Genomic DNA, 144,179 nt, shown 5'->3' with positions numbered 1-144,179 from the left:
GAGCAGTTTGCTCATGAGGAGTGGGCCAAAATACCTGCTGAGAGGTGCAGAAGTCTCATTGACAGTTACAGGAAGCGTTTGATTGCAGTGATTGCCTCAAAAGGTTGCGCAACAAAATATTAAGTTAGGGGTACCATCATTTTTGTCCAGGTCTGTTTCATGAGTTTATTTTTTTTTAATAATTCTGTTGAAGCATGGTTGAAAAACAATGTCTGACTTTCATTGGTTAACATTTATAGAATTTTATTTATTATTACTTTTGTCAGATTACAGTTATTTCTGTGACCATTGTGAGTTTTTCTTTCATTGACCAAAGGGTACCAACAATTTTGTCCACGTCTGTATGTAACGATTAGGGTTCTTTGGATGTAATTATGCATAATTTATTGCTACTATATAGTAGGTACTGTACATGTAATGTGTAACAAATCCATCTTAAAGTGTTACCATAATTTGTTTCCTTGTTTGTTATCTTATTTAGAATTTACATAAATAACTGGTTTGTTCGCAATTGTAATTTGTAACTTAATTACTAAGTAATTAAATAAATAAATTTAATAATTGCTTTATTGCAATTGCTTGTAATGTAAACATTGTATAATTTTTGTCTCTATATAGTTATAGTTTATTCATTAGTTTTAGTTTTTTATGTAGTACCTGAAGTTAAACAAAATGAAAATAAATGGGTTTTTTTGGGTTTTAAATTTAATTTTTATTCAATTCTTTTTTAACTTTAAAATTATGAAAATAAATATAAAAGACAATAGATAGAAAGATATAAAATCATATGACAGTATGTGGGTTAGAAGCAAGCTTTTTATGGCTCTTTTCTTGTTTTGGAATGACATAACAGTGGGTAAATTATAACTGGCATAATGATAATGATATTGAAATTTTGGCCCAACAGTTGAAAGCCAGGCTATTCAAAGTCAGCCGAATGCGTGCAAGCTCTTACTAAAACTTAGCTGCAAAACAATCCCGAAGCCAAAAGCAGTGCCCTCACAATCAAACAAGCAAACAAAAACAGGCCTTATTCCAGACTTCACACATCCCTACCCTCACCCAGGTTCTTCCTGTTCCGCTGCTTTGTCTTGGCTCAGTGAGAATTATGCAAATGTAGGCCAATACACAAGCTGGCACAGAGCTGGCACACAGGCCGAATCCTGATGTGAGCGGATGGCAGAATCAGCTCTGCTGTGCCACAGAACTGCTTGACACTTTCTCTCTCTGTTGCCGTCTGCCTCTCCCGATCGTTTCTGTGCCCATGGAGGACAATAGCTTCGTTGTGCTCTACTTCTATTGAGCCGAGTCTGTACAGCACTCGTTGTTGGAAGGCTCTGCGCTCAGAGTTTGCTTTAAGATGTTAAATGAGCATGAAGCGGAAGTGCAAAGTGATCTTCAAAAAAAACATTTTAAAAATCAAACGCGCTTCTCCTTTAGGCTCCACAACTTTCCTCAACTCTCGCATGGATGTCTTTGTTTTCTTTACGGTTAGATATAGAGGTAAAAAACTTGAGGCACTTCACGATTCGATCCGATTTGATTCTAGGAGACACGGTCCAAGTAATTTGCAGTTATCATTATCAAACCAATATCACAGTTTTCAATATCACTGCACATGGCTACATTTTTAAATAAATTTGAAATAAATTTCCTGCAAAATGCTTTTTATTATACAGGCAGGCTACTTTTTGAATCGGTTATTTAAAAAGTATTCTTTAAGTATCTACATGTCTACAGACAATAGTTTTGGGTTTTCTTTTTCCCCGTCAGCATTATTGCCGCTTGATTATTACTGATGAGATCATAGTGACGATATATATAAAATTTTAACACAGCGTAAAGTCTGTGCAATGAATGAATCATGCTGCGTGCCATAAGCTAGGGAAAAAAAACAAACAAAAACAAGCTCAGAATCGATTCTGAAATATTGAGAATCGATTCAGAATAGGTGAAGAGAGAATCGCGATGCATCATTGAATGAATTTTTTTTCTCCTACCTCTAGTTAGATATTTGCATTCAGCAGCAGCATACAAACAGAGATTCATACTGTTAAATGTTTTTTTTATATATATATATATATATATATATATATATATATATATATATATATATATATATATATATATATATATATATATATATATATATATATATTTTTTTTTTTTTTTTAATTAATTTATTATTAATTAATTAGTTATTGTTATTTTTTTTATTTGATTTTATATATAGAATTTTATTCTTTAGTAGTCTTTTAGTATTTCTTTTAGTAGTCCAAGTAGTTTTAATGTTTTTGTAATTTTGGTTTTAATTTCTATGTTGTTATTAATTTTACATTTTTATAAGTTGGTTAACTGGTTAATATTATAACACTTTGTGTTTGTTGTTAAATATTTAAATATTTATATTTATATATAAGTTTAACTTTAAACTTACACGCACAATTAAAAAGATTTCTATTGCAAACATTTTTTATTTGGAGTAAAACGCACAATGAAATAAGACTGAGAACATGCATTAAGAAAATAAACGGTCGGTTTTGACTTTTATGTTGACTTAAAATTTGCCCAGTTGCCTGACTACAATGTTTCCATAATGCAATGATTATTTCTGAAACAATAAAGCAGGGGAAGAACAGAAATGAGTAAATGCTGCAATTGCTACACCACTGCTTGCAACATTTATTTTTAAGACTCATTTTTAAGACTCATGATTTTGAACATGCACAAACACGGCGATGCGAACCACGGGGGCTGCCATGGATTGTGTTTACAGCACGGTCTACATACTTGTCAGGGCATAGTTTGGGTTCTCCAGCTCCATACGCTGTATCTGGGCTCCCAGGTAAACTTTGATGTCGATGCCGTGGGCGCTAGAAGACGCGTTGAAGAAACGAGAAGGGATTTTTGAGGCGATGTCGGGCTCCTCACGCCCAAAGCCGAGGTTGTACAAGATCTCCTCTGGATCCTCCTCATACAGGTCCAGAAGTTCTGACACGCTGCAAAGCAAACAACTATTATAGACACACACCAGCATCATATATTAAAGCATTATTAACTATAATTAGCTTACATACATAAAAAGATTTACTTAAACAGCTAAATAATAAATTCTATCAGATTCAGACTCCTTTCTCTGTCACTCAGTTCAGCTGCTGCTGTTTGAAAGCCCAGAGATTTTGCAAGTGTTAATGACTCCAGTACATCATTCTTGTAAAGTACCTGGACACGGTGGTGCTGCTCTTTCCAGAGCCTGTGGAGTTCATACTTCTGCCCTTCTGCTTGAACTGACACCTTTTGGCCTCGGCTGCGATTTCATAGCTGAGGGAAAAAGACAGTGAGCCGCCTGTGACCAGACCAAAACACAAAGAAAAAGAACATTCTGGAAGACCTACTTACCCATTGGCCGCTGTTTTTGCGCTACTGTTCTGGAGGTGATTGGCTGTAGAGATGAAAGAGAAAGAGAAGCTTAACTGTACTAGATTCTTACCTAATTTGACACCAATTTCCCTTGAACCCACCCGTCAACCTTTGACACAAGCGCAATTACGAAAAGCCCTGGCTGCCATTTTAGCATAAAGAGAGTTGTCAGAAATTCCGTTCGAAAGAGCGAAGCGACGAATTTCCAAAAGTGATTTATTCAACGGAGAACCATCCACCCCCGGATGACAATCAACATCGTGGAACGTTTTCCTCAGCACTTAGCGCACAATGACAGAATTATACGAGCGCACATCCTAACCTGCCAAACGATTCGCGTTACAAATCACATTAGACACCAGGTTTTAGTTCACTAAGGAGGACAGGATTGAACACAGAGACGTAGAGGACATTAACCAGAGCTTTTCTGGCCTGAAACATCCTGGCTTACACGGACTCATCCATCAGCCTCAGTTAAAAACGCTCAGATTTAAATTTCCACAGAAATTCCCACAACTGGTGCAGGCTGATTCCTGTGCTCTTGTCAATAAGGGATAGAGTCATTCGGTGCAACTAGTCCTGACACGTTTCTGCACATACAGACACACTGAAGGGTGAAATCAGCTCGACTGCAATAACACAATAGCTTGTGGAGAGTCTGTGAAGAACGTTTTCATCAACTTGTGTTGTTTAAACTAGTCATTCTAGAACTGTAAAAAAAAAAATAAAAAATACACCCACGCATATACTACCATAATTTACCATGGAAAAAAAAAGACAGTACAGTAGTCTAGAAGTCCAATTATACAAGAAAATACCTCAAGTACTCTATGAACTCTAGTGGAGTTGCGAAAAGTGGCGTGTTACCTTAAAAATAATAATATATTTTTTAAATGTCACTGACGCAAATGTATAATTACGGTTTTAATAATTTAGTAACTTTATTTTTTCTTTTAAGTTGCACAGATAGGGTCCAAAATAAACATGTTAAGTATTAAATGTGAAAGAATGTCACAGCAAAAAAAAAAATTGTTAGTGTTTCACTGAGAAACAGAAAAAAACAATTATGTGTGTGTGTGTGTGTGTGTGTATACAATATTTATCTCAAGTAATTTATTTTTTAACCTGGCCATAGAGTGCAAACTATGAAACCAGAGATAAGCTATCTGATGTGCCAAGACCAGTCTTTTAACCTGAGTATCGCATGCAAGCAGCCACCCTGTGTGTGCTTGTCACCCTGTGTCCTTGTGCAAACTCAAAATAGCACACAATCCGAAGAGAAAGCAAAAACTAATCAGCACAAAAAAGGAAAAAAAGGAAAAAGCAACAACAAACAGAAAGAACAAAATAACACTAGCAGTCATTCTGGTTTGTCTGTGGGTTCATTAAACTCAAAGGATCTATGCGGAATTCTTGAAATTCTTTGTCAGATTCCTCGCAAAGCAGCACACTTGAGAGCAATTACATCGGATTGAAGGAGAAAGTGCAGAGTACTTACCCTCAGCTCCCAGGGACAGGTCATCTTCAAAGCTACAGCCATTCTTTAATGGTCCTTAAAAAAAAGAAAAAAAAGCAAAGAGAACAGCTTTTAAAGAGCAAACACTTTGCGCTGACCCATCGTGCCGAACAAGTGATCATTTCCCATTCTCTTCCACCATAAAAAACACTCCAACGCATCCAAGTGGCACTTCAAAGCCCGAATGCGGCTTTAGCTCGCACGCACTGAGTGGTTAGCGGTAAATATTTACTTAAGAGCAATTGCCTTACCTAAGTAGTTATCCGAAATAATGCCAATGAGGTTTTGAATGACCTGATCCATAATACATGATCCTGCTCATGGACTTGTTCCCGTTTAGTATTAAACACCGAGGAAACGTTTGTCTAATCAGGCACTTCTTTTGCCTGGAGTGTGTGGGGGTCTGCTATTGGCCCCAAAGTGTGTGTGTGTGTGTGTGTGTGTGTGTGTGTGTGTGTGTCAGCGAATGTGCATGCGCTGTAGTGCTTTGTGAGAGACCTTGCTCCAAAGTTCACAAGGAGTGGTAGAGAAAAGAGTCAGCAGGCAGTTGAGTAACTTTCTGCAGTAAAACCTACTTCAGGCTAACTTAGAAAACTTCTCCAAATGCATATAAACGCACAGATTTCGTCTGAAGCAGATGATAGACTCACCTCTGGATGGACTGCCGCTTTGTTCATCCAAAGAGGCCCCGAGAGGAGTCCTGTTGAAAAATCAATAACACGTCATATCCTCTTTTCCACTCGCCAAATCTCTCCCTAAAAAAAAGTGTCACTCGAGCAGAAACACACACACAAGCACGCATCCCTCTCTCGAAGTGTTATTTTCCCTCAGCAAAGCGCTGACACAGATTCTCTCGTCACGAACTTACAAAACGCTGCCTTCGAATTCCCCCGCCACTTTCATCCAGACACCTGGAGACCCGAACGGCGTGAGGAAAAAAAAAACACAGCGCGTAAAACGAAGGACTAAGAATAGCTCTTGCTCTGCCGTGCGCTGGCCATGTTTCACAACATCAGCGACAGCGCCGCCGCTGAAAGTCTCTCTAGCTCCGGATATCCAGCAAACTCTCGGCAGTAGAGACACTTACATTTCCTGTCAGGCTGTAGGAGGATGTCTGTCTCGTGTGTGTTTAATGATAATGAGCAGGAATTGGGAATAGGACGAGCACGAGGTATTTTTATTGACCTAGTGTGTGGCGTTGATGCTCAAACACGCAGCATCTGGGTTCAGCGGGGGAATTTACACTAGGAGCATTTGATTAAATCAACAGATGAGCCCAAAAATTTATTTTGGCATTATGCATTCATCTCAAACTGCTAATTCACATTTAATAACAGGGTTTTTTTTTTTTTTGCAGAACACGAAATTGAGTATACGTTTTTTTGTTAAAAGTTATATTTGCTTGTGTGTGTGCGTACAATTATATCACTTTAATTACATGTACTAAAGTTTAAAAGTTTGGGGTACGTATGATTTTTTTAGAATAAATAAAATAATGCTTTTATCCAGCAAGGATGCAATAAATTTATCAACTGCGACAATTCTGTTTTGTAATGTTAGTAACACTTTCATAAGTGCTGTTTTTTCTATTCATAAGATTTTACGTTGATGATGATTAGACATGTTTCTTGAGCACCAAATCAGCATATTAAAATGACTTCTTAAGGATCATGTGACACTACAGACTGGAGTAATTGCACAAAAAAAAAAATTATGAATTATAATTAAAAAAAATTTTATTTTTAAATTGTAAAAATATTTTACTGTAATTTAGATCAAATGCAGAATTGGTGAGCGTAAGAGACTTAAATATATCTTTCCAACACCAAACTTTTGTAAGGAAACATTAATTTATGGCCCATTTCAAACACGATGTGGGTCCTTTTTTAGTAATTTTCTTTTCTCTGAAACCGTTCCACAACTTAATTCTAAACAAGTTCTTTTTTTTTTCTTAACAGCACTTGGCTGTGGTCAAAATCGCTTCTGGACTCGTTCCAGCTTTAAAATTCAAAGATTCAGCCAGCAATTAAACATGACATCATCAACAACAAACAGTTCTTACATGTTCTCTGAGCAAACCTGACGCTAAGTAAATGACGTTAAGCCAAATTACCTGCAACATTCAAACACACACAGACGCTTTCTAGATCACAAGACGAAACAGCCGACAGGGACAAGTACCAGAAATTCTGGAATCTCGGTTTTGTTTTTCACATGGAAGGTTTATGTTGGTCATGAGGGATGTATATCTACAAAGTAAATCGATGGCTTTTTCCTCCTACGCTTTAAGCATAAACAGTTGTACATCTAAAAAAAAAAAAAAAAAAAGAAAGACAGCCTGGCAGTACAGAGAGAAAGACTACAATCTCTCTAAGGAAAACTTCAGCATTAATGGGCCCCGAAGGACTCAAACAAGCTACCAAAAAAAAAAAAAAGCGCCGGCACAAAGGACAATATTCAGTCCCCACAAGTAACGACTTTCCTGACTCTGGGAAGATCACGGTCTGAACTCGCCGAACTATTCACGCCATTCTCTAAAATGTACTGCTTGTCAGGGACGCCAAAGACGAAGGACAGAATGCTTTTCTGTGCCGCATCCGAGCGTTTTGTTTACTTACCGATTCACGTCACGCTGTGGCGTGTACACAGATCTTTCTCACAACCATTTGCATTTGTGTTTTATGAGCAGTGAGTTTGTTAGGCAACTCACCTGCAGGTCCTGAGCCAGTTCTCTACTTGATTTGGTTTACGACCTGATGAGAAAAAAATAAAAATAAAAGTAGCTGTTCCGTGTAATAAACAAATTGATTTCCTTAAAAGCGACAACAAGCCAACGGTGAACAACAAATCTGCCAGAGACGACAAACACTGCCGTGGTGTGCAATTCTTTTGTTTCCCAGAAACCTTTATTTGCTCTTAATTGGTTTATCATGACTTGAATGTCGAATCAAATGCCAAGCCGAGCAGGCAGACCTCTGGGATCACTACCGGATTGCAGCTTCCAGTACACCTTCCCAAAGATTAACCCCCAAAATCCCAGCGTCAAGTTGAGATTCTCGTGTATAAAATGTCAACTGGTTTGCATCTGGTTTGCATCCGAAAACAGCAATATCACGCCAAATTTGCATACATTTTCTGAGGTAAATTTAAAAGATTATTTATGAGGTATCACAGAATATTTACAGTACAATAAATACTAAAAATACAATACAATTCACATTAGACAAACGATCTGTTTAAATATTAGTTATCGGTACCAGCCTAAACAACGTTAAGGAATGTAGGCAAAATATTAAATACACATTTACAGTAGTGGATTTCCTGGTTGCATTTTCGTCCAGTTAATAGGATGACTCATTTTAAATTTCTACAGAATTTTGAGTTTTGGCTGTATATCTGATTTCAACATCTGTAGCAAAAAAGCTGTTAGACCCAGTAAGTTTAAATGTGTTATTGTTAATCAGTTTAAACTATTTCAATCAGCTGATCGAAATACAGCGTCCCTTGAAAATGCCTTGTATATTTGTTCAAAAAAAAGTAAAAAAATATATGATGATAAAAGTCAAATATTGCAGGTTAAACTACAGTCATTTTAACTTAGAAAAAATGCATTTCAGCTAGATTTGTACTCATCTTTGCTCTTGCAATAAATAGTTTGTATATACATGTCTGCTTGGTTGATTTCTCTAGTGTGCAGTATCTGTTAATAGAGAAACAAAACAGATCTGAGCCGTTATGCCATTAACGGAAAAACTGTACCTGTTTCCGAGGCTGTCGAAGTCTTGTCCTCCATAGGCTGGGCAGACAGCGGCTCCTCTGCGCCCTGGTCCTGAGACTCAGAAGCCTGCCAGGAGTCTCGGCTGTGAGCCCAGGCCCTCCTCTTGAATCTGGCAGGGGGGGACTCGCACTCCTCCATGTCCTTGGCTCGGACGGGATACTACAGTGGGGGACGGTTCACCTGCAGAGAAGCGAAAAGGGAAGGACTCAGATCTGAATGACACAACAATAGCCAGGCCCCCTTCTTTCTGGAGGGATTGATAGCGGGCCCAAAGAACACTGTCTTGTGTCATATGAAGCAGATATGAAAGAACGTGCACAAAATCGCATTAGCCCAAACTTTTCACACATCTTGGGCTCTTTTGAGCACTTTAAAAACAGAAGTGCAAGAGCCAACATGTCTTTGATGCATTAACTGCGCATGAGGTTAAGGGTGTTACACAACGTGCAACAGACCATGTGTCAGACACACACACACACACACACACACACACACACAAACGCACTCAAAATGAAGAGCCAGTGACTTTACAGACAATGTTCCTTAAGAATTATTCATAGCATGGATGGCCTTGATCCAAAACAGGCTATAATACAAGCATTAGCCTAAATTTGTATGAATTCCTACATACTTTAGATTAATAATGTGAATCTGTAATATAGAGTAAACGTATATAAATCATAAAAGGGAAGTGAAGAGAAGGAAGAGCTCATGCAATAAGGAAAATGTGCAGAAAGTTGTAAATTAGTTTGTTTCAGATTTGAAGAAATGTTGCATTACATCACTTGGATCATCAATGGATCATCTGAAGTGAATGGGTGCCGTCAAAGTGAGAGTCCAAACAACTGATAAAAACATCAAACAAGTACCACACAAGGTCCATCAATTAAATAAACAAGAGAAAATTCCATCATTAAGGCATTTTAAATTAAATTACGTCTCGCTAAAATGATTCCACCAAAATCTAAGTAAAAACGTACATCAACTATAGTCCTCAGATCAAAACCCATGACATATTTGTTAAGAAATGTTTTGGAATTTGGACTGTTTACACTGTTAACATTGTTTCATCTGTGCATATCTCTTGCCTGATTCAGACTAAATCACCCTTTCACCCAAGAAAGCAATATAATGGATAGAAAACTTGTGTGATAGCCTAAAAAAACAGTTTGAAGTTAAAACCATCATGACAAGATGTCTGCTGTGTGGATTATTATATAGTTTTTAATCAGCTGTTTGGATTCTCATTTCGACGGCACCCATTCACTGCAGAGGATCCTTTGGTAAGCAAGTGATGTATTGCTAAATTTGTCCAAATCTCTTTAGTTGAAGGAACAAACTCATCTACATCACCAAAATGTGACAGCCCAATGAAAACAGCCTATTAATATAACATGGTATATGTGATGTTTTTGTTCAGGTGGTCAAAGGCTCTGTCCCCCAGAAATACGTTTTGCTTAGCAAGGACAAAAAAATAGAGGGAACATCGAATCCAGAAATTACTGGAAAATCAAATAAGAGATGAACACCATGTGAAGGCAGCGACAACAAATAACTAGCATGAGAAACTAATAACATCTACAGAGACTCCAAGATTCCTGTCCATAAGAAGCAAACCAAAAAAAAAAAGAGAGGGAAAAAAAAGGGAGAGAGAAATGGGGGGAGGAGCAGGGGTCTTAACTGGAATAAATGGTAAAAAAGAAAGTCAAAAAAACAAGTTGAGCAGGAAATGTCTGTTTAGTTGAAAGATTACAAGCTGGTGCGAAGTCATTTCCTGTTTTGGATCTGGCACTTTTTGAAGAAACAGATGAGCTTGACCAAATGGGATGGATTTATAATTCAGAGTTGCGATTTCCCACAATTCACACACTGCTATTAATAGCACGTGTCTATTTTCAGACTGATCATTGGAGTGTGACAAATGTAAACCGCCAGGAACACCACCACATTTTATTACCAAAGTCTGGTGATTCTAAGGAAGCACGTCAACATTGGGGAATACACCTGCATTAACACACGTTCCAACTACAATCTACAACAGCAGTTCTCAAAATAAGATCAAAACAACCACCGAAATAAGCCAAACAACAGCAAAAATCCCACACGTATACGAGAAAAGAAAAAAATCCTATTATTTTAGGTGCATTTTTTTCAAGCTGCAAAATATGTATTGCGTAGAAATTGCGAATAAAACATCAAATGTTTTTAGTGATAACTAATGGGTTTTTGTACATTCTTTCTTAATTACATGCATACATAAGAATTAATGAGCGGATTTTTCTCATCATTTGAGGAAATAAAACTAGCTATACAAAAGAAACAAAACTACCACAGTTGTGTCTGGAAATCATCTGACAAGGAAAACAGTCAAAAAAAATTATTTAACAGCCATTATACAACAATATATGATGAAAGAATTTTGCGAAGCAACCAATCACGATCAAGTATTCCATAGAGGCATGTCCTAATATTGTAGAATCGTCTACTAGGTTTTGATAAATAAGTCTAATAATGCAAACCCAGTCTCAGTTTCAAATCCCATCAGAGGTTTTGTTATTTTTGGACTCCTTCAACAGAATTGATGTCCAGTCTACTTGGAGAAAGTTAAAAGGAAGCAAAGAGCGTACTCCAGAACACAGACTCCCTAAAATCCACTTCAAACACCCTTTTTCTCATTCAAAACAAATTGTTCACTTGCAAAACACAATGATTAATTACATTACCGCGCAAATAGCCCCTTTCTAACGTCATGTTAAGCGTAATTTACGCATCCCATCAGCAAATGTTGATTAGCTACAGCAATCCAGACTGGAACGCCGTGTCCGCTCGCATCTTCAACGCAGTTCAACGAAAACATTCATCTCTGACTTGAAATATCAATAAATGCAACGAGCCCTGATACATGGCAGCTCCAACAACAAAAAAAAAGAAGAACAAAACGCTAACCTAAATAGCGTGTTGGTGGATTCAATAAAAAGTCTGTCAACAAGCCATGTAACGGCAGTCAATATGAGAGCAACACGCTCCATTCCCTTTCACAAACAGCCTAGTTGTTTAATTCTATAAACACCGGAGAACTCGCGTTCTCCACTCCATTTTGGACCTGCGGTTTGTAAACAGCGCCGACTGAGTTACATACTCTGCTTTAAATGGATAGAGACTTCGGGAAGAAGGATGAGGAAAGCTGTGACTTTGCATAAATAAGCGCTACCGAGCAACGTCGAGCATTCCGCTCATCACCAAGAACAGGACAGACGCAAAATGCTAACCGGGGGGGGAAACCTTTGCTGTAAACCCCACACACGGCAAACTGTAAACACAAAGTCCCGGTGTTCCCAGCAATCCAGCTGTGTTTTTCTTACGAACCTTGTATTACATAAGATATCTTCATTTACTCGGCTGTGATGCACTTAAAAAAACGTTTATTTGAAACTTTTTTTACTTTGTAATGTTTAATCAAAACCGGACCTTTCTTTCAAAGGCGTCATCGAAAGCCCATTTTGCACAAGTTAATATGATTCTTCACGGTCTTAAGGAAAAGTCTATAACATACCGTGGTTAAAATTTCTCAATTGTAGTGTTTTTACCCTATTTTCAACAAGCCATTCTAGTCCATGTTGCTTTAAATGCTAATGAGCTTTGTTTGGCCCCACCCCTCTCTTCCGTGGAGCGATAAGCAGACTGTTAACAGCGGTTTATATTATTTTAAACCATGCATTTTAAACCATATTTAGTTTTAACTTCCTTTGCTCGTCTGTGCACCCAAAAACAGAACAGTTAGCATGTTTTGCTCAAACTTTTGCCATTGCATTAGCACTGTTGTCACGTGTGAAATCAAAATGAAGGTGCAGCTAGAACATTGCTTGTTTTTTTCAGACGCATTAATAAAAAGGCTTACTAAAACAAAGTTACTGGGTTACTCTTTTTCCCGTTTCCTTGGTTGGTGGATGCGCTAGGGACCTGATAATAGCTCTTAAAACCTGGAAAAGTCAGATTTTCATAATATGCCACCTTTAAGTAAAAGAACCAAACTTTGAACCTTTAAAAATGTAGTGTGTATGGTGTGTGTATGGACTTTAAAACTGGGGGAAAAAATGATTAAACCCCTATCCTTTGCCATTAAAGCAGGCTAACCACTTCAAACACTGTAAACCAATAGAGTCTGTGATGAATAGCTGGATGTCAGAGCTGTGAGGAAAATCAGAACCCCTTTAATTCCACTGAATAAATATGCCATCGCTATTATCCTTTTCAAACCAGTCGACAATAGCTTGCTTGGCCCGAAAACGCCTTGAGAAACTATGACTATTTTTAAAACGCTGCATGCACCCCACACATGCTCCAGCTATGACCTCTTTCTGTTCGAGTGAGGACGTCCCAGTTCCCACATTTCATTCCAGATTTGACCGGTTACTCGTCGTGTCCGTCCCCACGTCCCAAGGCCCCAAACAAAAACAGGACCGGGGCTCCAAGACAAACACGGCACAAACAACAGAACATCAAAGCTCATCCTAAGAAACATCCCACAATTAATGCATCGCGCTTACACAAAGACCTAGTGATTAAGAGCATATCCGGTCCGAACAGACCGATTCTCAGAAGAACCAGGCGATTTATTGAATATTCAGGATGACTTCGCTGGAAATGTATATTTAAACATGTGTATTTTTGGATATTCGGACATCACATTCACAATGTCGTAGCGTTTGATTATAGCTTAAAAAGACTGCATCATCAGACTAGTTTTCAGATCGTTCCTTGTCTCATGAGCATGAAAGCTCAAGACCGATGATTGCTAGCGCTTCTGAGTTATACATAAAGGGAAGTATATAATGTATGCGCCTCTAGCATCATCAAACAGAATTGCAAAAATAATAAACAATAATTTAACACCATGTCCGCTGGAAGAACAAACTATACACTTTTTAATATTCTTTAAGTGGAAAAAAAGTGGCGGAAACGCGCCTTGATCAGCTGTTGAAATTATGGTTCTGCACACAGCAAAGGGCCAAATGTTGAAAATATATTGAAATGTGATCGCTTTTAGCGATTTCGTACAGCTTTATTTGAACATTTTAAGCTAGCTTAATCATTTTACAGACATCTACAGCCAAAACAGCCTCCGAGTGAGGAAAGGTTTTAAGAAAGAATGGCCAGTGACCTGAAAGTAATGTTATCTTGCATCCACGCAGTGATGTCATGAGGTTCAAAGCAGAACAAGATAAGCCTCAACCGGCAAGCTGCTCTTTTCGAACCACACCTGCGATGTTTTCTTCCCAAGTTAGAAACACAATATCCAGTTTGCGCCAGTGCCTTGGTGAACTGCCACCCTCAGTGACCTTTGCTATTGGCTCTAAACACAAGCCCAAGGTCTAGCCTGTGAAATAACATGGCATTCTGATGAAGTCCTCCATTGTGATATTGTTTTAGAGACCACGGCGTCTATGAAAGAAAAGGTTAGCCCTCCCATAAGTCCCACGGGTGTGAATGTGCTGCTGTTGACAAATTTTTAGGGCCAAATATAGAGCCTTGTGGTACGCCAAAAACAAAACAATTCTATATTTTTCTAGCTCAGCATTTTTAGCTTGATAACGTTCTATATCTCTACAAAGACCACCAGATGAACCATCAGATTTCTCCCTGAGGAAGAAAACATGAACAAAAGGGAGCTAAGGCATGTTTTGAGTGAATTTACAGCATTGTTCATAAACATGCTAATATATATCAGTAGGCTAAATTACAAACATTTTTATAATAAGGCGCCAATACAATTATAATTTCCTTCTTTATTTAGCATTTTCTACAGATCAATTAATGATATAAAAAAAATGGTGAAATATGCAAGGTGCGACACTGACCAAAAGTGAAGCTAACCGAGGGAGAAAGATTGAAAGTCATACCACTGATTCACTCTCTATCCAATGCTTTTGGCCCAATGTCAATCGCAATCCAATTATGTGACTGTGATGCAATGCAATATAATAAACCATGACGCATAATGTATATAATGAGGTAGTTGCTGATCCCCAAACTTAACTTTTTACATAAGAGCATTACATTGCACAGACGATGTCTCAGTAATTGCATAGATTATGCTTCTAGTTTTTCAGACTTGACTACCACAACATGTCGATATGGGTACAAACTGTATGTGTCACTTATGCACCACAAACAGGAAATATGTAAAACATACCTAAACCTAAAACTGCCTTGCTGCTTTCGGCTTTAAAAAAGAGATCAAGTGAGAATGCTTCCAGAACATCTCTTTGGTATGCAAGTGTTTACTACATGGTACTTTGGCTAAGTCGCCCTCTCTTCTTACATTTGACTCTTTTTCCACTTGTCTTCTGGCAGTGAGTGAGAAGAAGGACAATAAATTCAGAAACTATCAAACCTCAGACCTAAAGAACCAACTGAAAACATATGGTTGAATATGGTAACATTATAAACAACAAATAATTTTGTGACATTTGTGAATGTATTGTATTTTCTTGTACTGACATATAGGAATTTTATAAATATATAATACAGTATGTGTGTGTGTGTATTTTTAAATAAATAAATAAATAAATAAAATAAATAAATAAATATATATATATATATATATATATATATATATATATATATATATATATATATATATATATATATATATATATATATATATTATATATTTATATATATATTATATATATGCATATATACATATATATATATACACAATTTTGCAATTTATATATTTCTTCACTATAATTACACTATAGAATGCAGTTACTGCATGTGTTATTGCAACAATCCTCAAGTTCCATTATATATATTTATACATCATATATATATATATATCCAACAAATTACCATAACTGTATTATGATATATATAGGTATATATATAAATGGACAGTTTATAAACATTTATTTTACCTTGCATACTTCTGCACATTTTCATCAAGGAGGTTCTAATAAATTAGGCGTCTGCCTAATTTGATCAAGTGGCGATCCAACAAAGTACCATCTAAGTAAACAACCAAAATTTATTTTAACATCATAAAGCCCACTCATCAAGGAGGATTAGGCGCTGATCATAACTATTACCCAAAAAGAAAATATTTCGAGATTGCGATCATAACGATTCCATCTGGGCCTTCTCGCTTTCCCCAGTATTTTAATGCTAAATATGTTTGTAACGGGCAGATAAAAACACTGCTCTGTGTTGCCCTGCTTTGCCGCACACTGATTGCACACTGTTTTTTTTAATCCAAGTGTGTTTTATGGCACACTTTGTATTCCAGACACCGTGTCCTGGAGTTTGGAAGCAAGCAAGGGTACGAGAGAGAAGGGGGTGCCAGGGTAACGTACAAGGTCAAACAAACCATTTGACGGATCTTAATACTTCACAAGTGGCGAAAAGCGACAGGACATTTTGTCACAGCTACTCTGCCACCCAAGACACAAGATGGGGAAGATGTGGGACGTGATCTGTGTTTGGAGAGCTGACGTTGTGACCGAAATACAGAATCAACACGGCGCTTGTAATGCGGCGAAGTTAGTTCAATTACGTTAGACCATAAACGACATACCTCAAGGTGGGTTAACCGCTGCCATCATGCCACTTACAGCACAAACGAAGCAAGCCAAACTACATTGTTTCTTAGCAGTTCAAGTACCTTAATCATTTGTACAGTACTTCAACAATAACTGATTATATACGATTTTATATTTTTACTTAAATTTTTATTTTATCCTGAAAGGATGCATTAGACTGAGCAAAGGTTACAGTAACCAGACTTGAGTATAATGTTACAATAATTTTTTATTTTTATTTTATTATATGCTGTTCTTTTATACTTTCTATTCATCAAAATAGAGAAAACATACTGCAATTTTTAATAATGATAATAATAAGAATGTTTTCTTGACCATCAAATCAGCATATTAGAATTATTTCTGAAGGATCATGACAAGTCGGCCTTTCCTAAATTTTAAGATACATTAAAACAGAAAACATTGTCTATAATAAATTGTAGAAATATTGAACAATATTTACTTATTAAATGCAGCCTTAGTAAGACATTTCTATTAAAAATACTTAACGCTTTACTACACTAGATAAAACAAGTACACATGGTATTTCTCCTGGTAAAGATTTTTAATGTTTTTTTAACTTAAGTATTTAATTAAGCTACACTCTGTGAACAATTATTTACAGTAATTTAAGTGTCATAACACTTTAGTACACATAATGCCATAATAGTTCTGTTCATGGATTATGGGTTGGACATGAAACAAGTGACGACTTGCACCAAGTACGGAATGGTTTTGAAGGAATAACTGGTATTTAATTATGTTTTTATTCATTTTTGTTTTTTTTTTTTTTTTTTAAAGAATCAGATCTTAAGACTCATTTGTTCATGATACCTCACCTAAAAAAGAAACCCTAATAAAATAAATGTCACAACTAAGAAGAAAACAGTCAAGATAGAATGGTATTTCAGTTCCCAACCCACGCTGTTTCTTAATTTAAGAGCTGTATCAGATCAGTAGCGCTACAATAGTCCAAAGGAGGCAGAATAGAAAAGCGGAATACAAAAAAAAACAAGCCAAGGGCCTCCTCATCGACTCCCCTGTTTGTTAAAGGTCCAGCCACAGAGACACACCATGTACCAGCATTATGATAAAACCGTTTAATCATTAGCCTGAACAAGGTCAGCAGTTCCCAGGGTTTCAATTTGCGCAGTGTGAAACAAACATATGGAGCGCCCAGGGTGTTACCGTTAGCGTGCTAGCACAACAGACACTGAGATTCAGTCAGAAACAGGTGAGGCTCCGATTTCATACCTTCCGGCGGAAATCTCAAACTCCCAGCACCTCACAGAGTAAACCTTAAGTGAGTAATAATAACGTTGTATTTTTTCATAACGTTACAAACGCACGCACACACACACACCCTTGTGATGAATAGCATTGACATGGGACCCAGAGGAGGGCTGGCCGGAATCCCAGGAACTAGGCCTCGGCTAAAGGATCTGATTATGGAAGAAATATGGAAAGCAATAGGAGGGAGCTGATGAGATAAACTAATGCGAGATCCATCAGGCGGCCGCACTTCTTCTGAACAGCACTGTAAACATCTCAGCACGTAGTCCTGATGGATTACGAGCGGCACTGCTTTTCATTCCAGCTTACTTAGATGCTCTGCTTAATTCACAACGAGGAATCGCCTACAGCACTGCCTGAAGTCCAAGCAGTGAATATTTCATGGCAGCTCTTTCATGTGAATTTCAAGCTTAGGGAGGGAGGGGGAAACATTTTTTAGATATTTAGATAAACACATTTGAGAATGCGGTTTTACAGTAAATGTCTACAGTTAAGGCCATCGCAAAAGTCTGTTCGCTTTTTCTAGTTTTTCCATATTCGTCATCCTTTCCTATCAAAATGCACTTTACGGATGTGAAGAAGCAGAAAATCAAACCTGATATGAATTTTTTATGACGGACGGAGGTTTTGGAGGCAGAGTGTTAATGTGATCGACGTACTTATTTGGTCGTATTTTTTAACGTGTGCAGCGCAAATGGTATTACTTGGGACTTTTTTATTATTAAATGTAACTTTTTGGTATTTCTTAAATCACAGTAATTGGAGTGTTTATGCATCAAAATCTGCGCAAGCAAAACAAGCTGTCTGTCATTGTATGGACAATAAAACGTGTTCCAAACATTTCAAAGAAGTTGAGTCGAGCAGGTTTTGAAAGACAAGAGGTTGTGGAAATAGCGAGAGAATTTTCAAGTTTGGGATAAACCATCCCTTTAATGTAACCGCATTTAAAAGCAATAAGCTTTACTCTGATTTTCCCACAGTAAAGGAGGTATAACATGCTCTGTTTTGCTTACCAAGCATGACCCTGGGGGCTAAAAGCTTTTGAGACTGTTTAAACTAGTTCTCACTTTCCATGAAATGTCTCACCTGTCAGGATCACTGTCGATAAAACATAGAAAACTGTGAGTGATGTGCCTTAAGCTATATTGTATATCGTGCAGCTCGTGGTCGTTTTCCAAATCATCAAAGTGATCATCCTTATCCCCTTGTTAGTGTGAACAGAGCACATGCATGTCATTAATCGTTTGAAATGCACTTGTCAAAGGAAGCGATGTCATTTCCTCATTATCTTCAGCTGAGATGTTCCTGTGATGCAGCATGGTGTGCGTCAGAAGACTCGTTAAGGGATGGACGAATTGGATAAAATTACGTTTTATATTTTTAAAAAGGTTTTAGACATTAGTTTTTATATATTGGCATATTTTAAAAACATTTTAAGATACGCAGTGTGTGTTTATTCGCAACAGTTATGCTAACAACAATAAAAAGACATTAATGACATTAAAACAGCGATATCTGCTGACGCACAACGTGCTGCGTTCGCTGTCACGGGAACATCCCAGTGGAAGATAATGAGGAAATTACAATGCTCCTTGACTCCGTCATCCCACTAACAAGGGGATAAGGATCCCTTGGATGAGTTTGAATATGACCATGATTCGTACGATACATGATACTCGTTACACCCCTTCTTAAAAGAAGTGTCTTCTACTCACCAAGTCTACATTTATTTGATCATAAATACAGTAAAAACAGCAATATTGTGAAATATTATCATAATTTAAATTGTGAAATATTATTATAATTTCTAACTAATATATATAATATATATATATATATATATATATATATATATATATATATATATATATATATATATATATATATATATATATATATATATATATATATATATTTTTTTTTTTTTTTTTTTTTTTTTCTTTCTTTGATAACAAACCAAAACTTTTGGCATCACTGTCCCAGTCATCATTGTCATATAATGCTTCAGAGATCATTTTATCCAGTCAATTTGAAATAATTCTAATACGCTAATGCAATTTTTGATTATTATTACTCATATGAAAAAGTTGCACAGCCTACTATTTTAGTGAAAACCACGATACCTTTTTCAGGGTCTTAAAATGATTAGAAAGTTCCGAGAAATACCATTTAACTGAAACAGAAATCTTTTAGAACATTCTAAATGTATTAAGCAATTTAATGGATCTTTGCTGAATAAAGATACAATCTGATTTGACCAAGTCTGCCCTCACACTTTTGTATAGCCCGTAAACATTGGATCTCCTACATTTGACTACAGTTAGCAAGTAGCAAATCGTGACTCGTGGCCATTAAACAAAAACCTTTTTAAAATTTCAATGCACCCAAAAAGAAAAGAATTCAGTGTTGTAGTCACACCATCTGGGTTTATGAAGTATTTACCAAACCCTCATCTTACTAAAATTCACTGAGTGTGAGATGTAAATTGTACAACACGACAGTCTCATTTCCCTCAAGTCTCTTTGAAGCCTTTCTCTCGAGGTTTCAATAAGCCAGGTCTGTTTCGGGCCCCTAGCTGAATTCATTTCCTGTGGACGAAGCCCCGATAGCGTTCATTTGGCCACATACGACCTTTTCGGGTTCGATTTTATGAGCAGGGCGGAAAAACCATCCGTTTAGTATTCTCTTCTTCAGCATTGTGCTGTTTGTGAGATAATGCAAAACAAGAGGCAGGCGGTAAAATGCACCAGAAAATGCTTCTGTCTGTGTTATAGACCTCCTTCTTCATCGTGTAACAGCTCTGCACGTCTAATATGAGAATATTACAACTTTAGAAAATTGTCCCTCGGATCTGAAACAACAGACAATAAGCCGAACTAGATGGCATCTACACCTGGGAAGGAAATGCAATATGTAGTTGCAGTGACTGTTTCAAAAGCATCAATGGAAACGGTCATCAATGGTTCGCTTTAATATAATCTAACTTCCTATTGTAAATAACAGTACTTTGCTAAGAAAACAGAGCCACACCTTTTGTTTAGTTAGCGTGACACATTTTCCACGAAAAGCAACTCGAGACCTGTTAACACAAAAACTTGGCTTACTTTTCCAACCACTAATGCCGATTTCTCTTGTTAAAGAGACAGTTCACTCAAATGGAAAATTTACTGATTGCAAAGCAGCGAGTTTGAACAACACAACCGCTAACGGGATTTCAGAGCTCCTCCAGAGAACGACGGCTTAAATTTCCCTAAATTAGAGTAAATGATTTTTAATTTATTTTTTGTTTTCGGATGAACTTTTCCTTTAAGGACGTGTTTACATTATCTCTCCCTGTGGCAGGAATGCAGTAAATCGTGCGACAACGCGGATTCACCCGTGTTATCTCTGCAAATACACTTCGGTATCTCTCGTTTGCTCAAACACGCTCTCTTTTACTCATACGCACACATGTCAGCTGTGTTTACACCTGACCAATGTTATCTGAAGACACCCAGAAGACAGCACCCCTGCTTTTATGTTTGCATAAAACAGAGCTGCCCTACTTTTGATAATCGCGTAAAACTGCGGAAAAGTCACGAACGCGAGAAAGTGGAACGAACTTTTAAGGAGACTTGAGAGCCACTAGACTAAACTAGGAAATCCTCGCCGTGGTTAAGAGCACTAAAGTTTCAGATCCGCGCACGCAAAAAAAAAAAAAACAACCGCTGTCAGTGAAGCACTAGTGGTCCTTTAATGAGAATCTTAAAATGTAATTAAATAAAAATAAAGCTGCACCATTCAAGATTTTGGGGTCAGTAAAAATGTATGTTAATGTCCCAAGGCTGTGTTTATTTGTCAAAAACGTAAAAATTGTAATATTGTGACATATTACTACAATTTATAAATTACGGTTTTCTATTTTGCATATTATATATTTTAAAATGCAATTTATTCCTATCGTAACAAAGCTGAAATATGTTATTTGTGTGTGTGTGTGTGTGTGTGTGTGAAAAACTATATTTTTTCATGATGCTTTGATGAACAGAAAGATAAAAAAACAGAATTCATTTTAAAAAAAACAAACAAAAACAATTGTGTTGCAGAACTTTTTTTACTGTTACAGTAAAAGTACAAGTATTTGCCCTTAACTTCTGAACAGTATTTATATATATATATATATATATATATATATATATATATATATATATATATATATATATATATATATATATATATATATTTATAATAACTAACGTAAAAATGTAAAGCACCAACATTTAATTAATCAATTGATTAACTCATAGCAATAAACATCTGATCCAAAATTTAGTTCACACTTAATTAACTAAGTTAAACAGTTATATATGTACGAAAATGTTGGATCCAACTTCCAGCGACACTGTGCTTTGGTAAAGATAAGGCTATTTTAATACTTGTGTATTTTACAAACTTTTTATGCAAGATAAGCTTAGCATCAAATGACATACATTTTCCAGAAATAAAAAAAAATGATGTCATCTGGGATGGTCAACATAAAGCATATAACACTTCAGGTGAGAGCATTGGGTGGCCCTAAATGAGTTCATGCTTTCTTCTAGTCATCTGGTCTGATTAGTAATAAATCAAGAACGCAATAAGAGAGATATCATCACTTATGAAAAGCATGTCATTATCATGCCTATAAACATCACTAAAGCTCAACAAAACCAAGAGTATCTAATGAGGCTATAAACTCTCTGTCGCTTTTCAGGAGATCGAAGCAGGTGACATGAGCCACCATAGTATCCAAGAACATCGGTATCAACCAAAGGAGGCATTCAAGAAAAGACAAGGGGGGGAAAAAACATTGTAACGTCATCTGATTAGTTACAAAACTGTCCCCTCGGAATCTAAAAGCCCATTCGTTGCAGCGCAAAAGTTCCCTTTACTTTGCCTTTCCAAACTATAAGCGCTAATATATTGTTTCAATCACACGCGCGTGCCAAACAACTCCAGAAGCGGACGCGAGCGTGCCGTAACGCCATGTTACGCGTTAAACCAGCAAGAGCGCTTAAACGTCAGTATTTCAGCGAGCATCTGCGCGTCAAACAACTTCAATACGGCAGCAAACACGGGAGAGCGCGCAAGATTGAATACAAACACCGGAGAAAGCGACCAAAAAAAGCGGCCCTAAAATAGCAGGAAAACACATCTTACCATCTCAACGGGACGTGGCGATGATCGCGCGCTGATAGTTACAAAGTATCTGGCGCACCGAATCATCTGCCAAAACTATTCCAAAACTTCAAGTGCAATGCTTCCGCTTCCGGAAAAAAAAAAAAAGAGTGAAAAAGTAACAACATGGGCGAGACGGAGCCCAAAAATATGCCTGGCCTGAAACCTGCTGGAAGAAGACACGCGGTGCACCGTCCCTGCCTGAGCCGAAACCGAACGAGCTAATTACAGAAACGGCAGACGATGCGTTCAGCTGAACGTGAAATTAAACGAACGTCAAGTAGAAAGACTGTGCAAAAAAAATGCTTTAATATTATTTGCTTTATTTATATTATTTTCGACTACTGCTGTCTATATCAACACACACACACACACATAAAGATACACAACATATATTGTTAAATTGATTAGCCTAATGACATACAAAATAAAAGTTTTTGTTTGCATAATACATGCGTGTTCTATGTATATTTGCACACACATTTAGTAAATCTTTTGAAAATATTGACATGTATTTAAATATATGTTTGATATACAAACATATTTTTTTCTGAGATATATATATATATATATATATATATATATATATATATATATATATATATATATATATATATATATATATATACATGCATTTGTGTGAATTAGATAATAAATATTTACACACACACACACACACACACACACACCTTTAATGTCATACAGCCAAAACCAGATGTCTATACATTTACTGATAGCTAAAAAAGGAAGCTAAGTCGCTGAGCAAGGCGGGGAAGTGGTTAACCTACCAATCCATCTGTGATGAGGCACCTGTGATAGACATCTAACCGAGAGACTTTAAAACCACAATTTATCTCATTCACCACCCTGCATCATGGTCAATGCATAAAATCTACCGCTGAGAATGTGGCGTCTGATTTACAGCGGCCCTCGAGCTGTCGTAAGAGCTATTAGTCAACAGAGTAACACACTATGCCGTGTTTCCAGAAGGAAAGACATGCATTAAAACATATCAGTCTACGTTAAGCGCTCCAGAATAATTCACAAGAAATTGAGAAATAAGACTTTGCCTGTTTGTTTCAGCAAAATTGAAGCAATTGCTAATTCAATTCAATTACATTGCCAACATTTCTCGGTGGAATCTTAATTACTGTTCTTTTGCCATAAAGCAGATGGGAAGAGGTATTGTGTTCACGTTATTACCCAGTGGATGGTTACAACTTGATTTATGGACCACTGTCAGTATTTCTGAAGCAATATATCTCGGAGGTGCACAACAACGGTTATCCCTTTGATAGTATGAATTCTAAATGTTTCCAAATGTGATATATGAGGAGAACGTATCTTCCCCCTAAAAACGTAACACGCTTTAGTATTTACTGGATAGATTTCATCTTAAACGCACGGTGAAACGCTGCTCGTGGAAAAGGCGGCATATGCTATAACACTGCAGAACTGTATGCGTTTGCTAGATTTTTTTTTGGCCTGCCCAAATAATGCTGAAGAGCTTTTAAATTTTTGCTTGTCAGGGAGAATTAGTAAGTATTTAACAGTAAAACTGGTGTTTGAGATTACTGAGGTAGGTGGAAAGGGCTAGTTGTCACACATGGACTAGACCTGTATTTTAATAACTTCATGAGGTCTATATTTTAATAACTTTATAAGGTTTTCAGTCAATAGACACATTTTTGCAAATGTTTGTTCGCTCTACCTGTGGACATTATTTCAATCCCCCCTAAAAATCTTTTAAATTGCAATCAATTCATTTCAACATCAGCATTTTATCAGCTGTTGCGTGGGTTAAAGCTTGAACCTTGCTTTCAGGGCAAATGTAATGTAATGTTCAATGGTGGTCAAAATGATTGGAACGCTAGTATTTTGACCGGCTGTCACTTTTTTTCTAACCTAATATCAGTTTACATTTTCGAACGTTCAATTTTGCCATTGTAACTATAATAATAAACTGAGACCGACTAAATCCAGGAGAACTGTGGCGCTGTCTCCAAGATGCTTTATAAAAATGATGTGCAAGAGCTGTTTTAACTGAAAAGGATGGCATTTAGCTAAAAGAAGTTAATCGATAAAGAAAATTTATTTATGATAGCATTGTCAGCATTTTTACACAAGTGTCTTTATAAAACTTTTAACAGTACTGTTTCTTAAGGCATCATACACACACACACACACACACACACACACACACACACACACACACACACACATATATATATATATATATATATATATATATATATATATATATATATATATATATATATATATATATACGTGTGTGTTTCATGAATTATAGTATTGATATTCTATTCTATTCAGACAATTTGAAAAAGAGTATACACTGTAAGAAAATTATTTTAATAAATTAAAATCATTATATTGCGTTTCAGAGAAAGTACATACTATTTCAGACTACATTTTTCCCACTTCGGCGTCGCTTCCTCTTTTCAGCGTAGTTTCTCTATTTTATCAGAAGATGGCGCTCGTGACCATGATTACATTCTTCGGAATCGCTCGAGCTCACACACAGGGTTCCCGCGAAATAAAGGTTAAAGTGAATACCAGCGTATTGCACGCACAATGCGTTGACTTGCGAGCATTTTTAAGTAATGTAATATATTCAGCCTACGGTACATTTTAATACAAAGTGCGGAGCTCTTGCCAAATAATGCATAGAATTAAAAGTATGTCTAGTTTGTAGATATCTGATGCCAAAATATTTGTAAAGATGCATACAAATGTTTTACATATTATACGCAATCACTTTAATACGATATTAATAAGCATTATTACGTTAGAACGCCAAACGCAGATCACTACAGATACAGGCTAGGTCCACTGATGTTTTTATTAGGCTGTATAACCTTAACGGCTTGTTAAAGGAAATGATTTTTACCCGTGCTAGTTTGTTTCCTCGTTAAATGCGCGAGTTGCAGCCCGCCTCGAGAGGCCGCGCCGGCCCCATGCAGCAGGTGGCCTTACCTGCGACCCAAACCAGCCCTTGAACTAGAGAAACACTGAATCCACAGAGCCGCACAGATGGGTCACCAGCCAAAACGAGCGCCTCTGCATGATTTATTGCGCCAAAATACCACAGAACTAATCAGCGGACAAACTAATTAATACGAATCTGCATTTTTGCATAAGTAATTAGAGCAACTCGCGATGAAATAAGAGACGGGGATTTATTCAGTCGGGAGAGGCGTCCAGGCAGAAAGGGGTTTGCTTTGCTTTGGATTCGCTGTTCCAGGCTGAGGAAAGGTCTTTTGGTTTAAGCAGAGGGCGTTAAAGGTCATACAGTTAATAAATATCATTGGCGTGACCTCGTGTCGTGTTGTGTCGGGAGCGGAAGATTACAGGAAGCGTTGAAGGACGCAACGGGAAGCGACCTACTTCGGTACTTAAAAGTGTGTGTGTGTGTGTGTGTGTGTGTGTGTGTGTGTTAGTATGTTGTGAGTTTTCCAAACACACAAAAGTTAGAATACAAGTTTCCGGAACACGGTTCTCGGGTTGTATCAGAAGCTAGCTAAATCAGGAAAGTAGGCTAAGCAGGTAGATTAGCGTATCACAGATTCGTCAAAAAATAAAAGAAAAAGAAAACTAAATAATTTTTATTTTTTTAAATTGCCTTTATGACAGTTGGCTAATTGTGCTAAAATCGAACTAGATTACGATATTTACGAAGCCGGTCCCTCAATATAATTAAGCAATGGCTAAAATAGGCTATATAGATAGATATAAGCCCAAATACATTATTTTGTATATCCGCAATATTCTGAACTTTAGCCCTTTATTTACCCAGAAAAAAACAGCTATCATTTGCAGAGCGATGTAACATGGCAGCATACAGATTCTGTATATATTTTTTTAATGCATTTAATTTATAATAGCAGATAAACTAAAGAGTGCCAGCGTGTGGGATGCTGAAGAAACGAGGAATGCAAAAGCACGAACCAAACGCAACACAAGTCCACCGAGTTGCTGTCAGTGGTGCTGAAATCACGTCTCTTGGTTTGCATGGCAACGGCGAAATACACGCAGGCAAACAGACGGCTTCCTTTCGGACCTTTGACCGGCACGAACTTGTCGATTTTTATGAGAAAGATTAGCAGCACTCAGAGCCTACGAGTGTTCGCGGACACTTCACGGTTACCTGGTTATCAGATGTCTGCGGTGGGCCATTAACAGATGTCAGGAGAGATAAGCACAGATAAGCAAACAATGGAAATGAAATATTTTCCACGCGTGAACAAACAGCATGGGAGGATGGAGACGAGATACCCAGCTCAAGACCCGAAGAGAATAAAAAAAAATAATTGCATTGCCTCAACGAAGCAAATGCAATAACCCGAAAAGCACACGCCTGTTATTATTAAAGCTAAGCCAGCCTAAATTATATTAATCTTTGAGTGCGTTTGGAGGTCTGATTTTAACGTTTTTATTATTTTACCGATTCTAACGCGCAAATAAATCGCACATGGGTCGATAACTTAAAGGGCAACGCTCTCAAAACTACCAGCGATTATTGAGGTACGATTAGATCATGCACCCACTTTTTTTTTTTACTTGTCATGTGTCTAAATAATTCCAGGGGGGAAAAAAACTCAAAGCGTGCGTTTAAATGCCATTGTATAGTCGTTCCCTCATTTATGTTCTCTCCTTTTCAGCGGTCATCACATCGGTCTATCTTTTTTTAGGGGGGTCGGAGGGGCAATGATATTAAATTGAATAGAAAACAGCAGATTTCGGACGTTGGATCAGGTTAGTGAGCCGTGAAACAGGCTTTTTGTCCGTGCGCGTGTGGCTCGCGTGCCGACCGACCGGCGTTGAAAAGAGCGAGACTCATTACCGGGGTCTCGAGCCAGATTCGCGATCACTGTTTACAATCAATATCGCGAGATATTTGTAAAAGATTAGCGACAAATCCGCCCGACCACCTCGACAAACCTCAAAAAAAAAAAACCTTACGGGCTAAAATAGTTTAATTGTATTTCTTTATGTGCTGATTTTACAGCAGGCCTAACGAGTGGAGTCAAAAAATAACACAGCAATGGTAACATAACGCCATCCTATTAACAGTTGTAACAGAATTGAAATTTTATACAATTTAGGCGTGTTTGTATTCTTTTAGACAGGACCTATTTCCACTCGTAATTAGTGAGAAAACCTACTGAGTGATTACGAGCTAATTTATGGACGCGCGTAAGGAATCGTCCGCATTAAGACAACGGGATGCAGCCCCGGCTAAAGAAAGAGCCGGTCGTGATTGAATGTGTCCCACGCTTGAAAGGGTTAATCCATCCTGCGGGTACAAACAGGTCCGCGGAGTCTCTAACTGGCGACAGATGGCCACTTTCTTTCGGCCACAAAGGGACGGAGTACGGAGCTCTGGCGAATACAAATGGAAGAGATCACGTGACGCTCGAGGCAGTTTTCCTGACGTAGCCGGCCATATGGCGCGTGCCGGGGGAAGGGGCGGGGCCAGATGCCAATCACGGGCGCAGGGTGGGACTGTGGAGGCAGCCACAGACAGACATCCGCTCGCATCTCCCAGCATCAGCAGCACCGCTATATAACCAGAGCATCCCATCGGCGCAGCCACATTAGGCTTCAATCCGCAGGACTTCCCACACGACACCACGAGGGGCATGAAACTATCATAACGAGACATTCAACAAATCCCAGGTATGTCACGTTTCTCTCTTCAGTGAGTGTTTTGCACATTCGCGTTGAATTATTTCGCGGGCGTTTAATCGCGATCGGCACAGCTAGATCCGCTGCACACACTTCGCAAAGCAAATCGAGCCTTTAAAACAGAAAACGTAAATTAATCGATCCAGCAGATATAGCGCTATATCTACATAATGACACGTTAACTGCGCTTTTCGATCAAACTGCTGATGCAGAAAACGAAGTAAAATTGTATTTTGGTAACATGATGAAAATGCAATTATACACGGGGAATTTTCCTGCAAAGAGACTGATAAGTATATATATTTTTATCTAAACCTCATATGTACTGCAGCTACAATACCTGACTTTATGAAAAAAAAAAAACATGTTCAAACAAGTTATATCTGAGAATTCATAACGTATTTAAAATTGAACCAGAGAGTAGATTTCGTTTCTGAATACAGATCAAATAAAAATACCCGTATAGATTGCTTATTAAATTCATTCACGCTTTATTTGAAAACGAACAACAAGGGCTCTATCTGATTAGGAAACGCTGATGATGTTACATAATAAAGCTGCATAAAGTAAGCAGCTATGATTCATCCACAGGTCATGCGTTGTTGCATTTCGGGCGTGCAGCGCAGCGCGTTTAATTTTAAAGAGTGTTGCGCGGCGCTCGTTTGAAAGATAATACGGAAAATGCGATCGAACGGACGTTTAAAAGCTTTGTTTGTGGCTTTGCAGAGTTCCAACATGACGAAATCTTACACCGAGGAAAGCATGATGCTGGATTCTCAAACCAGCACGAACTGGACCGACAAGTGTCACAGCAGCTCCCAAGACGAGCGAGACCTGGAGAACTCCAGCGTGCCCATGCACAAGGATATGGAAGACGACGAGGTGGGACTCAACCGACTCGAAGACGAGGACGATGAGGAGGAGGAGGAGGAGGAAGAGGACGGCGATGACACCAAGCCGAAAAGACGGGGACCCAAGAAGAAGAAGATGACCAAGGCGCGTCTGCAGAGGTTCAAGATGAGGCGCATGAAGGCGAACGCCCGGGAGAGGAACCGCATGCACGGCCTCAACGACGCGCTCGAGAGCCTGCGCAAAGTTGTGCCGTGCTACTCCAAAACGCAGAAGCTCTCCAAGATCGAAACGCTCCGACTGGCCAAGAACTACATTTGGGCTCTTTCGGAGATCCTGAGGTCGGGCAAGAGCCCGGATCTGATGTCTTTCGTGCAGGCCCTGTGCAAGGGCTTGTCCCAGCCCACGACCAACTTGGTCGCGGGCTGCCTCCAGCTGAACCCCAGAACTTTTCTCCCCGAGCAGAGCCAGGAGATGCCCCCTCATATGCAAACAGCAAGTGCTTCCTTTTCCGCGCTTCCCTACTCCTACCAGACGCCCGGTCTTCCCAGCCCTCCGTACGGTACGATGGACAGCTCTCACATCTTTCACGTCAAGCCGCACGCTTACGGGAGCGCGCTGGAGCCGTTCTTTGACACCGCGCTCACAGACTGCACCAGCCCCTCGTTTGACGGACCGCTTAGCCCGCCTTTGAGCGTCAACGGGAACTTTTCCTTCAAACACGAGCCTTCGTCGGAATTCGAGAAGAACTACGCCTTTACCATGCACTATCAGGCGGCGGGCTTGGCCGGCGCGCAGGGACACGCGTCTCTTTACGCGGGCTCCGCGCAGCGCTGTGATATACCCATGGAGAACATTATGTCGTACGAAGGGCACTCGCATCACGAGCGGGTCATGAACGCCCAGCTCAACGCGATATTTCACGACTCGTGATTCTAACGGACATTTGCGAGACTGCTCGACGCGGTATTCTGTTATGGCTGATGCAAAAAGAGCAACAACATTATATGCTTAATCTTATGTACGTATTTATTGTTGTTACTGCCTTTAGGAGAAGAGAGGATTCGTTGGTTCTCGTTCACCTTATGTATTGTATTCTATAGCGCTTCTACGTCGCGGTCACACACAGGTGGGAACAGGCGTGACCTTCTTCAGAATGTGTTAATTATCCATGCTACAAAATCACAAGCAATAATTTGGAATCTATGCAATTTTTAATCCAATACTGGGCCAATTATAGAAATTAATAGAGATCGATATATTTTTCAACCTATTACATTTTACTACTTATCTATCCCATACTGAATTATTTTGTTGTGGTTTTGTATAGAATTGTTAATTTTTATAAAGTCGGATCCCTTGCGTCATTCCATGCAACCCCTCATGTTAATGTTTTATAAAACTGATTTATCTCTTGTTTATACAGAACAGTACTCAATCTAGTAATAACCAGCAGGCAAGTGCTTAAAAATCTGTAATGTTGCCTTAGCAATGAATTACTGTAAAATCATGCAGAGTTGCACAATTCCCATCCTCCGAATCCCGTCTAACGTTACGTTCAATCAGTGATCCTTTGCGGAAATGCGAATTGCTTGAGTGCTATGTGTGTGGGGTGGGGTGGGGGGGACAAAAAATTCGGTGTTAGAGTCTCAGTGTTGTACATAAAAGCTTGACTATCACCTTTTAAATTCACCCTGCGTAAAAGCCGATGGAGAGGCCCGTCTCTCTAAGACGGAGAATAAGTCACGGACTGAATTAGTCTGCTCTAACCAATTTGGGTATTTTCGAATTGGTCGCGAAGAAGGGACGAACAATGAAGGTACAACCAAAAAGGTTGATTTTAAAGTGATTCTAGTTTTGAGACTGTTGTATGTGTGTATCGGTTCATGATGGAGGTTTAAGAAATAAAACAAACGGTTTTGAATTGAACATCATTACAGTCATTCATGCAACGCACAATTATGATTTGTATTTTCTTTAAAACGCATGCTTGCTCTAATCATCTGATTGTACAGAAAAATAGACTAACAAAAGTGATTCCTGCTTGTGTCGAAAACTCAAAGGTTTCGTGGGACGAACAGCTTAGACGTTTCGAAGTGATGGCTATTAATATTAAATCTCAAAGTCGCGTAAACGCATACCTTTGAATATTATTAAAACGCATATTTCTTTACTGTCCTGAAGGATGTTCGCTGTTAGCATGCATTAACTAACCTTAAGCTGCTTTATCGATTTAGTGCGCAGTAAGAGCGTTTCTTATACCTGAGCGCATTGCCTACAGCTAAAATAAATATTAGATCAGGACAGAGGAGCCCAAAGCACGGTATAAACGCGCCTCATACTGTCTGATATTATCCAGATTTATTTAAAAGCGGACAGGGGGTAAAAAAATATCCTCAAAATCAAACGACAAGCAGCAAGACGAAATTAATGCCATCATCGCTGTTGCGCGTATCGATGCATTTTTTGTAAAAGGTTTTATTCTATAAAATTATTTGGAATTTCGAAATACGCGCTTTATCACTAAATACCTAGAGGAAATATTCACACCAGTACACACACACACACACACCGGTATCAATGAATTTGTTCTCGATTCGCTTATAATCCACGACTGTCCGTGCCAAGCGCGCAAACAAATCTTCTCGAAATGCATCGGATATTTGTGTTTTACTGAAGTCATTTATTAAATTAAGTTAAAGCTGTCACACAAGCAAAACGATATATCGTAATGAAGATTAAAAGAAGAGAGCTATTGAAATGCCCCCCGCATATTTTAGAAGATTAACAAAAACATACTTTTTAAGGAAGATGAAGGCACTGAAGATGAAGATAACGTGTCATATGTATAGTCTATGTATATGTATAAAAACAAACAGACAAACCAAGAATAATAGGCTGCATGTTCGCCGGGTGAAAGATTTTTAGAGGCTAGATGGGAGAAATACGAGACATCACGACTAACACGGTCCTTTAGAAATGTTTAATTTATACGACTTAATTGACGCGACTGAACCCGAAAACATAAAAAAATAATCATTTGGCATGTAAAAAGGGAAAACATCCACTGGGAGTAAAGTGCTTAGTCTCAGAAACTCTGAGCACATCCAGGAACTGTCCAAGGTGCTGTGTGAGGAAGACTCTTTCACACCTGTTCACCTAGTATACGGCTACTGTTATATATACTGTATATAGTATACTGTTTTAACCAAATAAACCAGTCGTCCAAGTCTGAGACATATATATATATATATATATATATATATATATATATATATATATATATATATATATATATATATATATATATATATATATATATATGTTAACATTTGCAAATGCGCAAAATACTGTTACATACGTGTTACATCAGTGTTTGACAAAATTAATATATTTTTGTTAACTGCTTTTCAGTTGCAAGCCGTTGTTTATTATTTAACTAATATACTAGTGCTTTTAAAACCACTAGTAACTGCATTAAAAGTTATTTTTTTGCAATTAAATTCTAAATAGAAATGTTCGGATAGCATCAAGGCCTATTCATTTTTAACAGGCCAATGCTATTAGTACCTATATATATTAGGCCTATATATTTAGGTTTTCCCATCTTTTTTTTTCAATTTCACTAACACTAACAACACTATAACCGTTCGTTAGACACGAGACATGTTTGTTTCCAGTTTACTAGTAACGTAAAATGGATAGTTTAAAATAAATAAGTGTCAAACGACTTTTCACACTACCACACAAGTGTACCGAAAAGCTGAAATAGTAATAACAGGCTAAACGGGAGTGAGGGCAGCGCGCGTGCTCGGCTAAGAAAGCCCAGCGGGCGCGCGCGCTTTAGAGGTGCATGGAGACGAGGAACTTCCTCAAGAGCCTAGCGACCGAGAGTTGGTAAATTAATACACGAGGGCGAGTTTACCCCGCAAGCTTTGACATTATGTTCGAATCCCCGTGTAAATCGATAAACGTCCTCGACGCGTGGTCGGAGAGCCAGGAAGAGTTGCGCGAGACGCAACCGGTGTCTCCTCGCGGGACGAGAAAGCGAGTCAAGGCGAAAAAGAAAAAGCGAAAACAGCAGCAGGACGAGAAACGCTCCGTCTCGGCCCCTCAGCTGTGCACGGACGACGCCGATAAGGGCCGAGCAGAAAAGAAACACAGACCGGACGAACCGATCGTGAGAGGAATTTTTCAAATCGGGAAGAAGAGCCACGACGTGGTTCTCACGGAAACGCGGGTAACATGGACGCCCATTCAGCCCGAGACCCCTACAGGTGAGCGTCGCCCGTTCTCGCCGTTACCATGGCGATTTGTATGCTACTCCTGTTTACTTCCTGTGCGCCTGGCGCTCGAAGTCGTACAAGCGAACTTATTTATTCATTTATCGCGTTTACATACGCGACTGCGCCTCGCGTGCACGCACGCTGCGCGCGCAATCTCAGCAAAAGCGCTTGCTGAGATTTATTAGCGATGGACTCGACGTTAGCAATCACTGCAGGCTAGCCTGTACGCCTGGTTTTACGACCGTTTTACAATTAATAATTTCATTCGAAATGTTATTTAGCCTATTTTTTAATTCACTCTTTGTTGTTTTGGCTATGCGGGCCTGCATCTTGTACAAAGTACAAAGCAAAAAAAGTGTTTACCGAGGCTTATTAAGACATAGACTGTAGAAACTCGGGTTTTATGAATGTTTTAGAATTAATTGTTTTTGAAATTAGAATTATTGGTTTTTTTTTCTCTCTCGCATGCTTTGGTTGTGTATGTGGGCCTAACACATGATGCACAAGTAGGCCTGCAATTAACACACACACTCACACAGGTTAAAAAGTAGGTGTTTTTTTAGAAATATATATCCTACTATAACGCAGCTTTGCTAACATAGAGACGAACACCCGTTCGTCAAAGTGACATGCGTGTGACGCAAATGCTGACCTAAGAAAAAGTTGCAGATATGTACAGCCAACGAGAATCAGTGAAAAGATCAGTTATAGTTGGAGAAGAAACATCTTGATTTACATTTTACGCATTTGGCAGACTTCAATCTAAAGCGACTCGGGTATGCATTTTAACAGCTGTTTAAAAGATCTTGTTTCCTTCCAAAAACGTAATGCTTTTAATGCATCTTGGCCGTTCAAAGAGTGGTTTGTGGGCCTGAAAATGCAAAATTTTAACTCGAAAGCGTCAGCATTATCGTTTCAGTGTAAACTATGTAAATGCTAATTTGTAAAAACAGTGGCATCGTGTATATAAGGGCCTAATTGGTCATTATAAAAGACATTAAAAGACACATCTTTTTCATTTATTTTCACCAAAAGCGTGCCGCTCCATCAGTATCCAATGAAACATGTTGATCGATGTAAACATTAGAACCAGAAGCGGCAGGCCCTTAGCTGCGTTGTACCCTACTGTAATAATTACACAAACAAAAGAGGGCTACAACAATATAACAATCCAAATAAAGGGGGGAAAAGGGGGCAGTGTTAGTCCTGCCAGAAACTCATGTGTAACAGCTGTGTTGGTAATGGACTCCGGCTGACTGTTGTGACCACCTAAAGTAGGGCATCTGTCAGTCTTGTGGACAGTTAGCAAATGTCCAAGTAAATGATACTCAAAACTACCATCTGCATCATTAAACTAAGAAGATAACCATATGACTTTAGGAAGATTTGATTTCATTCAATATCAGCGAAACTCTTAAGCTGTGTAGTTTTTGGCTTTGGGTTTTATTTGAGGAATCCACCTACATTTTGAGTAGCTGGAAATATATGCAAACAAGAGCGGGGCCTTTATACGGAAAATGCAGCGGCGTCAAATATAAACGTGCGTAAATATGAATATAAGACCACCTTTGCTGTCGCCTTTGAGGCATTGGTTAACGAAGCCCTCCCAAGATGGCTCTTTAAGATTTGATTGATCGGGGGAATAAAACCAAACGGGGAAAACGAAACAATTTTCAAACACGCCCAGCAGTTTGAAACCGAGGCATGTACTTCCTGTCTTTGGCTGTTGTTTTGCGCAGGCACTTCAAAGCTTGAGCGCCGCCGAGTGCAAGAGAGACTTTCAGTCAGCGTAAGCTTTATAGACAGTACTTTTCATCTGTGATCCAAGCTAATGTTATTAAGCCAGAGCTCTCATTACACAGAAAGCATTCATCTAATAACCCCCTATGGCCTTTACCAAATGTTCTCTCAAAAATGCCAAAAAATGACAGCGAGATCCCGATATGCTGGGGTTCTCTATTTGACGCTCATGTGCTTTTTTTCTGCCGAGGGATAACAGATCAGAATATTGCCCCTGATCCCTCACTATACAGACAACTGAGAGAGATTGAAGGACATTACCCAGCAGACAAACACAATATCAAATTACATGATTGCAATGTGGCATTTCAGTGCTTGTTTCTATGACAACACTGTGTTGGATTTCAGTGATGATGTGATACCTCTGTTTACATCTCCCTTTGCTTAATTTCTGATTATGCGTTTTATTTGCAATGTCACATGCTTTAGACCTACAAAACAGAAACAGCTGGTATCAAATTTCAAACATTTAAACAGTTTGATGCGAAAACCACCTTCCAAAAGTCCATCTGAGATTTTCCTTTTTTTTTTTTAAATTAGAATTTTAGGCTTCTATGTTTGAAAAATTGTCCAGTATTTTCATAGGAGCCTAATGAAAACACTTGTGTATATATATATATATATATATATATATATATATATATATATATATATATATATATATATATATATATATATATATTTTTTTTTTAACAAACAAACCAACAAACAATATTATATACATGCTAAATAATATTGCGAAGATTTATCACACAGTATCACAATTATTTTATAATATTAAATTATTTAAATGAAATAAAAGTAATATTAAAATAGAAAAATAGTTATTTGAACTTGTGATGATATTTAATAATTATTATTATTTTTAATTATTTAAAATTAAATTTAATTTAATTAAAAAATATTTTAGTATTATATTAAATGTTTGAATAGAAGTGTATGAGGTGATGGCTTTGTTTGATGAAAAAGTGTAGTTGTTAATCACAATATGAGGTTTGTCCTTGAATACTATTGTGACACTTTTTTGTCTTTTGCGAAAAGAAAATCATATGGATTTGGAATAACATAAGTACATGATGACAGAAGTTTCATTTTTGGGTGAACTATCCCTTTGGGTGAAGATGCCACTAGCCACAAAGCTGACAACAGGACAAACCGTAAATAATATATAGGGTTTCCTTTTTTGGAGATCAGCACTATTTCTACTCTATGTTTCAAAAATACCACTGAAGATTGTCTCATGGTATCACCTACAGCAGATCCAGAGTAAAAAACACGCCAGTTAGCTCACCTTTTAGAAATGAAAATAGAGCCGGGTGAATTGGCTTCGTATTCAGCCACAACCACAGAAGCGCGCGGGAGACTGGGATTGTTTGCCAAAGGGATCTGGGTTTGACTTTTTGAACCCTGAATTTGCTTAGCATTGGCCTTGGCTTTACTTCAGTTTGTCTGCTGAATGTACAAACACCGCGATTTGATCTGGGTGCCAGAGCAGTTCACGCCTCCAGTCCACGCAGTTCATTTAGATCACTCTGGTGGGTTCACGCCATGTGTGCGCTGATTTTACCTCTGGCTCTCTAGACGTATACAAACAAAGCTCCTGGGTCAGAGGTTGCAAATGTATGCTTTTATATATAGAACTGAATACAGAAGGCAACAGTTTAAGTAAATGGTGCAAGTTATATAACGCTGAGCTGAGATTGCTTCAGCATCTCAGTTGATTCTCCTAAGAGCATTGATATTATATGGAAGTGTTTTGTTTCTCAGATTTTGTACTGACGTTTCAGAGGTCTCAAATTCAAGTCGGCATGTAAAACCTGAGATCAACACGAAATCAGACAAATGAGCATAAAACAAAACTATATTCCGGCTGTTGTTTCCCAAGCAGAGAAACATCTGACAAAAATCAAGCTAAGAACTCAATTAGGTCTTCTGAGCTATGAAGAACAACCTCTGTGCAATAATAATATAAAAAAGAACATGGCTGGATTAAAATGCTATTTTTAAATCCATAATCAGATATGACCACTGCAGGGATTTTCCTTTCTACAATGAGAGAATCTAATTACTTTATAGAGTATATCTCATATGCATGCTCACTTATCTCTAAAAAGGGGTAATACATTAGATGAGAAATGCACAATGGCATTCTTCTATATGCGTTTTAAAATGATTTTGCTTCAGATTAGATCCCAACATATTGACTTTGGTTCTCAGCTTTTGTTTCATCGATCACTTTAGCCATTTATGAGAGCGCTGAGCCGAACGAGCATGTCGTGCTAGCAAATGCTAGATGGTTTGCCATACACAAGCTGCGGTACTAGATCTTTGAAAATGACCTGTTTTTCCCAGAACTCTGAGGACTTTGGTTGACCATTGCGGTCAACGTGGAGCATCTGCCCCAATGTAGCTCTCTGGAACTGGACTGACTGGCTCAGCCTCAGATTTCTGAGGCTAATTGCACCGCTGAGGTTATCTGATCCCATTTCACAGTACCGAGGGACAGAAGGGGGACATTTTTTAGTCCAGACACATTCTCCATCCTCCGCATGGAAAAATGCCGGGCAGAGTCAACATCAGTTCTGCATAACGGTGTACTCTTCAGTAAACATCAGTCATCCAACAATAAACATGTTTTGCAAGTTCAGATGTGCTGATAAGTAATGTTAATTTAGCAATTTAGCCACGTTAATGAAGTTATGTTACACATTCAAGCCATCCAGTCTTACAGATCACATTTTTTTCCTCTTTTATATTCGCAAATTATTTTGGCCGGGAGCATAATGAAAAGTAGGTGACGGTAATTGTTTATTTCTAGAGCCTGTTTAAAAATAATGAGCAGAACATCATTAGCATCAATAATGAGTCATTATGCTGAGACATGCTCAGTTCTTCTACTAGCACCTGAGACTCGGAGTAGGAGCCTCTGGTTACAGACTCAACGAGATAGACGTACACGCTTCCAAAAGTGCATGACAGCATAAGAATGAGCACAAAAGCAGCTTTGCATCGCATGAAGCTTGGAGCGTTTTCACCAGGGCAAACTGTTGTAAACACAAAGTCGTTCCAAATTTGGACGACTTACACGCATTTGCAAAACACAAAAGATGACATTTTGAAGAATTCCAAAAAACACTTGACCGAACTGACAAAACGAAACAAAAACGTGGCTATGGCAAAAAAAACAAAACAACTGAAAACAAAGTGTTGCCAAACGAAGCAAAACAAAAGAAAATGTGGCTACGCAAAAATATAAAACAAGCAAACAAAAAAGTAGCTATAACAAAAAACACAAAATAAAAACTAAATGTGGCTAGACAAAACAAAGTCAACCAAAATACATTTTATGGAACTTTGCATTGCATTTAGTTTTTTTTTTCATTTACCTGAAAAATCTGTGAAATGCATTTTAGTGGTAGCCGAATGCATAAATGAATTAGTTAATCAACCAATATTAAACAACAACACAAAACACATATCAAAACAAAAACAAAATTACCAGGCCTGCCCACAACCACAAATTGGAGTCTGACTTTTTTCATTTTTATTTTGCATCGCGCTGACCTTGGCGGATAAATGAGTAAAATGCATTTAAACAGTAAAGTGGAGAGTATTACACTCTTACTGCCAAAACGTGTTTAATTTAATTAAAAAACACACAAGGGGCGGTGTGCAGTGATGGAAATTTGCATGCACAGACCAAAACCCAAATATACAGTAACAAGCTGCACATGCAACGCGGTGTTTGTGTTTTATAGATTCTTTAAAATGCTATTTATCAAGCAGATTGTCCCACACGCGCCAATCAGCTGGCTTGTGTACCGAACACAGTCAAAGTTCAAGTGTTTGACCCCTTTGTATTAAAACAGGGATATACAGTGTCACAGTCTAATTGCACGCAGGGAACAAACAGACGCCGTCTCCTTTGTTTGCGTCCTGGGGGCTTGAAAACGGCAATATAAAAATGTAAATATTGGGTTTTGGTGTGTGGGTCTGGGCACACAGGCTTCCACAGGCACAGGTGGAAAATATGCTCTCGGACGCCATGCTGGGAACCACATGGCCCCACACAACATGGGGGCAAAGAGTGGCTTGCTGACCTGGCACGGGCTTTCCGCAGTTGGACCCTTTTCAAACCACGGTATTAGTTTCATCTGTGAGAGCGCTGCACGCATCAACAACGAGTAGAGAGAAGATGAGACAAAGAGACCCTCTGCCAAACTGCACCCTGTGAATGCAGGTGAACAGATGAGATTTAAAAGACATTCGGGGATATTTTCTGTATGGAGAAGCGACTATAGATTTTTACCTTTTCTGACACTTACCTGTGAATATTCTCACTAGCATGATACTAGGACGTTTTAGGTCCAAGTTGAATACTTTAAAGTCTTTAAAGTCTAAGAATCTTGCTCTTCAAGTCAAATTTCCCTGGTTAAAATATCTGAAAATCGATGAAACATGATTTTAATTCACTTGAAATGCAAGCGTCGTTAGACTTGTTTTTTTGTATCTTTAATACAAGTGTATTTTTTTATCTTACTGCACTGGCAATTTTATTTATTTTATCATTTGTAAACAACTTATTTTAAGTTAAAAACAAGAGGAAAAAACTAATGGAATATTTTATTTGGGAAAACACAACAAAGTCTTAATATTTTATGCAGTGTTATCTAGCTTGTTTTAATGATTATTACTTCAAAAAACACGATTATTTGTGTTTTAATCTTTTTGACCAATTGCAAATATATGGCTTAAGTTCCATCTTTCAAAGTGAGATTGTTTGGGTTATTTTTGTGTAACAAACACAAATTATTAGTCTAATCACTTAAAGAACTAACAAAACAGAGTAACACAATACTTTACTTAGTATAAGTACGAGCAATACAAAAAGTGATTCTTTAAGCACTGCTGTTAAAATCAATGCGTATACATCAGGCCACATGTATGTTGAAATCTCACTGTAATAAAATCGAACAGCTCAGATCACTGCCGGTGTAGAATTGATTTCTTTTTGTCCATACATTAGTTGCAAGATGACATGACGTCGGCCCCCCTGCGTCTCGCCTATGCCGGAGCGCTGCTGAGAGGAAGCTTGTATCCATCTGGAAGCAATAAAGTTTTCTAGAAGAGTGCACAGTTTTATTTAATCTCCCCGTGTCTTACTGTGCCTCAAATGAAGGGCTGTTCCCATCTTGTCATCTGAAATCAGCCTCATGTGCGCCAGAATATGACACTTGCCACGCTGGGGGCCACAGACACGTTGTTCCCTGCTTTGTTTTCTGCTCTCTGGATATCCGCCCTGCAAGGTTCAGCAGAATTGGTATTTTCAAACTAATTAACAGTTTGCTAGCATGCAAAGCTTTTATGACAACCAGCAATTCTTAACAGAAAAAGATTACTTAAAATTATTTTTACATTATTTTTGTTTTCCATGCATGATGCATAGTGCACTTTTCCATGATGTAGGTTCATTTTTGCAAATACCAGCATCATTATATATATACACACACACACACACACACACACTAGTATATATATGCATTAATATATTTATATTCTTATATTATCTAAAAAATATTTAATATATAAATATCATTTTTTCTTAAATTTGTATGTGTTTGTGTGTATATATACATAATAAATATACATATACATATATATTTTGTAAACCAAAAACTTTTTTGATTAAATAAATTGCGATTAATTGTTCTAAACACTATAATATATATATATATATATATATATATATATATATATATATATATATATATATATATAATATAAACTCTATAACTTCAAAATCTGCTGAGTCATACAGTATATTTTATGACTATGACACTTTATTTCGCATTTAAGCGATCCATTACATTTTTACATTAATGATAATAAATCTAATATCTGATATTTGAGGCACAATTCCAAAACTAGTTCTGCTCTACTGAGTTTGATTTTATCCAGCCTGATTTCATAGTAATCCAGAAAACATGAATCGGCAGCCGGTGAGTGTGATGAGAGCATGTGTGTGTCATCATCACTGGCTGTGAGTGGGATCTACACTCAGACACGCATGTAATTGTCAATGAGAGAGATGAGATCTCGGGAGACGACAGATCCATAGTCAGTTTTCAGGAGGGCTCTGTGTTATATGACCTCGCGTGTTACCAGACGTGTCATATTGATTTGGCCCCTTGCAGCCCCTTTAGACCAATGACCCTGAACATATGGCTCTTCTTATTTGTGAACTTGTGTGCCCTGGAGCAGAGGCACCAGCGGCCAAAATCTTCATCAACCCCCTTCTCTATCCCCAACTTTGGGTTTCTGTATGGATTACTCTCAAATCCCTTTTAGATCACACAAAAGAGCCGTGACGGCTTTTACAAGAAATCTACATATTGCATCTTAAAGGTGTTTTGCCTTTTTGATTACAAAATGGAAACTTTCAGATGATATGTTTTGTGAACTTGTGAGTGTGTATATATGTCACAGTTAATCACTATCCACATACAATGGGAGAGTTTATGACAAAATTACATTTCAGTCATTAATTACAGTTGAAGTCAAAAGTCCACATCCCCGTTTCAATTATTCTACCAAAATAAGAGGATCATACAAAATCCGTGTTAGAGTTGTTTTAGTACTGACCTGAAAATGATATTTCACCTTAAAGATAAATGTAGCTGAATTTATAAAAAATTACCCTGTTCAAAAGATTACATACCTCTGATTCTTAATACTTTGTTGTTACCTGAATGATCCACAACTGTTTTTTTGTTTGTTTAGTGATAGTTGTTCACGAGATGAAGGAATGAAGGAAAATTTAATTTTGATCGCTAAATTCAACTTATTTTGTCCAACTATCCTCTGTTGCATCTGAAGGGCAGTACTATATGAAAAAAATATTTTAGACATTTAGGCAAAACAAGAAAAATGTATAGATCTACATTTTATTCAAAAGTTTTCACCCCCCCACCTCCAACTAAAGGCCCTATATAAGTATAATATATAAAGAAGGTTACAACATCTAGAAGCTATTGCCTATATCACAAAGCATCTATGAATACTGTAAAATTGATTGTTTTTGAGATTTAGTATTCCTAATATAATCATATGCCATTTGTCTTTTTAGGATTATTATTTGGATAATGATAATTGAGTACCCATCTTAACATGATGCACAGGTAATTGGAATATGAGCAAATTTAAATGAAATAATGACTTTTTTATTAGAAATAATTTGCTTTTATTGTACAACACTTCCAGTTCTCATTGCAAAAAGAAAAAACTGGAACAATCATTCATGAGCAAGCAGTTCTTTATCTTTAGTAGTTTTTAGAAGTTTTTCTTTCTGTCTAGCATAATTTTAGCTTACGTCAGCTTGCTAATACATGCATTAGCTTTCTAATTGCATCAGCAAAGCCATGTCAAGAGATTAATTTTGCTGCCAATTTTAATGTAGTTGTTAAAGTTGCATCATTATTTCCTTAAAAATAGATTAGCAAGTGTGGAGCTGTAAAGTAGCTAAAATACAATAGAGATATATAAAAAAAAAAGTTTGTGTAAGCAAAAATTTATGTGCTCCCAAAAATAGAGAGAGCACAGTATTAGCAAAAAGTAAAGTTCCAATTGTGTGGCCCGTTTTTGAGCAGCTCAGCAGGAAACACCGGTCAGACTCGTGCTTTACCAGGTGTATTATCTCAATCTACATCTCATTGCTTCTACTTAGCGGGCCGCTCATTTAAACTCAATTTTCCTGCTCTTAATTGGAAGGACTAATTAGGTCCTATTGCCAAAGAGAAAAAAAAAAAAAAAAGCCCAGACCAACCTGACTAGTGCACATGCTGATAAGCGCTGCCTGAAAAGGGCAGTTGTACAGCAGCGTTTGGAGTCTCTCTATTAAAAGGGTGGACATGTGCAAAAACTGCAACACAATTAGCATCAAGCAGATAAGTCCTTCTCTAATCCTGTTTACGGTCTGCATCAGGCAGATGTGCCAAGATTGATTCGGACAAGGCGCAGGCTTACTGTAATGTAGTAGGGAGAAACCCCCCTTTTCAGCCTCGTCCCGGTCTCCACCTACCCTTCAAGACCCTCCCTCGCCCCCTTGGAGAAAGCTTCCTGTACACGGCCGTTAACACGGGCCACTTTGTCATTTGCCCTGGCTCTCGGAAAGCTCTGCCGGGAGAGATTATCTCCTATTCCCACTAATTCAATTGACTCTGGGTTTTTGTAGAGTGACCACAATGAAACGCAGCTTCGGAGTTAAATAAATAGAGTGGTGGAGGTATAGAGAGGTTGGAGCAGAAGCCTGAGTAGGAACAGATGGCGGCGGGTGTCCTGCACAGTAATGTGAGAGGGTAGTTAATGTTCTGTAACGCGGAGGTGCGGCTTGGGGTGCTCCTAATGAAGAAAGCCTTTCACACGAGGAGAGAGACTGTCATTTAGAGAGGCAGCTACAGAACTCAGCCCATCTTGAGGCTCGGCGACAGATTTCAGTGTGGTTTAATTGGAGTTTGCCTGTGGGTAATGGTTTATAGCGGGGGGTCAGGGGAGAAGAGGAAGATTGTAGCCCAACGTAACTCTGGGATATCAAGTACGGTGCTGTTGAAAGTCTGAATTGTCAGCCTTTAAAACTTTATTGTATTGTTTTGGATCTCGCACAAGAATTAAAGGGGTAGACCACTCAGTAATAAAAAACCTCGTCACTGAATCATCGTGTTGTTGTTCCAAAGAAGAAACTAATTTTTAAGTATGATGAAAGTCAAAGGGGGCTGATATTGAGACCCCACTGAACTTTCTTGAATGGCCAAAAACAGTTCAAATATTCTGATGATGAATGAAGGTCTTATGGGTTTGGAATGTCTTGAGTAAGTAATTAATGACTGAATTTTACCCTTTAAGGGGCAATTAGAGTGGAAATATATACAAAACAACTTACATAAAGTTTTGGCATTCAAACATATAACTTTAAAAATGTATAATATGACTTTTATATATCTCTTGTGTGTTTGCTTTAGCTGACCGTGATGTGAAGAAGCAGGAAGAGTATGTTGAGCTTAAGGACGTGTTTGCTGTGAAGGTAAAGCGGCGGCGCTCTGCGGGGCAGCAGACGGGTGGAACTCTGCTGGGCATCACACTCTTCCAGTGCAAGAAGAAAGGGCTCAAACTCAAGGAACATGCCATCCACCTCAACAACCTCAGCGCAGACCACTGTGAGATTTGGTTCAAGAACCTCAAAGAGATCCTCCGTGGTATGTTCACAAGCCAAAGCGGCTCAACATCTACTGAAAAAATAAGGTCACAAATCAAACATTAGACATTTTAAAATGACTTCATCTTGGAGCTTCAGTGAATTTTATGACATGCAAACATTAACCTGGTCAACATTTGCTACATTTTATTGTGTTTGCTGACTTTATTAAATAAAGTTAGCCCAAGGCAGTAATGAATCGGATACAGTAACTCTGTACATAAACCTAGTGAGTATAGCATTTTAAGTGTGCCCTTGATGCAAGACACTATTAATTATGCTAATACATTTTACGCCATATTCTTTAGAGTCATGTCTCATTTGCAGTAAAGGCAATCTCATAATGCACAGATGACAAACAAATATGCATTACGTTTATGAAAAGTGACAATAAAGATGGTTCTAACAAAAAAATTAAATAGCTGAACTGTTTGATAGCTTAACATTGTTGATAATAATATTTTTTCTTGAACGTCAGATCAGCATATTATAAAGATTTCTGAAGGATCATGTAACATTAAAGGCTGTAGTAATGATGCTGAAAATTCAGCTTTACATTACAGTTTAGCAACATGTGAACACTCTCAAATCAAGTTAGCTATTTGTATAACTGCCGATGTAAAGCATTAAACTCTTGTCCTCATTAGGTTTCGGGAACAGAGCCTTTGTAGCACAATTAAATGATTTCTCAAGTATGCATCAGACCTACAAATATGATGTGAAATGATGTTCTAGGTGTGTCAGCAACAAGCTGACTACACAAAACAGTCATGAATAAACTCCACGGACTGGATTATAAGGTACTCTTGTTGAGAAAGCCGAGGGGCACCATCTCTTTTGTGTGATGACCGTATCATTGTGTGGTGTGCCTGAAGGGGGGGTCAGAGGGGGTCTTGAAAGAGGTGGTGTTGGCCGCAAGGACCTGCTGGATCAGACTAGAGGAACAGGTTGGTCCTACGGCCTCCCCGGAGTTTGTAATTATCTGTGCTTCTCTCGCTAGCGTTCACTGCCAAGACGGGCCAGCGGCCTGCCTAGCGCTTCGCTGTGCTGCACGGGAGACAGGTGTCCTTCCAAACGCGTCAGAACTCTTCGTTCTCCGGTTCTTGAAAACCGGGGGGAGATGCAAGGAGATTTCATAGCGGGAGGGGGAATCAGTAAAAGCCAGTCTAAGACTCTCCCGAGGACCAACAAAATGATTTAGTATAAATTTCCTTCGTCAGCTAAACGAGCGTTGAGCATTCAAATGCTGCCTTTGTGAAAATGAGCATGTGTAATCTCTATTAATCCCGGTCTGCAGACAATGCAGCGCTGCATTTTCACCCATTTAATCTAGAGTCACAATTAGGCTGAAAGTTCAATTTCATAAATCCTTCTTTGCCCCGCTGTGCACGCCACATAAATACCGGACACTATTCAAGTAGTAGGCTATATTTAAAACCGGATTGGACATGAGATGCGAGTTTGGGACTAGATAATGGTGTGGGGGAGATCTCTGGAAAGTGTTTTTGTCCGACGAGGGCCTAGTCATAATGCTGTATTAACGCCCGCTAATCCTTGGAATTTCAGTTACAGCAATGAATAAGAGGTGATGTAACAGCAGCAGTGCTCAGGAGGTGCATTACTCGCTGGGAATTAAGGAGAGGATTGTCCAGGCCTCACAACTTTATACTATCAAACCCTTCCCCCAGCTCGATGAATCCTTGCAAAGACTTTGGCCATGTAACTTCTTAGCACGAAAGTGTTTCTCAGCTGTAGCCTTTTAAAGATTGAAATGCTGGCTTTTTGCGGGTAATTGTGAGTGAGGGCTGCATGTACTGTGGGTAGAACATGAATTAATTAACATAATTAAAGAATATGCCTTGAGGGAGCCCAGAGGAGAGAGGACATGCTTATTTAGTGCTGCAAGCAGAAAAATTAATACGCAGAGATAAGATTCACTGTGGTGTTAAAGTGTAGAGACATTTAAAAACCATTAAAATACAGTGTTTTAAAAAGTATATAGCCTGTAGATTTAAACTGTAGGTGTTGGCATAAAATCGAATCACTTCTGGATCTTGTCCAAATAAAGTTACATCCAGTCATATTTCATATTCGTGACCTTGTAATGCTGGTAAACCTGATCATTTTTCACTCTTAGGGGCTGTGTCTACTTAGTAAAAATAGCCACGCTTTACACAGCTAAAGGTTACTTCTTAATTATGTTAATTTTTAGTGAAAATATCTAAAATGTAATAAAGTAACATAAATTTACTTTTTTTTTTTTTTACTTCTACATCAGATATTAAGACTTGTTTTATAACAAGTGAAAAAATCTGGTTAAAAACACTTTATTAAAAATTCTATTCTCTGAAAACATACAATATCATAATACTTTACGATGTGCTTTGAATGAGTTTTAGATACTTCAACTAGAATATTTGATCATTATGATTATTTTTTGCAGGGCAGATAAAATAATAAACAGGCTTTTACTGAATAATGAATTATCAGTGACACTAACTCAAACTATATTTTAGTTAGTCTGATTATTTAAATAAGCAATATTTATACATTACTCATTATAAATTAAAGATTTCAATCATTTTGGGTCATGATGAATCCATATTTCAGTACATTCTCTCTTCTATATGTGACCCTGGAACACAAAACCACAGTCACAAGCCATATTTGGAAATTGAAATATCTACATCATCCAAAAGCTTTTTATTTACGTACATTTAGTTGTAGGCAATATTTAAAAATCTGGAATCTGATTCAAAATCAAAAGACATTTCAAATCAAAATACATATCCAAAATCAAAGTTGTCCAAATGAAGTTCTTAGCAATGCATATTACAAATCCAAAAAGTACACAATATCTTCATGGAATGTGATCTTTACTTAATATCCTAATGATTTTTGGCTTAAAAGAAAAAGTGATCATTTAGTGATCATTTTGACCCATACAATGTATTGTTGGCTATTACTCCAAATATACCTGTGCGACTTACAACTGCTTTTGTGGTCCAGGGTCAAATATACGCAACAAAGGAACATTGATTAGGGCCCTTGTCTTTCCTTTTGCAGATTCTGATAAGCAGCAGCACAGTCATCATGCGCTACACGATCACCAGCTAAATTTATACCTTCACAAACTCATACAGTTGTTAATAAAGCATGGCAGCTTGTTTGTTCCTCGTGGAAACATCCACCCTGCCCCCTGCATCCCATGCACATGCTCTCACACGCACACGGACGCATGTTTTCCATAGCTGGATTATCTCTGTTATTTTATTGGCTGTTAAGAGAGTGCTGCCGAATCGTTCGGGCCGTTGGGGAGAGGAGGGGAGAGCGGGCACGCTGGATTACAGGGGTGCTCACCTGTTACAGTGGTGTTTCCCAGGGAGGCGGCACAATGGAGGGTGTGTCCCAGCTGACACTCAGCACAAAAGGTGAACGGTCCCAAGAAAAAACCCCAGACCCTCAATCCCTGGTGTGATTTTATTCAAGGTGAGCCGTGAATGCCGTGTTTTTCTGACAAGCCATGTGATGTGCGCTGACACATGAGGTACGGCCGCCCAGCTGACAGATTAAACCCTGCGGTCAGAGAGCGGGGCGCTCGGGCCAGGCCACAGACCAAACGTGTGGGGAGACGGCCAGGCAACAATAGTAGCACCTGTACTACAGTCTACCCGGGTCCGACGTAGTCATCGAGTCGAACTGGAATAGACTCCTTGTGTCCTTAAACCCTCTTTTGAAAGATTAGTCTAGGCAGGTCAATCAGAGCCCGGGAAGCCCTCCGCGCTCCGCTCCGGACACATAATGTGCTCTTGGTGCTCTTGTCAAAGCGTGTGGTCACACTCCTGCGTCAAGCTGGACTTTATTGTTGCAGCCCTAAAGGGAGGAGAAAAGACAAACAGAGAGAGGAGAGAACTCAAGGGTCAAGCACCGGGTCCATCTCATTCCTCCAAAGGCTTTTGTGACCCATCTGAATTCATATGTGCATTTGGCATAAAGCACAACAGTGGCTATTGTGAGCGGTGCATGAAATTGCTTTGAGTTGTTTAACAAGATAATAGAGGAGACGAAATCTGCCTCGGAACGCGATTTTAAAAACGCGTTCGGCATTTGAGGGGAAAAAGGACCTTGCGCTGCATTTACGTGAGCCGATGTACAATAGCTCGATAGCCGAGTGGATAATGTTACACATTAACAGGTTTTCCATTAAGTCAACCTGCGTATCCATGGTGACTCTTTCCCCTTGGCTCCTTGGAAACGGATCAGTCTGTGTATCTTATTGACTGGAGCGCTCTTACTTCAGCTGGGATGTTTTCTGGCCAGCCCAAACTCTGTTTAGAGTCGCTTGCTTTGATCCTGTTTTACATTAAAGGCAAAAAAAAAGTTTAATAAAGAGTTAAAGGTTTAGTTCAAGTCCACGGTGACAGAGTTAAAGGAAAGATAAATCAGGAATAATTTACTTACCTTCATGCGGTTGCAAACTCTGTGGAAGAGTGACTTTTCTTTTTCTAATTTTAAAATGTTGAATTGTTTTATTTCTAGTCTAATTTTAAATTGAATAATAAAATGGAAGTGTACAATATTTGCACCATCGACACTGCCAAATAGAGCTGCAAAAAAATCAATAAATAACAATAATAATTAAAAATTTAAACAAGTTTTTAACACTTCCCTATCTTCTATTATTCAGACAAGTCAGTTTTCCCCGCTCAAAATGAATGTTATGTGCATCCTAACCATGCCACTCAAAGAAACTGCAATTCCTGTTGGCACTTCTAGTGGATTAAAAAAAATAACAGACTTGACCTTTAAAAATGAGGTTTAATGTAGCACATCGGTGCATTTGCATATGCTTCACCTGAAACTTGAACACGCTCATCCTTGTGTGACTACAGAAAACAAGATGCTAATCAGCAATACTGCAAAAATCTTATATTTACTTAGTATTTATGTCCTATTTTATACTTAGTCCAATATATAGTATAGTGACCAAATCTCTATTATCCAAATCTCTGTTATCAGGATGCCTATTATTAACATATTGGCTGTTACTTATAAAGCACATATTCTGCATGAATAATCCTGCCCAACACCTGAACTTAACAACTACCTTACTAACTATTAATAAGCAGGAAGTTAGTAGTATATAGAGACAAATATCATAGTTAATGGTTTGTTAAAGTTGACCAATATAATATGAAATATAATTATATCCTATCTTACTGGTGATTTTTTTCTACTTGGTTTTAGCTTGTTTATTAAAAAAACTATTAAAAGAAAAAATATGCTTATAATAGGAACAATCTATGAAAATAAGTCTTAATGTCTTTTGCAGCATTTCATCTCAAAGGAGAATTCTTCTTAAAGACTTTACCTGAAAAACAAGTATATTTTAGTAAGACTGCTCTGAAACTGTTAGGTCTGTTTACAGTCTTTGTACCATTAGGGTTAACTTATCACTAGCCTTAAAGGAGAATATAGTGTCTTATCCACCTATAAAATGTGCATATTTTGTTCCTTATAGTAGTAATGTGTTCCTTAAAGGTACTGCTATGAGCCATTTCGGGGTAAATAAGAAACAAAGATGTCCCTTTTAGGGTCCTGTCTCAGTGACAAGCTGTTGTAACCCTAAAGGCACATTTTTCTTCCTGAGTGTCTAAATTAAATCAAATCTTGAGGTGCCTAAAGATTCCCACCCATTCCCATGCCGCTGTGAGAGGTATTTGGGGCTCTGTCGGGACGTCTCGGGGTGGACAGATGCTCCTGCGGGCTCTGCTGTAGGTACGACTGCAGTATCACTTTCACTGAGTGCTGCTTGTGGATTTTTTCTGCATATTCCCAACGGATCTTCCCCATTTCTCTGTCTGTCACACCCGCCCCCAGATAGACGTGTACGCAGACATAATGGAGGCACCTAACACATGGTGCTGTTTTTTCCCCTCTCTGGCTAATATTAGGAAAGGTGTTATTGTCCACACCGAGAACTACAATGGCTCTAATTGAACAGTATGCATGTGCGTCCCACATTTTAACATGGAATAATTAATAGAAGGCATTACACGCTTAATTTTCTTCTCCAAGCATCTCCGTTCGTCTCATTATATTGCGCCCGTGCGAATTAATTGTTCCAATGAAAGCAAGTGTATTGATTTGAAGCCCAAACCTCCACCGCAGTTCCCCACCTCGTCTAGCGGTTGGAGCAGCTCCTGCCTGGTGATGCCCCTGCTGGAGGGGACAAATCTGGAGAGGGCTGGGTCTCCCCCACTGCTAATGCGCGCTAATGCCAGTCCCTGACACCATGCCAGATGCTCCACTCTTGGCAGAGGATCTAAGGAAATGTCGAAGCACTCGTCCCCCGTATGGAGATCTCACGGCCGGTAGGAAAGCGGGACAGGACAGTGACGCTCGTTTTCTCTTACCCGTTCCATCTCCTGTATGGCCCCCAGATCTCTTACCTCCCCTCGGGCCTGCCGGATCCAGCTCCTCTCCGATCCTGACCTTTCCCACTGCAAGGCCCCAATCTGGGCTTATCCGTTGGAGGGCTCACTCCCCTCGCCATCAGCCAGCCAGCCAGGGATTTCAGGGCAAAAATAAGACATCTGTTCTTGAGGATTAGCAAATATTCTGCGCACCCCAAAAAGCCCGTTTGGGTATTGTGGGCTCAGTGAGTGGAACGGTTTATGGGTTACTTAAGTGCAGTTTGATGGCTGTGTTATGTACGTTGTGACTCTCTTGTCCTCTATGTGCTTTTTTCAAGTGGTCTTGGACAAATTAACATACATTTATTGTAGAAAAACACTCCTTATTTTTCAAAATCTTTAAACTGTTTTTCTGATCTTCCAGAGCCCCTATCTATCTATCTATCTATCTATCTATCTATCTATCTATCTATCTATCTATCTATCTATCTATCTATCTATTCATTCACTTTATAAATTTCAATATTAATTCCACATCTAAAATCTAAAACACATCTATTTCAAATTTAAAAACATTCTCCTTCTGAATTCTTTATGGCACATAAAACAGAAAACAGAATGAGTTCACAGTCACAGAAAGTACACTTCACTGTAATATGAAGCAACTATGCCTTGCAATCAAACCATGACTGGACCGCATGGTCAGTCCTCTCATTAGCGCAGTGGGCGAGTGTTTACGGGCAGTCCTAGGGCTTAGTTTGTCTCTGAAATCAATGTGTAACCTGACCCTGCTTTCAGGTAATTTACCCCTGATTATGGGAAAAGTGCTCCCCTGTGCCGAATCATCTTCTCCGCAGGGAGACCCTGAGCCACACCATTCAAATGCTCCTTACCTTTCCCATCAGCACCCTCTGTGCCCTGAGATGGGGACTGGACAGAGACAGATGTAGCTACTGTGTTGGGTGACATTAGCCGGTCTTGATAGCCCTCAGGGGTAAAACAGCCTTAAGCCTCTGAGTCATAGAGCGGCCGCATCAATGCAGAACGTGCTGACCTCATGGAATGTTCGCAGGTGGCAGAGACACATGTCTGAAATGTGGACGTCACTACAAAGCTATTGAGAGGACAAACAAAAATGGTTGCATGAAGGGCATGATACATGTGGGTGAACGTCTACAAAAACATACCCAGGTCATATTTCACCCAGATCATATACACTTTCAGAAACAGTGTAAATAAAGCTTTCACTGAATACCCTAAGGTAAAATAGATAAAAAGTACATATTTTTTACCTAATGTACCTGTAGATGGTACATATTTGTACCCTAAAGGTATATATTAATACCAAAAGTTTACACATATGTATCGTTTTGGGTTAAATTAAAGTAAAATATGTACTTTTTAGCTTCTATACCTTAGGAGACATTGCCTAAGATTTTTTTCTGTCATTTTTGTAAGGGTGTGTATATATTCACAATAGTCAACACTTGAAGTGGATAAATTTTTTTTTTATTTAATTATGCATTTGTTGAATTAATTTGTACACTCTTACAACATTTATTTTCTGGAATAAATTATTATTGCTATTACTACTTATTTTAATATAAATATTTGTAATTTTACATAGAATTTCTATTATATTTATAATATTACTTTTTATGTGAAATGTGACCTGGAAATGTTTTTTTTGAGATTTAGCCATTTAAGTAAAAACTGGCTTAACCTCAAAACAGACTGCAGAAGTGATTAACGTCAGAACACAATATTTAGATGAGTCGTCCGCTGTCCCCAAAAAGGTTATAATTAACGTGTGAACACAGGTTGTCTGAAGTCTCTTTCAGGATGCTAATCACAGTGGCCTTTTGCGGGAACACAAACAGGACTCATGGAGGTGAAACCTGAGTGTGGCCCCTTCGTCTGGATTGTCTTTCAGCGAGCTCCTGGGAGCCACTGTGCATCACTCACACAAACATGGGATTATGTGCCATAGTAACACGGTATCACGCATGCAGACTGGCTACATCCACACCGCCCCTTCTGTGGTGTTTAGATTTATACTGTACTCTAGCTCAGATATGATCATTAAAACAACTGAAACACAGTTTCCCATTTCAGTGTAATGAATTAATAAGAGATGAGGGCTCTGTTTCAGTATCTTGTGAGGAGTCTCGCTGCCTACATAGACAACTATCTTCTAAGGCAGGATCAATAACTGGAATAGAACCTAAACTGATTTGGAATATTCTAAACATACAAATTTGGTGTTAGCATGTTGCTAAGCTAACAATATAATAACATAAGCAACATTTCATAAACCGAATAAACAAAAAACACCAATACTACTTTGTTGCAAAATAGAGAATAATTCCTTAAATGAACAAAAGTTCACTGCCGTGCATTCTGGGATTGCCCCCTCTGCAAAGTGTACATAAGATGCAATACAAATTATGCATCACAGAACACAGTATGGTGATGTTACCTATATTTAAGGATGGCCATTGCCTCATAACTATATAATGTAATATACAACACATAATGCTATCCACAGCACACAGTTTTTTGGAACAGAGGGTATCTGGGGAAAAGTGGAGACTTTATAAATAACATGTTTTGTGTGTGTATTTTCAACTCCCTCTATGAAACGGTGATGCAAATGTGGCCACTAAATCTGATGCAATAGATGAGCGTTTCCTCACAGCGCTGTTTTCGTGTGTCGTGCGGTGGGCCCGCAGCCCCCTCGGTGAGGATGAGGGTTGCTGAGCCTCCTGAGCCCCATTCACAGCCATAACAGCAGCGGTGGTGCCGCCCCCCTGCACCTGCTCCCCGCCTGGACCCCACCGTCCCGGCACCGCGGCCCCCAAGAGCTACGTAGTGGGAGACGGGATCAGCATCCCCACGCTGAGCGAGACTCGCAGCCTTCTTTCAAGATCCCAAATCCCCCCAGCCTCCCCACCTCACATCCTGCATCTACTTTGGTGCACGTTTTGTGTCTATTTGAACTGTGACCTTGGGCACCCCCTGGAACTCCTGCGCTGTGATGTCAGCGGGGGGTACGGCGGAGGGCAAGCCGAGGGTAGCGGCTCGTTAGCAGGTCGAGGGTCGAAAGCTTCAGGGGCCGGATTAGAGTAATGAGGGAGATGATGGAGGAAGGAGAGGGAGCGTTGAGCTTCAACTCAGCTTCCATCGATCTCGGGCACTCCAGGAAGGCCGGGAGAGATAGCAGCTCCCTAATTTCTGCTAATTATGATCCACTGGTACTCAATACTGGGTTCTACCTGTAGAAGAAGAAGGAAGCACAGAAAATAGTCAATCAAACACTGATGATTCAATGTATCACGGTTTTCACATACGTTCATTTGTACGTTGATAAGAAGAAATGTTTCTTGAGCTTTAAATCAGCATATTAGAATGATTTCTGAAGGATCACGTGACGAAAACGATCATTGTTTTTACTATATTTCACAATAAAATGTTTTGGAGAACTTACAGTAATAAAAATAAAAATAAAATACAATAAAAACAATTATATATATATATATATATATATATATATATATATATATATATATATATATATATATATACAGAGAGAGAGAGAGAGAGAGAGAGAGAGAAAGGAGAAAGAGTACATTTCTATTTATCTTAATTCTGGATGCAAATTTCCCACATATATATATATACACACACACACACATATATTATATATATATATATATATATATATATATATATATATATATATATATATATATATATATATATATATAATTTATACTGCATTGACTTCCCCACTTTATAGTTATTGGTATCGCTCATCAAAATCACATATCACATATCAATTGACCACTTCTCCCACCACAAAAGCATGAACAGAGAGAGAGACCAAGAGCCTACATGGTGTATTTATTCAAGCTTTCTCCTCATTCTTGGCAGACGTTCAGCTGCTGTAAACAACAGACACTGATCTGACCTTTTCAATTGGTGGAGACTGAACTCACGCTGTGTGAGAGCCATTCTGCAGCAAGGGTGGCAGACAAAAGCTGAACTCACGACAAGAAATCGTTATTATGTAGGACAGGGGCTTTGGCTCACATTAACAGATGTGCACTTCTCTAAACTGGATGAGTATCAAGCACTTAAATGAATGCCCATGGGATTCATGACACAAGGGGATTGATGAATCTTGCCGCTCTTTGTTGTTTCCTTTGCTCTGCAGGTTTTAAGAACCGTCCCAAGTGTCTCAAAGTCTTCGTGAACCCCATCAGCCACAAGAAAGAGGCTTACCAGCTCTACCTGGACGAAGTTGCCCCGCTCTTCAAGCTGGCTGACATAGAAGCCGATGTGACCAGTAAGTCTTCATGCATCTGCGATGTACAGGATAATAAATGTTACATAGGTAGCTTTTCTTCACTGTTTCAGCTTGAAAGCATCACGCACAGGTGACTGACGCCCCCTCAGGCCTCACTCGAGGTCGAAGTGCATTAGTGTCTGCCCTCAGGGTCTGTTCACTCATAGGATTCATCCCTCCTTGCTCAACAATTCCCTATATGCTAACAAGCTGGTGCTTTACCCCATTAGGCATTGGCAGTGGATCATAGGAAATCAATATTTTAGGGTGAGGAATGTCAAGGTCTCTATGTTAATGCATCATTTAAATACACACTTAAAAGCAAAATTAATAATGTTTACCATTGTAATCGCCATCTCTCCATGCAATATTATAATATATCAGAATTTCCTGCACCGACCATTTTTTTTACATTTTAAATTTCTTAAAATTAAATACTTGAAAAGCAACACTGCACAAGATATTAAAAATAGTTTTTATAAATTCATAGTACAGTGCATTTTGTCTATACTAGCATTTGTTTTCTACAGATTTTTTTTTTAACTTGTTATACTGTTATACTTAAAACAAGTGGATAGAAACTGCAGATATACAGTAGTAAAAAAGTACACTGCAAAAAATTACTCATGCATTCTCTTTAATATGCAGTGATGCTTTAATTAATGTATCTTGTTTAAAAGGATTTTTAGATATTTTAGCTAAGAAATTTGACCAAACAGTGTAGAATATTAAGAATGGGTGATCAAATAACCACCTGGCAACCGCATAGCATCAAACTAGCCAACTTTCCAAACTTTTTTACACTCTCAGAAAAAAAGGTACAAAAGCTATCAATGGAGCGGTACCTTTTGAAAAGGTACACTTTTGTACCTATTGGGTTCAGATATGTACAAATTTAAGCACTAATATAAAGTACCGAAATGGACACTTTAGGTACAAACGAGCCTTTTGAAAAGGTATTGCCCCAGTGACCGCTTTTGTACCTTTATTTCTGAGAGTGTATTATAACTGTGTGCTGCAGTTACATCACCTGCTGCTTAAAAAGCTTTAAAGCCTATTAGTAAGTTGTGGTTGATTCTGGACAATTTAATCATTAGATTATTGAATGAACTTCATGATTATCATTATCATTCTATGGCGTGAACAGCCATTTTAAGAATTTGTACAATTTTATTTGTACTTTTTTATACCCACTGGTGGATACATTTAGGGGTAAGCCCTCATGTCCTAAGAATCTTATGCTTCCATATGAATACAGATTGCAGCTTCTTCTTTTTTTTTTTACATTTTATTTGTGTTGGCTTGCTCTTTTGATTTGGGTTGCCGTAGCTGAAACAGTAGTTTGCTGCTAACAACTTCAGAAAACATTCCTAGGAAATACGCATAATGATAAAATGTACTATCTACCAGCTGCATATTTGTAAAAAGTGATGCTTATGAATATGCATCGTTTCATGCAATCTGCATATGCCACAGTTAGGTTCAGGGGTGGACATTCACGTTTTTCTTTTTTCTAAAAACTGCTTGCTCCCGTAATAAATCACACTGCACAAATTCAGTCGAAATCACCATAATAGATATGTTTTCTCATTATTGGGTTATTTGATAAAATGCATGTGTAACTGTTTAAATGTAAATGCATATGAATATGCACAAACCTTACAGTAAGGCTAACAATAAGGTTTAGGGGAAAACGTCAATGCTTTTTTTTTGTTATCATACTTTCCCAATCACATTGCATGAATTCAAATGAAATCACCACCTCGTAAAATAGTTACGTTTCCCCCGCGGGACTGGATTGAGTTAATCAAATTACTTAGCTTTATTAAATTTAGCTTGCTGTAGCACAAACTGATCAAAACGAATACCATCCACAATAGAGTTATTTTGCATTTTTAAATTCGCGCCGGGGCTGCCGTAGCTCACAAAGTAGAGCATGGCGTTAGCGAAAAACAATTTCAGGAAATGCACGAACTGATAAAATGCATACAAATGCGATGCTTATGAATATGCGCAAATGTTTGCACAACCGAGATCTCTTTTTCTTTTATTCCCACCTCGCTCTATATCTCTCTGCAGTTTGTTTGAGGTTGTGTATGTGTGTGTGCTCATACTGGAAGTAGCAGCTGTACAACACTGCTGTGGATGGTCCTAAATGCATCTCGTACTCATAATGACAGGAGAAGTGTATCCTCCGTCAGTAACCTGACCCAAGGGGAGGGACTGCACCCATCTGTTCTAACACAGTGCGGGACTCCCCCCTCTCCTCCCCTTTACCCACCTCCTCACACACACACGCGCACACACACACACACACACACACACACACACACACACACACAAACACAGGACCCCATAGACATCCGCACACACGAACACGCACCAGGCGCCCCCTGCTTTTGGGAAGGGGACTCCACAATCTGTGCTCTAATGAATGTGGCTACCTGATTCCAGAAGCCATTTGAACAGTAATAGAATCCGTTTCCTGATGATGTGCTCCCGAGGGCAGAGGCTGAGAGCTCGAGGTGGACCCATTAAACAACATTTTACCTAATAGAAATTAAATATCTCATTCTACTGCTCGCAACGCAGAGCTTTGAGAATATACGTGATCGGATTAGCTCTGCAGACTCCGTGAGAGACGAACAGGCAATATTAGCGAACTGTGAAGCAATTACAGTGTGGAAATCAAGGCTATTTTCTGATAACTTTAAGAGTCATTTAAGGCATTTCATCTGTTTAGACCAGTTTTAAAAATAAGTTTGATTTTTAACTAAATCGTATGATATTTCAAAGCTCGGAGCTGAATGCGGCTCAGTCAGTAAGATGTGATTGGGTTGGTGTTTTGTTTGGCTAGATCTCCTTTCTTAAGAGTCTAATTTAGCGTTTTATGTGCTTAGACCAGTTTTAAACACAAGTTTTATTTATAAGCAAATTGGATGATATTTTTCAGCTCAGAGCAGAATGCGGCTCAGTCAGTGAGATGTGAAAAAGGTACCTGGGTTGTGGTTTTGTTTGGCAAGGTCAGGGTCACATGATCCTTTAAGTTCACTTTGACTTGCAAGCTCTCCCCCTACAGGTCAGCACTAAGAATTGAGCTCAGAACTTAGTCTGTGACTACTTCTGGAAAAGCACACTAACATACTGCTATTTCTGTACTGCATCCCACATTGCAATAGCTTTTATTTGCATGTCATTAATGAACAGGAAATATTATAAGAGCTAATATCCTTTAAGCATATTTTCGCAAACCAAAGCAATCAACCACAAATAACCCCTAATAAAGTTATTTTATTCAGCAAGGGCATGAATAACATCATTTTTACCGAAAAAAATTGACCATGTTCTATTGAACATAATTAAAGAATCCTTATCAAATCAAAAATTGTACTAAAATGTTTTATGGTACAAAAGTATAAAGTTTTCAACTGATAATAGAGCAGCAAATCAGCGTATTGGAATGATTTCTGAAGGATCATGTGGCACTAAAGTAATAGCTACTGAAAATTTGCTTTTGACAATATGAATACATTACTATAAATACATGTTACCATTTATTTAAATAGAAAAAAATATTTTATTTGTATTTTGTTTACAATACTGTTAAGTTATGTAATATGCGAGTTTGAGAAATGACTAAAACTCATGCAAAACAAACAAACAAAACGGATTAATGTAAAGCTATAATCATTCTCTGTCCTCACAATTGTGCGCAAGTTCTGCAGCCTGTGCGCTTCTGTACTGGAGCTGGTACCAGGAATAGCCAGCCGTGTCATAATGAACAGGCACTGTGTGCATCGTGAAACACGTTCTTAAACAACAACAACAAAAAAACATCCATCTGCGAGTGTCACATCAGCCACGGTAAGCTCTTTGATGGTTGGTCACAGCTGGGACCCGCTCAATGGCAGAGGTGCCCCAGAAAATGCTAAGTGGGGCACGGGCGTGCACAATGCCATCTGCGGCGTGCCACCCCTCTTCCCCCGCGTTCAGTGGCATTCTTCCGTGCCACACAGGCCAGGGGTTTCTACCATACCAAACCTGAATCCACAGTTCTGCTGAAGCCTATATCCAGCAAATTACATAATTTTTCCGATGCGTGACCTTCTGGTTACCTTGTTTCCAGAGTTATGTCACAGCACTGCAGTAACTGCAAACCACACAGTGAATGCTGGGAACAAATCTTGACCTTGTTTTGTGCAGCTTGGGCAAGCCGAACACGAGAGCGCTCGCCTCTTTGTACCACAACTCATATTCTTGATTAAAAATGCAAACAGCATGCAAGTATAAATTCTGCTTTACAGCCAGGACCATATGTTCGGCTTAAGCCATTTGCCAATGCCTGGAAAAGGGTACTAAAGGCAGTTTGGAGTGCTTTCTTTCTTTTTTTTTTTTTTTTTTTTTACATTAACTCTTTCTTTTCCACAGTCACCAAGAGAAAGGGCCATGCACTGTCCATTCTGAAAGACTGCAGCTTGGAAGACTACGACGGGTATGTACTATATACTTCACCACAACAACAACAAAATAACCTCCAGTTATATCATTCAGCCTATATGTATGTATATATAATTGTACGATTTTATATGTATCTATAATGTATCAATTTTTTGGAGGTATTATTCGAGGTATTGTTATTGTAGCTAAGTAAAACTAAAACTAAAGTAAATAAAAAATAAAATAAATGTTAACTTAAAAAAAATCTAGCTATCTCAGCAAAGTCATATTTAAAAAATGACAAGCATCACATAAAAATATAAAGATTTAAAACTAATTTAAAGTAATAAAAAATCTCTCAATGATCTTAAAATAACAACGGCCTCTCTAAACAAACGCTAAATGTGCTGAACTTAAAAGATTAGCAAAAGTAAACTAAACTAATTAAAAAAGACAGAACTCTGTCATCAAAAGTGTCATTTATGATAGTAATGTTCTGGACACACATGAGTTACTTAACTAGCTATTAATTTTGAATTTGCCTTAATACTGATTGTTCTAAACTAGTTAGTACAGTACTTGTTAAGTTTAGGTATGGTGTAGGATTTAAAATACAGTCATGAAGAACAAAACATTAATACTGTGTATGCTTAATTAGTACTCACAAACAGGCAATATTCCATTAATATACAGTAATAAGCAACTACTTAATAGTGAAAAGCGGTCCCTAAACTAAAATGTTAGCAAGATGTTTTTTCATGCATCTTATGCCTTTACCGGATAGGACAATCACACATTAAAGTGACGAAGAGCATAAGCAAGGCGTTCAAGCCGAAAATCGATCTCTGGTCACTGAAGGTGTAAATGTGTTGCATGTTGAAGTGCAGCTCAAAAGGCTATCGTTTCCAACGGGATTTCCAAAGAATAGCCTAAATGCACTTTAGTACATTCATCACAGAAAGCTATTACACGGCTTCAAAATATTAACCACAAGTTGTCCTTTTTGTGATTTAGTCAACCTCTGGTGACTGTTCATCTATGGAATGAACGAGCATTCTTTTATAGAGACAGCAAGGGAAAAAGAAGCATGACAAATGGAGAAATATCCCTTTAAAGGCCGCTTTATGATTCGAGTGAAGATGGCATGGATTCAAAGCCAGATGACAGAGTAATCCTGCCTCTCTCGAGGTGACATTTAGCCTTAATAAATAAAGTAGTGTTTGGGACAGAGAGAGAGAGAGAGGTGGATTTTTGCAAAATGAGTGATAATACTTTGATTGGAGCGGCGTGCCGCGGGGCCCAGCGCGGAGCTCTCCGGTAGAGCAGGTCTCTCCGGTGCGGCTCGGCAGGTGGCTCCTTAATTACCTGTTCTGGAAGCAGTGATGAAGTACCGCCATCCAGTCGACCGCGGGTGCGGGGCATCGCTCACACCACATCGTACGGTCTCTCTCCGCGTGCTCCAGTACTTCTCACAATTAGCTCCTCTTAAATATCTCTGGCCCCGGCTTAACGCTCATCCGTTACTGCCGCCCTACTGTTCGGCTGCATCCTCTGGGCTCGGTGGGAGGGGACGTGCTGGGTCTGGCACAGTGGTCTTTGATTAAAAACACAGCGTGCAGGTTCACGGCAGTGACAAAGGGACAAGGGCAAGCGCCGAGCGAAGAACACATTCACGTTGAATGGTGATTAATCTGTGGTGTATGAAGGTGGCAAGAGGGCTTGGTGGCCGGGTTCTTGCGAATCTAGAAATAAAGAGATCAGACACTGTAAGAGGTCGAAGTGGAACTAAAACGGTAGGACGAAGTTTGTACAGGAAGACGGAAAAAAAAAAAATCACAGGGTTGAGGATCAAAGACGTGGTGTCTGATGATAGAGATGATAGAGATGTGTGCTGTGCAGGACTGCTTTATATCATTTATATATGAGAGCGATGAAGAAACATTGAAGAAGCAAATTAGAGAACATGAAGTTTCTAGATGAGAAAAAAGAGGTATATTTTAGCCATTTTTCATATTAATATTAAATTTAATTGAGTTTAAGCTGCAGAAAGTGCAGAAAGATAGGGAAACATTTTTGAAAAGATTATTATTAAATAGTATTATTATCTCATTGTTACTGTTTTTGGTCATTAAGATAATTTTTATGCTAAAGATTGTTAGGCTGATCAAAGTAAAATAAAAACTGGAATATTGTAAAATAGCATTACTATTTAAAATAAATATTTTCTGTTAAAATATTTTATAAATGCAATTTATTAAGAGGGTTGGGGTAAATTCAGTATATCAAAAAAAAAAACACGGAAAAAGGATTTGAATGAACAACGCATTTATTTATTTAGCAAAATGGAATTTTATTGTAACATTATAAATGTCTTTACTGTCACTTTTGGAAAATCTAAAGCATCCTTCATGAATAAAAGTACTCATTTGTTATAAAATTTACTGACTTCTCTTGTACTGAAAATGACTGATTTATAATTTAAATACATTTCTGAACAGGCTATATAACTGCTAAAAAAGAGCAATATTAAATCACAGAATAATTTTATCAATAAGACTGATTATTTCAAACCTACAGAATTTTACAGATTTTAAAAACTCAAAGTAATTCTGCTGAAAAATATAGTTATAGGTGAAGTGTGTAAACATACAGTAATTGCAAATGCTTTTTCCTACCATTGAAAAAGCAGAAACACCCACCTTAAATTCACCAAAGCTGGCTGAGCCAATAAAAACTGTGTAGAGCTGCTCAAACATTTCAACCCACAGATTTGAAATGAGAGAAATAATTGTAACATTAAGCTAGTAGCATTACACCTTTAGTTACTCCTCACTGTTATGACCCTGTGGCATCATACATCATATTTTTGCACTTATGCTAATAGATTTCATTACAGATAATAGATTTCTCTTGTTCCTGCACATCGCAGCTCTAAGATGCAAGACTTAACGCTGAAGATAATGCCTAGAATTTCAACATCAGTCATGATCTGTCTGTCTTCCAATTTCACAAAGCTTATTCTTTATCGAGGATTATAGAAATGATGCTCTGATGATTTTGTTGAAATTTAATTTTCTGTCAGCATGACAAATCACTGAGGATATCTAAGCTACTTAACCCGATGGGGAAAAAAAGAGAGAGAGAAAAAAAGACCACACTTTCTGTTGTTTGCTAAACAGGATAATCTTCAAGCAGGGAATTTGTGTCACTGCTATTGTTACAGCCACATGGGGCACGTTTCAATCATACGTAGTGCTCTTCACAGGGATAGTTCACTCCAAAAATACAAACTGTCATCATTTAGCCACTCTTTTGTCGTTACAAAGCTATATGACTTTCTTTTTCGCTGTGAAACACAAAAGAAGATTTTGAAAAGTAAGTTATTGTATGGAAATTTCTATGAACAAAAGTAACAAAAAACAAACAATATACATATGGGTCAAAGACGAAAAAGTGGTTTAATAATAAAAACAATCATGTTTGATTTTTTTACACAAATTTTTGACATTTTATTCTCCAAAAACCTATTTAAAACCTTAGAAATAGACACTATACTTACCTTTAATGTGCTTTCTTTTGACATAAAATAATATTTAAACTTTTGATGTGGACGTAACGTATCTTTGATCCATATATACAGTATATATATATATATATATATATATATATATATATATATATATATATATATATACAGTATATATATATATATACACACACACACACACACATATACGTATAACAGAAGCTAACAGCTTAGCAAGAACAATCCATAGGGTGTTTTATTTGAAACATTAAAAAACACTGTCTTCAACACCTCAGCAAAAGAAAAAAAAAAGAAACTTGACTAATTCTCCACATCCCATTTTTTTCCTGCTGAGGAAATGTGTTAGAGCGCTCTAAACCCAGTCCCCTGTCCTCATTCCTCTGAACTCGATTAATTAACCTCTGAAGAATTAATTCTGCAAAGGTAATACTAATCACACGTTTTTTCATTAATAGATCATCACTCATTAATTACTTCAGCAACTGATGCTTCCACCAGTTTAAATGGAACAGTGCTATTTCAGTTATGTCTCACATGATGTCACGCGCCATGCCACACACAATAGACTTTAAAGTGACGGCACATCAGTGATAGATGCAATTATTCCCCTCACACATTTATGGTAATTATCAGCACCCTGAATGGAAAGACCTTATTTGTGCAGTTTTTAATGCCATCACATTGACTGCTGATAGATGGGAGTGAGATAAGTGGCACAATATTAGACTGACATGCAGCATTGAGGAACGTTACTTTCATTTAATCAGTATTTTAAAGTACTTTTGCATTAGTTTTCGTAACCTTCAGCTCCCCAAAACTCTCTTTCCTTCAAAATGAAAGCCATATGATTGACTTCCATGCATTTTTATATTGAAAAAATTTTATGTTTTGCTTGCTAATATAAGCTAAAAGTTCAAAACTAGGGCGGTACACGTTCAAAACTTACCAAAATACAGTAAAATACAGTACCCCAATTTATCTTTCAGCTTTTGTTTCTTAGGTTACTAATGCATCGATGACTTTGCACCTTTTTCTAAATGTATAAAGGGATTTTCCTGTTTTTTACTGCCATGTCACAAATCACACTCTGATTTTTAACTAAGGAACTGCATATTAGTTTTAGTTTCACAATTTATTTTAAAGTCCAGTTCTCGACATTAACAAGACATTAACTACCTTAACCCCTAATTTGCTGCTTAATAATAGTTAGCAGCTAGTCGTTAATTTTAGACATTGGTTAGGATTAGGGATGAAGAATACGGTCATGCAGAATACGTGCTTTGTATATCCTAATAAACAGTTAATAATAGCTAATGATAGGCATAGTAATAAGCGACTAGTTAATATTGAGAAATGATCCCTATATTAAAGAGGTAACACTTTATTTTAGGGTCTAGTTGCTTATTAGCATGCATATTATTAGAACATTAGTCATTTATTAGCACATATTAATGGCTTATTCTACATCCCTAATCCTGCCAAGTAACTAAATTTAACAACTACCTTACTAGTTATTAATGAGCAGCAAAAAAAGATAATAGTGAATAAGTGTGAAGTTTGTTGTGGGCACATTAACACATTTTGAACTAGCAATGAGCTTACATATACTTAAAAAAAAAATTAAGATTTTTTTTTATATATAAAGCATTCTATTGCCATTATTATGCATGTAAGAGAATAATGCCTTTGAATTATATTCATTCGGGGCCTTGTCTTAAATACTGATATGCAATTCATTTCTATTCAGCAAATCGTGTAATTGATCTGATTAATACTCTAAATCAGTTGACTGGCCTAAATGCAACATGTTAACTTCAACACTGAACCTTGGTTAATGCGGAATGGGGCTTGTTCATCTCGACCCCATCCGTCATTCCCATAAAGCTCTGCATTGTCTCTGCACGTCGTGTGTTTGGTGAGGCCTCTCGGTTGAAGCTTTAACCTCTACAGATGAAGATAAGGCACAGTCTCTGACACCTGCCAAAAGGATCACAGTTAGTCTTATCCTCCATAAAACACCCCAAAGGTGAATAGGTGAGCTTTGATGTATCGCTTAATATTTACTATCCCGATTTGGTAGACTCTCAGCGTCCTTCGAGGCTTAACATATATGGCGGATCAAAACATTGCAATCAGATTTATCCCAAACACCTGCGACTGCAAGGTCACAGAACTCATTTTGTGAGTGGCATGACTACTTGCTTATTAGTGCTGGCCGTGTCTGCTAAACAAATCTATTTGTGAGATTGTACAGTATTGCTAAAGGGCATTTCTGAATTAAATGTAATCAGCTTTACTAGGCTGTGTTCATTTATTAGTAATGTGCTTAAAGCAGATTAGTGGGCTCAGCCGTTTTTAATGATTTATTTTGCTGCTGAGATCTGACAGATTTTCTGCTATTCTTGAAAAAAAAGGACATTTCCCAATTAGAATACACGCCTTCCACGGTTTAATCTATTGTTCAATACGACGTAATGGGAATTATGGTTTCCATTAATTGAAATGGATTCCTCTAATAAAGAGCTGCTAGGAATTTTTAATCATATTTAAGGAATAACTGTGCCATTTACGCCATGTGTAATCTGTATATTCAATCAAATACTCGTCCATATGGATTTACATTTATCCACATATGAGTGAACAACAGCCTAATTGTTACATGCGTGTTAGCCAGCCCTTGGCCTCGAGTTTGGGTCACATGACTCACCGCCCATCCGTTTGCTTTCTCTCTAGTGTGGTATGTGTTGGGGGAGATGGCTCTGTAGCTGAGGTGGCCCACGGGTTGCTTCTCCGGGCCCAGATGGACGCTGGGAGGGACACAGATTCCATCTTCACGCCTGTCCAAGCAGCACTTCCTCTCGGCATAATACCAGCAGGTGAGGATCAGGGGTGGTGTATCTCTTTCTCCTGCAGCTGTCCCCAGTACAGCCCAAAAAGTCCAGCTCTTCTCAGGAGAGCGCATGCGAATCCGCTCTCGGCCCTCGCTGAGTCGACATGAATTCAAAACTGACCCAATTTGCTTTTATTATACACGTTTTGATGCCAATGAATATTTAACTAAGACTAACCATTGGGAATTTGTGTTTTGGAAAAGTGGGTGTTACACACTAGAATGGAGCCAGGTGATTTTTGGGGGAGGGGTTAAAGATTTGGGTTCGTGACATCATCTGGAAAAAGCCAGAGATATATTATTATTCTGTATTATTCTATAGTTATTCTGAAAGTTAAAAAATGTCTTTGCATATTTATATCAATATATCTCTGGGTTTTTCCAGATGATGTCACAAAACCAAATCTTTAACCCCTCCCCCAAAAACCACCTGGCTCCATTCTAGTGTGTAACACCCACTTTTCCAAAACACAAATTCCCAATGGTTAGTCTTTTTAACCATTAGGAATATATATGCACACACCAGTAACTTAAATAATCTGTAACTTACATATTTCTAATGACAAATATGGAATTTTCACTAAATAAATACATAAATACATAAACAATAATAATAGTAATATATCTTGTCTTATTGTATACATCATTAAGCTAATTATACGTTTGTTAATAAAGTATACTATATTATGATTAAAGCGAATTTTATTGAAAGAATCTGTAAAATGTATTATTATATAAATAAGAATGCTAGCATAGGTCCAGTATTATTAATTTGAAACTAAGTTTACTTAAATCATAATCATGTAAAAACTCCTATTTAATAATTTAACTATAAATTCTGTAAGAAAATATATTGTATTATAATTAAAATTATTTTGTTAGATCAAAACCAATTGAATGTGGAAAATAATTAATTTTATTATTTAACTATTTAAATATTATATAAATATTTATTTAAATATTAAGAAGAACACTAGAATACATGTCCATGTCCTCAAAAAAGACTAAAAGCCACAAACATTTCCCGGGTACTTAAATACCTTCATGATGTATTTAAATGAAGAAACTGAAATAAAACCTATAATTGATAATCACAGCATACAGTCAAAATATGACTAGTCGTAAAATATGATAACGTATAGCGACAGCCTTATGGGTAAACCATGAGACTTTTTATGCTTCATTCCAGCACTAAAACAATCAGAGGCGTGCTGCCAATTAAAAATCGAACCCTGTAGTAATTTCGGTCTCTAGTTTCTGTGCTGTCAGAATGATTTAGTTTGATTGTGTTCTGAAACTCCTCTAGCGAAAACAAACAGGCAGCTCATAACAGCAGCAAGCGAGTGTATCATTATCAAATTGATTTAATCACAGTCAGGCCTCTGAATGGCCCACTCGCACACTGAGTTAATTGCCTTCAAGAGTGTCTCAAATGGAGCATCCTCCATTTGACTCTCCTTTGCTGCCTTTGAAACGGACTCCACTGGCCTTGGATCAGCGGCCCAGAGCCCTGCGCATTGTGCACTCTCACACAGGACTGACTAAGCTCCGATATTTTCTCTTTTTTTTGCGGGACTGTGGCACAAAGCAACCCCAAAGAGCTGCCAAACTGGGCTGGGAAGAGGAGGGGAGAGCAGGGTAGATGGTTACGGTAGCGGCCCCTACTTTTTCAGCCAAGAGATTGACCTTCACTTGTCATTTCAGGCGCAGCAAAATGGAGTGCTGTTGTTAGGAGCAATGGAAGCCCTCCAACTCCGCACCCGCTGCAAACTGACCGTACCGGGGTCACGCTTTCTCTTCATTAGTGCCCAATCCCACAGGAGTATTTGTAAACAGTTTCCTGTCACAAATGCAGAGGGAAAAAAACGACCCCCTGCCTCTGCGGTTTTCCTGCGCAGGTTTGGATGTGTGGTTTGATGGGACATCTGACCCAGGTCAGTCCTTGGGGATGGAGAAAATTAAGTCAGATTGACTCTCTTTGTTACAGATTTGCAAAAACAGCCATGTAAACTCTTAGAAATTAAGGTTTCCAAAAGGGTTTTTTCATGGTGATGCCATAAAAGAACCATTAATGGGCTTTTTTTAGTAAAGAGATCCTAAAAGAGTGGCGTGAACAACAATTTAATAATCTACACTCTTAACGACAAAAAGCCCTCAATACATTCCTACTAATAGTTTTAAGGTTGAGGTATTGGATAAGATTAGGGATGTAGAATAAGGTCATATTGAATAAAACATTAATATGTGCTTAATTACTACTAATAATTGGCTAATATTCTAGTAATATGCAGGCTAATTAGCAGCTAGTTTAGAAATCATAAAATAAAGTGTTTTTTGTTGTTAGTGTGAGGACCGTTTTATATTTTAAAAACCTTTTTGCTCTATAAAGATCTTTTGTATAATGATAATTTTCCATATATTAAAGGTTCTCTGTAACCATCGATGCCAAAGAAGAGTCTTTATTTCAAGAATGTAACACACGTTTCGTGCAATCAAAACGTCCAATGAATGTGAAAGGATATTCTTGGAACTACTGATGCCAGTGAAGAACCTTTTGTGCTTTGGAAAAAGTTCAGGTTAAAAGGTTCTTTGTGAAACCGTTGATGAAAAGGTTTCACGGATGTTAAAAATTCTACATGAAACCTTTAGCTGCTTTTCCACTATCGGGCCGAACGGTTCTAAGAACTGTGAGGTACAGTTCTAGTTGTGTTTCCACATGAGCCCGGAATGGCACGGCACAATTAAGAACCGTTCTCAGCCCAGAACTCTTGACAATTGTGCTAAACTGTGGATCTGACACTTGTCTGTTGCCCGGCTGCTAGTTTCTCTGTAACTTGCTAAGCGCAACATTTTGAGCAATGTAAACACAATTTAGTTATTTCAAATAAGAAATTTCTGCCCACCTCATATCATATGTGAACATTTGTGTCACCATCAATGAAAAGGTACCACGGATGTTGAAGGTTCTACTTGCAACCATTTATGCTAATCAAGAACCTTTATTTTAAGAATGTGACAAATCTTTTGTGCAATCGAAACATTCAATAATTGTTAAAGGTTCTACATGGAACCATTGATGCCAATGAACAACCTTTATTTTTAAGAATGAAAAAACTTTTGTGCAATGGAAAGGTTCGGTGGAGGTTAAAGGTTCTTTATGGAAGGATCTGTGCCAATTAAGAACCCGAATCAACTACAGTGATTTACCGCACGTAATTACCATGTGCACATCAATAAAATATACATGAAATGGCCCTCCTATGGCAGCCAAGTTGATGTCTAATTATCTTAGCTGGAAAACAGACTAGCTTCTTTAACATTTTAATTTGTCATTTTTTATGCTCCTTTTTCTCAGTATTCACAACACAGTCAAGTTGAACAAACATTCGAGTTTTCCTTTTTCGAAAGATTAAACCAATTACAAAGAGCGTTTCAAAAACCTTATTTGCACAATGCAGGATAAACACGCAAAAAAACGCAGAACCCTGCCCAATTAAAGGCTTTCTCGCCGCACCACAGTATATACTCCTCGGTACGTATAGCATATAAATTGCAGACTTCTAATTAATTTGCCTGCTTTTAAGGGTTTCAGGGGGACTGTTAATTTCTTTGATATTCCAGGCAAAGAACCAAAATGTTGGTGCAGTTTCCACGAGACTCTTAGACATGCTTGACTAGCGAGTCATTGCATCACATTCATCTGCCTGGATGAGGGAGACATTAACTGCCTTATGAATATTCATGCTGTCTGCTTAATTAAGTTAATTGTTCTGCAGAAGTGCTCGCACTTCCAAGGACAATTTTTTTCTCTCTCTCTCTCTCTCCCCCCCACATCTCCCCTTCCTTCCTATTCGCCCCCTACTCTAATATCTGGGCGCTACTACCATTCGTCACCGGGTTCTGGAATGGAGATGGGTAATATATGGAACTCCCGATGATGTTGGCACAGGCTGTTGCTCTGAGCCTTGCGGGAGAGGCAGATGCACGCTTGAAATATAGTGTTACCGCACGGCAGCAGCTCTGCAGACACCACCCAACAACAAAAGAACAAAACGATCAATGTCGAACACCAAAAAAAATCGTTTCACGTGCCGTACGTACAACGTCGAGTGACGACACTTGTGCGAACCTCAAGTGGGCTTTACCAGATCTCTGTTAGAAATGGTAATTTTAGCATTCAGATAATGAGTTTTTAATATCACACTTACTGAGACTGTTAAGTAACCGCATTCATTATATTTCTTTTTTAATTGGCGCTAGACCGAGCTCTCCTTGTATCACAGATTCTCACACTCGCCTATTGCTCGCACCAGAATTTATCCCTGCAGGACTCGCTTTGCTTAAGCCACAGCTTGGCGTTTACGATGGGGAGTCATATCAGCTCTGTTCCAAAACCTAGTGAGCTGCCTACGTAGGCAGTATTTTAAGATGTAATGCGCATGCTTCCCGATGCGAAGGCCGTTTCAAAACGGAAAAAGAAACTGTATGTTTTAGGCAAAATTCTGAAGCGTCTTCACTCTGAGAAGGCTGACTCAAAATTGAAATGAAAAAAAAAAATAAGACTGGATATGCTATATTATATTGAAATAATGCTTTATTTAGTCCATTGTAAAAACAAAAAGTTATGTGATCAATATATCATGGTACATTTTTTCTATTACTTTTAACTCATTAAAATAATTTAACCATTCACTTTTTTTTTTTAATCATACAAGACTCAAGTCAAATTTTTACCATAACATTTTGCTTTAAAATTAGCAAAACATTTTTTTAGAGCTAGAATTAGGATGAATTAAATCCAGCACAACAAAACTACAATATCATCTATATAACACTTAAATAAATGATTTTGGGGATCAAATCATCTTAATTGCATTTTAAATAAAAATACATTAATTAAAAAATAAATAAAGTAAATGTAACTTAAAATAAAGTAAATCACAATACAATAAATCTCATCATTACTGCAATTAGGGGGAAATGTCTAATTGTCATACTTGCAGACACTGTAATAAAATGCACCTTTTAAGACAGCATAAATTAATTCAAAATATTATTGATTGTCATGAAAACATCACATACTCAAAAAGCATTTGAATGGAATCCAGTAAAGGGCCTACAATGCCCATTATTAATTACCACTAAACATAAAAATACAATCAAATGCTCCGAAACTTTATTAATTTAATTCGGGACAAATATCTATTCTGCAGAAAGCTCAGATATACAAATTTAATGAGTGTTTTATTGAGTTTGGCAACAAGTCTTGCCTTACGTCTTACTGTTTGTTTTACTTTAATGGGACGTATAATAATAAATATGCAAAACGCTCAACAAAAGTCACGACTTATGATACAATGCCATGTCTGACGCACACAGGATGCACTCATCCGATTAATCTACCGAGTACTCACGTTAACAGAATGACTAAAATGTCCGTCCCTAGTAGCTATAGCAGACAATACAGCAGCTCGCTACGTTTTGGAAGTCAGACGCTGTTAGCTTTACCGAGTGAAGGCTCAGAGCCTGGCTTTTGTGTTGAAATCATCACAACATATGGAAACTCCCAGAGAGGCCAGGAAGCATCATGGATGTGTTTGTGAGGGAGGGCTACATTACCAGTGACCTGGTAGGTGGGAAGTGGCGCATGTACTTGCAGCCAAATTCAGTCGGAGTGTGAGCGCGTGTCCAGCGCCGTAGGCCTGGCCGTCTCTATCGGCAGAAAGGGAGGGAACGGTTTCATCCAACACCTCCGTCCTGTTCTCATTTACAGACATTTGCTTTCATACCCTGTTGATCTGAGCAAACACACTGGCCAGATAACTGCATGAAAGGAAATGCCTACTCACCCGACAAGGACAAGCCTCTCTCCGCTGTTTGTCTCTGGTAGTAATCAGTACAAATACACACACCTGTTCTCCCTTCGCAAGCTGCCAGCAAGGTAAACCGCCTTAATTGGCACAAGGCGATATTAACTTAAATTAATGCCCTTTAACAAAGTCCTCATCCTGCAATGATTAACTTTACCTCACTCATTAGATGGGTGAAGCTGCTGCTGTTTTTAAATCAATGCCGCGTCCCGACTCGCATACTAGTCTGAACAGTGTGCCAGACGGGATTTAGTATGCCCCAAATCACAGGACATTAACAATAATGTAACAAACGCGCCTGATATTTTCTAATGAGTGAATCTTAAGACTGTAAGATCATTTTCAAATACACTGTAATACGATTCGTGACTGTTCGGACACAGAGGCAGCATACATTACATTACCTTAATAAAATATCTTATTTAAATATATCATTTATTTACATATCATATTTAAATACTGAAATCGAAAAATAAAATATGTAAAAAAAAAATACTTGCATTTTTAGGATCATAATATAATATAATATAATATAATTAGGGCTGTCAAATTATTAATTGCATATATAAAAAAAAGGTTTTGTTTGCATAATCTGTGTGTTCTGTGTATATTTATTTATATATAAATATACACACATACAGTATATATTTTGAAAATATTTTTATATTAGAAAGAAATATATTTAATATAACACTTTTCTGAAATATACAATGTATGTGTGTGTATTTAAATATACATAATAATTAAATATACACAGCAAACATACATATGTTATGCACACAAAAACATTTAATTTGGATGCGATTTATTACGATTAATTGTTTGACAGCACCAATTGCAATATAATATTATGTAACATTTTCGGTCTTTTGATTTTTGGTGGGTGGATTAAAACATTTTTAAATAAAAAAAAAGCATAAATGAAATTACAAAAAATATATATATTATATGTACTTACAAATTTCATATTTGACTAATTATATAATAGAATAGAATATTTTAGCCTAATATTGCCCATACCTTGGTGTGCTATGATGTCTTTGAATTTAAAAAAAAGTTATGTCACAACGGCACCAATACAGACGCACTTTCCAAGTACATGGTTTTAGTGCATTGTGTATCATTTTAATAGAAATGACGGAAAAAAAATCAGCTGAAGTTCATTTTTTAATATTCTTATGCTCGGAAGAGAAAACATCCTAAACAAAGACAACTGTAATTGGAGAATATAAAGGCCATAGATTATTGAGGACTTTAAGTGAGCCGCGATTGGTCGAACAGAAATTGAATGGACAGGTTCCCATTCTGTCCCTTGTAGCAGGTGCTGGAGAACATTGATATGCAGAGGAGAGACTCTGCTATAATAAAGCAAAGCTACATTTTTTCACGTTTCTGTAGCCTTTCTTAATGGAATCTCATCACTCACTGAGAGTAAACAGTGTCTGTGCCGGGATACACACTATAGCAAACATCATGGGACCATATGCCACAGCATTCAGATGGTCTCATAGCATCAGCATCAGTGTGTGTCTAACGAGAAAAAGCTTTATCACAAAATCACCTGTGCGGAGAACAGAATTTATCCAAATAGAAAGCTTGCTTGTTTATGAAATGCACAAGTCCATTTAAAGGAACAGTTTACCCAAAAAGCAAATCCAATGCTGCGTCTGCGGCGCACAAAAAATACAACCGAATCTTAACTTTTCCTGCTACAACTCAAGCTTTAAATATAAGTCGTTATTCACTTAAAAATATAAACACAATATATTTAACACTATTTCCCTAATATTGCCCACAAATCTTTGTGCTGTTAAGTTTTTAAATAAATAAGCAATATAAAAACTTTGTGTGACTATTGCATTTAGAAGATTCTCTAGAATATAAAGCAATTTCTGCTGCATTTTTAATGCAAAAACTATAATAAATATAAATTATATATTCTTTTATATTATGTATAAAAATATAATATAAAAGAAGAATATAGTGTTCTTAATGTTATATTATATGATAGATATTTATGAAATAACTTACATTTTAGCATTTCTGTAGTAAACGTACAAAGTCACAATCTGTGTACCACTAAAAGCGGTTTTACTATTGCAGCAAGCGTGGGAGGTTGCCATAGCAACAAGATACATTGCACACAAATATCGTAAAAAGGCTGCGCTGTCTATGTTGCGCTAGCAATAAACATGTTGAATAGAATGCACCATAAATGTGTTCGAATCGCAAAGACAGAATCGCAAGGCAGATTTTAAGCAAATCAAGGAGTGAATTACCCACTGCTTTAAAACAGGTATTTTTTAGACATTATACAAGTTAATTTAAACGCACAAAAGCAGACACACAAACACATTTAGTAACGTTACATCTTACTGAAAACGGCAGATTAAACAGTTTATATTCCGTATTATATTCAGTATTTCTATATTCCGTTCTGTGTGCATCAAATTATATTTGAATGTGAATACTCTTTTCCTTGACAAAGTCTAAAACGCTGAGCTGCTAACAGAGCGTCCTGTGGATCTCATATATGAGGCTGTCCGGGGAGTCAGGCATCTTCTTCTGTCTTTATTTTGGTTAGGTTCAGACCTACCTACCTACCATCCAACCAAATCTTCTAAAGCAAAACAACAACAACAAACAGACCGACACTGTTCCAAGACTTTGTAATATAACGCATTTTTTGTCACATTTAATGATCATAAAGCATTTTTTGTAACATTTTAGGATCATTAAGAAAACTTCAGTTGCTGGTCCCTATTGACTTCCGTAGTATGGAGAAAAAAAAAAACACTATGCAAGACATTGGGGACTATCCCTTTAAGTAATATTGTCGTATGAAGTTTTTGGATCCTTTACTGTGTTTTGGGGCTTAATAACTGTAAAATACTAAACGGTGTTTAATTATCTCTATAGGTTCTACTGATGTGGTGGCCTGCTCCGTGTATGGAATAAGACGCGCCGTGACTGCAGCCTTGCACATCATCATGGGTATGTTTTTAAATCCTAGTTTCTTTCTCACCTTCATGCATGAGTTTCTAGTCATTCTCTATCCTGTACGCTAACGGTAAGGCCTCGAGGAGCCGCGGGACTTAATGGAGCACAAATATACACAATAATAACATGTAAATGGGATTCGTATTTACTTTTCTATTCCGCTGAGTTACGTGTTCAGGGGCAACGGTTTCATTTTCACCCGTCGGAAGCCTCAGTCTCTCGCTCTTTTTGGTGCGTCTCAACGGCGGCGCGCGCGGTGGCTCACTGTAATCTGATGTTTAATTAGAGTGCACAGACTGTTGTTATGGGGGCCGAGAGAAGACAAACCCCCCGCGCGGGCTCTGCTGCCTCTCCAGCTTTGGAGATCATGGTTAACAGGTCCCATGGAACGAGAGACGGTCCCGGGAGAGGTGGAGATACGTCTGTCGTCAATCACCCGTACGGGCCCCGCCGCAAACACCCAGTTTCTTTGACGTGGCTGTGGGCCGTCGTTGGAAGTGTTACTTCTGGCTGGCAGTGTTCGCTTTGGCTTTAGTGCTGCGTGTTCCTGTCTGTCTGTCTTTCTGTGAGGCGTTTTTTGAAGTTAGCACCAATATGTCTGGGCCATTGTGTCGACTGTGCAAGCTCTCCTGGGCTTAGCTTAACAGACAAGCGGATTTGGCTTGTGTCAGGGGATTACATGCACAAGCTAAGCTCGCATCCTCCAAAAAAAGAAAAAGAACACGTACTGGCAAAAATTTCGCTTTACAGCTGAATTACGACTGGGATGAACGCAATCAGAAGAGCACAGTAGAATTACAGAATCAGTTGTGTGAGCGAGTTAATGAGTTTTTTTGTTTTGTTTTGTTTTGACTGTATCGTTGCTCTTTGCGGATTATTGAGAAATGATTATCTGGCGATATATATTTTGTTTGCAATCACGGGCTTCATATGAAGTTCTTTGTTGCGTTAAAGGAACTGTTCACCCAAAAATGAAAATCCTGTCGTTATTTACTCACCCTCACGTTGTTCCGGAACACTTCTGGAAAAGACAAAAAAGAGCATTTTAGTGAACCTTCGTGTAGTTATTTTCCATACCATGACAATCAGACTTCAAAATGTACAAAAACAGCATAAAAAGCAACATAAAAGGAGGCCAAATCACTTGTGCAATATATCTCTAAAGCTCTTGGTAAAAAAAAACAAGCTGAAAACAGGCCAAAAAAGAAAAGCCTGTCATTTAGGCTACTCGCTGTCATGTCATTACAGAATGCTGTATTCAGCTCTTTTCTTCTGTAGAAGAGAAAAAATAAGTGAATTTTCAAGTTAAGTCTCAAGGGTTCAACACGTACAAAAATACCATAAAAAAGCACCATAAAAGTGGTCTAAATGATGTTTAGTTGGTATTTACCTCTAGGAGACAAAATTAGCCTGATGATACTCTGGACAACTTTTTTAGGAATATTGCTGGGGAACTTTGGGAAATGTTGCCATCAGTGGACAACCAGGTGAGACAAAGTGCCTGAGACTGATTTAAATGATCCAGATAAAAATAATTTCAATGGAAAAGTGGGCGTGACAAAAAAAATGGGATTTGATGTTTGTTTCATATTTACAACAAAATGCACCAACTCAGAACTGGTGCTGCCTAAAACTCTGCGGCCCATTTTAGTTTTCACTTGGCTACAGACTCGGATGATTAACCGCAATCTGACCTCCACGTGTGTGAGAATGCATCTCATCATTAAGTCCTAAGAATTGAGCCATATGGTATTGTAACTCATAGCTTTTGACTAAAGGGAGGTGCGAGTTTTAAGAACGAGTGCTGAATTTCTTTTGTTCGCTGAGATTGGCACCTTCTCTGTGCTCCGCGGTACGCTCGCCATCTCAGCAGGAACGTTGAGAAACATCCTCGTACCGTCGTGATTAATTGCTCCATCAAAACATTGTGGCTCTCGGTACGAACCGCTGAGCTAAGTGTAGGCACTCGCTCAACAAAAGACAGCTTTCCCTTAGAAGACATTCCGACATGCAGGCATTAGGCGTCTTATGTGAAGCGAGCTGAATGGAAAAAAAAAAAAAAACACGTTTTCCCCTTTCTGTACTACACAAAATGTCTGGCTTTTGTCGCTGGGAGGCAAAAGAGAAACATCAACGGCACAGAAGACACCTGACACGAATGAGAGCGTAATGCCCATTTAGGAGGGCCAATATAGGGCTTGTTCATTTCTAATTAAGCAATATTTACGCATGTGAATAAGGCCAACTGGCGGGATTTGGAAGGATCTGATGAATAATTCATGAGCAGGGAGAGCGTATGCATGGGGAGACAGAAGGAGGTCAGGAATGTGCCGGGCTACGGGGACTGGACTCAACCAATGGGCCACCAGATCCAGTCGTTCCTGTTCACTTCGACATATGCAATGAATTAACTCAAGAGATGTCACATTGACACTTGATAGATGACTCTATTGTTTCTAATGGACTAGAATTAAATTTGCTGATTGTAGGAATCACATTTACATCTACTTTAATGTGTACATATACATGCATGCACACAAATACATTCATATACTACCTTTCGAAAGTTCGGTTAAAGGTTTGTTTTTTTAATTGGAAAGAAATAATAGTTTTATTTAGCAAGGGCACAGTAAATTAATCAAAAGTGACTTTTTGCTCCCGAATAAACGCTGTTCCTTTCATAGTCTAACAAAAAGCGCATCAGGGTTTCCACAAAAATATTAAATAAGAAATATTTCTCTTTAGTGCCAAATCAGCATACAGCATTGCAATGTTTCTAAAGAATCATATGACACTAAAGACTGGAGTAATGGATGCGGAAAATTCCAATAAATTACATTTTAAGATGCATTTAAAATACAAAACAGTTATTTTTAATTGTATCAGTAGAGCATATATTGGGTAGAACGGCCAATTTGAGTTAACTGTTAAATTTTTTCACTATTTGGAATGCAATGTATTTAAAGATAACATCCAATCTCTTACCATATTTTTTTCTTTGCAACATATACATGCCATACCGCTTTGGTCATTTGTATCTGTAATCTTCATTTGCAGTGGGTTTGCGTTAAACCCTCTTGTGGCTCTAGAGCTCATTGTTCTAGTGGTTTGTACATTTTTTTTTAGGGCAGTGCCTTGGTACCTCAGCGTACTGACTGCATTGCGTGGCTTGTTCTAGGTCATCATCAGCCCGTGGACGTGTGTAGCTTTAGCTCTATGGGTCGCCTTCTGAGGTTCGGCTTCTCTGCCATGTTTGGTTTCGGTGGGCGGACGCTCGCACTGGCAGAGAGACACCGCTGGATGCCACCCAGCCAGCGCCGAGAGTTCGCTCTCATTAAAACACTGGCAAACCTCAAGTAAGAGCTCTTTCTTTCTCAGTTGTGTTGTCAGCTGTAGCTGTCTCTCATCTGGTGGGCTCCAAGGGACTGGCTGGTGCTCTATCAAATCTGGGATTAGTGTCAGAGCAGCCTGGCACAGCACACATGGGCAGCATCTCTTAGAAATCTCCTTCTTATCATAACACTCCATCTAACGTGTTTGTTCTCTCTCCTCGTGTCCCTCCCCGATTGGCCGACGGTTCCTGTGAAGACCTGAAGAGTGCGAACTGTCCTTTGTAACCAGCAGAGGAGCCGAGGATCAGACAAAGTGTGTTAAAGCGCATTTTTAAGGTTTTCTCGCTCCTCATCCCCATCCAACTTTGAGCGTAATTATTTGAATGTTATTTTAAATAAACCACCCCCTGCTTAATTGGCCATTGGAAAGAAATCAAAATGCTGGAGATGCTGAAGGTCACCCGGCTAATGCTAATAAGGCAGGATGCCCCACACTGTGAGGAGCCCGTGCAACTCCATTATTACTCAAATGCAGATAATGGTTGCGCACTAAAAAGCATCTCTTTCTTTTACGCAGAGCTGAGCGAAATGGAGATGGAGGAATTTGTGAGTACAGCTAAATTAGAAGATACTCTGAAGATATTGCACCACTAGATATCTGCTTCATTTGGCAGCAAATGCTCTTGGCTAATAAGTGCCTCCTATGAGAAACAAAGGGGGTGTTTACCGGCCGAAATAAAAGCAGCATTCTTCAATGAGCTGCATTTTTTCTTTTTTTGGAGACTGGAGATTTATACACAATGCACATCTGAAAATGATTGAATAAAATGGCTTATTATATATATATATATATATATATATATATATATATATATATATATATATATATATATATATATATTTTTTTTTTTCTTTTTTTTAAATTAAGTATCATCATTTTAAAAATTAATCCAGATAACTGCTGGACCCCTGCTTTCATTCTAGCTGCCATTCTACCATTCTTTCCTATTACTATGAGAGTTTTTATACTATAAAAAACTCTCTCTCTGTCTATTCTTTGATAGGTGTGGATGGATCCTGGCAGACCAGACAAGGCCTTTTCCTGAATGTCAGCATCATGGCTATTCCCTGTCTGTGCTCAATGGCCCCCAGGGGCCTGGCCCCAAACACCAGGTCAGAACTTCTTCCACACCTCCAACATTTTTTTATGCAGGGATCATCAATATACTATATGTTTCTTATACTCACAGCAGCTCCATTTATTTGATTTCAAATACAATAAATAAAAGTATATTTATGTCATTTAAAACACGCATTCTCTATTTGAATATATATTACAATGTAATTGATTCTTATGAGACAAGTCCACATTTTCAGCATCATTACTCCTTGTCACATGATCCTTCAGAAAAAATTTTAATATGCTGATTTGATGCTGCTTTAATAGAGAGTTCTTTATCAAAATGATATTATATATTAATTTCTTATCAAAAATCTTACCGAACTGTATATATTAGAAATTGATCTATTCAAAAATTGGCATTCTTTATGTTTAAAAATGTAAAAAAGACATTTTTTTTGTATTTGGACTAATAAACAGTAGACCAATCATGCATCAAATGACTGTTAATGTGCACTATGATAGCAAATATTTTGCTATCCATTAATATTTTGTGTTGACCAGAACAAGCTGGATCTAGCAGCTACACAATTAAATAATCCACATCTAATATCATATACTTATTATAATAATTACAATTAGAAGGTACTAACCCTGAAACTAGCCCTAAATCTAACCCTACCCAATGCAGTTACCTTATATTACTAGTACTTTCTTAGTTAGCTGCACTGCAAGTACATATAAGTGCATGTACTGTAAAATAAAGTGCAACCGTTTATAATAATATTCCAGTGATCTACCATGGTTTATGTTCTGAAACCTCAATGTACAAATAACGCACTGCCCTCAATCCTTCAGACTGTATGCCTTAAAAGCAAGTAAGCTGATGTGAGTGTAGACTGTAAAACCTTGAGACCAGGTCAGTGTGTCAGCAACACGCAAGGCCAGTGGAGTTTCCTGACTGTTTTCTGGCCCGTGTCGTGGGCGTTTGGTGCGTGAAGTAATCCTGAAGATTGGAATCAGTGGTTGGATCAGACTCGTAAGGTCAAAGCCACCTAACTGGACTAATCAGCACATAATTACTCTGATTAAAGGGAGTGGCCGGGTAGACTTAAGGGCCGAGCATCTGTCCACGAGTGCTCAACAACCCCCTCACCTTCATGTCTTTACAGAGCGACACAAGTTAAGCTCAGCTTCTCGTAAGCAGCATCTTAATGACGGAACGGAGTTCTCCCTGCAATAAATCATTTCTTTTGCAGTAAAAAAAAAACAACCTTTCAACAATATACATTTATCTGAAGGACACTGCATAGAATATTAAGACATGTTTACTGAAAATATATCTTGAATTATTCTGACCTCATTCGCGAATTGTTTTTTTGTTTTGTTTTGTTTTCTTCTTGTTTCTCGTCAAAGAAAAAATTTACCTGCCTTAAAAAAAAAAAACAAGCCTTAATATTCTTAATATTAGTATTAAATTTTACATCTCATTCAACTGAGACAGATTTCTCAGATCATGATTTTGATTGGACACTCCAAATTGTATAGCTTCAATTTCAAAATATCTAACATATAGATATACATACACACACACACAAACACACACACACATATATATATATATATATATATAAAACCTATTTTGAACATTTGCAAATAATATATATATACACATATATACATATATATATATATACACACACATATATATATATATATATATATATATATATATATATATATATATATATATATTTGCAAATGTTTAAAACAGTATTATGTGGTTTTTATTGTGTTTTAATGTGTTTAAAGCAGTTTTTTTGTTGTATTATGTATATATCAACAACATGTTTATTAAAAACACACACACACACTACAAATAAGCATACAACACTGGTCAAACCAATTGGATCGACTAAATTCAGTACCATTTTGTACAAAACTACCTTTTCTGTTCAATCAAGACCTGTTTATACCTTGAAGCTCTATTTACATTTTCCTCTGACGTCTAGATACATCTATTTATAGACCTGTGGTAAAACAGAAGAGAAACTGGTTTTATTAAATAAACAATTCTCATTTCCATATGAAAATAGTGTGGGCTTATTGTAATGTCGAATTTGCCTTTTGGTCATAATGCTTGCCACAGACTGTCCATACACGACAGACACGGTTGTTTTTATTAACAAATGCACAATCTAAGCACAATAAACATGAATAACCTTTTCCGTCTACCGCAGGTTAAGCAACGGCAGTATGGCGCTGATAGCTGTCGGAAACACCTCCAGGTCAGAGTTCATCAAGCACTTGAAGAGATACAGCAGCACAAACAACCAGGTGAGCTCACCTGCCTACTGAGGGAACTTACTGAACTCACATCAGCCAGACACGCAGGAAATCCAGCCCACGCAAATGGAGTTAACAACCTCCCCAGCTTAAGCAGAATTAGCATACTGTCAAGTCAAATTAGTCGCTGATTGTCAGCTTCCCACAAAACACTTTTCAGGCTAATACAGATTAGCCCATTTCAGGGCCTGTCTCTTCTTTTTTTCTTAAGCAATCCAATCTAGTGCTGTTTGTTAACCCACATTCTATAAATAATGTGTGTAGGTTGCGGCGTTGACCTACTGCTCTTCACTCTCGTGAGATGTCATTGTGCCGCAGAGTAAAGTGGTGCCAATTTCAGGCTTTTTTTTGCTGTACTGATAGTCCTTTATTGCCCATTTTATAAGAGTTTGCGTGCGTTGTGTGTGTTCACCTCATTTATATGTAGAAAGTCGAGTTTATTTAACTGTGGATGAATCTCAAAAAAGGAAAACAAAAAGTCTAATGACTCAAGAAATGTTGTCAAATGATTTTTAAAACTTGTTGAAAAAAATAAATATAAAAAAATAATGTAAATGATATATATATATACTAAAATGTAAATGTATATATATTATAAATGTATATATATATATATATATATATATATATATATATATATATATATATATATATATATTTATAATATAAATAAACATTTAGTATTTTATATATATATATATATATATATATATATATATATATATATATATATATACTAAAATGTAAATGTTAATAAAAATACATGCATATGAGAATTAAAGTCAAAAGGGTAAAAAGGAAAATGAAACATCATTTACTTTTACCTTAATATAGTATGGTAATAGGAAAATGTAATTAAAAGAGAAAATATTTTCAATGCTTAAACATATGTTATGTAGAGAAAGAGAGAGATAATTGGATTCTTTTCTCATGTTTTAACTACGCAGAAAAAAAATCCCATTATTTCTCTTTCCCCACAGAACATATGTTTAACCATTAAGCCCATTTTCTATTTTTCTATATTTTAATACATACATTTTCTCATGTTATTTGAACGTGAAGTTTTTTCACTATGTCACACCATGCGACAAAATAGCGAGAATCTAAGAAAAAAAGAATAACCACTGAAACACAACAACACAGAGTCAAATGGGAAACATTATTGCACATTATGGTAATCATAATTTAGGGGTAATTTTGTTAAACTGGCATGGAAATACATTTTAAAATGCAAAACAATTAACGTTTCTAAATATAGGCTCCATTGCTTTTCTTTCGGGGCGTTTAATCTGACCTGGGTATGTTGTTTTGTGAGATGTACAGTCAAAATCAATTTGCATGTGAACTCATCACCCGCTAAGACACCGAACAGGAACATTCCTGTAGTTGATGCACATCGTCTGGGTCAGGCTTTACATCACGACTGCTGCAAGTATTTGGGTCAGAGCCAGTATCATTCCACCAAAACACTAGGGTTAATATGCGTACTTTACATTAAGTACATTTACGTTAAGTAAATGGTACTTACATAAGACCTCTGCACTGAAGAATTACAATGACTGCCAGTTAATCTAATTAAGATCACTTGATGAACATACCTGGTTATCCGAATAAAAGGATATGTGATGTGATGGACTGAAAACCCAGTCCTGGCCTGGTTCTGTATCCAGGTTCACTCCAGGTCACTCACACAGGACTGAGGTGAGCTGACGAGGATTAGCTGTTCATCACTGCCTCCTTGTGGACCTAAAGTGAACTACGGCCTCAAATTAAACCACTGCATGAAGCATACAAAACAATACAATTAAAAATAATGCAGCTCAGCAAGAGGTCTAATTTAATACGCTTATGTTTTTCCTTAATGTTCGGTAATTGTCAAAAAATTGAAGTAAGAGATTGTTCTTCATCCCTCTGCAGTTTGGATTCTCGTTTATCGAGACGCACGCCGTGAAAACTGTGAAACTGCGGCCACGCTCTCAGGGAAGCTGGGCTGACGACGTCTCAGAGGAGAACGAGGAGTGCGATTCAAAAACTGTGCCCATCATCTCCTCTGAAGGAACGTACCCCTGGAACATTGACGGAGATCTCTTGGAGGTCCCATCTGAACTGCTAATAAGGTAAAATGTCAATAAAATACAAATGCATAGCAGTGATCCATTAGAATCTGACTCTAAAACTTAAAGTGCCCCTATTATGGGTTACGAAAGGTTCATATTTTGGTTTTGAGAGTCCCAAACAACCGATTGACATGCGTGCAAGGTCAAAAAACGCTTTATTTTCTTATAATATACATTTACTTGCATCCTTTTTTTTCGAATCCCAAAAGATTTGTTCAATTATTCATTTTTCCAACCCCCACTGCGATTGGCCGATTTAATTTAAAGCAGCGTTTGAGCTTTTAACACTCCAAAAGCGGCACCTAGTGACCAAAAATGAATTCGCATTTTCATTCAATAGCCGTTACGCGATGCATGAAAGGATTATCTACAAAAACCACAGCGCAATATCATAAAAGACAAATATTCAGTGTCCTAAAAGTATTGCAGAACTAGCCCAAGTCAGAGTTTTCCATTTCGAAACCCTGAATAAGTCACATCCCTATTTATTTGCAAAACAGTAGTCAGGATACTCACTGTATACTTGCAGAAGTTGAACTTCAGATGACCCGCGTAAGCAAGGGCCTTGTTGTTTGAAGACACCGCAAACATTATATGAGCAGAACTTGATAAAAAAAAAACTCAATTAATCTTCTTAAAGCTGCAGAAAGAGTGACAGAAGAATAAACAGAACAGTGTGAGCTTCTAAGAAAAAGGGAGGGACGTGTGCATATATCAGATAAATCCTTGTAATGTTTGAATGTCCTGACAGCTCTGTTTATTTTCCAGAGTTCACCCGCAGCTCCTCACACTCTTTGGAACAGACACGGAGGAGGCGGAGGAGGCGCCGGTTAAATGCAGCTGTATCTGAACACACACAACCACATTAAAGAGAGGCTGTGCTAGATAGTAGATCTACGAGAAACTGAAAGAACAAACCACACAGAGCAAAGCTTTAACATTTTTACACAACATTTTATGATGAAGCACAAACATGTGACACATAGTAGATTCCAGTGCATAAAAGCTTAAATTAAACCAATGTAATTGTTTTTTTGTTTTGTTTTGTTGGGTTTTTTTTACAAAAATTTGTAGCATTTTTAAAGACAGGCAATAAAATAAAAACATTAACTTATTCAAAATACTGATAAAAAAAAAACTAACAAAAAAACCCAATGTCCTTTTTTGTGCACTATTCCCTGAACTGTAGACTTGTTTTTCCTTGTTTTCTTTACTCTTTGTAAATTTTATATAAAAAGCACTGACAAGCAACCCATCCGAAAGATAAAGATTATATATATTTTTTTATTCATACACAAATATACTCTTTTGAGCAGGCCCAAGCAAAACCAGCATTTTCCATATTTTGTGAAAAAGGGATTTGTAAAATAATTTATAAATGTTTTATAATCTCAAATATAAAAAATATAGAAATTGTTACTTATAAAATGTATTAATTATTATTATTAATAATAATAATATTGTTTTTTTTTCAGTTTAATTCTAATTAAACTCTAATTAAAATCTTTTTGCATAATCAGGTTAAGTGAAAGTACAAAAACTAACTTTTCTTATTTTTTTATTTATTAAAAAAATGTACTCAGTGCTGTTTTTAGAAATATATATATATATATATATATATATATATATATATATATATATATATATATATATATATATATATATATATATATATTGAATATAATTTTTGACTAACATTTGAATTTGTCCAAGAGAGAATTTGTCCCTATGGGCCTGCATACTAGTGAGCGGTGATGGTGCTTTGTATATTTGTGGATTTTACATTCTATAAATGTACACCCCCCCACACATACAGACACATACAGACACACACAGACACACACACACACACACACACACACACACACACACACACACACACACACACACACACACACACACACACACACACACACTCTTGAGCAATGGCTGGAAGCCAGACACATGCCAATCCTGTCACTCTTCTGTAGAGCAGTATAGACACACAACAGCAGCCTCCTTTGCCCCGTTTCCATGGCACCCAGCCAGAGCACACAGCAAACACTCGCTCCTTCCATCTGGCGTCTCCGTTAAACTTCTACTTATTGAACTCAGCAGCGAGAGTTAGGGAGGAGAGCGAATGCGTGTCATTTCCTCCTTTTTTTACAAAGAGAACCAATACTGCAGTGATGCAAAGATGTGAAAACCCCTATCGCAGCAATGTTCTGTTTCAGAAAGGGTGATGGAAAGTGCCAGAAAATCCTGTGTCACCTCTGCGGAGGGCATACCAACTTGTGGGCATAAAAGAGCGAGCCTCTCCTCAGATAAACACAGAAATAACCTTAGTAAGAAAAGCTACAGCAGTGCAATTTCTCCTCTACAGCAGGCCATTAGCCAATATGTTCAGTGATCACAGGCAAACCTGTGATGAAAAGCTCTGTTCGAGTAGGAAAAAGAAATACTACGGAAGTTAGTGATGACCCAAAACAGCCTGGTTACACACTTCCTTTGTGTTCGAAAGAACAAAGAAATTCATACAGGTTTGGTACTCAAGGGTGAGTAAATGATGACAGAATTTTCATTTTTGGGTGAACTATTGCTTTAAGGCAGAATCCAAACTCAAATAGCACCTTATAAACTGTATTCGTAATGCCGCCTTAAAACGGGGCCTCACAAAGTAACGTTGCCTACAAAGGTCGGTCACTACCTTTGGAACAGTTTTGGAACAGAGCCGTGACTTTCTGTAGCAACAGTACATTCTGAATCCTTTTCTCCCCTGGTACCGTCCCGGAGCGATTCACTGAGTGACATGTCAGTATGTTCCAAACGGTAAAGTGCATTGGCTTCATCCCGCTGACAGAAAATGCAGATTCATAGTCTCTTCATCACTTTTGTGATGAATGGCCTGAGCCATCACGGTTTATGGCTGCAGGTTATCACAAGTCCAGCTCTTAATGTTGACAGAGCTGTAGTCCGTCATGGTTTGTCCCTTCAATTCTGATTGGTTTTGTTTGTGGTATAAATCCCATATTATGACGCACTCTCTTTCTTAGGCATGTAGTCCCAACTGTCCTGGTCAGACTTTTCCTCCTTTAACTTGCGCTCAAAGAATCCAAGCTAATAAAAGCAAGAGAATGCATGATTGTCAACAAGCTAAATTATGTCAACTTAGATTTTTTACTTTCGGTAGATTACCCGAATAACTGTTCAGTCTTAATTAAGAACTCTATATATATTCATGCTGGATTACAACTGGTTCACATTTACAGAAACATTCTTGAGTTCAAAAATAGCTGAATTTCACAGTGTATTTTAAAACGAAACGTGCTATTTAAAATTGCAATATTCGAAAATATCGGAAAACACCAGCAGAATGCATCAATGCATATTTAAAAAATATACATTTTACTGTATTTTTTCTTTTCATTATCAAACCCTCCACATGTGAAACCCTCTATGGGATGATGTATCTCTACAAAAGTCAAATCTTCAGATATTTCAGGTCTATCTTCAGTGAAATGTAGTCTTCCTACGAGTCTTGCATGAGAATATGACATTAAACCGTACTTGAGAAAGTGTCATGTGATACATACCTTCCTGAGGGCAAGGACGAGCAGTGCTAAAATCATTAGTCCAATGATCAGACTGGATACTATAAGAAAAATCTTCACAGCCATCACAGGCTTATTGTTGTACAGAGCTTCCAAGATCACCTGAAACATCGCAAACAAAAAGACATGTGAATGCAAATCTCATCAAGTATTCCTGGCTTTTGAGATTCAGGCCACTTACTCTAGCAGAAACATCGTCCTGCAGTAAGATGGTGTCAGCATCCTTTACGGGTGAAATGAGGTCAATCATGCCAAGTATCGTCATGACAGCGTGTCTGCCCTAATAAACATGTACAAGTAAAATTAATTCAGGTAATTCATCTGTCAGAAAATGGTTGATTGACAGATATATTCATATTATATTATCGCTAATAAATACTCACTGGACTTCTCTGGAGAACCCTGGGGTTGAGCTCCACTTCCATAGAGATGGTGACTTCCTTTCCAACCTCCAGGTCACCGAAGTGACACTCCACCGTCCTACAGGTCTTATCTTCAGTACCACAGAACTACAGAGCGACAGAGTGTGAGACCTTCTCATAACACTTACACTAAACACACCAGAACTCAATGCAATGCTATTTTACCATTATGCGCCTGCTTTTTGGGGAGAAAAAAAATACGATTTCATGAATAAAGGAAGCTCCTGGGAGGTCACAGTCATCAATGATCTGTACTGAATCGTTCGTCTGGAAGCAATGCCCAAGAGTCGTCTGCAAGAGAAGAAAAAGCTTAAGTTCATATAAAGAAAAAGATGGGTAAATACAGATGCGTAGCATATATTATAAGCTGAGTTAAAGGCACTGTTAGGAATAGTTTGTATGTTGCTTTTGTGAATAAAGCCAGAGATGTCTGGCAGAATGTCTGAATTGACGTTTTCAGATTGTGATCCATACTGCTGAGTGTGATTTGGCAAAGTATCATTAACATCATTGTTGATCCTGGAACATAATTCCAATCAACCAACCAGAATTGAGGGATAACGTTTCTACAAAACTCCAGAAAGGATAATGAAGCACCATAACTGATATCATAATTATTAAAGTTTTTTTTCCTCATTATTATGCTTATCAAGTCTCTATGCGCAATAAGTCTGTGTTTACTTTATTAAAGAATCAGTGAAATATTGCAATTTAAAAGATGTTTCACTTTCAAAATATTGTAAAACGCAATTTACTCCTGTGATGGAAAAGCTACATTTTCCAGTCTCTTGAATCGGTTCTCAAAAATCATTTATTACTACTATCAATGTTGAAAATATGCACACTGTGTAAATTTTTATAGTAACATTTTAAATGTCTTTACAGTCACATTTGATCAATTTTAACGCGCCCTAAATGCATCCATTGATTTTATAACTGACCTGAAATGCATAATTGCATATGTAAATCTCACCTGCAAATCTGTGATCCTGATTAGCCGGTATTCGTATGGAACCAGCCTCAGAGGCAAGCTGATCTTTACTCTCGCATCAAGAGCTTTACTAGGCCCCATATTCATCACCTGCAAGTTAATAGACATTGTAACGAAACAAATCATGTCAAATGATTCATTAGAGCTTAATGACATCGTCGTCTGTCTGATGAGCGCTAAAATACCTTGTACGTATAATTGAACTTCTCAGGATAGCAGTCGACCGGCACAGACTCTTCTTCTCCGATCAGAAATGAAGTTGGAGAGACAAATCTGCAGGAGAGATGAAGAGAAGCATCCCGTAATTTGACCCGTTATTCTTCTGACATCTATGGATTCACATTCATAAGAAGATAACCTACCCGTGAACGTTGAGGTCAACTGCATATCTCAAGGGCAACGTAACAACAGCCACATTGTCGTGCTGAAGATCAGTGTTCTCAAAGTTCTCGCTGAAAAACACGCATTAGATTAGTTTACGCGAACTATTAAAAAAAAAAAAAAAATTCTCGCCATTTTCTCTCACTTATGCATATTAATAGTGCTGCTAGGTGATTAATTGCGAATAATTGCATCCAAAATAAAAAAAAATGTTTACATAATATATATGTGTGTACTGTATATATTTATTGGGTATATATACATACACATGCATGAGTATAATTTAAAAATATTTACATGTAATTACATGCATATATGTATATTCATATCATTTATATTGTTTAGAAATATATGTAATATATAAACAATATATATTTCTGAAATATATACATGCATGTGGGTGTGTATTTATATATGAATAATAAACATACAAAAAAAAGAAAGGTTCTTTAAAAGGTAAAGTCAGTTTTGAGGAAAGCTCAAGCAGCATTTATTTGCAGATGCCACTTAGTTTGATAGTTTCCTATCTAATGAAATGTTACGTTAAGTGCAGTTTAAGTGTCCAGATGCTTTTTTTGGGGTCATTGTATGTATGTGGGAAAATGTTTAATGAGTTTAATTACTGGAGTACAACCCTAATATACCCTGAGAGTTCATTATAGGAACTCATTACATAGGCTATGTAAGCATCCATCTTCACATCTAGTGTTTTTCTTGTTTCTAACAGTAACACTGGAAACACACAAAACCTTTGAGCAAGCTGTTTAATGCCTTTGTTTGTCTTTTGCGTTCTGATGTCAATTTACAGCCGTAAACAGTAGCGAGACTAATGTTTACATTTGGCTCAGATGTATTTGTGTAAACCATCCTTTGTAATGAATTCCTCAGATCTAGGGCTGAGATCGCTGAATCTCTCACCTCGTCGCATTGACGTTAATGCTAAGGTTTCCCGCGCTGCTGTTCTGCATCACATCCAGTAAAAAGGTGATGTTTATCTGGAAGAAAGCAAGAAGATGTTTATATTCCAACAAGACATAGTGACAAACAAATTTCCGTTGCTAAAGACATTTACCTTGGAGAAAGGGGGGATGTATAAATTCCCAACATTGCAGTCCAGTCCAATGGCCACTTTATTCTCCTCTGCTATTACACAGCTGATGTATTTATCTTCCTGAAATATTAGCATAAATGTTAAAGCACAACACAGACCAGATTCTAGTCAAGTGCATCAGAAATGCAAAGAGCTAAAAGTAAGAGATACAGATAACCAAAAAAATTGAAATGACCTCCAGCACTTTGATGAAATGCAGGTTGCTGGGAAACCTCAGGTAAAGTTTGGGTAGAAAAGCATCATCTCCAATGTTGACCAGTGTGGTGTTTAACATGATGCTTTTTCCATTACCCAGGGCAAAGTATGGCATGTTCATGTAGGACCTGTTGGAAAAAAAAACTGATAATTAAAACATAAATACATTTTATAAATTAATCATTTTAATCCATCTTTAATCCTTTGTTTAGTTTGTATCAATTCCCAACGCACAGTGAAGAAAAGATACGGAAAAAATAGGAAAAATACTAATAATAATAGCTATTATTATAGTATAATTATAGTTTTAAGGATATTTTAACCACAGACAGTTCATTAAAAATCTTCAGTATAAAATACAATTTAATATCCTTTTGTTTTTCAGCGCATGTTTTTACAGCTTTTGAATATTAAAAAAATAATAATACACAACGCTTTAAAACCTGCCAAATAAAGACAGACCAATATCAGCTATGTGGTAATTAAAAAAGTGTATCTTAAAATTTGGTCTAAATACTTTAAATGTTTAGGATTACAATTGAAATTAATATTCATATAATTACACCCTGTGAAACTTGTTTACAAGACCTTAAAATAATTGTATATTAAATGATGTACAAAACATAAATTATGCATTATACTTATATTAAATAAGTATACAACAGCTGTATTCAGTTCTTTGCTATCAGCTCCTCTTTATTTAATTCCAGTTTAAAATTTTCATTTAAAATAAAATATACCCATTTCAAATATTTGTTCTGGTACACTAACTAAACTATCAACTATAACTAAACATGACTATCACGTGATGACTTTTTAAAATAGTAAAACTTTTATTCCTTTATGCTTGTTATAGAATATTTGAAAAACTCATTATTGCAGAATTTAATGAGAAAAGGTGCCAGTGTTTTTCCTGCATGTGTTTGTGTAGCTTCTGCAGCGAGGGCTCAAGCCTGATGTTTCTCATCTAAAGGCACCAGGTGCATCTGGGAGACTGACAAGACACTCTCCCCCTCACTCTTTCTCTCTCTCTCTCACACACACACGAGCCTTATGAATAATCAGATCATGTATTATCACCAATGGGTGAGGGGGGGTCCATAAATTAGTTTGCATACGGCTGCAAACATGATCCAAAATGCTAATGTGCACACTCACGCTTTCGCCTCAATTGGGCGAGTCCAAGAAATGTGATGCATAAAATGCATCAATATAAAGCTTTGGCTACTGTGCATGCTGGTTTAATGGGTGTATTCATGAGGAGAGCAGATAATCTCAAAAGCCCTCCTGTTAGTCACGAACAACACCAGCACAAAGATATTTACAGAGGTCTGTACTTGTTCACCACGCACTTGAAATGAAAAACAACTCAGGAAAACTATAATTATTGCAGCTTAAGCTGTTGTATAACAGTACACATGTACAACATGCATATCGTCATTAGATTTTATAATCTATAATGACCGCAATGCAAAAAATGTCAGCATAAATTCAATTGAATGCATTTATGACATATGCACAATTGCAATTTTTAGATCATTCAAATCATATTAAAAATCAAACAGATTTCTCTGCAATTTCCAAGAGAATCGTCCACTTAGCATAGGATTTACGCTGATGACTTACTGTGGTAAAACCAGATGAGCAGAAACCTTCAGGTTTGTCGAACAGTTTTCCCAGGAACAATATCTGGCAAAGATGGTCTACAGAAAAGATTTTAATCAAGACACATTATGACATACGGTGAGGTTAATAACGTGGCCACAGAAACCTATCACAACAGCAAAACAAAGATTGAGAAATGAAGAAAAACAGACCTTGTTTTTTACAATGTTGCCATGTTCATCCTTCTGCTGTAGAATGGGTTTTAGTGAAGGCAGGCCCCCGGAGTCCCTCTGCAGCACGCGGTGCTCTCCAAGTTCATATTTCACCTCAAAGTGAATGGGTGTGAAGATATCCCGGATGTCTTTCTGCACACATGAGAAATAAATCATACAAACAAGACGTTCTGAAGAAATGCTTGTGCTTGAAGTGCTTGTCTATCCAATATTCACCAAGCTTTTAGGAAATTAATACTTTTATTCACGAAGGATGCCTTAAATTGTTCAAAAGGGACAGTAAAATTATTTCTAATAATTGTTTCCAAACATTCCTGCCATTATTGTTGTTGCAATATCAAACTGGTTGGGATAAGGGCTTCACTGCAGATCTTAAATCAGTACACACACGAGCATATATATATATATATATATATATATATATATATATATATATATATATATATGCGCTACATGATGACACATCATGCAGTGTATATATATATATATATATATATGTGGCACCTTTACACACATGCTCACAGAATGTAAACGGGTAATAATTTATGCTGGATATTTGTGACGGGTAGGTTTAGGTGTAGTTATTTTTACAAATTACACCCAGTAAGATCAGTAATTAAAACAGTCCACACACTGCATTTAAACAAGACACACATATTTTTTGGCAATGACAGTCATGACGACAGACATTATTTTTACACCTGCTAGAGGAAACATAAATAGAGGTCGTATAAGGTACTTGCACAAACAATCTATAGGGTTGTTTTTTGTTGGAGGAGAGCCTGGAAGCACAACTGCTTCAAATACTGATAAAAGTGAAAAAAACATAATTTAAATTATAATAATATCTCACAATATTACTGTTTTACTGTATTTTTAAATAAATAAATGCAGCCTAAAAGCATTTAAAAATCTTACCGGCCCCAAACTTGTGTTTGACTACCCTCTTTTTTTGTATTCCTCCCATCTTAATTTTCCCAACCACAGTGTAGATAATTAATGCAGGTAAGGTTTGCTCTGTCATCTGTGATGGCCGACTCTAATTGGGGGCTCAGTGGTTGGGAGTTGTCCTGTGGGGTCTCTCGGGCCTGTATTTAGCTGCAGGGGAGATGTGTGACCGGGGTTTTGGAAAGCTCTTCCATGGTCAGTGTAAATGAGCTGGACTCCAGCCACAACAACAACCTCAGAGAGACACTAATTTCTGCAGCAAAGGCTAAACTCAAAGTCAACGCTGTGAACTTGTATCCTTTGCTCAGGATGTGGCCGCTACATTCAGTAACCACACATATCTAGTGTGTCACTGGCACCTCTAATCTCATGAGTCCAACCCAGGCGGACAAAAGATATCTGTAAAAAGAAACCTGTAAAATTATTTTATGAAAAAACTGTTGTGGTTTACCATGGTGGCGAAAGCAGGCTTTAAACGATCATGAGAAAGACTGGGTGTTTTCTTCACACCTACATTCAGCTCAATGTCTATTTCGCTCAAAACAAGAACTAAATATTGTTTCAGGCCTGGTACATTTGCTTCATAGCTATATGAGTTACAGCGTCGATGCAAGCACCTGCCAAATGCATAAATATAAATGTAGATGTCAAACACTTCAATTCAAAATCACACTAGCACTTTTAAAACAAATGCGTCTCGAAAAATAATTGACTGCCCTTTCATTGCTATGAAATAATTTTAAAAATTGTTGTTTTTACAAACTAAAGGTCAAGATAACTATCCGTGTTAGTCAACAAGCATATAGTTTTAAACCATAAAAAGCTTTTACAGACCCCAATAAATCCAAAGTAAAGCTTTGAGCCATCTCTATGTCATGTAATAGCAAAAGAAAAAGAAAATTCTACAGAATTTTCCACAAAAATGTGTAAAGCAGAACAACTATTTTCAACATCGATTACAATGAGGATTTAATTAAGATAATTTCTTGAGCAGTAAGTCAGCATATCGAAATGATTACTGATGGATCGTGCAATTCTGAAAATTCAGCTTTGCCATAAAATAAATAAATTATATTTAAAATTTGATCAAAATAGAAAAAATTCATACAGAGCCCAAACATACTCACCAATATCTCCTTCACATTAGCAAGTAGCAGCTGACATTTTCTACAGACTATTGGCTAATTTAAAAATGAACACACCTTTCCTACGCCTGCATCAAACGTCCTTGTTTCAATAATAAATAGTAAATAAAACAAAACATACCAGGGCTCAACAAGCTCCTCCGTCAACTTTCTAAAACACAGCACAAGGCGTCCGCCACATCTGCTTTGTGTTCTATTCGTTACTCTTATTGCTCATTAATTAAGCTCTAAAAATACCTCAAATACAGCAGCCTCCTTGTTTGGGTTTGCCTCTGACAGATAATCACACTTGTTTACGGCCATCGTCTCCATCAGCGGCCATTAATAACAGCGGAGCCATATACAGGTCTCCATTAATTACTGTGTAAAACATGAGCTGGATCAGATGGCCCTGATTACAGGAAGAGACAGAGGGAGAGGCGTCCAGAGGGGCCCTGCAAACACCTGGAACATTCACTCATACTCACACAGCCATCTATCCGCACTTTATCAACTGTCTAGGTCTCTTTCTGTACCGTCCTCCCCCGCGCCATTCCTGCCTGGATCTTCCTCTTGTTCGCCAGCAGCGACAACCTGCTATCGACTCCAACAAACTATCTGTAAGAGGCTCTTTATCATCACGGCCTCCTGCGTGGAGTCACGCTGTAAACCTAGAGAGAGAGTCACACCACCTGGGCCTCTCGGAGAGGCTGATTAACTCGAGCATGAAGAGCAGAGTGACGTGGGCGAATCACAGCTGTGAAGTCCACAGGCTTCAATCTGAGTCAGCGCTTTTGTATAGAGTTTTGTAGTTTGTGACGCACAACGGGGGGCAATCTAAGAAAACATCCAAGACACATCTGGCTTTTTAGATGAATACACTGGAATGCTGGTAGAGATTTCATTCCTCGCGCGATGTATATGACCAATATCAGTTTCCCACAACTGAACGGCAAAAGGACGGCAACATAATAAATGGTATAAATTAAGCGTTAGAAAGAAATTTCGACCCTTAGTGATGCAAGTGACAAAGTAATCAGACATCGATGACAAATATCAAAATGTAAGATATCCAGTAAACTGAAGAAAGCATGTCCTACAGCTTGCACATTGTTTAGGACTAAAGTCATACTGTGACAGTGTTAAAAGTAACATCCAACAGCACAGGTAATGAACATAAATAGGGTCTCGCACCTTCATGAAGGCCTGGTGGGTGGCACAAGTGAGCTGCTCATGCTTGGCCTTCACTCTGCCTGCTGTAACATTGGATGTGCCGTTTCCACTGAAATAAAATCGGGAAGGGAAGCCGTCTTTGTGGTGAACATCCGCTGTTATGTTGTACTTCAGCTCTGCACAGGAACAATATGGCATTCACAAAGTCGCAGTTAGACAAAGACAACCTGTTAAATCTTCAAAACAATTCAGAATCTCATTCATATCTTATGGAGAAACACTAGGGGTTTTTGAAGGAACGACAGAGATGCTGAAAAACAGATCATCAATAACTGAATTAAACACTCAATATTCTTTAATGCATAAATGCATTTCATTTATAAAACAATTGAGCACTGAGGTCATACAGATTTAGCAGACAGAAAGGCTGCAAAATCGACAAAAAAAAAGTCATATTAATTAGCACTTGTTTTAGAAAGTCAAGTGAATTAAACTTCACAAAAAAAAAAGTAGTCTCATTTAATTATTGTCTTTTTAATGATTAAAATATTATTCCTTACAAAGAAATGAAAAGGCAAAGACAAAAACAGTACATCTATTAATATAAAATGAAAACATTTGATTTTGAATTGTGATTGAATGAGCTACTGTCAAAGCCGTTATGATGTTTCTATGCAACTTGAAACATCTAAACTGAACAGTTCTGTTTGGTACATCCCGCTCTTTATTATCTCACTTTTAAATAACACATGCAGCAGTCCTGTAAACTGACAGATATACTGTATCAATCTACTGTTGTATAAGCACTATAGCAAAATCTCTGGGTGGCACATTTCTGCCGTCGCTACTTCATATCAGTTTTTCGAGATTATGAGCATTCGCCATCAAGCATGGCTCCGTTGTTTACTATTTAGTCAGAGAGTGTCGATCTATCAGTGAAGGCAGGCCTTGACACACACCCTGAGCCCTCCAACCGCCACAACAAAAGAGGGGATGTGGGGCCGAGATAAAGAGCGGGGAAAGATGTCTGAAACACAGTGAACTGCCACTGCCTTCAGCCTGTGCTGATAAGACGAGCCAACACACAACCTCTCGTAAACAAAGAGCTCGAGCCCAAAACGTTCATCCTTGAACGCTGTGTACTCAACCCTTAGAGCACGTGTGGGGAGCTCAAAATATCAGCGATCGTATCATCCATCATCACATCGTATCTAAAAAGTCAGATTGCACTGCAGGAAGTTGCACTCTTTTGTCACTGCAGGGTTTTATTGCACAGACAATCCTCAATTGGAGGTAAATTTAAGTCAAAAGTAGTTTTCAAAACACTTAACATTAGTATTATATTCTGAGGGTATTGCAGCCTTACCTATGTTTCCTGGGATTTGTTTCCCTCTGACTCTAAAGCACACCGTAACTTTGACACATACAGCAGGAAGGCCGTTTTCAGTGCACTGGGCTATGGACCGGTTCAAGCTCTCAGGCAACAACATGACAGCATCCACCTTCACTACTGGACGCGTCCTAAAACAACCAGAGTTATGGGGTTAATTGACAGGTCACTGCATAAAAAAAATAAGTACCTAAGTAAGTGGAAGAGTAGAACTGGTGATGAGCATTTAAATTCACTTATGTGGACAAAGCCTTAAAGTGTTAAAAGCAGATGTTTGTAGGGGAAAAAGTATCTGCTGTTTTTACCTGAACACCACAGCTGAGTCTGACATGAAAGCTCCCACTGCAACATCTGGGTGAGAACATAAAATTCCCATAAGCACACCTCACCTGGTTATTCTTTCACACATTCCTAACTCACCAGTGCAGTAATATTGTTTAAAATCATAGGAGTGAGCATTTACTTCGAAACTACAATCTGTCACGCCCATTCATATTCCAATGAGCCTAATCCAAAAAGGACAGAAAAAAAAGTCTAATACTTAATTATCATGTTTTTGGTGTACAAATCTTAAAGACATTATAAGTGGACCTTAGAGAACAGTACAACATGATAAAAAATTCAGTTCTTGACCTCTTTAAAGCAAATAATGAGCCAGAAAATAGGTTGCGGCTTGTTCTTCATAATGAAATGGAAGCATATCGTATTGTTGGATACGGTATTCCACACACTGAGCTCTAATTGCATAATTGAGAAAAAGTAGTAGGCTAGGTAATTAGGGTATTTAATTTATACAGAAGATTTGCATTCACAGCATACATACTACTACTTTCTTTCAAACCAGCGTGCAGTGCTTGTTCATTCCGCTACTGTACTGTGCATATTTTTCTGCCTTCAAAAGGTTTATTTTTTAAGACAGGAAACAGAGTCTGAGAAGTTCCGACACATCTGAGAAAAAAAAAATGCTTCAGCTATATTTTTGTGTCTCTTTTTGATTTTTAAAACATATTCAGGAAGTACACCCACAGCATAATTAATAAAAATATGCTGATCTGAAAACACGTCGCACCGTGTCATTTCCTCTAAAGAGGTGTCAGAATATAGCCAGTTTCACACATGAGCTTGTCGCTCTTTATTTGTGCCTGCAAAGTTTGTTTGTTTGTTTATAGAAAGAGAAACTACTGTCACAAAATGTCAGGGAGTAAGGACCACATTTACATTAAATACAAGTAGTGTGATAATATTTTAATATTTTACTTAAGTCTCTTACACTCACCAAGATTATTATTTGTTTAACAGTAATATTGTGAAATATTACTGCAATTTAAAATAACAGTTTTCTCTTTTATTACATTTTTAAATGTAATTTCAGCAGCAATTACGTCAGTCTTTAGTCACAGGAGTTTAATATTTCAATACACAGTCCTGTTTATTATTATCGCTAAAATCATGATACATTTTCTGGATCCTTTTAAGAATAAAAATCTCGAAGCAACCTGTAACATTACAAGTGTCTGTTCTGTCAATTTAAAAAACCCATACGTTCTGAATAAAAGTTTTATTTCTTAAAAAAAATATACCACTGACCCCAAACATTTGAAAATAGTGTATGTTGAACACGCTTCCTGTTATGCTATTTATGTTTTTGTGTTAAAAGCGTTACCTGGGTAATTGTTGCTATCAATATCAACTCCTCCAGACACTGACTGGCCAAACATCCTGAAGTTGTCACCGAACAATGAGCCTGTTATTCTCTGCATTAAAGAAAGTACAAAGACAGTATTCAGAAGATATTTAGATACAAAACGCGACGTATTATAAGCCAATGGAGCTGCACTGTACGCCAAGAGACATACATATGATCTTATTTATGGACGTTCTCAAATCTATTTCAGGAGATCACGTGTTAATATAATACCAAAAACGAGATTGCTGATCCATAATGGCGAGCTGCATAACCAGAAATTTGAATTAGAAACGTAAATGTTGTTTTAGTAGTGCTCTCTGGAATACTTGATTTTGGTCAGTCACAGTTTATTTTGCAATAATGACCTTTTTTCCTTTCAGTCACTTTTACTGAGTGACTTACATTTAAGCTCTACATCGAATTAGCTTGTGTAGAATTGGACCCAATGCCATGACCTTTGACATTGCTAGTGTCATGCTCTACAATTATTATAAAAACACAGTACTGTTCCTAGGATACAAAATTTGCTCCTGATCCCTACAAACATCCTGTGTATAATCATTTTGGCCAGAAGTTAATATAATTAAATAAAGTTCTTCCTAAAAATTAGTTTTTATAACTGGATTCTCATGATTTGGATTTGTCCTGATCACTGCTCGAAACTATATATATAGAGAAAGAGGGATTTCAGGAAATTACTGCAATTAGACTGAACACTTAGTACTCCAGCGTGGAAGAGAGAAGAAGAAAGACTCAAAACAAAAGGGCAGTTCGCACAGGATGGGGAGGACTGCTCAGGTCTGACCTTCCCCGCCTCCGTTTCATTCTTCCCTACCCATAATATCAGCATAAACAGCAGCTGGGGAACGTACTTGAGAGAAACTCTGTGCAATACCACTTCTCCTTCCATTGTAGATATATATAGCACCATGGAGATCGTTCTCCTGAGGGGCTCCGATGGCTACATCTGAAACACAAGCATTGCTGCGTTAGCTTTGTTCCAAAGCCTAGTGTTCAGCCCAATTAGACAACATTTTAAGAGTGTTGCAAAACACTGCATGCATCCAATAGATGAGCAACCTCCTAAGGAACAGCATTTTAAAAACTTTTTTAATTAATTAATTGTTTAAAATCTCAACAAGGCTGTATTTATTGGATAAAATACTGAAATATTGAAATATAATAATATATACTAAAATAAACAATACTGAAAAATATTATTGCATTTTTTTAAAATACTGTTTTGTATTTTAATATCATTTTTATGCATTCCTGTAAAGACTGAATAAAAGGCTGAATTTTCATTCATTCATTTAATTTAATTCATTTCTATCATTTTAATATGCTGATTTGGAATTATTAAGAATAAATGTTTTTATAAATGTTGTGGAAATATTAAAACATTTGTTCTAGGATTTTTTGATGAATAGAAAGAAATAAAAAACAGCACAAATTTGAAATCAGTTTAATGCATCCTTGCTTAATGCAAACATTAATTTCTATAAAAACAAATTACCATTCCCAAACTTTGGTACAGTTTCTTATTTTGGTCACATGGTCGAATCCTTTTTGGCAAATTGAGGTTTATACACATATGAAAGCTGAACAAATAAGACTTTCACTGATGTATAGTTTGTTAGGATAGGACAATATTTAGTTGAGATTCAACTATTTGAATCTCAACTAAATATATTTATGACTAAATATATTTATGAATTAAACTACTTATGACTATCTGTCATCTAAGGGTGCAGAAAATTGCTATTAAAGTTGTCCAAATGGAGTTCTTAGCAATACATATTACCAATATATTTTTTTGTATATTTACAGTAGGACATTTACAAAACATCTTCTTGTAACATGATCTTCAATTAATATCCTAATGATTTTTTCCATGCCATGAAAGCCTGTATTGTTGGCTATTGCTATTGGTTTTGTGTTCCAGGGTCACATATATTATTCATAGAAAGGTATTCCCAAAAAGCAATGCAAGCTCATTGAAAGCATTAATTTCAGAGAAATCACTACAAATACACATACAATGCATGCAATACTGACAAGAACTGATAGACTTTTGTGCCCAATACTTTGTCTATATAGGTAATAGTCAGCTTAGTTATGACGACATATAATAATTTTAGCTTTAAAAAAATGATTTATGCTGATACACAATAAGCGGAGCAGGCGTGTTTCGCTCTTTTAACAACTGTTTGACTGTGGTCCATTATAGTAGATGTGTGGTTGTTTTTTCTAACCATGCTCATGTCTGTAAACCACACCCGATTCTAAAAAGAGAATAATCAACGTTATCTCCAAATCGTATTCAGAGATATCTAGCCATGAAACCGTTTTAATGTGAAGATGGGGTTTTATGACAGAAGCTATGACAAAGGCTTGATGCATAACAAAAAAGTGAAGTAACATTTTTGTGAGTGAAAGATAAATAATAAAGCAGAGAGTGAATAGCATACATATTCTAACACTGGTGTGCACAGTTTTGTACCTTGATATCCATCATCGTCAATATCACCAAGGTTCATGATGGTTTCTCCAAAACGTGCTGCATAGGAGTCACTTCCAACTAATTCAAAGTCTGCCTCTATCAATTTAGCCTGAAAAAAGAAAGACAGTGATGCTGAGGATACATTCAAAAGAAGCAGTGTTAGAAGCAGATACACAATTGGCCAAACTGTTTTTGCGCTTTAACCGTGACCAAATTATTGTTTGAGGTCTCATAAAATAACACAGTAAATGGTGATAGTCAAGCAGTGTTAAAAGCAGGGTGCTTGTTGGAGTTGGTGGTTAATTTTTGACATTATGGGAAAAAGAAAGCTGTTCTATTGATATGGCCTTGGTGGTCACGCTCAAAGCCAGAATACACACTTCTACACTGAACAAACACACAGTAAATCTTTTCATTAAATGCACCACAACTTAACATTTACCATTTGAAAATGACCAATGTAAATAAAATAAATGTGAATCCCAATCAAACCCATCAAGAACACATACACATTGTCATATTCCACCCAAAAAGCTTTATGGTTTAAAAAAAATAAGCACATTTTCTCAAATCCCAATTTTTTTTATTTATATAAATGTACAAAAACTACAAAATCCACTATAAAATAAAATACAGGAAAATAAATAGTAAATATTATTAGATATATTCAAATTCTATTCATATTTTAATTTATTATAAAATAAATAATTATTTATAGATATTTATTATTTAAAATGTAATGTAATTACTTAGAAAAATAATTTAAAAATCTAAACTGAAGCAATTGTTTACATGGTTGTATTTGATTCAATGCCTTTAATTTATGCAAATTCACATATAAAACAATCAAATACATTTTATTTAGTTATTTATTTAATGCTTATGTTTGGGTCCATTAAAATCACTTAAAAATATAATTGTATGTTTGTAGACCCAAAATTATTAAAAAAACACTTTAGGTGGTTCTAAAAACAAACAAAAATTTTATTTTATTTTTATTTATATATATATATATATATATATATATATATATATATATATATATATATATATATATATATATATATATATATATATATATATATAAAGTAGAGATATATATTCCATGTCACTGTCTCACCTCTCCCTGGTTTATGTAGACATGAACACGTCCCTCCTCCCTGACTGAGCTGAACATAGGAGCCCCAACCAGCAGATCAGACAGTCCATCTGCATTCAGGTCAACAGCACATAAACTTGCTCCATAATAAGAGCCGAGCTGTAAACAGGAGCAAACATCACTATTGCGTTAATTCAGCAGAAACATGCCCTAGGAACACTTAAAATTCTTGAAATGGCTTACCTTCTTGCCTTTGGTTTTGGCAACGATTTTCAAAGTGTTACCCTCAATCCTGAATATGTATGCCTTGAGTAAAAGAAAACACAGGAAATGTGAAATACAACACAGCAGCAGCCCAACAATGGATTGTATATGCAATACATTTCCGTATAGGTTGAAATATGAATGGCAGCTGCCTGATAACTTTTTGTTCCCATTCTCTGTATCTTTGGTAAAATCATCATACACCGTACTGCTACTCACAAAACTCATAAACACTGCAAACTCAGCACATCTGCAAATAAAAACCTACTTCCTCTTCCACGCAGATGGAAGAAGAGTTCAGTTTAACTGTTTTACAGTCGCAACTGCGTACAGAGAGTCTCATATCTGGATCCATTTATACACAGCGTCCAATATTCAGTAGGCATATAGTATATTCAGAAGATTGTTATTAAGTTACAAAAACATACAGGCTGTGTCAAGCTGTGTAACGAAACTAGAACTGTGACATTAAACATACTTCAAAACTGGGTCTGTTCTAATAATCAGGTGATGGTGGTGGGGATGGTGGTGGTGGTGTTAACCCTTACTTTACCAGTCTGTTCATGCTGAGGAGCACCACCCACTATCTCAGTGCTTTGAGGATCTAGAAAGTGTCCTGCACTAACAGCATATCCTAATGGGAAGAAAACCAAACACTGTGGTGAGATATCCCAACAAAAGCACTGTTAAATAAAAAAAGGGTAGGGGGTGGAGGTGTAGACATATAGACATGTAGACATATTTTAAAAATAGTATAAAAGACACAAAAAAATGACTAAAACATAAAAGCAAAATAGATTAAAAATAATTTAAAATATGAAAAAATTGACAGATAGTAATCAGTGGTGTTAAAATAACAATGCGGAACTAACCCTTGCAAGTAACTTTTGCAGCTTGATTTAGTGATATGAAATTTCCAAAGTTTGCTATAACTGGAAACATTTTTTAAGTAAAATTACAGACTTTATAAGCAACTTATTACTGATGAAATACAAACAAATGTGTATATTCACTATAGACATAGTTTTATTTATTATTCATGTACATAACTGTCATGCTTAGAAAATTTGTCTTTCATGACAGCAGGAATCCTTCACTAAAATGTGACTGTAGGTTATGAAGTATTAAGATATTAACTATAAGCATTATTATTATGTGCATTATTATTAGTAGTACTTGCTTGATTGTGAAATTCTAATTTATACTAATAAATATAATTCAACTTTAGTGTTATGAGAGGAACCCAAGAAATCACATGTGCAAAATGCAATACCCATGACTAAAATGAAACATTGCTGAAATATATGTTTGTTTAAAAAGTATAAATAGGTTGCCATGACATAAAAACAAAGTGACACGTTAGCCATATTTTGCAACAGTGTGATGCTCATAGATTGTGCAAGTGTCTGTTTCCTGTTTAAATAGAGTAGTTATGCCTTATAACAGCAAATGTCTGTATCCTGTTGCATGTCATAAGAAGCTGATAATCATTAGATTGAAATAAAATGTGTTATCTTTGCAGGCAGCACAATAAATCTGCCTACAGTTCTTTGCATCTACCTCATAACCTTGGCTATATGCTTGGATTTGTTGCAAGTAGTACAACATTTTCAGCTTTAGAGCTCACCTAAATAGCTGCCATAGAGAACTTCACTGTCATCATCCACATAAGCGGCTGAAATGTTGCTTGTGGTGTTGTAGACGAGAACAGATCCGGTCCAGTATGAAGTACCAGGAGCTCCCATGACCATTAGGTCCTACAAACACAGTAAGTTACCAAATCGACCTAAATCAATGCCAGCTCAATCCAAATGCCATAAAGGTTCCTTATACCTCTGTGAATACATTTGATATTCCAGCTTGACATGAGCCATAACCTTCACCAAACTTCCTTTGGTGATCTAAGGAGAGAGAAAAAACGATGTCAACCCCTCAGAGAATGCTAAAGCTCGAATGAAGTGAATGAAACAACATTTAGCGGTAGTTAGGTTACACTTGGTTTGAACCTGTGAACCGCATCCTAACCGATACAGCAGTAACGGACATCTGTACCTTTATAGCAGGGGATAATATGACTGGCATGTTTCAAATCTGGGCTCAGTCTGAAGCAAACACCATGTGGCAGCTTGTTCTGATTGTCTGTTTGTCTGCTAGAGTAGTAGACATTCTTCCACCGATGTCCACATGCCTAAAATTGAAACCAGAATAGAGTGAACTCAACAGCTATTTACATATTCCACACAAAACTATCATGAAACAATCAAGTTCATTAACATGTTCCACCTTCTTTCTAAATTGGAAGATTTTTCATTTAAAAAATCAGTTAAAAGCTTAGAATAATTAAGATGCTTTTTTAAAAGCAGTTTTAAAGAACGTGTGCTTCTGCATTTATAAATAACATTTATTTTTAATGAAAAAGCAATAAAATATAATATATATATATATATATATATATATATATATATATATATATATATATATATATATATATATATATATATATATATATATATATATATATATATATATATATATTTTGTATCAATTATATCTTCAAATTTAATTATTTTGATGGCAAAGCTAAATTTTTTGCAGCCAATATTCCAGTCTTTAATGTCACTTTTATAGCCTTATTTGGTGCTTAATTATTATGATTTATTATTGTTGCCCTATCTTAAATAATATTTCCTATAATGATTAATGATAAACGTTTTTTGCTGCTTAATATTATTGTGGAAACAGTTGATTTTTCACCATTTTTTTTGTATTTACCACCATTTTTGATCAATTTAATCCTAAAAGTCTTAAAAGCCTCATTTTTTTATTTTACATCAAACATTTAAAAGATTCTGAACCATGTTAGCCAAAACATTAAGCAGCAACTGTTTTTAATTGTTTGGTGCACAAACAGTTATTCTAAATTGCAAAAATATATTTCACATTATTAACTGTATTTTTGATCTAATTCATGCAGCTATGATAGTTTATGCTTTAACCAAAAGACATACCAAAACATGGCCTTTCGAGGGCTGCCGGGAGAGACTGACACCGAGCCACTGGTTATCATTCTCTGCCAAACAGTGTGTTCCACAATGCCGTACGCCTCCTGAAATCATGAAGTCAAATCAATACACCTAGTATGCCTAAATTAACTCAAAATCCATCAAGATCCCTACCCGCTTACTTTGAGAAACTGTGCAAAATGTTAGAGATATGCATTGCAAATGTTTTCGTCTCAAGCAAATTCACACCTGTGGGTCGTGAGCTGAATAACACAGGATGAGGAGCATGTTGTGAAACGAGGCTAAAAACGAAAGTTGTCAAGTGCACTAGGGGAAAAACTTACAGCAATCACTTATGAACCATGTCCATTTCTTCTTGTAAGGCTATTAACAGCAACTGGATCTTGACATTTCAGAAGAAAATTAGTGTTTCTTTGTTCATGCAGAACTACACAATGTGCTCTTGTAGATGGTTGCCAGGGTACTGCGTGAGGTTGCTAAGGTATTTTGAGTTGTATACTGGCCCAAGTAAATAGGTCCCTAAGAACTAAATCTGGTCCCTGTGTATGACTCAAAGAAAGTCTATTATAGTTTTTCTCTGTCATTTCTATTTTATTATAATTGCCAGGGGAAACCCATAAGGTTGCTTAGAAAAGCGACTTATAAAAGTTGCTTATAATAGCGATACCTCCCTTAGTAAATGCCACTAATAATAAATCTTTTCAGGCACATCGACAATCTCAAAACAAACCCGTGTGCACTCCAGCGTGGCTTTTGGTGGAAATTATTTGTTTAATGCCATTTCCCTTCGACTAAACAGAGACATTTTTATTTGCGAGCTATATATATCTTCTAGCCTGACCTACAAAGACGACTAACCCCCGTCCCTTGTTCGGGGCAGGGAGTATAAGCATCCTCTTCCTGACAGGAGGAAACCCTCCACAGTCTGGCTGACCCCGCACGGGGGAATTCGTTCACAGTCAGGGGTCTGGAAAGCGCACGCAAGTTCAATCGGAGAGCTTTCAGAAAGTGTGAAGTCTAAACGGCGCAACGTGGTCAAATGGAAACGCTTGACTGTTTAATGTTGGTCTAGAACAAACAGAAGGACAAAAAAAAGGGAGAAAAATCCCAGCCCGGTCTCATAGAAATTTATATAAATAGTGCAAATAAATAACGAAAACTTGTTCATTTGGTATGCATATAATATGCAGGTTTCGACTGCATATAATAAAAAAACTTTTGGCATGCATCTGATACTCATCTACCCCACATCCATCACACCAAAGTTTTGCATATCTATACCACAAGTTTCATTTTTATTTGGTATGCTATTTACACTTGTTCACGAGATCGGTAAAAAAAAAAAACTACAGTAACTGTTGGGCAACTTTGGTAAATCATTAAAGTGAGTTATGAAATGTCATTGATTTATATTAGCCTACCAGTTTATACTATTTCATAACTTAAATTTATGACAATTGATTGGTTTTGTTATATTCTTTGTCCCCATGACAGCATGACTGGAGCTGACATGGACAAAACCTGATGATCATGTTCTCCATTACGATTTGAGAGCAATTTTAAACAGAAGAAAAAAAAGATCAGTTAATCCATCAAAATCCTAAAACTTGTTTTTTTTTTCTAGGTTTAAACGGGATTTCAAAGTTTTGGTGAGTTTTCGGAGCCCACATGAACCACTGATCTTTTAAGCACAGTACAACAGTGTTGTTGTTACTCCAAAACAAACAGATCGCAAAATAACCACATATTCTACATTTTAAAAGTAGCTTTTTAAAAAACGAACCTCTTACATTGAACTCTAACTTTCAGATCATAAATACAACAACAAGAAGAGCTGAAATTCTGAAGGTGAGGAGGGACGACCTACCAACAGGGAGCTGCTCACACTGGGAGCTCCACACGCTGCAGTTGTAGATGGCTCCGGGATTTTTAATATGAGGATAAAACTTGGAATCAGCCACAGGCGCTCCCACCATCAGCCTTAACAATAAAAAAAGACATTAAACAAGTGTTTTGCCACTTTTGAGACCAACGCCAAGATTTTAGAATGAATGCCGCAAGATAAATGGCTTGAAAGGTGTACTTTAAGTACAAAAATCTGTATTCTCTGAATTAACAAGATGCCTTTAAAGCAGCAAGCACGCAGTTTAAACTTGTTTTAGATGGAGAAATCATGTCGCACTGCAGGACATGTTTTGCAATCATGAATCCAGGGCTCGGGGCAAAATAAACTTTTACAGATATGCTCATGTGAGATATTCCACTGGGCCCATCTAGGCTACTTTAACATCTCAGACTTCTCTGAAACAATAAATGTGAAAAAAACACTCCCAATAACTCGAAACAGCATTGCTGTGTTAGAAGCAGATAGCTAAAAGCTGGACGAATGTATCAAATGTACGCTGACAGAAAGTTTGACTGTAAAGTTGAAAGCCACGTCCAACTTAACACTAAAAGCGTATAAGAAATACAATCGAATGCGCTGAAAATGTAGAAAATGCTCCTGAAAATCAATCAAAGAGCGCAAATGTATTTGCTTAAATCTCAAACCTGCTCATTCACCTTTGAATTCAAGCATTGAAAGTTCTCATGCACTCACCAGGAGTCCCCTGCATGCTGATGAAGCAGAACCGAGTATCCGAATAATGATCCATTGGGTCCACGAAAAACTAAAGGATGCTCCACATCCAGATTGTAGCAGTCGCACAGAATCAACAGGTACCCCAGGATCCCGGCTACGGATCCCCACCTCAGCAAATCCCTCATCACGTCTACACCCATAGCACCAAGCAGAACACAGAAGAAAAAAAAAAAAGCCAACGCCGCCTCAAAACAAAATCGCAAAGAGTTCGAATAAACTTTTGGTTAAGCTATCAGGAAGTTGTCATTGTAGCTGTGAGCTCGCGATGTGCGCTCGCCTGTTGCGCTCCGGCATCTCATCTGCTCGAGCTCGCCTCGCGTTTCGTGACGTCACGCTGCTCCGAGTCGAGGGAAGCCTTTGAAGTGAGTGCGGGAGCGCCGCAGGGGCGGGAAAGCGGACGCTTCTCACACGAGACACTGGAAGCAGAGGAAATGATGAAGAACGCGGCGCGTTAACCGTCGCATGCCCAAACTGATTCGAAACTTGACCGGGTTACTTTGATTTTTTTTTCAATCACATATTTTAGAAACGATTAAAAAGTTTTATTGAACTTTACAGAATTAAAAATTCATGAATGAAAAACACGTTTCGGACATTGCGTTACCATGGTAATGGTACTTTCATTGGGTTGGGTGGAATAGAGCGTCATATTACGGTCTTTTTAAAATCAACATTTTTAAATCTGGACAAAAAACATTTTCTCGCGATTACATTTGATGGCTATCTTTTTTTTCTTTAGACATTTGTCAGACAAACGCATCAAAATATTTCAAAATATTTATAGCTATAATGCCCTAGATTATATCTCACTAGTAGCTAATATTTTATAACAATTTCAAATTTGGAACATAACTTATTTATAATATAAATTATATTATACTTACTTGGAACAAAACTTATTTATATTACATTTTAACGCAGGCTTTCATCTTATAGCAGTTTTGGATTCAAAAATATTTAATAAAATATTAATTTGACATAAAATAATAATTTTAAAAATAGGTACCGTTAATTTTCTTAGTAAATTTAAATGATAAAATATAACCTTTTTATAACATGAACTTAAAATTTTGCTGGTGTTTTATTAGATCAGCAGAGAATAATAGTAGAGTGAAAAATATTATTTTGATATACTGAATTTTTTCAAAACAGCGAAGAAGTCCATTTTAACAGCACTTGCAATAAAAATACTTTCAGCGCGATATTTAACGTTATATGGTTGACTTGACTGCTTACATTTGTTCATAAACTTTAGATTTACAGGTCATGGAAGTAATTATAGAGGAATGCATTGGTTTTATGGAAAGTTGGTAATGTCTTGCAGCACAAACAATGCACACAAATAACGTAGCGCTTCTTAAATGCTTTGTGAAAGCTCATTTAGTTTAGCTGATGTCTGTCTATTACGGGTCTATCTAACAATCCATCAGTCTAACCATATTTTCCATGATAAATCCTTTTTCAGCCTTATGACCATGACAAAGCAGATTATTACGCACACACGCGGCCTTATTAAATGTGTGAGTCTCAGGATGCCTCAGACACAATTCCCCTCTGAGTGATAATAGCAAGAGCACATGTGCTGTGGATAAGGAGCACAGTGTGAGTCCTGGGACATCATCAAGTCTCTCAGACACTCTTTAAGCACATTTTGCGTGGCACTTTTTTGCTCTGAGACTCACAGTTTGTGTGTGCATTTCTTTCAGTACCTATCAATAGTTACAGCCGCTCTCTCCTTCCTCCATAGGGAGGAATCCACAGAGACTCTTTAATAAGTGTGAAAGAGAGTCTTGTCTCGCTCTCTCTGTTTTTTGAAAATGAGAGGCAATGAATGACCGGCCAGCTGCATCACTCACTCGGTTATTCTGGATTTTGTATTTCACCACTTTTTTCGTTGTTGTTTTAGGTAGAAATGTTTTTTCGGACATCAACAGAAAATTATGCTTTTTCCATGTTTTCTATGCTTTGTTTTCAAAATACAGTAAAAAAATGACAATACTGTGAAAAAAAAAAAAAGTATATTTTAAAATGTAATATATTTCTGCGATGCAAACGGAATTAAAAAAAAAATAAAAAAATATATATATATATATATATATATATATATATATATATATATATATATATATATCACATTTTTGTAACAATAATTTTTAATGATGCTAAAAAATTCACAGAATTTATATATATATATATATATATATATATATATATAAAATAAAAAAAAAAATTTTAATGATGCAAAAAATTCAGTTTGCATCATAGAAATTTTACATTTTAAAATATACTCAGTTTATATATATATATATATATATATATATATATATATATATATATATATATATATAGATAGATAGATAGAGATAGATACATACATACATATATACACACATAAGCATATAATTTTTTGACTTTTTTTTTGACAATATACATTTTTAACAGTATCTTTGTAAATTATAAGTATGAATTATTTACCCAAACTTTTGAACTATTGTGGAGCTAATTAAATTACCAAAATATGACCCCCAATTCCCAGCTTGTAGGTCTCTGGGAAACCTATTTGAAAACAATCAATATTTTCTACATTTACAGTACATGTGCCAAAATTCCAGGCTGCACCTTTAACTTTGTTGAAAGTTGAATGCTCTTCTGCCCAACAGAGCAGCCCTGATATTTTCACCCTAGCTGATGGTGTTTATGAAATACGTTTTTGGAAAACAAACTTTAAATCCTTAAAGTGAGTTGGGGGACAAAAGGGGGCTGATTTGTGGAAACTTCTGGGAGGTCCCCAAAAAAAAGAGAGAAAAAGAATTTAATTTTGAGAGGCGCAATAGTTGTTAAATTTATTAACATGTGCAAATGCAAAGAGCGGAAAAAGAGCAAAGGTCATAGTAGGGATGACTAGCTCTTCATGGGTATTTTGCATGGTCATTGCGATGCATATTGCTGATGCTTGAGCAAGACACCACGTGCAAAGCATGAAAAACACATGTGCATACACATATACAGTATATATATGGTTCCACATTCAGCCAAATGCATTTCACAACTTCACTTTTCATGTTCCCGTCAACATCACAGTTCATAAACACCAGACAAAACTTACCTATATTGATTTTATGGGAAAGTGCAGAGGAACTGTTTTAAAAATATTTTCTTTAGCAAAAAAAATAATTCCATTAAATGTAATTTAATATATGTATTTATACATTATTATTATTATAATATAATTATTATTATAGTTTGTTTCACAGTGTTGCTACCAACTAAGAATTTTATTTTTTTAATTAAAAAAATCTAATTATTTGTTTTTAAACATTAAAATGAGTAAAACTAAAAATATATAGGTATACATACAGAAATATACAAAAAATTCTAAAATTTCAAATATGTATAGAGCACTTCTACATCACAAGTAGATGCATTTTAAATTTCTAGTTTACAAAAAAATGGAAATGACATTATAAAAATAAAATTTAATTAAAATATTAATAAATGCTACAATAGTAATTAATAATAATTTAACACATCCTACCCAGCCTAATAAGTTTAACCAATTACAGGATATTTTGTCAAATTAATGGCAGATGTGTGGCAGGTTGACAAAACTAAGAAAATTACACACTTCACATTTAAACGTCTTAAAATGTGTTAAATGGAGTTTGAGCTGAATACATAAATATAGCTCAAATATTTAAGTTGTTTTTCTTTTAAATCATGTAAAGGGTTGCACACAAGTTACATTTATTAACATGCACATTACAATAGACCAGTTAGTGCCATAGCCATGTTGTAGTAAACATTAATATTAAACAAAAAAGCTCACCATCACAGATTCCCTCCATTGCCCTGTAGGTCATAACCTGATTCACAACCAGTTTAGGAATAATTGTCCATGCTAACACTGGCCAGATGGACCGCTGAATGTAACAGTTTATTCAAACTATTACATATATTGTGAATAAAAGCCATACATAATTATATAAAGGGTTATTACAGCATTAGGGGATTATTTTGAATCTGCAGATTAGTTAGAGCAGCACATGAGTGGAGTTATTTTAAAATGTGACCCAAATTCCTCTATCTTTTGGAAAGCACCCATTTTGAACACACCGAGGGGCTGCTATCTGATCCTGCAAACAACGTTTAAAGAGAATGGATCTGTTAAGATCAAATAAGGATTATATCGTACGAGTCCATTTTCCTCTTCGCTCTGTGCTGCTATGGCCTCTGGGAGCAGAAGTAATGCTTGATGAATTGCCTTTAACATCAAAACGCCCTTGTTATGCGAAACACCTCATGACCCGGGTGACGTCTCCGGAGCTGCGATAGAAAAGCAGTTTTGCTAATCAGCAGGTCAACGTGGAATCTGCTACTGCTAAACACAAAGATTTCAAAACTGGAATGTCCATCCAGTTACATAAAGGTTCGAAAGTGCAATAATGTGGATGTAATCACAGGTTGTTGTGTAAATTAGTGGTCTACTGCTTTTACATAACATTGACTAAATATATTATGGAAAATTCCAAAAAAAACAAAAAGTAAATAAATATTATCCTGACAGTGATATGCAACAATAAGAACATTCTGCTATGTATGGAAGCCCGATTAGCCACAAAAAAGGCAATTGTGACCTTCACTATTTTAATTTTTATACTAACAATTCAGTTTTAAGTTTATTTCTTGCGATTCTGAGTGTATAGTTACAAGATGACATAAATTCATAATTGCAGGTTCTACATATATGTGTGTGTGTGTGTGTGTGTTTGTGAGTGTAGTGCAATCATATTACACATGTCAAATCAAAATACTTATAAATACTACATAAACAATATTAAAGTATTCCAACCAACCCAACTGCATTAACTTAACTAATTAAAAGACTATCTGTTTGTCCAATTAAAGAGATGGGGATAGTGTGGTGCGTTAGTGGAATAGAAACAAGACCAGAATTGGTGGTTTTCATTACCAAATTTTAGCATGTGCAAATCCATTCAAAATCAGAACAAAATGCCCATAACATGCACAGATTTCACACTGGCTTGCAAATCAGTCTACAACGAGGCTTCAAATCTCTCAAAGCAGCCGAGATTCTGCAGGAGGCTGTTCTTGGCAGATATTGCTATCAGCAGAAATGCTAATGGGATTCACCTCTTACCTATCCAGAGCCAAGAATGTGGCCTCACAGTTGGATGCAGACCTTCTCTCCTTCCCCCGCTACTGTTCCAGAAACTCTTCCCCCATGAGATCACTACCTTCATCACCTTTCAGTTACTGAGAGAAACATTTAAGAAGATATAAAAACATTATATAGGATGTTAAAGTTAAGTTCATTCAGACTTGCTGCCTGTGGGCTATTTTACAACATGAACTCTAGTTATTTACATTTGCAGGAAGAAAAATGTAATTGTTTTGGAATTCCAATTCCATTAAGAACATTAAAAAATATGACCGGAATCTTTGTTTTGGTACATTTTTCTTTAAAAATTAAACTTAACCAGCATGTTTCTTTTAAAGAGAAGACAAATCCACTTTTATCATTAAGAAATCACTTTCAAGGCATAATATATCAAATTGAAAATGTATTATATTTAAATGTCAGAATGATAAAATACATTGCAAATTAGATGTCAACCATAAAAAAAGTAATTTGGGGTCAATTCAAAATGTATGTATAGGCATATAAATATGCATTGAAAATACATTTAAAAATGGGAAAATATATGAAAAAATTTAATTCTATTTTAAAATCTATATTACCAATATATTAGGGTCCATTAACATTGTATATTTTGAAAATGTAAAAATTTAACGTGGAGATCTGCAAACAAAAGTTAGATTTGATTTTTAACAAACATTTCTTATTAACTTCCTATTTTTGATCTCCGTTGCCTCATTGGTGTTAATTCTCCAAATTAATTTTTGAATCTGAGACGATGTGAATTACAGTAGATGAGACAAAACTGAGAAAGCATTAATGTTAGAAGCAGCTCCGAGCTATATGACTTTTCTCTGTCTGGGAGGTTTTGGGTGCTCAGGAGAGATTTGATAAGAGGCAACATCAGTGATGGCACCCAAAGCTATCAGTAAAGATGAAGCCCAGCTGTGGCCGTGGCATGCCGTCTCCCAGGGGGCTTCAAATCTCTAAATCTTTCTCCTCTACCCTCTGTTTGAGGAAGTGATTTAAGAGACAAAGAACAACAGTGTTTTAAAACAGTTATCAGTGAACCCAAACTCAGTACTTGTTAACTGGACCCAGATTTTACACTGGACCAAATGTCTAGCAGATGTATCATCTAACGTCAACTCAATACAATAAATTACAAAAGAATGAGAATAAAATAACAACAAAAAAAACTAAAATTAAATATAAGTCTTCTTCACCTCCTTTTGCAATCTACTGTAGTTAGATTTTACCAGAACTTAGCATTGTTTTTTCCCTTCTTTCTGTGACCAGTTTTGGTTTTGGGCTGCAAGGCACCAACTTAGAAACACTGGCTTAGGACATCTAGTAGGCCGCCCAGCATTGCTGCATGTCCAGATCAAGAAAAAAAAAAAAAAAAGCAACATGAAGTCATTTCTGAGAAACTACTTCTATGCAAAAATGTAGTAACTCCAGAAAAAAGCCAATGACATACTAATCAAGCAAAATAAAACCGGATGTACAAAGCCAGGCAACTCCAGGCCCTTTGGGCAAACAAACGGTCACTAAATTGTCCACAGGCGCATATACAGCCCAGCTAATTGAATCCATCAGCACATGAGCACAGCCGTGGAGAATGCGAACCACAGCCATGGGAATAAGAACTATTTAAATCTTATGACGTTACGCTGCCGGGGACCCGGGCAGATCTCTCACGTGGGACTGTAATTAGTCATCATTACTTTTCAATCACTGGCTGTCGTTTTGAATTGACGTAAGGGACTTTTTGACAGTCATAACTGTACTGTATTGCACCCTGTTTCACCTGGCATTAACGGTATCCCTGTTTCACCATATTCTATTACATTAGAGGTCACAGTTACTTAAAATGTTCTGTCAGCTAACACACAGATCATTTTTAGAGATTAACACAAGATATCTGGTCTTTTATGCACCGCTACTTTTAACACGCACAGCAAAGGATGCTAATAGGGATTAGCAGTGAAAACAGGGAGAAAATTACTACACAAAAATAGACAAAACGATGTGAGCGAGTACTGGTCTGTTGCCTTTTTCACATTACAAGAGCAGAAAATTCACAATGATGAAAGTACATTAGCATTTACGTTTATCTGCCTTTTTTGTTGACCAAAACTATTGAAAAGTTTTAATAAATTGTAGTTGACAAAATCAAAAAGTTTAGACGAAATTTAAAAATACAAGTTTATAGGTTTACAAATAAATTTAAACAATGATTATTGGAAACAAAAGTGTGCTAAAAAAATATATTAATTTACTATACATTAATAAAGAATGTACATGACAAATGTAGTAGCGAAAAATTGATTAAATTCATTCTTTGTTGACGATGTGCAATATCAAAAAGAAGATTGTGCACTTGATGGTAATAATGAGTGATTTTTTTAATCAAGTTTATTATTATTATCATCATCATCATCTTTTTTGATTGAGTTTATTATTGTTCCTAAAAGAGGAAACATTAAAGACCTGAACATCACAAAAACAAACAGCATCAGTTGATTGTGACCACAATGCGTCTTGAATTTAATAAATGCGATCCAGTTGTGATCCTGAACAGAAAGCACACGGATGTCACAATATCCCTTTCTCCTCCAGCCTGTTTCTTTCCACTCTCTAACTTCTCAGATCCAGCTTCCTCTCCTTCCCTTGTTCTCAGCTCGTCTCAGCTGGGACGTACCCAGCTGAAGGCGTGCAGAGGGCTGCTTCATCATCCGATCCTCTCATCTCATCTGATCTCCAGGCTGTGGAGACATTTGGCACGCTGCTCGGGCCCCTCTCCCTGACATCTTCATCAGGGGGGCCCGAGCCGAAACTGCAGCTCTCTGGTTTCAGCACAGGGCGTCGCCGCCGGGAGGCCTCTCGCCCTTTCGGGAAGGTTACTACGCCCCGGTAAGCCCCGCCGTGGAGAGGGAGGCAGCGGCGGAGCTCGAGGTGCATCCAGCCAGAGGAGCTCAGCTGCGGCAGAGCGTTGGCACCGACCACTCGCCATATACCTGCACCATCCTGTGAATCTAATTGGCATTCAGTGGCTTGATAAATGAATTGGTATAATGGGACAATATACTTGACATATGTGGGGCTCTCTTGAGAAATAGGATTCATCTTTTGTACTTCACACGTCGACATGCTGCAGATACCGACACAGGCTCTTCCAAAACAGCTGCGGCCCTCACACTGACAGCCCCCTACCCATCACCTCGGCAGCCAATCAGCTCGCAGCCAGGTTCACGGCCCAATGCTTCCCTCTGCGGGGGATGAGATTAGAGAAGAGAGGAGCCAAAGCTCTACCTCTCGCTTTCGCAGCTGCTTCGAGGCGACCCTCGAAAAATACGCATTGGTTTTCAGCCCTGTTGAAGCATCCAGCGATCTGTGTCGCCGCTTCTTCCCGGGACTAAAAGTAGACAGCAAATACACAAACAGAATCAACCTCATTTGTCTCAGGGGCAGTGAATAACAATGAGCATCGGATCAACACATTTGCATATCCAATGAATACAAACCGGTCACATCTGTGAGCGGGACGCATCAAGGCTCTGGATCAGGTCGCCATGGTGATGAATAACAGACGTGATATTGCAATAAATGAGGCGGTTTGCATGCTCCGCTTTCCCCTTTTTGTTTATATTTATGTTTATTTGCTGGGGAATTGTAGCAATTGCCGCTAAGCGAAAGCAGGCCAAACAGTACAACCAGACCGGTTCAAACCCAGAATGCAAACGTTGCATGTTTCCGAGGTCAAAGTTCGCAGCAGGTAGTTGGTTTAGATGATCCGTAGACATGCAATTGGTTCAGGCCTCAGCGGATGGCGGTCTGAGAACAGACGCATCATAAAAAGAACTGACCGGAATAATGACATCATATGTGTCAGTACATCTTATAAAGGCAACACAAGAGAAGCCTTTAAATTAGTGTTTGTTCATATACATGTGTGTGAGAGAAAAAGCATAGGACAGACTCTAATTACTGTGTAAAAACAACATATGGAAACTTCATTGTCCATTTCATCCTTCAATGTGTGCCATCAAGTCGTATTTTTCTTGCTCAATCATCTTCAGCAGTGGGAGGGGCTTTCTTGGGACGGCTGATGAACTTATTTACTGCGGCTTCAAATAATCCAACAACATTTCATACAGATTTATTCTATCTTTTCATATTGGAAACACATATAAAGGGCCTGAAGCAATTGTGACATTGTCAATACGAATATGATATTAGCATTAATAAATTGGAAATAAACAAGAAAATGAAGGAACCGATAGCATATGGACAGAATATTTTCAACCATTCCTTCATTAACTAACTAAAATAAACATCTAGAAATTGCATTTGTTATCTTTTGCGATGGTGTGTTTACATGTTAATGTAAATTAGTTTTACTTCCATTATTAGTGTAATATAAGGAAGAGGTAAAAATTGCAATAAAAAAATGTAATATGGCATACATTTAAAAAAAAATACATTTCTGGAAAAAATGATACTTCAGAATTTGAAAGGGCTTAGCTTGTATTTAACAAGGCTTTATAACTTGATCTGAGCTCAAATAGGTGTCATTTATGCCCGTGGTCTGATGACAACACACTCATTCACACTAGCACTCCTATCATTACAAGGAATTTCCATTGATACAGAGAGAGAGAGAGAGAGAGAGAGAGAGAAAGAAAGAGAGAGAGAGAGACAGCACACTATCTTTCTCACTTGAATAACCCAACCCCACCCCCCCAGCACCACAACCTCCCCTCAAATATCTACCGTAAACCCCTCTGGCCACTGCAACTACGTCAGTTAATGAATCAGAAAAGAAGCTGGTTACCAGATGTCCCAGCTTATTAACACACACTATGTCTCCAGCGTAGAATGTAATGGCATTCAGCATTTAGAGAGACTGAGAAAAAAAAGTCCAAACAGTAAAAATGGGCAAAGACATCGAAAAACTGGTGAGCTGCCCATCTAGCACTCATGCTTAGCCTGTTTGTGAGATACAGTTGTTTGTCGAAATACTTAATAATGGATGCATTCATCAAAGACCCAGTAAAGGTAACCTCATAAAGTCAAGTCACCTTTATTTATATAGTGCTTTATACAATACAGACTGTAAAAAAAAAGAAAACAGTATGTCAGTGATGCCAACCAAATTCAGTTCTGCTGTACAGCAGCTCTAAAATGAGAACAACAGTAAACAGTAATTCTTTCCGTTAAAATCAGTTCAACGCTGATTCAGTGATGTCATTGTCCAGCTCATTTCAGTTCTTTTCAAATAGTTGCCAAAAATTAAGTATCCCCAACTACACAAATCAACGGCAACAGTGACAAGGAACCCAAACTCTATCTGTAACAGAAATGGAGAAAAAAAAAAACCTTGAGAAACACCAGGCTTAGTCGAGTTGCCAGTTCATAATGCATTCAATGTGGCGAATAAAGCAAGATAAAACATAAATGTACCTATGATACAATCAATACTAAAAGCACATTTAAAACGAACTATTGATTTTAATATTTGTGTGTGTGTATGTGTTTTAGGAAAACTTGTGAACAGCATTGTTATTTTAGCAACAGGCTACAAATACTACTGAAATCGTGAAAGAACATATTGTAGAAGTAAAGAATTTTGATATTTGGCTGAACTACCCCTTCAAAAGATTCATTGTAAACTGAAGTCTGACACATTTCTAAATGGATTAAATCAAGTTAGCGCAACTAAACTCTTACGTTCAGCCTTGGAAGGCAACTGACAGCAGTACTGTAAGTTTAGGAGCAGAGCTAACGCAAAAAAAGAACATGTTTACATATTATTTTTAGGGATTCGAACATGCTACGTGCATAACCCGGGGCCTGTCGTATAGTCCTAGTCCCCCAATATCACATTATACTGCTCATTGTGTTATAGGCTATAAAACTGTCAAGCAACATCTTCACAAGTTTATTAAGTCCTTCACAAAAAATTCCCTTGTTTTTAGTGGACTCTTGAGTTTGGTCCAGTGGTTCAAAGTCATGAAGAACTACCCCAGGAGGTCAAACTGAAATAGACGGCGAGGGACGCAGGAAAGAATTGTGGTTAGCTGATGACCGTTTTCTCAGAACGAGATAAATGGAATAGCATTGCTCAACTGCATTTACAACACTGTCCGCAAAATAACATGCCAGTTTAACAAGTTCAATGACATGAAGTTACTCAACGTAACTGTTAGAGCAAGGAATGCACAGTCACAACCGGTCTATTAAGTGCAGATGTCATTTAAACCACCCCAAAGACTTACAGTAGACCGTCTTTGCTTAACAGTTTACCTTAAACTGCATGTCCAAATAAACAGGACAAGAATCTGACCCCGCATTGGTTTCATTTGGGTGTGCTCAGTCAAGCACTCATTGAAACCGCTGAGGATTTTCTAGGTCTGTATACAAAGTCAAGGATGTGAGGGGAACACTAATTAGCGATATATCAATGACCTACTTGTGTCTCGTCTAAATAAACCGGCAGTCAGCAGGATCTGAATGCCGTTTAACCCCCCCTCCCAAGCCCAAAGCTGCAATATTCCCCAAAGATTACAGCTTCCTTCCTGACCACCCCAGACCACTGCACTAGATATGATATGCTTAGCTTTTGAAATTCTCAGCAAAACATTGAGAAACTGCTTTATTAACCACTGCTTAAGCAATTAAGCATAGCGTTTCAATGAGGTCGGTCATAATAGCAGCTTTTTTTAATGTGCATAAACACATAAAGCACTTTACGTCCTGAAGTGTTTCAGAAAAGAACAACATCATTACGGTTCAAAATTGGTTGTCCAGTACACAAAAAGCATGACAGCCGTAGTAATGAGTGCGAATGTGATTTATGAGCAAATCTGCAGGGAAACAAATTCAAATATAATTCAGTGCCGCAGGTTAATAAAATTGCTGCAAGTAAATCCCCAGAAAGAATGTAATATGAATGCTGTGAAAGATTAAAGGCAAGTAAAAGCAAATGTAATCCCAGTCTCACTTACTTTACAAATGCGGAGGGATTGTGGGATATTGCAATTCAATTTGAGAAATGATTCTTTGGGTTTTTGTGTCAGTAGGGCAGGAAGAACTAATACTGAAATATAGAATTTAGAGTTAAAAACAAGTGGGTGTGCTACTGTGAGTTAAAGTAATAGTTCATCCCATTATTTACAAACTTTGTTGTTTTCTATAAAATAACTTCTTTCTGTGTTGCATTGGAAAAAACACGGAGCGACATGGAGTGATTAATAATGCTAAATGTTATTGGTGAACTATTTCTTTAATTCTACAAAGAAAGAGACTGGCTTCCTCATTTTTTTGTGAGGTCATGTCACTGCGATTCGTCTTAATCCAGGACACTGACCTCTCAGAAGTACAAAATCCAAGAAAAGAGGAAAATAACGTGTTAAATCAGTAGCATCGGATTCTGCAGTTGTGGTTATATTTGCATGATCAAGCGATATCATTAAACATCTTACTGTCACCCACAATGGCAGTTTCAGAAAGAAATTAATTACTGCCAGTAAATAATTAAGAACGTTTAGATTTGAACAATTGAATCATAGCTAGAATCATAAAACACACACCAGCTCATCAGTTCACCCGAATAGAGATTATTGCTTTTATACACAAAAACAATTAAAATGTCTTCTTGTAATTAGTTTTCTCATTTGTTCATATTTTCTGCAAAAATGATGTGCACGTTTGGTAAAAACAATAAATTAATACCTTGATTATGCATAAATAGTCATTTTTATATTCTCTCAGAAAAAGGGTACAAAAGTTGTCACTGGGGCGGCGCCTTTTCAAGAAGTATACATACGTATGATTTAGATACTAATAAGTACACTTTAGATACTAATAAGTACACTTTAGATACTAATATGTACTATTAAGTTAGCGATTTGCACTTTAGTGGTAAATAAGATACAAAAGTGTCCCAGTGTAGGTATAAAGTCCACAGCAAAAATAAAACTTTAGCTTAAAATATACTTTATATATATGTGGCGCCATTAAAATCGAAAGATATGTAACATGCAATTGATATTTTCTACAAAATCTCAGATAAAGACCTCAAAATGGATTGCCGACAGACACCAACTAAGACCACATAAACCTGCGTATTACTTAAAGCGATCATAACACGGAAAGTCTTTTTCGAAGGACCTTTTAGTTCATTTGTAATAAGTCTACAATTACAATATCCCTTCCCAGTGCCCTTCTAGACCGCCAAGATGCCTTTTGAAATTCCCACAGAGACTATCAGCTTAAAAATGGATAAAGTGTGTCTGTTCTTCTGACTGGAGTACAAGAATCTTATAACCACACTGCAAAGAGGTTACGAAAGCCTCGTAACAGACCCTCTGTCGTTTTTGTATTATAAATGGCCATCATAACTTTTCGCAGTGACAATCAGTCTTCTTTATTACCGAGTCAGATACCCTACAGAGATATTGCACGCTGTCATTGTGACAGGCTAACGTCAAGCTTTAAGTAATGTGTACAAATGACCATTCCTGCATATTTCTCCCATGTTCTGATTTTATTATACATCTCTCACCTGCTTATTATTTCATGCAGTTCACAGGGATTTTACACAATGGCCTCAGCCTGTCTTTTATAATTTATTTCATGACAGCGCAGCACAAATTCACTAAAGCATTATTCATTCGAGTGTTCATTAATTATGCAAATGAGTTGCAATTAACTAATCTCTTCATAAGACGCCATTTGCATGTTAATGAACTGCATGGTTGTGACATTATTTAATTGGGTAGATAGATACATTAAATGCACAGTGTGAGTCTCCAACTGATATTACAATGCTTTAAAACAAGTGAAAATTAATAACGTGTGTCACCAGAATTTGATCAGAAAAACACAAACGTTTATCTGCATCTTTAAAGAAAGTATTTATTGCCCTGAACATCGTCTATAAGAAACACATACAGGATTTATGAACTACTGTAGAATTATATGAGGTTGTAAAGTCACACTTGCCCTGGAGAGCTTAGGTTATAGGCCAGAGAGAGACAGAGAGACTAAACACGTCTCTGAATGAAGCGGGATATCTCCATGTTATCAGAGGTCTTTTGAAGAACATCTGGATTTGAAGTGCATTTGGATTTTAGCAAGGCTGCTATCTCTCGGTCCTGATCTGAAGTGGTGAAGCTGCTCTCTTATTATCTCCAAGGACCTCCACCCACTAACGGACATTTCCGTTCATCTCCTCAGCAACCTTGCTGCTGAAAAACCTCCCCCTCGACCTGACCTACGCCCCCCTCTGCATTGAAGTGTTCCTGTGAGTTGGGAAGTGATGTGTTTCCTCAGGAAAATGAGGAGACATCATGGATCTGTGAAGTGGGAAAAGTCTGAAAAAGCAGTGAGGTCTACTACCCGTTTGTTGACATCCTCAATAGCAATTGGTCACGCAGACAGTTTCTAAACCAGACACTAACTCCTTACAACAGGAACACCACAGATTCATTCCACACATTCCGCTTTCTGTCATCATTAGTACGCTGGAAATAATGTCCTAATGGTTCAAAATATCTTTTTTTGTGCTCCACAAAGCAAAGTAAACCAAAGTTGTTTAGAACAGCATGAGTGAGTTATTAAGAGTCCTCTAAAGAAAAAACATGAAATTTTTGCAAATAATGCTCTAATAATGCCCTTATGTCATTACAAACCTTTTTTTTTGCTTTTCTTTGTTCTACAAAACACAAAAAAGAACACTGTAATTCAAACAACCTTGGACTCTATTAGTTTACATAGCTTACAAAGACATTTTTAAAAATATCTTCTGTTGTGTTCCATAGAAGAAAGAAAGACATGGGTGAATTATTAAATGTTTGCAAGTAATGTCCTACTATTTCACTCATTCCTTTCTTTTGATGTTCTGTGAAGCACAATAGAAGATATTTTGAAATGTCTTCGCTTTGTTTTGTCCATACGGTGAACGTCAATCGAGTTGCTCACCAAAAACCTCTGCATTTCTATTCTTAAATGGCTGCAACAATGAATAAATATGCTTTTTTGCTTACATATTGGACTAATTATGACATATACTCTACCTGAAATGAAGTACTAGTTACATTTGATCATCAATCAGCGACACATATTGTAAATACTGGCAAATATAAATGTTACTCTTGGTGTAAACGGACCATGTGTCAGTGCACACTGCACAACTAAAAATGCAACTTAAAAATCTAGAAAGTAAGAAGCCCTTTTCACACGTTTCGCATTCAAGTGAAGTGTTGGAAATGACTTGGCTTGCCAAATGAACCCTGACTTCCTAGGGGTTTGGAAAACCTGGCTGAAATCCCCTCTCTCCAGATATCAACGAGGTCTGCGCTATGACGTGTGGATGCATAATTAGCAGCAGCATGAGAGCGAAGTGGTATTAATTATTACGATTAAAACATTAGCCATGCAGCTCATGCGTTCATTGTGATGAAATGGGCCTGCGTCCCCCTGACCTACAAACCACTGCGCACAGGCACCAGAAGGAAGACGCGTAATTGTGTTTCCAGTTCTCCTTAAGACGCTGGCATAATTAGTGTGCTTCTCGCCCGAAAGAATAGAGGTGATTTGGAAAGTGTCCAAATTGCAAGCCTTAATGAAAACGCGCCGTCGGTGAAGGGTAGTCTGTCAAAGGAAGCAAACTTCTCTAGGGCGAATGCATTCGTGTGACTTGGCCGTGTTTAAATGGGATCTAGAGGTCCCGTGAGACGTGGGAGACAGGGTTTTTTTTGGGGGGGGGGTGCCGGATTTGGGGCTAAACTAAACAGATTTTGAGCCAGAAGGGGTCTGCAGTTAAAGTTTAATGAAACCGTACACACAATGAGGCATGAGTGTATGCACATAGTCCATGTAGTGTCCTCACACACCCTAAACAAAACTGAAATGCTCTGTCAAGAAAAAAAGGATTTTTACTCCACTGATATTCCTCTTGACTAAATGGCACTTGTTCCCAGAAACAAAATTTATTTGAAGTACAAATGCTTGTAACAAGTGTTTGCTCAGTTAAATGAATCCACATTAAATTAAATTAATTTATTTAATTCATAAATTATTTCAGCGGTACTGTATGTATATAGTGTATGCATATTTAAAAATAATTAAAACATTTGTTTACTATAATGAAAATTAATGCAAAAAAATAAAAAATGCTAAATGATCTTTTCAGATATTGATGGTCAATTTCAAAGGACAGCAGGCCTATTAATTCTGGCTGTGCGAATTATCCAGAGACACTGAATGAGGATAAATCTGTAATGACTTTAAATGAAGTAATCTGCTTTTGAAAATAAAGATGTGAACTGAATTAATCACCACAGAAATCAAGAAAGTGCCCACAAGTGCAGCTGCTCCCAATGAAAGACAGTTTCAGCTGAATGCTAAAAAATGTACATAATTTATCCACCCTTCTGAAAAGGCCTCAGCTTGGAGACCAACGGAAAAAAAAAGCACCATGCAAGCGGCACGATAAAACGCACGTGGTCTTACGCACAGGCAGTGATGGGTTTCACTTAAGGATCTATGCGCTAATGAAGATGCTCTAAACATAACCCGCAACTCTCTAGTTCTGACACCTACCAATTAACACTCCCCAGTATGAAGCCTTCCACTACCAATAAACTTAGCAGGCAAAACACTGCCGTGGCTCCCCTGTAATGGAAAATAATTGAAGAGTTAAGTGGGTCTTATTACTTATCCACCAAGACTCTGCATGTTAACACACACTAGCTAATACCGGAGTTCATTGCACAAAATGCCTTTGAAGATCATTTAATTGGCCCCCAACCGATGATTATTCATTAGCTAGCCATTCGGAGGTAGGAATTTAACTTCGGCTCTTTCTTTTTGGAAAAATAACGGAGGATCTACAAAGTAACAGTGCTGCATGCTAGATCTTTTTTACACAAACCGAAACAGGTTGTTGGAAAATAAAATATGACATAACCATCAAGCAAAGGCTAAAGAGTGCACTTCTGGACTTTAAAACCCTCAGGGGAACATTTACAGTTATTCGTTTGGATAAAAACGAATTACAGTGCATTTAAGGCGTACATGCTTTTTGATATAAACTAAATCCATGACCAATACTACTTACAGCTACTGGGAAATCGGAAGAAGATATACGAGCTTCAATGCAGACAAACAAGTTCACGAATATCAAATAGTCTTATAACAATCCTAAACATGCAATTTTGCCACCAGACACAAAAACATTACATGAAAGCTGAGGGTGGAGCCCCCAAGCTGCAGTAGTCATTGAAAGCCCAATTCATTAGTAGTCATCTAGGGACTTTCAGATGGCTACTTGCCAATTCCCAAAACACATGCTTGCCTACATATACTAGCTGTCTGTGGTATCATGCCCTTTTGCATAAAACATGCAGACAACACAGAAGGGTTCTGATTGATATGACAGACCAGCACAACACGTCATTGTCACGGTTATTCAGTTGTCTTCAGCTGATCACAGTACTCTGTGGAATTGCTTGGAAATTGCTCGTGATTCAAGTCACTTCTATTCCTTAGGAATACCAAAAGTACAATCAAAAGTTACAAGAAAAACTATAAAGTTAGTCTATAACAAGATGTCATGTTCTTGGCAGACAACTACTGAGTGAGTTAAGGAACTTCCCTCAAAAGGGACGTCGGTAATATTCAGTCGGGTTAAAGCCAAAAGACTGTTGAACAGTGAATGTTAGTACAAAGATGGTCGGTGACCATTCAAACAATGGGCCAGAAAACTACCCCCAAAGCATCTGTAGTTACTAAAATGCAACCAAAGTTCAACCCTGTTTTGACATTTTGATATTAGCTAATGTTTTCTAAAAGCTAAAATGTTTTAATACCATGAAACGCATCAAAAACCCATCAAATACTCACTAATGTTTGTGCTGCTGGTTTTTTTCCACTATGATGTCACTTCCTGCATGGTGACATCATTTAGGAAGAGTCTTTTGTTAAATTACAAGATACAAACAGGATCAAGTAATAGAAGTGAGACACACACACAATATATATATATATATATATATATATATATATATATATATATATATATATATATATATATACATACATTTAAAAAAATATTCCCAAGAAAATACAGTATTAAGTTTTGTTTGAGAACATCTGCTTAATCTGAGACTGAAATACAAATCTGAACTTTTTCAACTGAAAGAAACTTGTCTTAAACTGATCTTAAATGACATCAGTGCCTTGTTTTGTCTCAAAATGCACACGAGTAAAATATTTTTTCTAAGCATGTTTCTAAAAGTTACTCAAATGTTATAATTAACAATAAACAATTGCCTGATCCTAGCTTAGGCCAAGCCTTGTCTTGATAATGACATTACATAATTTATTATATTTATTTATTACGTCATTATTTCAATTAGATTTTTTATAAAATGTATTTTAGCATGAGTAGTTCTACAAATTGCCCTTCACTTTCACTTTTCCAGTCTTCAACCAGATGCAGCTGCCACAGGTGCATCTATTTTGTCCAATATGTTTTGCTGGAGTTTGACAGTGATTTTCATCTGTGCTTGGTTGTTGTTACCCTGGCTCGCCCCGGTGCTCCGGCAACAGATGTGTGCTGCTGACTCAGTTTCCTCAGATCCGCGTTTCCCTCTTTCCTCTCCTCCATCAAGCGGTCTGTCACGGCCTCTGTCAGGCTTCTAATGGATAGAGAGGTTCGTGCTGTCAGCGCTCTTGATGGGCCGTCAGATCCATAACACAATACCTCCTACGACACCACACGCTGTCAAACACAACAGATATTTCACACTGACTGAGGATAATTCACAGCCGTGAAACAGACTTTCTGCTCGGATCAGCGGCGCTGTACAGTCACGGCCACCCTGTCACCCTGTCACTCCCTCTGAAGTGTGTGAAGTTTACCGTGTTCAGCGTTCATGTCACACTTTGATAGTGCTGCTGTCGTGTTGATACTTCTTTACTAAATCGAGTACGGCAATAATACACGAAAGCGTTTTAGAGTGATTTAGAGTGAAGCTGTGTTTATATGTACGGCTTTAAAGCATTGTAACTATAACTTATGGTTAAAAAAATAAATGTAATAATATTAATTATCAGGATCAATTTACAAAGCCTAATATATAATATAATATATACATCACTGTTCAGATGTTTGAAATCAGTAATATTTGTTTTAACTGTTGAACTATTTTTATTCAGCACACAACAGTGATATTAAAGTCATGTCACAAAAGATTTATACTGTCAATAAATAGTCAAGAAACAAAATCCATAGCTATAATATACTGTGAAAATGTGATCAATTTTCGTTTAGTTCCTGTCATGCACGTTCTACAGTATATATTACTGTCACAGACACACAGGGCAAATAGACAACAAACCCTCCATTCATTCTTTAACATTGCTTTTAATAATTAAAGTTGTCATGTGGTATCTATACACGAGGTTTACATGACATCCGGATAGATAGTGGGTTTGGCCTGCTTATTTGGTGTATCTTTTGGCAACAGTTTTAAGACATCATGTTAGCCACATTCCTTCCTGTGTGAGGGACCTTTAATGTATATATATATATATATATATATATATATATATATTTTTCGTGTCATGAGTGTCATGAGCTCTGCTGCATGGTTCAGTTATTTCCTCACCACCGCTCAGCTAAATAAAGTGGCTAAAGGTCGGTCTTTAGCATAACTAAAGGCTTTATTGGTTGCGCAGGGTGAGACACGCGACACTGTAGGCCTATTGAGCTGAGGGTGAGAGAGAGAGCTCCGTGGATGAATAGAACCAGAGCACACTTTAGAAAATGTGCCTTTTTTCTCAGTCCGGGTCCGTCTGAAGAGGATTAAGTGCAACAATAAGAGCCTTGTGAAGGTTTCCTCTCACTCCTTCTCATTTTCAGCCTCTCAACTGGAACGGGCTGGAGGAAACGCTGGCCAAACAAGTAAACATGTTCACCACTGAGACCTACATTTGTACAATAATACATTAAGCTCAATGTTTTTTTCTAAAACGAACATTTTCAGAGACGGTGGCTGTTGTTTAAAATGCACTTTTGTTCGTTTTTAGACTCAGTTGTCCTACTGATTGCCTTTTCATTTTACTCAGAAACATGAACCAAATCTCATGGCCCAAATATAATTTATTTTGTAAGAATTTGTCAAGACGGACTGAAAGACTGATAGATAAACAGACAGTTTTGATGTAGATAAATCACTTAAATGTTGCTCCAAGATAGATTTATTTGGTTTATTACCTTTCCTGTTCTGCAGGAGTTTGGAAGCACACAAGAGTAAGTAAGTTATAACAGAACTGTAATTTTTGGTATGAAGTTTCCCTAGCTTTGGTGTTACACACCATTTCATACTTATTGATTCGATGCTAATTAATGTACAAAACAATGACTTTTATTTTATTAGTCCCGCCTAGACCCTTTTCTGGCAGAATTTCTCCATCATTTACTGATAAATGAAGCTGTGTCTGAAACCACAGACAGCTGCCTTGCTGCCTCACTGCCCAGTCAGTCACTGAGTCAACAGACTGTGTTTTAGTACAAAAACACCTTTTAAAGAAAGTAAGGTACCAAAACACCATATCTAATGATCAAGAACAGACTCAGTTGAGCTTTAAAAATAACCAACCAAAAATTGAATGACTGCAATGCCTTTTCTCATTCAAAAAGAAGAATTTATGGCATATTTATTCTTTCAATCAAATGGATGCCTTCAAAACTGTTTTAGTGTCTATCCAACACACACCCTACATGCTTACGAATAAAAATGACAGTTCCCTGAGTAAATAGATAAATTATCGACTTATTTAATCATTCATTCATTCATTCATTTAAAGTTTTCTAAGCATATCTGGCATACCCCCAACCTCTGCTAACCCCTGCAGTAATGACTGGGTCTTGGAAGGCGTGCCAAAAGCGTTCGAGTCTTTCAGATAATTTGGGTAATTGCTGAGTCGTTGGCATTCAAGATTTGAGATTCTGTTTAAAGGGGGTGGTGGGGCATGCCTCATAGGAACAAGCTCTCAAAGTGCCTTTTCCTTTGATGTGTGTCTTGTAATGAAGTGTGTGCGTCTATAATTATCTCTCTGTTAGATTTTGCTGCGTCCATCACATGACCCGATTCATTAGCAGGCGCGTGGACCACCCATATCAACGGCTCGGAAGTCTTTCATTACATCTTCAGAGGAAGTTTACTGGAGCGTGACACAAATCCACAGTGCAGGTGTGACCAAGTTTTACAGGATGTTACTTCTTTATAGCACACGAAAGCAAATCAATATGCATACATTCCCAAGAGAAAGAGAATAAACAACACTGTGGTTCCATCCGCCCGAAAAACTCATAAGAAGTGTAAATTTATCCATAATGGATGAATTTGCCTGTTTACAAGGAAACGGTCATGTATTATAAAAAGACTAACTGAGGGCAAAACAAACTTTTATGTACAGATTTTCTACTGCATAACTAGCTGTCTCTATGAATGTATCTCTCTGTCTGTCTATCTATTTGTCTATCTGTCTGTCTATGTATCTATCAGTCTGCCTGTCTATCGATCAATGCGTATGTCTGTCTGGAAAATATAAAGCAAAGGAGAAACATACAAAATGTTTTAGCATTGATATTATATGCAAAAAATGTTTTTCACAATAAAAGTGTTAAAAGGTGAGTTGAACATTTTCTGTGGTGTAGTGTGCCACAGATGCTGTAGAGCAAAAAAAAAAATTGACAGTGATTTGGTGCAATTAGAATGAGCTGATAAAAACATCACATTAATCCTCAAGTAATCCACACCACTCTAGTCTGTTCATTAATGTCTTGTAAAATCAAAATGTTTTCATTCATAAACAAGGCTTGATCTGTGCATGTTTCTTTTCGGATTCACAGATGACCTTTCACTGGAGAAAGCAATTATAATGATTAGTGCTCCTACTGTATTTTAGCCATAGCAGTTGTTTAAAGTTCTAATTATGTATTTGTTCAGCGCTTTTTGCCTCAGAGGACGATATTTGATAGACTGGTGTCATATTCTGGTGTCCCCCATTCATTGCATGGGATCCACTGGTGAGCAAGTGATGCAATGCTACATTTCTCCAAATCTCTTCTGATGAAGAAACAAACCCATTTCCATCTTGGATGGCCTAAGAGTGAGTGAATTTTCAGCGTATTTCATTTTGAAGTGAACTATTCCCATAACCGTTCTTTCGTCTCCACTCACAGTTTACAGAACAAAAAAAGTCTTAAAAAAACGCGTCGACTACAATATCTTAGTGAGCCAGATGCAATGGAAACATTGTTTCATGGGTGTGGTGCATCTGACTCAGCAGTGGAATAAGAAACAGACCCTCTCTTTCTCTTTATCCCTGACTGCCGCTTTCTTTCGCAGCTTTCTGATCAGTCACAATGTAATTAGCACACATGTGTTTTCTTTCCTGAGCATCCCTTTAGACACAAAGCCATGACGCTGTCACAACAGTCCTTAACATAAGAACAACCGCCAAACAATAATCTACCATCAGCAAATTTAACAGCCTCTGCATGGGAGGAACCGATGCCTGTGAGGTCATCTCCAATAACTGGGTCTGCTAGATGTTGGCAGTGCTTGTTTTAACCATCAAAGATCAAGACTGGGGGGTTTGAGGGAGGAAGAATGCCAGATGTGGGCCAGAAAGCTGTGATTATGGATCAGATCACCCAGATCCCTGCAGGCTCAACAAAGAGGAAGGGTCAAGAGAGAGATGGATCCTGTGGAGAGAGACTGCAGTAGGGTACTGACAGCTTAGAGGACAGACTCAAAGACAAACAGGAAGCTGGAGAGATGCACAGAGAGTGGCCACGGGGTCAAAGGACTAAAAAATTCAAATCAGATCACTGGATGAAATCTTTTAAGCTCTTGCTTTCCAGGTTTAAAGGCTGAATCCACAAGGGTGATAAGCTGGGATTCGGTTATTCCAAACTTAAACTGGTTTAAAATAAACGTTGAAGGTACATTTAGATTGATGTTGGATGTGGGTTACATAATTTAGGCACGCAGATCCACATAGATTTGATTTACAAAATATATGCAGTTTGTAATGAGAGAGATAGGTGAATACATGTAAGTGTACATAGTATTAGACCTCTCTCTCGTTCAAAGAACAGCTATGTCCTGTAATTTGTGGTCATGAGTAATACTGACTAACTCAGAGAGGAAATGTGCTTATAGCTGAAAAACATCTAGGACTATAAATCAACATTTTCCTTAATGATTTGCCAAAAAGTTAACTTCAACTTATGCTAGACTAGAAATAAACTCATAAGCTTGCGGTTCATAAATCATAACAAAATGTACAACATTCTTGTGTAAAATACTGCATGCTCATTCATATCTCCCATGAAGACATTTTAGCTAACATGTGTGCAACAATGATTTTTTTGAATGCTGACAAAAGCTGTAGTTCTAGCATTAAAAATACAGCCAAAACTGTAATATTGCGTAATATTATTATAAATAGTTGGACAAGTTGGATAAATCACAATCTATTATCTGTCATGTCTTTTCCTCTCTTTGTATTTTCATGTAAATTGTCTGATGAAGATGTGTCAAGGTCAACTGAATGTAGTGAAAATGTCAGCGTATGCGCTCTAAAGCACACTTACAGCACTGTTCTGTACGTTATAAGTTCCTTTTCTGGTATCCGAGAAGAGGCTATTTCCTTTTCGCTTCAAACTCTGCTCTCTCTTTCTCAGGGGCCTCTTCCTGACACACATGGCCCTGATCTCTGCCCTTTTTCTCATGCTGTCATACATAACCCTTGCACCCCAGAACAGCGGTTAAGACAGATTTAGAAATAAGAATTTTTGTTTAAATACCAACTGTATAACTTTCCCTTCCATCTGATGTTATTGCACACATGCGTGAAATATTTGCAAAATATTGTATTTTTTTCAGTGGGCATCACAAAATCATGAATGAATCATATGAACCAGTTATTGAATTAATGAATCAAAAACATATATAAACTACAGTCCTACTACCAGTTGAACATGAGACTTATTGTATTTTCCAACCTCGTAGCAATTTGTACATATTTTACGAGAAGGCTAATTAATCAAACATAGTTTACAAGTTCCCCAATTCATATGAAATTATTATTAACCTTTATTAACCCCGCCCCTAAACCTACCCATCACTGGGGTCTAGGCAAATCTTACTAAATCTTACTATTTCACCCTGTGTGAGGATTCTTACGAATTGTCGGTCAAATGGCCTCATGGTTGTGCCTTGGCCAATGAAAGCTGCCATGTATTCTAGACCTTCAGCCATCAGTCTGACAAGACTAATTAATGCTAAGAAATTACCCTTTTCTACAGTGATTTCAAATTATTTATATTTCTACTGTCAAGCAAGCACTATGCTTCTGAAACTACACATCTCACAAAAAAGACAAAAGGCAAAATTACGAACAATTCTGTGCTAATAACAAATAATACATTTTGCAAACTCATTTCTTAAGTTTTTGTATGTGATTAGACTCAAACCTATTCAGAAATCACCTTAAAGCCAAGCATTCTGGGTAGCCAGCAGCACTATTAGATGCAAAAGAGTAAACACACGTGTTGTAAAACTTTTCATTTATTACTGTAATTATCATATCATTTGACCTTTTTTTCATTTATTATTCAGATTTTTATCTCTAATACAAAGTGTTAACAGGCTTATACCTTTTATTATTTACTATTATACTTTTGATGTCATGCAGAAATTTCACAAATGTTTATTTCACCCTGTTTCCAAAAATATTCACTGAAGCATATCAGAGCCAAAGTTCCATTTCTAAAATTCATGGCCATATGTTGGAAATATTTGATATTCGGTTTCTGTCTATCACACCACTGCTTGACAGATGTGGGCCAAACTGCTGTGCTTCAGAAAAGGAGGTGTTCCCCGTGCACCATGGGAATTCGGCGTACATTCAGGTGCCTAATGGGATATATGAGAATTTCAGTACTTGCATGGATACCTCCCCGCTCGGCAGTGAGCAGAGGAAGTCTTTTGTCCTAAGATTGTGCAACGAGGAACAATAATCCTGCAGCAGACAGAGAGGACGTGTTTGTGTTCAGCAATGAAAGACCTTGCTTTGTTTAAATGAAGCTGTCATTTCCTACAGAAGTTAGGGAAAATGGAGTGAAGGAAGTGAGGGAGGTGACTGACTTCCTGTTGTAGGGACAGAGCAACAGTACATGGCCTGACTGTAACAAATCAAACTGCAGTACATTAAAATGACTAAAGAATATTGGATGCGTAAGCTCATCGAGAAAATTAAAATACTTTCATTATTTATTGTTTACTACGCACTGCATTAAAGATCATTTAAGAAATAATTAATTATTAAAACAGATTATTACAGCTAATACATTTCCTATTGTGTTACCAACAGAAACTAGACATGTTAATATATATATATATTTAATTGACCAAGATTAATTGTGTTATTTACTGAGGGGAACAGTGACACGATTTTCAATTTAGCTTAATAAGCTAAATTTAGCATTAATATTAATTGCATTATTAATATAATAATTAAAGTAATTTAAGGTGTTTTCTAGCCCCTTGATAACAAGGAAAGACCAGAGGTTTAGTAAGTGACAAACACTTACCGCAAACAGTAGGGTGGTCTTTTAAGTTCAAGGTTATTGGCAAAAAAAACTGGACACTTTATCTCAAGGTTGTGCCAGTGAACCAGAAGCTATAGATTTGAAATGCCTGTGGCCTTGAGCACAACATCTTACAATAAATGACTTCCTGTTATTTAGTCATAAATCATTTCTCACACACTTTTCTCTGAATATTACATTACCTAGCCTTAAATTTGGAATTCACATAACTTCTGATCTTAAAACACTATGCATCTTACATTCACCGACTTTGTAAAAGGTTACAGAGAAAAACAAGAATCACACACTATCAGACTTTCTGGTTTTTCCAGACACTGCTAACACAGAGAGATGCACCTCATTGCCGGAAGACACATGGAAAAGGAAAACAAATATCAGCACAAAACATCAAACATGTTTGATATCCTCCGACTTGATGAAATCATATGCTGTGTCCCAAAAGCAGCAGCAGCAGCAAGACAATAGTCAATGTCATTATTTACCTCAAATCAGTTTGATGTTGGTTCATTCATAATGAAAAAGTAAAATTTACTGGAAACAGAAGTTGGAGTGTGCATGGATCTGCATTTGGAATTTTCATTGAATTTTGGAGATACTATATAGACTATAAGTATTATAGTACTATATAAGTACTATATAAGTATTTTTGGAATACTCAGTTCAGCATACTACAATGTGGAACAAATGTTTAGGATAGATACTATGTGAATTGGGATGCGACAAAATCAGCGCCCATCATATACAATGTGTTTCTCTGTAAAAAATCTGTCAACTCTGACTGCCCAAAATCTGCAGTCTGGCTTTGACTTTGGGCAACTGGAGTCAACTTGTCCAGGATGCAAATCAGAGCAAAAATCTGGGCAAAAATCATTTAGTGTTTTCCAGATTTTAGTCATTCTTTCCAAAAGAGTTCAACAGCCAACAGTGTTGTCATCGCAAGCCGTTAGATTTAAGGAACAACTTCATTGCAGTTGCAGTATAATAAAAATAATAAATAAATGAAAACACAAACATATATACATGTTGTAAAGAAACGGTGGCAGTAACAGTAATCTGCTGAGTTTTCTACAAGCTCAGATTTCGTGTGGGCCTGGCAAGAGGCCTGTCTGCTGGAGAAATGATCCTTGTAAAGTAATCAGTGAGCTGACTGACTGTGTCCCATGGGTTATATTTTGGAAACTGTCTTGCCTTCTTTCAACGAGTGGAAGAGCGCTGACTGATTTTCATTGTGCAATGTATCACATCCACCCAGAGGACCGAAAACCACGTTTTCCACACATTCAAGTGTGTAGCTCTTTATTACCAAAGCAACTCTCAAGAAGAGGCCCCCGTGATGAAGTTTTGCTGGAGTTTTTCTGCATGGAGAGTGGCAGCTGTGCTGAGGATGAGCATGACTGGCAGCGATGCCCCAGTGCTGTGTACCCAGAATCCTCAGCCTCTGCAACAGCTGTTCCAGCCACAGGCAAAGAGATGGAGTCAGGACCGAAGAAACGAGGAGGGGCTGCTTCCACCCCTGGAGAGAAAGAACAAGAGAGACAGATACCTTAATTGTGTATGTGTGTGTAAAGATGCCTGAGCGCCATTAAACACTTAAAAAGTCACAATTAATATCTTGCATGTGATCAAACTAAGAATCCTCTTCAAACAAGAGATGCAAAACATTGTTTGTTATAAAAACCGGCTGGTGTCAAGCTGATGTTTAGTAGACATCAGTTCTTTGAGTTTATCACATTAACTACAAGTTAAAGTTTGTCAAGTGTCAAAATGTTCACCTTTATTTAAAATAATGCATACTGTTTATTAACTGAAAACCTTAATTAAACTATTATTAAACTATCATTAAACTATTTTATTTAAAAATACCAAAAACAACTATATATATATGAAATTTATAATTAGTCTCCCAAAAGCACTTCAACAAAAGCAGAACAAAATGAACAACGTGAACAGCCAACCAGAACTATTTATTTCTTTATGCTATGAAACATTTTTAAACTTGTATAAAATAATAATTAGACATAATTAGACATAACAGACATAATAATTCAGAAAGCTTTGTAATTGCTTAGCCATATTAACGTGAATAAATCTTCTTGATTCAGAATTTAGATTTAGATCTTAATGCAAGTATAAATCAGATTGCAAATCAAAAATGAAAAGATTTTAATGTTAACTTGAATCTTTATAGGAATCCACATTCATTTCCAAATCTACACTCAAAATCAGCTCTCATATAGCTTAAAAACAATAGATAGCACTAAATAGATGGAAAACATGCCTATTTATCTTTAAAGAGGACACTCCTTGTTGCAACAGAACATGCTTAACTTTGAACTTCCTCAGAGTGCAAAAAAAGGAGATCTTGAGTCATTTTGAGAGCTCATTCATGACATCATCAAAGTCTTACATCCTCTTTTCCATATACAACAGCATTGAATGTCTGCTTATAGCTGGCATATTCATCCTCTCGTTGCCCGGATACATTTTCTCACATCATCAGCAATTCAAAAACACTTCCATTGTTTACTTAGTCCACCCACGTTGTGACCAAGTTAAACAAGAACCCATTTTAAACATGTTATGTTGATACAGCTGGAAGCATGTTTGTATGTGAGCTTCAAGAGTTCTGTACTATCCGTATGAATATATGTATATATATATAATTACTCTCCTAATTAGACACTGTATGGCTAGTATATTGTGATGTGGTCCTACTAGCTGATTTTTCCACCAATTTTCAGTCAAACGCTTCATTTACATAGTAGTCTGAGAATTGAGTTGGCTTGTGGGATGCTGTCTTTTGGTTATGTGTTGTAAATTGCATATTCACACTCAATAGAGTACAGTGGCTTTATTAATGTGCTAAAGAATGCAGACAGACAGGGAAGCGTGAACCAGTGGGAGTAAAAACTGGCACGTAATCCCTTTAGTGTAGCCCTTTAGAGTCACAGTCTGGCCCCTCTTGAAAAAAGAGGGATGATTTCTATTGCTAGAGTTTATCATCATGAGCGATGTCTTTCGATATTTATGCTACAATGCAATCTTTTAATGCGGTAAGTCTTCAACTGTGAACAGTAGTTCCACATGTTAAAAAAATCGGAATTAGACATTAAAATGCCATGTAAGCTAATATACTCATTGCAGAGACTTAAGTACTTTCTTAGTAAATAATTAAATAAATAAAGTATCCAAAAGGGAGGTTGACAGAACCATTTGGGTCTGCCAACTTTTCAGAGAGCCATTTTTAGCATAAAGAACATTTTAACAATGACATTTTGTGTAATGGAATGGATTTATTGATGTTGAAGGTTCTTCATGGAAACATAGATGCCAATAATATTTTTCTTTGCAAGAGTGTATTAGAAAAGGTCCAACTAAAATGTGGTATTAAAGCAACTCTTCCCGTTCACAATTCGATTAACTTGATAAGTAGCCTAACATTGTGTAAAGAATGGCATTTTTACAATAAGCACTCCTTTGTGTAAAAAAAACCACTTTATATATGAAACTTATATATGAAAAGTGTAGCACGCTGTTGTCAGAAACTATAACCATTTGAAATTAGGTAGGTCATTTTCAGCTGCAAGTCCCAAAAAGCAGCTGATATATATATAAAAGAATGTTTAATCCAGATTTATGTACACTGAACTGAGTCTGATTACTTGTATTCAACACCACCAGCAAGGTGAATGGAAAATCTAACAGTTAGAGAGTTCCTTTGTCATGTTGTCATTGTATAATGTGTACATGGCCGGAGTCAGAAAGGCAGTGTGGGTCACAGGGCTATAGACAACACGCCTCATTTATAATGAACCCTCCCTGCAGCGCTGAGGGGAAAGAGAGAGGATCTGGAACAGGAAATAAGTGAACGCATAGCTCATTTAACACTCCTTCCTCTCCACCACGCTTTAGCAAAATGGTATATCACAAGAAGGAGCGGGACATACCCCTGAGTGCTGGGCAGAGCCTGGGCAGGGCTGGGCTCAGGGTGGGCCGTCTGCCGGCTCAGAAACGTGATTAGAAGCCATTTATATTTGGCTGGTTGTCATCTCTGCGAACAATCTCATTGCCATACAAAAGATCTTAGAAGCAAGCCTACATCGTACATCATAGACGTTCAAGATATAAATGGAAGCTTTAATTGTATTCCAAATTCTCTCTTCCGGTTGGGTATATGGCTGGTTCCCACGCTTTTATTTCGTGCTTGCATTTTCCCACCAGTTATTAAAAACTCAGTCTATTCAGAACATTGTCTTATTTAGCCTAAAAATATCGACTTCTTTTTGATGCAGTTCAAAAGATGCTGTATTTGGATATCTGGATTGTGTCCAGTGTCATTCTAATGTGATGTTACGTTATGTAGCAGTTTGATTTTGATGGACTAAAACCAGAACAGACTGGTTTATTCTCCGTAAATTCTCGGCATTAGTGAACTACAGCTTATGGGCTCTTTAAACAGAGCTTTGAAATGTGCTTATTGATGCTTTTAAGCATACAATAACACAGACAGCCTCTTATGTGTTGAGATTTATGTAAATGAAAATTAATGCGGGTATCACTTAGCGTGAAATCTGCATTCTTTATGTAAGCAACTGTTTTAAGCATCCTAATGATGGATTTCTTTATGGGTTTTTTACTTCACAAGACATTCGTTGATCAACTGGAGTCATGCAGATTAACGGTGGATGTAAGTGATGTAATGATGACCTTCTCTAAATCTGTTCATATAAACAAATAAAGTCGATTTTCGGCAAATTTTTGAGTAAACTGTGGAACGGAAAATATGCATAATGCATTACATTTACAGGCAAGTTGCATGCAATATGAATGCCTGAGTCTAATTGGGTGTTTAACAGTGTACATAACGGCATCTTCTAGCCTTGAGTGTTGAGGCAAACAGTATGCTTATGGGAGGTGCGTGTGAGCATGTGTAGGCCTACATGCACATGTGTTTATGTGTGCATGTGCATTTGTGTGCATTCACGGAGGACGCGGTGCAGCTGTTAGCTCGCTGACGCTGGAGGATCTGGGCTCTGGCCTCTGGAGGAGTGAAGTAGAGCATTAAAGCTGATGTGACGTGTTCGCCTCTCCCAGGCAGAGCAGTTCCAGCGGGGGCTGCCAGGTGGGAGCAGGGCTGCTGACTTCATGAGCTTTGTGTTGAAGAGCCACTGTCTTCTGAACCTGAATCTCAACCAGCTGCAGCCATGCCGAACACAGTGCCACCACCATATCTTCTTCTGCTGCACAATACTCTCACACATCAGCCAAGCGGAAACATACACACACACCAGTAATTATTCCAAAACAATGGCATATGCGTACATTCAAGTTAATGTTTTTTGTAGTGTCACTGATTTATTATCTAAATAAATGAAACCATTTTGAGTGGAACTATGATTTACTATAGTTTATATTTATATTTTTAAATAATTTTCATTTTTATATCTTCTGTACAAACAAACAAACAAACAAACAAACAAACAACAAAAACAACAAAATATATATATATATATATATATATATATATATATATATATATATATATATATAAACATATACAGTTGTTGCCTTGGCAAACTACATATGAAATAAAACTTTTTAATTTCAAGTTAACATTTGCTTCATTTAAAGTTTAAACATAAGGAGTCAAAGTTATTTTAGTAACATTGATACACTATAATAGTTTTTAATTGATATTATAAATTATTTTTCAGTTTCTTATTTTCTTATTTATTTTAGTACTTTTTTGTTGTTGTTGTTGTTGTTGTGGTTTTGTATTTTTTAAAATATGCCTTTATGTTTTTCTAGTTTTACTGTAGTTTATTTCATTTCCAAAATAAACGTTTAGTTTTTATATATTTTATATTTACATTTAACATTAAATTAAATATTTCGATTTAATTAACAATAAAAACTGGAATGTCTATTATGTAAATTCTGAAATAATTCATATTTTGTTCAATGATTCTATCAACTGTTGTTTGTTTCACATGTATTTAACATTACACAATTCATGTTCTTTGTGTTATTTAATATTTTAGATTTTCTAAAATTACGTCTAAAATTAGAAATATATGATGTTAATAATTGCACATGCACTGTAAAACCAATACAGCATTTGTGTTAAGAAAATATTGTGTTAAGAAAGACTTGTGTTAAGAAAATCCTGAGATTTTCATCTTTCTCTTTTTAATAATTTCAGATGAATTCCTTAGAGATCACAATAGTTTCAGATCAGCTTCCAGCTCTATTGTGTATTACACAGAGAAATGATGTTTGTGACAGGGTGTGTTCATTATAAATATGTAAGGTCGTCATGCAACTTCTCTCTCTTCTGCTTTTCAGACTTTCCTTTCCTTCTGTAGTGTGTACTGTAAGGCTGTGCTGGAGTGCCTAATAAGGAGGGATACTGAGAAAACAAGGGTCAGAGCATTTTCCCACGTTTGCCTACAGAGTGAACAGTAAACCAGTCCAACTGAGGAAACCAGACATCCAACATTATACTGTAACACCTCATTACCAACATCAACATGATTAATCAAATCTTTCCTGATAAAGGACGCAAATACCATTTAAATGTTTAGGGTCAATACAATCTTTTAAGCATGCTCACCAAGTCTTTTGTTGTTGTTTTCTACTGAATATCAGTTCAGAAATTATTCTAATATTCTGATTCTTATATTCCTAAATAATTTCTTCTTATTATAATGTTGAAACCATTTTTTTTTTTGTGATAACATGAAGGTATATTGTCACTTTCAAATAGTTTAATACATCCTTGCTGAATTAAAGGATTACTTTCTCTTTTTTAACTAAACTATACATACTATAAGAACTAAACCAACTATACATCATTTATATGATTTATTTATCAGTTTAAATTTATTTATCAGTTTAACCTGTTTTCAGTTAATGTTTGAATTGAATTATAATGTAAAATCATGGGCTCAACGTAAAAAATATATAGTGGTTTTACCAAATAATTTACTTGGCGGTTTACAGTTGTGGCATAGTGTAGGAACAAGTATGTGGTTATATGCATAACAACGGCTTTGAATGTGGCTTATCTACAGAATTTAAAATGTATCTGTTGTATAAGAAATAATAACATTTTATTTTACATTTCTGCAGTTGATTATGTGTTACCTTTGATACTACATGCAGCGAAGCATACTGGATAGCCACCAAGTTTTTTCTCTGGATCTGCACTTGCTCAGATTTACGTCTGCAATGATACCGCCGGGGCCAGTGCTGGGTCAATTCTTAGGGTTGAAAACCTGAGAGACAACAAAGAGACAAGCTGCAAAGTGTAACTGTTGGAGTGGGACTTATCCACAGATCAATCAATCAATCAATCAATCACTTTTATCTATATAGCGCATTAAACAGTATCAAATAGGAGTATAGAGTGATAGCAATGTATAATGACAAGATTAAACATTGATGCAATCAAATTGACGATAATCAAAACCCCATATGTCACAGAATGTAGAAAAAAAAACCTTGGGAGAAACCAGGCTAGTTCAGTTTCAAACGCAGCTATGTCAGACTGTGTGTAAATGACTTATTGTTTTTGTTTCTGGTTCCCGTGATCTGTCCACAGGGTTCATCTAGGTGTTCTGGTCTTTAATGAAGGTCTGATCCACCATCTGATCTAGATACAAACTGAAAAACAAAATAAGAAAGAAACAGACTAATATTAGCGTAGATGCCATTCATTTTACGATGTAACAAGTACATTGTGTGTTCCCAGTTTCGTCTGATCTAATTAATGCATTCTAACAAGCATTTAACAGATTTGAATTATAGAAGCGTATTAGTGTGTTATGTGTGAGCCAGGTTAAAGAGTCGGATCTATATAGATAGATTAATATAGATTTAAACTAACAGAGTGTGTCTGCCTCCCGAACAGTGTTAGGTAGATTGTTCAAGAGTTTGAGTGCTAAATAGGAAAAGGATCAGCAGCCTGTACTCGATTTTGATATTCTAGGTACTATCAAACGACCATAGGTTTGAGAAAGCAGCGGACGTGGAAGACTATAATGTGATAAGAAGTCGCTCAAGTATTGTGGAGCTAAACCATTCAGGGCTTTATAAGTAATTAACAAGATTTTAAAATCTATCTGATGTTTCATAGGGAGGCAGTGCAGTTTTGACAGAACCAGACTAATATGGTCAAAGTTTCTTGCTTTAGTAAACACTCTAGCTGCTGCATTTTGAATCAGTTGAATTTTTTTTATTAAGCGTGCAGAACAACCACCCAGTAAAGCATTTCAATAGTCTAACCTCAAGATCATAAATGCATGAATTCACATTTCTGTATTTGACATTGTGAGCAAAGGCAGCAATTTAGATATGTTTTTTGAGATGGAAAAGCAGTTTTACAGATGCTAGAAACATGGCTTTCAAATGAAAGATTGCTAACAGCACACCTAGGTTCCTAACTGATGAAGAAGAATTAACACGTACGCTAGCATACACCCACACACAAACACACACACCACACAGACCCTTACTGCATGATGTCCCATTCTGCTGAGGTGTGAAACTCACTCACATCAGACTTTTGTCTTTATTCTTGCACATTTTATTTTTACGCTTTTGTTCCGAGCTGTTTTGGTTATCATGCTGTTCCAACTGTATAATTTCTTTTCAAATACAAAATGAAACATTTTTCAGCAAATTAGATGGTAATTTGCAGTCCAAAAGCAAAAATGCACCATAAAATTGCCATGAAGTTAGTCAGTACAACTCATTCCAAGTCTGAAGGTGAAAAACACCATAAATTTTCATATATTTCTCATGTGTTTATAGAATAAAGCTCAGTATTGTGAGATTAAAAGTCATATAGTTACCTTTTTTATTTTTTATTTAACAGAGTAAAAACATATTTCTAAGTATAAACTCTAATTCTAAGAAAACAATTTAACAATTTAATATCTCACAAAAAACATATATATATATATATATATATATATATATATATATATATATATATATATATATATATATATAATTTATTTATTTATTTTTTTTTTAATTATTATTTATAACTGTTATAATATAATAAACTATAGCAGAGCAACCAGGTCACGTTTGGAAGCTACCCGATCAAGATGCAGAAAGCCTAAGAAAAAAAGCATAATTCTTCTAAAATCATGCATTAACTTCTTCTGGGATCACACAATTGCAAATGACATTCAGGAAAAACAGCAGAGGTGATCAATGAACACTTTAAATCTCTGTCTGTCCCTAAAGCTATATCGCACAACTTCTGAAGACCTGAAATGCAGAATTGTGCTACATTTGTAGTGCTTTTTGGATCTTGGCAGTATAAACAATCATTCATCTTCTGTTTATGGACAGACCTGCTTCATCATCCGGTCCATCCAGTCTTCTTCTGTGGTTGACTACACAATGAGCAATTTTACCTTTTTGGGTGAACTATTACTTTGAATTCACAGCATTCCAATGGAAGACACTGACCACTGCACCAGTGAATGATGCGTCTGTACATACCTCTTTGTTTATATGGAGGCCCGAAGAGTAATTCACTCCCTACTTCAATTTGTCAAGGGGTTATAAATGCGCTTCTTGTGAAATGACAGCAATAACATAAACAAATGAGGGGTCCTGAGGCAAGGCACTGAGACATGGCAGTACAGCGCACACCCAGGTCGGCCCCAGCTGTTCTCGGGAGGAGCCGGAGGAGGAGAAAAGAGTAGGAGAAAAGAAGGAGGGGGAAATGACGGAGGAACATATGGAATGTGCTGCCGACCGCTGTGTCCCTCAGAAAAGCCGCGAGCCATCACTGTTCTGACAGCTGGAGGTCATTAGCCCGAG

At 37.1% G+C, this 144,179-nt stretch overlaps 4 protein-coding genes and 1 long non-coding RNA gene across 8 annotated transcripts in view; 2 read left to right on the top strand and 3 right to left on the bottom strand.

Moving 5' to 3' along the window:
* itprid2 (ITPR interacting domain containing 2) overlaps nt 1-22,888 on the bottom strand; it is a 38,641-nt gene extending 15,753 nt beyond the window's left edge. The window contains exons 1-8 of one of the 3 annotated variants that reach the window (XM_043248614.1): nt 22,766-22,888; nt 8,696-8,894; nt 7,647-7,689; nt 5,587-5,636; nt 4,919-4,972; nt 3,400-3,442; nt 3,223-3,321; nt 2,791-2,999 (exon numbers count right to left, since the gene is read on the bottom strand). In XM_043248614.1, the coding sequence (XP_043104549.1) occupies nt 2,791-2,999; nt 3,223-3,321; nt 3,400-3,442; nt 4,919-4,972; nt 5,587-5,636; nt 7,647-7,689; nt 8,696-8,852 (655 nt within the window). In that variant the 5' untranslated portion in view covers nt 8,853-8,894; nt 22,766-22,888. Of the gene's footprint in view, nt 1-2,790; nt 3,000-3,222; nt 3,322-3,399; nt 3,443-4,918; nt 4,973-5,187; nt 5,368-5,586; nt 5,637-5,804; nt 6,091-7,646; nt 7,690-8,695; nt 8,895-22,765 lie in introns of those variants that run through there. The other 2 variants (XM_043248615.1, XM_043248616.1) reach the window with 2 other exon arrangements.
* A 5,440-nt stretch (nt 22,889-28,328) lies between these two features.
* Nucleotides 28,329-31,270, top strand: neurod1 (neuronal differentiation 1). Its single transcript, XM_043248644.1, has 2 exons — nt 28,329-28,483; nt 29,219-31,270. Exon 2 carries the CDS (start codon nt 29,228-29,230, stop codon nt 30,272-30,274), a length of 1,047 nt encoding a protein of 348 aa, XP_043104579.1. The 5' UTR covers nt 28,329-28,483; nt 29,219-29,227; the 3' UTR covers nt 30,275-31,270.
* Nucleotides 31,271-33,160: 1,890 nt separating this feature from the next.
* On the top strand, nt 33,161-85,365 carry cerkl (ceramide kinase-like). 2 transcript variants are annotated; one of them, XM_043248643.1, is made up of 13 exons: nt 33,162-33,618; nt 44,442-44,675; nt 55,307-55,438; nt 59,867-59,930; nt 66,156-66,298; nt 75,102-75,176; nt 78,361-78,538; nt 78,771-78,827; nt 79,092-79,120; nt 79,579-79,687; nt 81,875-81,971; nt 83,898-84,097; nt 84,866-85,365. In XM_043248643.1, the coding sequence occupies exons 1-13, from the start codon at nt 33,285-33,287 to the stop codon at nt 84,945-84,947; spliced, it is 1,734 nt and encodes a 577-aa protein (XP_043104578.1). In that variant the 5' UTR covers nt 33,162-33,284; the 3' UTR covers nt 84,948-85,365. The 2 variants fall into 2 exon arrangements, 1 of the variants encoding a protein (XP_043104578.1); XR_006251764.1 differs by lacking the exon at nt 79,092-79,120 and having other exon boundaries at nt 33,161-33,618.
* Nucleotides 85,031-108,807, bottom strand: itga4 (integrin alpha 4). The gene is made up of 28 exons (XM_043248642.1): nt 108,436-108,807; nt 107,704-107,816; nt 105,822-105,919; nt 104,866-105,001; nt 104,647-104,714; nt 104,441-104,570; nt 103,362-103,447; nt 102,793-102,855; nt 102,571-102,708; nt 101,451-101,559; nt 99,820-99,914; nt 98,924-99,014; nt 97,566-97,611; nt 97,237-97,391; nt 95,892-96,046; nt 92,605-92,757; nt 92,414-92,490; nt 90,768-90,915; nt 90,554-90,652; nt 90,400-90,476; nt 89,463-89,552; nt 89,286-89,373; nt 89,083-89,190; nt 88,275-88,400; nt 88,071-88,196; nt 87,869-87,967; nt 87,670-87,789; nt 85,031-87,193 (listed from the first exon to the last, which is right to left on the bottom strand). Exons 1-28 carry the CDS (start codon nt 108,615-108,617, stop codon nt 87,107-87,109), a joined length of 3,063 nt encoding a protein of 1,020 aa, XP_043104577.1. The 5' UTR covers nt 108,618-108,807; the 3' UTR covers nt 85,031-87,106.
* A 3,422-nt stretch (nt 108,808-112,229) lies between these two features.
* LOC122352159 lies at nt 112,230-126,585 on the bottom strand. Its single transcript, XR_006251859.1, has 3 exons — nt 126,548-126,585; nt 113,636-113,751; nt 112,230-112,800 (listed from the first exon to the last, which is right to left on the bottom strand). It is a non-coding gene; the product is annotated as an uncharacterized LOC122352159 (long non-coding RNA).
* Between the last annotated feature and the right edge of the window lie 17,594 nt (nt 126,586-144,179).

The sequence above is a fragment of the Puntigrus tetrazona genome, chromosome 9 (genome assembly GCF_018831695.1).
Source record: "Puntigrus tetrazona isolate hp1 chromosome 9, ASM1883169v1, whole genome shotgun sequence".
Taxonomy (NCBI): domain Eukaryota; kingdom Metazoa; phylum Chordata; class Actinopteri; order Cypriniformes; family Cyprinidae; genus Puntigrus; species Puntigrus tetrazona.
The sequence above is the reverse complement of the archived record's forward strand: the minus strand, read 5'-3'. Positions and strand labels throughout refer to the sequence as shown.

Excerpts from the sequence above, each read along its gene's own strand:
- neurod1 (XM_043248644.1), top strand. The coding sequence starts at position 29,228 with ATGACGAAATCTTACACCGAGGAAAGCATGATGCTGGATTCTCAAACC.
- cerkl (XM_043248643.1), top strand. The coding sequence starts at position 33,285 with ATGTTCGAATCCCCGTGTAAATCGATAAACGTCCTCGACGCGTGGTCG. Across the intron at positions 79,688-81,874 it reads GGCCTGGCCCCAAACACCAG|GTTAAGCAACGGCAGTATGG; the intron begins GTCAGAACTTCT and ends CGTCTACCGCAG. Across the intron at positions 84,098-84,865 it reads CCATCTGAACTGCTAATAAG|AGTTCACCCGCAGCTCCTCA; the intron begins GTAAAATGTCAA and ends TTTATTTTCCAG.
- itga4 (XM_043248642.1), bottom strand. The coding sequence starts at position 108,617 with ATGGGTGTAGACGTGATGAGGGATTTGCTGAGGTGGGGATCCGTAGCC. Across the intron at positions 105,002-105,821 it reads CCTCGAAAGGCCATGTTTTG|GCATGTGGACATCGGTGGAA; the intron begins GTATGTCTTTTG and ends TTTCAATTTTAG. Across the intron at positions 104,571-104,646 it reads TATCAAATGTATTCACAGAG|GACCTAATGGTCATGGGAGC; the intron begins GTATAAGGAACC and ends CTGTGTTTGTAG.